Consider the following 144,179-nt stretch of genomic DNA (forward strand, 5'->3'; position numbering starts at 1 on the left):
AATGTTTGGTAGAAATCACTAGTATAGCCATCTGGTCCTGGACTTTTATTTTTGGGAGGTTTTTTTTTTTTTGGTGGTGTTTGTTCGTTTGTTTTTCCAAAGTTAGAAGTGGGGAGGCACTCAGACTCCCACATGTGCCTGCCCGGGATCCACCAGCATGCCCACCAGGGGGCGATGCTCTGCCCATCTAGGGCGTTGCTCCATTGTGGCTGGAGCCATTCTAGCATCTGAGGAGGAGACCATGCAGCCATCCTCAGCACCCCAGGCCAACTTTGCTACAATGGAGCCTTGACAGCAGGAGGGGAAGAGAGAGATAGAGAGGAAGGAAAGGGGAAAGGGTGGAGAAGCAAACGGGCTCTTCTCCTGTGTGCCCTGGCCGGGAAACAAACCTGGGACTTCCACAAGCCGGGCCGATGTTCTACCACTGAGCCAACTGCCCAGGGCTTGGGGTAAAGGGCAGTTTGACAGTTGTTTCTGTTTCCTTCCTGCTTATGGATCTCTTTAGGTTTTCTACTTCTTTATGACTCAGTCTAGGAAGACTGTATAGTTCTAGGAACTTACTCATTACCTCTAGGATGTTGAATTTTGTAGCATATAATATTTATAGTATTCTAGTATGATTATTTGTATATCTATGATGTCTGTGGTAATTTCTCCTCTTTCATTTTGAATTTTGTTTAATGAGTGCTTTTACTTTTTTCCTTAGTGAGTCTAGCCAGGGGTTTGTCAATTTTATTGATCTTTTCAAATAATCAGCTCTTTGTTGTATTAATTTTTTTCTATAGTTTTATGTTCTATAGTTCATTTAGTTCTGCTCTAATTTTTACTATTTTATTTCCTCTGCTGACTTTGGGTTGCCTTTGTTCTTTTTTTTTTTTCTAATTTTTTTAGATGTGATGTTAATTTATTTACTTGGGATATCTCTTGTTTCTTGGTATAAGCCAGTAATGATATAACCTTCCCTCTTATTACTGCTTTCTCTGTGTCCCAGAAGTTTTGCCATGTTATGTTTTCATTCTCATTTTTCTGTATATATCTTTTTATCTCTGCTTTTATTTCTCCTTTGACCCAGTCACATTTAGATTTTATTTATTCATTTTAGAGAAAAGAGAGAGATAGAAGGGGGAGGAGCAGGAAGCATCAACTCCCATATGTGCCTTGACCAGGCAAGCCTAGGGTTTCAAACCAGTGACCTCAGCATTTCAGGTCAACACTTTATCCACTATGCCACCACAGGTCAAGCTGACCCAGTCATTTTTTAAAAGTATGTTGTTTAATTTCCACATTTTGTGGGCCTCTTTACTTTCTTTTTGTGGTTGAATTCTAATTTCAAAGTCCTATGGTCAGAAAATATGCTTGGTATAATTTTAATCTTCTTGAATTTATTGAGGTTAGTTTTGTGGCCCAACATATGGTCTACCATATTTCCCCATGTATAAGATGCTCCCATGTATAAGACACACCTTAAATTTGGGGCCGCAAATTTGAAAAAAAAAAAGTATTACATAAAGTTATTGAACTCAAGTTTTATTCATCATAAAATTCATACAACTCATCACTGTCAAAACTCCCATCCATTAGCTTGTCCTCATCTGTGTCTAATGACGAATCACTCTCTTCAACAATGAGCACAAAAACAAGCACATAAAAGCAGGAAATGCAATTAAAAATATCTACAACCACTGTATAAGAAATACTCAGTTTGTAGACCCCAAATTTTTCAAAAAAGAGTGCATCTTATACATGGGGAAATACAGTATTCTTGAGAATGTTCCATGCACATTGGAAAAGAATGTATAATATGATGTTTTGTGATGAAATGTCCTATAAATATTTATTTTGTCCATTTGGTCTAGTCACAGTGTATCATTTAAGGCTAATATTTCTTTATTGATTTTCTGTTTGGATGATCTATCTAAAGCCATCAGTGGTGTGTTGGGCTCTCCAAATATGATTGTATTTTTGTCTGTTTCTATTTTTAGATCAGTTAGTAGATGCCGTATATATATATTTTTTTTGGTGCTCCCTGATTCAGTGCATATGCATTAAGAAGTGTTATTTCTTCTTGATATAGTGTCCCCTTTATCATTATATAAAATGTTCATCTTTGTCTCTTGTTACCTTTGTTGTCTTAAAGTTGTTATTGTCAGATATAAGTATGGCTATATCTGGTTTTATTTGGATATTATTTGCTTGGAGAATCATTATCCAACTTTTCACTTTGAGTCTACTTTTGTCTCTGCAGTTTAGGTGTCTCTCCTGAAGGCAGCATATGATTGGATTTTGCTTTTTGATCCAATCTGCTACTCTGTGCCTCTTTATTAGTGAGTTCAATCCATTTATATTTAGGGTAATTATTGACATATGAGGATTTCTTGTAGCCATTTTATCTTTTGTTTTCTGGTAGCTCTGTGTCTCCATTTGTTCCTTTTCTTTGTGGTTCTGTCAGTTGTGTTTGTTTGGTAATATTCCATACTTCTTTCCTCTATTTCTTCTTTTTTTAAGCTATGTATTTCAGTATTGGTTTTTTCAGGAGTGGTTATTGTTAGGTTGTTGAGAAAAAAAGTTTGATATATACAAGAGTCTTTTGTCTTGTGAGTGCTTCTGCACTCCAACCTCTCATGCTACTTCAGACCTTTATCCTCTCCCCTTTTATATATTTGTTGTCACAGATTATTCTTATTTATATTGTAAACTTGTTGGAGCTTTAACTTGTAGTTTTGTGTTTTTGTCCATTGTATTTGATAGAATAACCCCCTTGAGTATTTATTGTAGTGAGGGTTTTCTGGTGATAAGTTCCTTCAGCTTTTGCATGTCTGGAAAAGTTTTTATTTCTCCTTTGTATTTGAGGGACAATTTAGATGGATATAGTATTACTGGTTGGTAATTCTTTTCTTTCAGTACATTGAATGTTTGGGTCCATTCTCTTCTGGCTTGTATAGTTTCTGCTGAGAAGTCTGATGATAACCAGATGGGCCTTCCTTTATATGTTAAGTTCTTCTTTTTCCCTAGTTGCCTTGAGGATTCTTTCTTTGTCATAGATTTTGGACATTTTTCTTGTAATGTGCCTTAGAGAAGGCCTGTTTGGGTTGAGATAATCAGGTGTTCTATTTGCTTCTTGGATTCAAAGATCTAACTATTTCTATAGGCTTGGGAAGTTCACATCAATTATTTATTTGAATTGGCTCTCCATTCCCTTCTCTCTCTTCTTCTTCTTCTTCTTCTGAAATACCCATTATTCTTATATTGCTCTTTCTGATGGAGTCTGAGAATTCTTGCAGCATTCTTTCATTTTTAAAAATTCTTGAATCTCTCTCTTCTTTCTTCTGTATCATCTCTGGTTGCCTGACTTCAGTGTCACTGATTTTCTACTCTATCTCTTCTGTTCTATTAGCTAAACTTGGTAGCTCCTTTTCAGTTCACGTTTTGAGTTCTTCATCTCTTGTTTTTAAAGTTTCAATCTCCTTGGTGAAGTACTTGATTTGTTTTCTGAGCTCATTATGTTGCCTGTGTTTATTCATATTTCATTGAGTATTTTCAAAACTTTAATTTTGAATTCTCTATTATTTAACTCCAAGATTTCCATGTGATTGAGATTGCTTTCTGGAGATTTTTTATTTCTTTCTGAACTGAATCTCTTTCTTGAGAAGCTAAAGTATTTCCTTCTGTTTGCTCCTCAGGGCATTCGAGAGTGCTATTGTCAACAGTTCAAGCAAAAAACAACACCACAAAAATAACATTAAATTTAAAAATAAGATAAATTAAAAAGAAAAACTACTAAAAACAAAAAGACAATAATCGAAAACCAAGAAAACAACAACAAAAAGAACCAAAGAAGAACAAGAAAAAATAGAAGAAAAAATTTTCTGAGAGGTTTTTCTTTTTCTGGTAGGTGTCACCATATTACAGGGTTTTTTTGGGGGGGGTGTTTTTTGGGGTTTTTTTTTATTTATTCATTCTAGAAAGGAGAGAGGGAGAGAGAGAGAGAGAGAAGGGGGGAGGAGCAGGAAGCATCAACTCCCATATGTGCCTTGACCAGGCAAGCCCAGGGTTTTGAACCGGCGACCTCAGCATTTCCAGGCCGACGCTTTATCCACTGCGCAACCACTGAACTCAACTGAAAATCTGCCATTGCAAAGGCGGAGGCAGGTCTATAGTCACAATGATGGGTGGGACTTGTGAGGGCTTTATAGCTCTAGCAATGGCGATCTCAGGCTCCTGGGTGCTCCTCTTTGCATCTGAACAGAGCAGGGGACTAGACACAGAGCACCTCTGTTCTTCAGCTGTGGGGTAAGTCTCTGCCACTCTACATATTTCAAGGGGAATAGTGGGTATCTGGGAGGCTGGGGGTACACAGTTTGTATTTTTGTGTCTCTGTCTGAGTGAGGGCTGTGGCCGACCATGGGAACACTGGCAGTGACCCTATACTCTGCCACTTTGGTTCAGTCTCACACCAAATTCCCCACAATCTCTCCCTCTGCTCCTCCGGGTAGAAAAAGACCCAGTCACTCTGCGTTTCTCCTTCTCCAGAGCTCTGTTGGAGAAAAGGTGTGTCAGTCCAGACTTCACCCCTCTCACAAGCCAACTGTGAGTATATCTTATTTTCCACCCCATGTTTTTTACCCTTCCTACCTGTAGTTGATTGGATGCACGGATCTTTCAGGCAAGACTGTGAACCCAGCTGTGATTTCTTCACTGAGTTATAGCTGTTCAATTTGTTGAACTTTCAAGGGGAGAGATCAAAGGTATATCTCACACCACCATTACTCTGACATCATTTCCCGGTTATCCCAGTTTTAATTTTTTGAAGAAACTCCAGTACTGCTTTCCACAGTGGCTGCAGCAATGTGCATGCCCACCAGCAGTGCACAAAGATTTCCTTTTCTCCACATCCTCACCAGCACTCGTTGTTTGTTGATTTATTAATGATAGCCATTCTGATAGGCGCAAGGTGATATTTCATTATGGTTTTAATTTACATCTCTCTGATGGTTAGTGATGTCAAGCATCTTTTCATATGTCTATTGACCATCTGTATGTACTCTTTGGAGAAGTGTCTATTCAGGTCTTTTGCCTATTTTTTAAAAAAACATTTTCCATTGGCCCTGGCCGGTTGGCTCAGCGGTAGAGCGTCAGCCTAGCGTGCGGAGGACCCGGGTTCGATTCCCGGCCAGGGCACACAGGAGAAGCGCCCATTTGCTTCTCCACCCCTCCGCCGCGCTTTCCTCTCTGTCTCTTCCCCTCCTGCAGCCAAGGCTCCATTGGAGCGAAGATGGCCCGGGCGCTGGGGATGGCTCTGTGGCCTCTGCCTCAGGCGCTAGAGTGGCTCTGGTCGCAACATGGCGACGCCCAGGATGGGCAGAGCATCGCCCCCTGGTGGGCAGAGCGTCGCCCCTGGTGGGTGTGCCAGGTGGATCCCGGTCGGGCGCATGCGGGAGTCTGTCTGACTGTCTCTCCCTGTTTCCAGCTTCAGAAAAAAAAAAAATGAAAAAAAAAAAAAAAAAAAAACATTTTCCATTGATGTAAGAGAGAGAAAAAGGGATTGAGAGTAAGAGAGAAAGAAGCAGCAATTTGTTGTTCCATTTAGTTTTGTGTTCATTGATTGCGTTTCGTACATGCCCTGACTGAGGCTCAAACCCACAAGCTCAGCACACCAGGATGATGCTTTATCCACTGAGCAACCCAGCTAGGCCTGCTCTTTTTTTAAGAGTTTATTTGAGCACTGAAGACTGTTGTGGGGAGCAAGATTTCAAATGCTCCCCTTTTCCCATTTTTTAATTGAATTGTAAATTTTGGATTATTAACTCCTTAACAGATGTATCATTGGTCGAATTGACTTTCATATAGACAATAAAATTAGAGAGAAAAAAAGATATTTGTGTCTAATTCTTAATCAGTCTCAAATTGAAAACAATAAAATCTATGAGCCTCCCAAATTCCAGAGATTCTCTTATCTTACTCTATTCCCCTCCACCTTTAATTTGCACTGTGGCCTAAGGAAATCATTTCCTGTGCCACTCATTCTCCATCAGCAAGCCTGAGGAAACATTCACTTTTATAACCACAACATAAAGTTACAGTGAAAGAAACCACACAAGTCATTAGATCTAAAGCGCTCAGCAATGGCAGTAAATTTAGATGTTATCACACTTATTCCCCAAATTCATTTATAGCTCCTTGGTGACATCATATACATTCTCCTTTGGAAAATGAATAGGAAACCAAATATAATATATAAATTACATTTACCACTTTAAGTCAGTTAAATGAGGTTTATCAACAACCTACTAGTGTACTGCCTCCTTAGATCCTTAGGTTCTTCCAGAAGACAGAGATGAATTCTACAAGGGAAATAAGGCATGGACACAAAGCACAGACCTTCAGAATCAAAGGGTGCTGGGCTAGGCTAGGGGCCCAATGTTTGGGACCAACAGGGAGGAAAGTATTTGTCCCTATCTCTTCCACAATCTTAGCCTTCTTTTGATCCTGAAACTTTTTTGTTTAACTTTTCATTTTTCAAAAGATTTCACAGCAAAAGAAAATTTGTAAGAATAGTACAAGGAACCTTCACATAGCTCTTTGAATGAGACTCACCATTTGCTCATTTTAGCCTCATTTCCTTTATCATCCTCTCTTTCCCTTACACACACACACACACACACACACACACACACTTTTTTCTTGCACTCTTTAAAAGAGTTGCAGACATCATGCTCCTTTATTTCAAAAAACTTCAATATTCACTAGAAAAATGATATATTCTTGATCACAGCGCAATGATCAAAATCATGAAATTTAACATTGCTACAATGTTATTATTTAATCTATAAATTTATTCTTGTTGCTAATTATTATGGACTGCATGTCTTCCCAAAATTCATATGTTGATGCTGTAAGCCCCATTGTGACTATTTGGAGGGAAGGCCTATAAGGAAGTAATTAAGATTAAGTGAGGTCATAACAGTGGGATCCTAATTTAACAAGAATAGTAATCTTACAAGAAGAGTTACCAGTGCATTCTCTCTCTCTCTATCTCTCTCTCTCTCTCTCTCACCTTTGCCCTCCCTCTCTCTCTGAGAGAATGAGGATGCAGCAGGAAGGCAGGCTTCTAGAAACCAGGAAGAGTGCCCTCACTAGAAACTGAATTTTTAGGCACCTTGATCTTGGATTTTCCATTCTTCAAAACGGAGAGAAAATAAATTTCTGTTGTTGAAGCTGCCTTCTTTATGGTATTTTGTTACAGCAACTCTAGTAGACTAATGCACTGATGATCCAAATAATGTGCTTTATAGAAATCTTTTTCTAGTCCACCATCCAATCTTCCCAGAACTCTTAAAGCGCTTTGTTTATACCCCTTGCATTGTTACGCAGGAGGACTGCCATGTGTTTTGGATAAACTTTTAGCATGTATGTGTCCATCTCTCTAGGAAAGCAAAATGAATGCTAGCTTTTGTCTTGCACATCTGTGATTGTTACACATGGCCCACACAGGGTCTTACCCACAGAAAGTACTGAATGAATATTTGTTGATTGACCAGGAATAAGCTTTAATTACTAACTGCATACTGCTTCAGGCCAACAGTTACTAAGTGAACTAAACCTTGGTGGCCTGTCTCATCATGTTGCCAGAACAAATTTTCCCATTGTTCACTGGGAATAATACATACTCATAGCTTATTCACATATATGCTCTAGTTTGTAAAAATAATTCTTTGCTCATACACAGAGACATAGAAACTTTCAAATTCCTTCACGATAACTATCAACCTCTTACCAGGACTTTAAAGACTCCTCAGGATCTGGCACTTTCATTGTGTTATTTCCTACCATTCATTTCACATTTTAACCAAAACAGGTCACTTGTCATTTCCTTTTCTTTTCTTAAATTTTTATTAATTTTGATTTATTGTGTTTACATTCATTACCTTTGAATGTCCTTAATTTTTCATTCTCCAACCTTTACTCATTCTTGCTCTTTCTGCCTAAAATGCAATTTCTTCAGCATCATTGATCAAAATTACCTTTTAATATTGGAGCTCAACATGAAGTAAAGCAAAATTCAATTGTTCTTCCATATATGCGTGTGTACATTTATTTCACAAATATTTATTGAGCACCTGCTATATTGCAGACACTGTACTACATAACTGGACTACAGCACTGGAGTTTAGATATAGGTTCCTGACCTCATCATCATTAGCAGCATCTTTACCTTTGCTAGTTTGTCAGTCTATTCTGATAGTTTGAGCAGCTTCTATTTAGAATGACTTGTTTTCCTGATATAATAATACAATAGTTGGTTCTCTGGCCAACAAGAATGCCTCCAGACTTGATAGGCACATACACATTTGTTATCTCATTTCATCCTAATGCAGAGATAAGCCTTTTCCCATCTTATGGAAGAGGAGACTGAAGTTCAGAGAGGTTAAGTTAACTAACATTGGCTGGTGTCAGATCTAAGATAAAGAAGTTGGCCTTCTGAGCCTCTTGTCCAGTCTGACCACCTCCAGAAACCAGATATGGAGGAGGGATGAGCAATATTATCTCCACTTTACAAATGAGAAACCTCACTTAAGCACAGCAGAAGTTGGGATATACTGATAAATAAATGCAACTTAGTGGTATTTAGAAATAAAATTCAATGCTACTTCTTCCACCAAGATAGCATAAATCAGCTACCAATGTTTTTTTAAAAAATTAACTATTTCCTGGACTTTATTTGATTTCATAAGTTCATTTGTTGGTAATTTGACCTTGCTTTATGAATATCTAAAATTGAACAACTAATATTCTTATATATTAAACCAGTAAAAAATTCAAATGCAAGTAATCCTTCTGCATTTCCAGTTTTGTCTTACACTATTAAAGTAACTTAACATTTTATTTATTTATTTTCTTTTTCTTTTTTTTTTTTTTTTTTATTCAGTGAGAAGAGGGGAGGCAGAGAGACAGACTCGGGCATGTGCCCTGACCAGGATCTACTGTCAAGCCCACTAGAAGGCAATGCTCTGCCTATCTGGGGCCATTGCTCAGTTACAACCAGAGCTATTTTTTTAGCACCTTAGGTGAGCCCATGATGCCATCCTCAGCGCCTGAGGCCAGTTCACTGGAGCCAACCAAGCCATGGTTGTGGGAGAAGAATAGAAGTGGGGGGGTAAAGAAGCAGATGGGCACTTCTCTTCTGTGCCCTGACCAGAATAGAACCTAGGACTGCCGGGTGCTGGGCCAACCTCTACCACTGAACCAACTGGCCAGGGCACATTTTAGAAAATTAGAAAAGAAAGCTCTCATCATCCACAAATTTTTTTTTTTTGTATTTTTTTTTTTTTTGTATTTTTCTGAAGCTGTAAACGGGGAGGCAGTCAGACACACTCCCGCATGCGCCCAACCGGGATCCACCCGGCATGCCCACCAGGGGGCGATGCTCTGCCCATCTGGGGCGTTGCTCTGTTGCATCCAAAGCCATCCTAGCACCTGAGGCAGAGGCCACAGAGCCATCCTCAGCACCCGGGCCATCTTTGCTCCAATGGAGCCTTGGCTGCAGGAGGGGAAGAGAGAGACAGAGAGGAAGGAGAGGGGGAGGGGTGGAGAAGCAGATGGGCGCCTCTCCTGTGTGCCCTGGCCGGGAATAGAACCTGGGATTTCCGCACGCCAGGCCGATGCTCTACCACTGAGCCAACCGGCCAGGGCCCACAAATTTTAACATGACCACTGCTAGCTTAAAAGTGTTTCCATTCAGTCATTAATTAGAGGCAAAAGCTTTACATTATTACAATTGTAGTTCTCATACCCAGGTTGTGTTTTTCTCACCTGATGTTCTATTTAGACTTTTCCATGTTTCAAAATGTCAGAGCATAGAATTAGTGTTAGAAGCAGAAGATCCAAGTTCAAAACGTAGCTATCACTTATCATCTACCCTGTTTCCCCGAAAATAAGACATCCCCCGAAAATAAGACCTAGTACAATTTTTTTCAAGCTTAGAAATATAAAGCCTCCCCTGAAAATAAGACCTAGCGCGTGTTTAGGAGCAAAAATTAATATAAGACACTGTCTTCTTTTCGGGGAAACACAGTACCTGCAAAGGCAGTTGTAGGTCTTAATGGGGCCCAAATCTTTACAATTTTGGGGGGGTCTCCTTGAGAATACAAAATTGAGAGCAGAATGAATAGTTCTGTGGGATGAAAGAGGAAATAACACATTTCTGGAGATTTTGAGATTTTGATCTTTTCTTCTGAGATGTCTTTAGGCAATTTACCAGAAATACTTCTTGACTGCAAGCTGGTTGCCCTTCTCCCAACACAGCACGTGACTCTCAAACTCAGGGTGGATCGTGCAAACAAAGTTTTAGCTTCATTTGTTTTATATTAAATACACCTTTACCAGTATGATCTTGGACAGGTGTCATAACTTCTCTAGTCATCAGTTTGCTCACCTGTAAAATGGAATCATGATGGCTACCTGAGGAGGCTGTTGTAAGGACCGCTGTTGGCACCGAGTGAGCACTGCCCAGACTGGGTATTACTCCCTAAGTCCAGTGCCCTGTGCGGCTCCGACTCCTGGTCTAGACCAGTTCCTTTCCAGTTAGATTAATTGTCTTTTTTTTTTTAATAATCTATGCCTTTCTTTCTTATGTCCGTTTTAATGGATATTTAGACTAACAGATTTTGTTAGTTTTTACAAACCCTTCTCTAGCACTGTATAGCTAAAATACGGATCAGGTAAAGCCATACTTTATCTGCGTTTTCCCCTTAATTATTTCTTCTGAAAACAATGCCTAGTAAAATCTTTTTTTTAATTTTTTTTATTTTTGGATGCACTGAAGCAATTAAAAAAAGGTTAGAGGACTAAGAGATTCAACGGCTCTGGCCTGTGAGCAGATGGGCCATTCATAACTTTGTAGTTTCTAATTCACAGCAGTCTCAGATGAATTTCCTGCCCAAGCTGGTCTGCTTATGGGACAAAAGCCTGGAGATGTGTCTGTTTCACGCATCATTGGAGGCACACACTGCTGGGGGCTGGCCTCTCTGGTGGCCTATATTCATCAGTGATCTGGCTTTTACAAATCACTACAGCGAAATTCAGTCTCAGCAACACATAAATGCTTCCCTTCACACCACTGGGGTTCCACCACAATCCTTTTTATTTTGTAAGTAACCCACAAAAGTTCCAATGAACTATTTATTTCCTTTACTGGCTCCTCACCAACAAAGACAACTTTGTCCGTGGTGACTTCTACAAAATGTCATAAAGTGTCTGAGGATGACCCCTGAAAATTGTCTTTAAGTCATTTAGCCCACAAAACTGTAGGCTAAATGACTGTGGGATTTTTTTCCTTTCCCCTTCAAGGACCATTTTCATGTGTCTCCATTTTACCTATTATCCTACCAGTTATGACAAAAAGACCTGTAAAATAATACACATTAATACCTGTAAAATAAGCACTTGGGGAAAAGTGTGAAGACCCCAACAGGCTAGAGATGCCAAGTGTCTCATTTCGTTTGAAACACTAACCTCAGTTTTATCCTGCCTTTGTGAAAGAAATGCTTCTGCAGTTATACCTACTCCAGCCTCAGCTCAGTTACCATATTTGGTAATAAAAGAAGGAATGGAAAGGCAGAGCTTAATGGTGGGTAGGAGAGATGAACCTGCACTATCTCAAAAGCAGATCTGAGGCTACGGGCTAACAATGGGTCATCAACAACCCCTGAGTGCTGGAGAAAAGAAAAGAAACCAATTAACTAATTTTAAAGAGTGGGTTGTGAGGCATAACTATTACTTCCCACAATTTCTCTTAAGTCTATAGTATTCTCTTTTTTATATTTATAAAAGAATATATGTTTAAAGTACTTAGAGAAATTAAATATTTATAAGCATATTTCCTAAAATACTAAATGTCTAGTAATTGTGCTGTAAGAGACAGAATTGATCACAAATTTACATTAAATTTATAAAAGTGGCAAAAAGTACAGTATATCTGCTTTGATTTATCAACCTTGATTCTATGGTTAATTTTATCATTCTATATCTCTTAAAATAGCTGGTCTACCTATTTACATCCCAGTCCAAAAGCATGAGAAATTTGTACTAATCCTTGCTATTGCTTTTCCCAAAGTTAAGCTGATTTTTTTTATTTTATTATTTTTTTTATAACATCACTGTAGCTTGATAAATGGTGATTTCTTTTTTTTTTTTTTTTCTGAAGCTGGAAATGGGGAGAGACAGTCAGACAGACTCCCGCATGCGCCCGACCGGGATCCACCCGGCACGCCCACCAGGGGTGACGCTCTTCCCACCAGGGGGCGATGCTCTGCCCCTCCGGGGCGTCGCTCTGCCGTGACCAGAGCCACTCTAGCGCCTGGGGCTGAGGCCAAGGAGCCATCCCCAGCGCCCGGGCCATCTTTGCTCCAATGGAGCCTTGGCTGTGGGAGGGAAAGAGAGAGACAGAGAGGAAGGAGGGGGGTGGAGAAGCAAATGGGCGCTTCTCCTATGTGCCCTGGCCAGGAATTGAACCCAGGTCCCCCGCACGCCAGGCCGATGCTCTACCGCTGAGCCAACCAGCCAGGGCTAAATGGTGATTTCTAATAAGAGTTTGTCCAACCCTGTGCTGGGAAGAGTGCTTCCCAAATACACATACATGGAGTACATTTATTAGATAAATGAATGAATGGTAGAGAAGCCTCTTCCATCCTAAAAAAAAAATAAAAAAGTTAAGAATGATATAATAATATATACAACAGAATACTACTCAGTCACAAGAATTGATGATAGCCCTGGCCAGTTGGCTCAGCGGTAGAACGTATGCCTGACATGTGGAGTCCCAGCCAAGGGACTGGCCAAGGCACACAGGAGAAGCGCCAATCTGTTTCTCCACCCTTCCCTCCTCTCTTTTCTCGCTCTCTCTCTCTTCCTCTCCCACAACCAAGGCTCCATTGGAGCAAAGTGGGCCCGGGTGCCGAGGACGGCTCTATGGCCTCCGCCTTAGGCCCTAGAATGGCTCTGGTTGTAAGGAGCAACACCTCAGATGGGCAGAGCATCGCCCTCTAGTGGGCTTTCCAGGTGGATCCTAGTGGCCACATGCAGGAGTTTGTCTCTCTGCCTCCCTGGTTCTCACTTCAAAAACATGCCAAAAAAAGAAAAAAGGATGATATATTGCCATTTATGACAATATGGATAGACCTTGAGAACATTATACTAAATGAATAAGTAAATCAGAAAAAAGCTAAAACCTATATGATTTCACAATGGGTGGGATATAAAAATGAGACTCATGGGCATAGATAAAAGTGAAATGGGTACCAGGAGGAAAGGGTGGGAGGGAAGGGAATAAAGAAGAACAAATATACAGTTATGGAAAAATGATTTGACTTTGGTTGATGGGCACATAATGCAATCAAAAGTTCAAATGCTATAGAGATGGTCACCTGAAACCTATGTAATCTTATTGATCAATGTCACTCCATTAAATTTAATTTCTAAAAAAAATGACATATTAAAATAAGAGTAATAATGTAATGAAAAAGAGCATTTAAGATAAAGTTCATCTTATAAAGGGCTACCTGGATAGCTTCTTTTCATTGACTGCAATTTCTGAGCATTATGTAATTAATGTTATATTTATTCCATTATTCAGAATTAATCCATGGACTATATATCTGCCACAAATGCAATAATTTATACTATTATAATAGCTAATGTGGAAGACAGGAAACTAACCCTCAAAGAGGTTAACATGCAAATTGCCAGAACCTAGAAACATGTTATATTATGTGGTAAAATAATTTGGCAGATGTGATTAAGTTAAGGATCTTAATATGAGATTAGTCTGGATTATCTGGATGGGTCCAATGTGATCACAAAGGAGAGGAAAGGAGATTTGACTAGAGAGAGGACTGTCAGAGGGATGTAGCATGAGGAACCAACCAATCTGGTTTTGAAGAAGGAAGAAGAGGCCATCAGCCAAAGACACAGGTAGCCTCTAGGAGCTAGAAATAACAAGACATGGCTTCTCCACTGGAGCCTCCAGGTGGAACACAGGCCTTCTGACACCTTGAGTTTAGCTCATTGAAACTAACTTCAAATTTCTGACTTCCAGATTATAATAAATTGTGTTGTTTTAAGCTACTAAATTTGTGGTAATGTTATAGCAGCAATAAAAATGCAGTAGAGTATGCCTAACCTGTGGTGGTGCAGTGGATAAAGAGTCGACCTGGATGGAATGCTGAGGTTATGGGTTCGAAACCCTGGGCTTGCCTGGTCAAGCATATATGGGAGTTGATGCTTCCTGCTCCTCCCCCCCTTCTCTCTATCTCTGTCTTCTCTAAAATGAATAAATAAAATCTTTAAAAAAATGCAGTAGAGTATAATGTAATAATTCTCATGTTACAGAGGAATAGCTAAGATCTTTATATTTTTAATGTCTATGATCCAAAGTAAATGAGCACAGTGACTTGAATAAGAGTTGATATTCCTTGAGCTGGAATAACAGGAAGAAACTAAGCTACCTAAAAGTTAAAAACGTCTAAGGAAAATTCATGAACATAATCCAATGTAGACTCTTTTTTTTACTATTATTAAATTTATTGGGGTGACATTGGTTAATAACATCATATAGGTTTAAGTGTACATTTTTATGATATATGATCTGTATATTGCATTATGTGCTAGGCACCAAAAACCATATCATCCTCTGTCACCATATATTTGGTCCCCTTTACCCTCCCCCCTCCCTTTGGTAACCACCGTACCCTTGTTTGTGTCTTTGAGTTTCAGTTTTATATCTCACATATGAGTAGAATCATATGGTTTTTAGTTATTTCTAACTGACTTATTTTGCTTAGCATAATATTCTCAAGGTCCTTCCATGCTGCAACAAATGGTAGTATTTCATCTTTTCATCATCAATTTGTTGTTCCACTTATTTATCCATTCATTGATTCTTATATGTTCCCTTACCGGAGATCAAACCTGTAACCTTGGCGTATTGATAAAATGCTCTAAACCAGTGGTCCCCAACCTTTTTTGGGCCACGGACCAGTTTAATATCAGAAAATATTTTCATGGACCGGCCTTTAGGGTGGGACAGATAAATGTATCACGTGACTGAGACAAGCATCAAGAGTGAGTCTTAGATGGATATAACAGAGGGAATCTGGTCATTTTTAAAAAATATAACATCGTTGAGACTTAAATATAAATAAAACAGAAATAATGTAAGTTATTTATTCTTTCTCTGCAAACCGGTACCAAATGGCCCACGGACCGGTACTGGTCTGTGGCCCGGGTGTTGGGGACCACTGCTCTAACCAACTAAGCTACTCAGCCAGCACTATTTCATCTTCTTATAGCTGAGTATTATTCAACTGTATATATTATGTACCACATCTTTATCCAATCCTCTATCGGAGGACACTTTCTGTGTCTCCATGTCTTAGCCACCCTGAATAATGCTCCGATAAACATGGAGGTGCATAATCTTTGTGAATAAATGTTTTCAAGTTTTTCAGGTAGATACCCAGAAGAGGAATTGCTGGATCATATGGTAACCCTATTCTTAATTTCTTGAGGAACCACCATACTGCTTTCCATAGCAGCTGTACCAGTTTACATTCCCACCAGCAGTGAATGAGGGTCCCTTTTTCTCCACAACTTTCCAACTTGTTATTACTTCTCTTGCTGATAATAGACATTCTAACAGGTATGAGGCGATATCTCATTGTAGTTTTGATTTGGATTTCCCTAATTGCTAGTGAAGTTGAATGTCTTTTCATATATCTGTTGGCCATCTGCAAGAGGAGTCTGTTCAGGTCCTCTGTCCATTTTTTTTTTTTTTTTTTTATTTACTGATTTTAGAAAGAGAGTGGAAGGGAGAAAGAGGAGAAACATAGATTTGTTATTTCACTTACTTATGCATTCATTGGTTGATTCTTATATGAAAGCACACCCTTGGCATATTGGGAGAATGCTCTAACCAACTGAGCACCCAGACAAGGCCCCTCTGCCCATTTTTAAAAATTGAATTGTTTGCAAAAAAAAAAAAAATTGAATTGTTTGTTTGGTGTTGAGTTGTATGAGTTCTTTATACATTCTGGATGTTAACCCTTTGTCAAAGCTGTAGCTTGGTAATATCTTCCATTTAGTTGGTTACCTTTTTGTTTTGTTGGTTTCTTTTGCTGTACAGAAGCTTTTTGGTTTGATATAGTCCCATTCATTTATTTTTGCCTTTACTTTTCTTGCCTTTGAGGTCAAATTCATAAAATGTTCTCTACAACCAAGGTCCATAAGTTTACTGCTTCTGTTTTATTCTATATAATTAATTATTTCAAATCTTATAGTTAGGTCTTTGATCCAGTTTGAATTAATTTTTATACATGAGGACAAACTATAATCTAGTTTCATTCTTTTGCATGTAGCTCTCCAATTTCTCAGCACCATTTTTTGAAGAAGCTTTCTTTTCTCCATTGTGTGGTTTTGGCTCCTTTAAACTCTAAGAAAGAATTTACTCCATAAGTGCCTTTATTATTATTATTTTAATAAATGATCACTTTATTTTATTTTTTAATTCAGAAAATTAAATTTAATGAGGTGACACTGATCAATACGAGTATATAGGTTTCAGGTAAACATTCCTATAGCATTTCACTAAATGTCTTTATATGCCTTTCAAGTCATTTAAGGTTTAAAATATATATATATATATATATATATATATATATATATATATATATATATATCGCCTGACTAGGCGGTGGTGCAGTGCCAGGTTCGAGACCCCGAGGTTGCCAGCTTGAGCACGGCCTCACCAGCTTGAACCCAAGGTCTATGGCTTGAGCAAGGGGTTACTCAGTCTGCTGAAGGCCCACGGTCAAGGCACATATGAGAAAGCAATCAATGAACAATTAAGGTGTTACAACGAAAAACTGATGATTGATGCTTCTCATCTCTCCCCACTCCTGTCTGTCTGTCCCTATCTATCCCTCTCTCTGACTCTCGCTCTGTCTCTGTAAATATATATATAGATAGATAGATAGATAGATAGATATCTATATATATTAATTCAATAGATTCTAGAGTCCTATAGGACTTAGTGTTAATAGGAATCACAATATTTTGGTATTTTGACAGTTACAGTAATTGAAAAGACCTTAATTGTATATTTTGGGTTTTTTAGGTTCAATGTAGTTATAGCAACATATTGTAAATGTAGAGGAATATTCTTCCAGAAGTAGCTACAGGTGGTCATTGAGAGACAGGAGGGCATGTCCTAAGAGCTGGCACTCGTTTCAACACTACTCCCCAACCAGGTGCCATAGTTCTTGTGCCCTCCCAAAACTTGGAAAGATGCAGAGGTCATCTCCAGGCATGTACGTTACACCTTCTGCAACTATGGCCTCTGATCTTGGAATATACTGTTTCAGTGGATGCAGTAGAAGACTAGAAAGCCTGCCCTGTTGAGGGGTTGCACAGACTGTGTTCAGTGTTACACAGGTGTGTTCAGCAGAGAGTATGAGCAGCATACATGAGCAAGTAAATAATCTTAGCCTTGTTTTGTTCATATTCTCATATTTCATTCCCTTCCTCTTGATCCCTTCTATTAAGGTTTGCTGAGCAACATTGCCCTATAGAAACCTTCCCTGCCTGACCACCCATTTGGTTGAATTGTTTCATTACAGATACCCATAAAACGGCATTCCTTTCCTTCAGAATGCTTTTCATGGTTTGTAGTTATGTACTCGCTGTTTAGTGTGTTTCTCTCCCAACCAAACATTAAATCCCAATAAGACTGAAAGCAGGTCTAATGTATGCTTACTAGTTTATAGTAGGACATGATCAATGTTGTTGAGTGAATCAATGAATAAGGAACTTAGGGTGTGGATCCCAACTCCCTTCCTCCTTTCCTAACAAACACTTGGCTAAGCCATTGATAAATTCTGTGTAGATAAGTCATTGTAGGTGAGTCAAAAGCACTAGACCACATTCCAGGATATTTAAAAGTATTTGTTGAAGGCCCATTGAGAGCTGGGACTTTTCAGAGCTACAAATCTAGAAGAGGACCTAAGGAAGCCAAAAAGCTACAACGAAAAATCAAAAATAGTGATGACCACAAGTGAGGGACAGATAAAGTGTGATGGGAATCCTGAAGAAGTTAAGTGACCTCCTGTTGAAGTTATCCTCCCTTACTCCACAAACCACATTTCTTTATAATATTCCCTTGCCCATCAGTCCTTCTGTCACATCCATTTAGCAAATGGATATGCTGTCTGCTGCTTCTGCTGCTGCACTGGCTCCACGGGGTCAGGTGGCAAATGTCAAGGGACAGCAGATGTGGATCACTGTGCGTTGGTGTAGGGCCCCTGCTGGTGGTTGCACACCCAGTTTAGGAAACAGGTGGGATTGAATTAACACAAAACTGATTTTATGGCCCTAAGCAGAGGGTCTGAACTCCTGTTTGCCAATCTAAAGTCAGCCCCCAATGCTGCCTGGCAGTTCTACTGTTTCCCTGATCAAATCCCTTCCCCATTCTTCTCAAGGATTATTTTGGAAATTCTTTATTCTCCCCAGATCTCTGACAGTGCTTTTCAAAGCAACAGTTCCTTTTCTCTCAGTCCACAAGGAAACTGAAGTCAAAGAATTACTAGGAGAGTCCTCACCCAAGGGCAGACTCCCTCTCCTGGGCGGCCCACTTGCAGTGATAGACCCAGGACTCTAAAGGCCTGTTTCATCTGACCAGGGACAACCTGAATGAGGCCCAGAGCTCCCCATGGAGGTGGCCAATCTCTTCATCAAGATCGCACCGCACCCCACACACACCCCTTTTCCCTCCACCAGGTCTCGTTTCCTTCCCTTCCTCAGGTGTAGATTACAAGAGCACTCCCAGATACATTTCCTGTGTGCAAATCCACAGGGTCTGCTTTCCAGAGGACACGGCCTAGCAGGTCTGGATTGTCTTCTCCAGAGCCTTCTCTGCACTGTCCTCCTACTCCACCCATCACCACATCAGCCATTCTGGCCTTCAGGTGCTCACTCCCTCCATGGGGCCTCTACCTGCTGTTCCCCAACCCTCTTTACCTAGTTACCTCATGCCTATACATTTGTGAGCCCTCACCTCAAAAATAACTTTCTCCTGAGGTCAATGGATCAGTTTCCTTTGTTACAACCTCTCTTGGGACCATATTTCTCTCCTTCCTAGCACTGATGTTTTATCCATCTCCCCTCACAGGGTTTAAGCACACTAGCAGATTGCTTTTCCTCACTGCCATGTCCCTTGTGTTTTGGTGTGCTAAAAGCTGAGCACACTCCCTCAGAGAGCTTAACCGCTTAACCCCCCCCCCACCCCCCCCACCCACCCACCCCCACCCCCGGGAGAGATAGTAATGCAGAAGTTAAAGAATGTAGTAAACTTCCTTCCACCTTACTAATGAAGAAACTGAAGCTTGTGACAGGGAGTTCCCATAGTCAGTAAGGAGAATTGGTATCAGATTAATGAACTCCAAAAGACTTGGGGAGAAAAGACAGAAAAAGGGAGGGAGGGAGCTGACTGTTAATTTACTGAATTGTTCTGTTGTGACCTGAAATGTGTAGTGTTTCTTCTGAATTACAAAACATGTTCTCTGTGAATTCCTAGTGATTTAGAAACTGCATTGCCCAGGACAGTAGCCACTTCCTACATGTGGCTATTGAGCCCCTGAAATATGACTCTAAATGTAAGATGCACATTTCTTAGACTTCAAAGTCTTAGAATGGGAAAAAAATAATATAAAATACCTCATTCATGTTAAAGTGATATTTTGGATATATTTGTAGGTAGAGTGCAGAGCGCATTCCTAGCAGTGGCTGATGCAATACTGTGAGAACACTTCAGCTCCTGAAACCCTCCTAGGCACACCCAGGAGGGAGCTCGCCCGCTGTGAGGAAGTAACTCAGCACCAACCAGGCAGTTCACTGACCTTTTTAGCCATTGGCTGTGAAGGACGCACTGTAACACCCTATAGGCTGAACCTGTGTATATAAGCTAGCTTACTTCCTGAATAAATCAGATCTGCATCACTGAACCTGGTCTCCGGAGTTGGGTCTCTGCTTCTCTGTCATCCTCACCCCCGGTGGGCCTTGTCCATATTTTGGCACCTGGACAGGGACCCAACTGGCATCCAAGGGACGGCTGAGTGACCCTCTGCAATAGGAAACCTTCTCCCTCACTCCCGAGCCCTGCAAGCTCCAACTCTCCATGCCCTATTGCAGAGTAGGCGAGTTAAAGTTAATGAAAAGGATCTTTGTATCTACTATGAAATCCTCTCAGGTTTCAACCCTTGGCTTTGGGATGCGCCTCTTTGGGACCCCGATACTTGGGCCCGAGTTCTCCAGCGTGTCCATTCAGCAGAAGTACACAAAGGGCAAACCTTCCCCCTCCTGCCCTACTAGCCATCTCCCACTGAATACCCTCCCCCTGTTCCCTATTTGCCCCCCTCCACTGAGGAGGAAAGTGGCTTAGCCTCTGAGTTTAACACACTCGCAGATGAGCATGCAAAAACGAAACCAACTGAATTGCTAACTGCACCATCGGCTCCACCAGTCAAAGAAGCTAAAGTTGCCACTCCCAAACCCCTTTACTGTTGGTACGCTGAAAGGACCCAGCCACGGCACAGTGGCAGGGTCTACACCCTCTTCTAATGCAAGGCAGAGGTTATGCTTGTGTCTTTCCAGAAGACAGCCCTCAGCCAATTTGGATCCCAGGACTAAACATAAAGTCAGTCCCGGTGTCCCAAGATGACCCCTCCAACGAGCCCCATGAAGAAGACCTTGTGGCCAGCGTGTGCACCCCATCACTTGGGAGGATGTGGGGGCTTTGGAGGAGTGGGACCAGAGAATGGCCCCTGACAGGCCCCCAGGCCCTGGTACTCTGTTCCTGCTTATGTGTGCTATAATAACTGCTAACTCCCAGACACGGGCAGACCCCCACATCTGGGCTGCTTTTCCCCACTCTGGCATTATCCTGCCCATAGAGACAACAACAGCAAGCTGTCATTCATCAAGTCCAACTGGCCCTAATTAAAAGAGAAGGGGGAAATGTAGGTAGAGCACATTCCTAGCAGCTGTGGCTGATGCAATGCTGTGAGAACACTCCAGCACCTGAAACCCTCCTAGGTACACCCAGGAGGGAGCTCGCCCGCTATAAGGAAGTGACTCAGCACTAACTAGGCAACTCCCTGAACTTTTCGGCCATTGGCTGTGAAGGACACACTGTAACACCCTGTGTATATAAGTTAGCTTACTTCCTGAATAAATCAGATCTGCATCACTGAATCTGGTCTCCGGAATTGGGTCTCTGCATCTCCATTGTCCTCACCCCTGGTGGGCCTTGTCCACATATATTGAGTTAAATAAAATATATTATTAAACTTTAAAAAATGTAGTAGCAGCCCTGTGACCTGACTCATTGCACTCATTGTTACTTGAGCAAAAGTGTTCAATAAACTGGAGAAGGTCGAATCGCATACTAACCCTGGGAGAATAGAGAACTTGAGAATGAAGAATGTGAATCAGACAAGTGAATTAAGTGAATGTTGGTTAAGAGCATGTCAATACTAAACAAACAAGATAATGACACATTGTACTATGAATAAATGCAGTTGATGCCCTGAACAACAGCAACTCCATACAATTCAGCCAAAAGACCATCACCCATAGGACTGTGGATGGCACAGTGGTTTTCTGAGGTCAATGACATCCAAGTTCTGAGGCATTAATACAGCAGAAGCCCCCTCAAGTCTCTCAGCAACCCTCCCTTCCACCCAGGTAACCACTGCCCTGACTTCTAACAGCATAAATTAGTTTGGCTTGATTTTGTTCTTTAATATACTGCTCACAAAAATTAGCGATAAAATATAGCGATGAAGCGATAAAATATAGAATGAAAATGTATAGAAATGGAAGCATGCGCTATATACAGTACTCTTTTGTGCCTTATGCTTCATTTTAAATTTAAAGACTCAACCCAAATCTTAACAATTGAACGAATCCCAGCTCAGTTTAGGCAAGCCTCTTGACCTAGGCTGGTTTTCATCCATAACAGTGGATTACAATAAGGTTACCTAACAGAGTTGTTGGAAAGATTAAATGAAATAAGCGCGTGACTGGTACATGGCTGCCACTGCTACATTATCCTCAAACTTCTAGTCTGTGAACTTCTTGGGTGGTGCAAGCCCCCTGGGTGATGCTACCCCCACCAATTCTACATGGTATATGGGGGAAATAACCCACAATATCCAGGCAGTGACCAACTATTCCATTATTCTCAAATGAGCATCTACAAATAAAATAGAAAACTTGGCTATTTGATGCATCTCACGTGCAGCCAGAGGAAAAAGAGATGTAATTTCTATTGCATTTATTCATCTCCCCTTCAAGAATATTGGCTTCCTTAAGGGAGTGGTCATGTCCTGTTATCATGGTATCCCCAGCAGCTAGCACCAGGTACTGTAAGCATTCAGTTAACTATATTGGTTGCTAGTTGAAAGAATAAGTGCTCACTGTCCTAGGGCTTAGGAAATTATGTCAGAATCTGGTCCAATCTTTTGAGTTATGGGTTGGCAAAACTACAGTAGTAAAATCAGTAAAGTCAATCTTCTTCTTTCCTTGTGCTGGCCAGGAAATCCACTCCCACCCTCCACATTCTATACTTGGAACTTAAATAAGCACCACAGGTCTGAGACCTTCAGAAATGATGACAGTGTACTACACTGCTCTCAATACTGAGTTTGCTCAAACTTAACAGCTTTTTATGTAGTAAAGCCAAGATACTAACTATAAAGTTTTTAAAAACACTCTTCTCAACACATGTCAGCCATAAATAATTTTTTTCCTGGTGCATTTCATCTTGGTTTTCCACCAATATATTTACATATTCTTGATTATACCCTTTTTTTTTTTAAGCAGGAAAGGGAAAAGTGTAATGTTCCAAAGGAATTTCACTTGTTTTATTTTACCCTCCTGTACTTAATTAAAAATAAATTTCCACCTCTCACAGAGTGAAGTACCTCTTCAAAATCTACCATCTGTTTTATATTAGTTAAAGTTCTGATTGTCTGGCCAGCCTATCACTCTACAACTGGATAAATTAAGCAGGAAATTACATGGTTATAAAATGAGCTAAAAGGTTTTAACAAAATAATAGTTTACTGACTATAAAGCAAAACTGATTTCATGCAGATAATTAACCAAAGCTAGTGATAATCTGTTGCATAAAATAAGTATGGTTAATATTCTCCATGTCATGACTTTTAAAAATTCTTCAATTTAACACTTACTGAGATGTCTAGGCACCATGCTAGACACAGGAGCTATCCATAGCAATCTCTACTTTTCAAAACAAAGTCTAGTGGGAAAGTTTTATGGAAACACTAGGATAACGAGGAAGTGATTCACAGATCTGTGCCTTGAGGGTTAAGTTTTAACAGGCCCTGGCCAGTTGGCTCAGGGGAGAGAGTGTCTGCCCAACATGCAGACATGTTGACGTCCCAGGTTTGATCCCTGGTCAGAGCACAAATAAGAAGTGACCATCTGCTTCTCTTCCCCTCCTCTCTCTCCTCTTTCTCTTTTCTCTTCTCACCACCAATGGCTCATTGGTTCTAGCATTGGCACTGATAGCTTGGTTGACTTGAGCATCTGCCCCAGATGGGGTTGCTGGGTGGATCCCAGTCAGGGCACATGCGGGAGTCTCACTATTGCCCCTCCTCTCACTTAAAAGAAAAAAAATATTTTAACAGGCTAGGGAGACAAGCTGTCATGTGGAGAGAACATTTTAAACACAGGCATGCACATAAATGTTCTTGAAGATCCAAATCACCAGTCCATATTAGGAAGTGAAGAATTATTATTTAGGCAACAGGCAACTAAGGAAGTTCTCTGAATGAGAGAACTGTGACAGATGTGTGTGTGTGGGGGGGGGGGTTCTTTGCATGTATGAGAGAGACAGAGACAGGAAGGGAGAGAGATGGGAAGCATCAACTCCTAGTTGCGGCACCTTAGTTGGGCTCCAGTTGAGCCAGTGACCTGTTGCTCAAGCTAGTGATTTGGGCTCGACTCAGCAACTTTGGGGTCATACTCAAGCCAACGACCCTGCATTCAAGCTGGTAAGCCTGTGCTTAAGCCAGTGACCTCTGGATTTTAAACCTGGATCCTCAGCATCCCAGGTCGATGCTCTATCCACCACCTGGTCAGGCAGATGTTTGTTTTGTTTCTTTATGTGCAATCATGCCTCATCCTCTCAGCAGTTATAGTTCACACTGTAACTTAGATTGGTGTTCTGGTTTCATGCGTCAGTTTCCCACACTTGGTATAAGCAGTCTACTGAGATAAACTCATTCCTGGTGAGTGAATCCATCATATTTCTGAGCCTAGAAGGCTAAAGGTAGAATCTGGATGGTGGTAATTTCACCAAGGCACTATAATAACGCATAGACCTGAAAGGACAGTTGGTCTTGCCCAGGTGACACCCAAATCTCACTGAACAGTTTCTTGATATTTCTATAGAATGGAGATCAGAGGGATTAAGTGCAATAATCCAAGTAAGATGAAGACATGGAAGTAGAGCAGTGGCCTTATGCAGGTTGAAAATTTGACAGATTTCAATGTGAGCTGTGATGGAAGGACAGGAGACTTCTCAGTGGATGACTGAAGGGAAGGCAAAACCACTAAGAGGCAGAATCAAGGAAGGGCAAGCCCAAGCTGAGAAAAAGAGGATACAATGCATTTAAAGGTGTTGACTGAGAGTCATAGGAAATAGTTAAAGGCAGTTGAAAATATGGTTCAGAATGAGGCTCAAGAGTAAAGAGCAACATGTCAAGTTGGGGTAACAGATAAAATCAGCTGTAAAGTGAGTCCTAAAGGAGTAAAGAGATCTAAGAACAGAATCTTAGGTTATATCCTTAAGGTTAAATGAATACTATAAAACACAAAACCAAAATAAAATGAGCAATCCCAGGTCAGCTTGTACACAGATGCTTTATTTCGGATGTTAACAGTCAACAATGTAAGCAAGATTCTCTTACAATGGAAAGTTTTCCCATACATCAAGAAATTCAATTTAGTCAGGATAATTTCTGTATTAATGTGAAAACCTTAAACAAAATACAGTATTATATGTATGTACTCAGTTTCCATGCAAGTATGGCTGCTACATGTATGTCTGGCATTTTTATAACACAATGAAAGAACTTCAAATGAACACAACAGTATAAAGATGACTTAGGATGCCTGACATACTTAAGATTTTTAAAATTATTGCAAAAAGCAACAAAGCAGTTAACTGAAGGATTCAACCAATACCAACCCAAATAGGTATTATGTCCAATAATCCCAGGCTTATCTGCAATATGTTACCTTTGGGATAATTTAGTGCTTATGGTTTTAAAAATATAGCTCTCCCAAGATATTATACTTTGGTGATTGGAGACCATGCATATCCAAACCAGCTAAAGGCTATATAAATTAAAAACAAACAAACAAACAAAACAGAGAATAAGCCATTATGTGCTATCAGTTTAAGGCAACTGAAATTGAAATGATCCAGTTTGATTTTGCTACAATCATTGGTTTTACTAAGTGAAATTTCTGTGAGAAGTTCACTAATTAGGAAACAATCAACATACTTAACAAACATGCTAAGAAGATTCCAATTGGTCCATCTATTTGTTATCAACAAGGCATAATCTTAGTACCAGACATTTTCTTCACTTCTCACTACATCTAATATGCAAAAATGAGCTAGTGGATTTAAATAGCTTAAAGCCCTATTAGGTCTACTGTTCAAGAGCTAGGCATTAAAATACTTAGTAGTTCCATTTCTATTAACATGAAAACATCAGAAAATCTTAAGTTTTGTCTTAAGGCATAGTATTTTGGTATTTGCAAGAATCTGCCCAGTAATGGTTGATTCCATTAAGTTAACTTGAAAACATGCCATCATTTGCTTTTTCTTTTTCACACAGTACAACTGGTGGTCGCTCTTTCCTCCTCTCATAGCAGCAAGCCAACTCTGCTACTGTCTATAGCAGCATACTTCAGGGGTGGAGAGGGAGAGAGTGTGTCAGTTATAAATAAAAATTAAAACTACAGTGTACAATTCTGTTTACCTGTCAGTGTTTAAGATAACAGCACACCATTATATGTCTCAAAAAAATTATATAAAATCTCTACACAAAAGCCAATAAAGACATTCTTTCAAGAAGAAATAAAATAAGTGCAAACACCTAAAACAGGCAACTGAAGCAACTGTTGTAACCTGTACAGAAACACAAAACATTTATAAAAGGACAAATATTTTTATAAATAAAAGATAATGTTCTCTACTTTGAAACATTGAGTAAATATCATAAACTTCTAAGTGCAGACTGTTTTTAGGGACCAAAGTACCATATTATTTTTTTAAACAAAATGCAAAAATTTCAAACACATATACAAATCACCGGATTAATTTATATGACCCCTCCCCATATAATTTAAAAAGAAAATATTAAATTATTATTTAGTATATTTTTAGAACTATTTTATAATCAACATGATTTAAAGGGCATAGTGCAATATTTAGGTAGATGTGACATACAGTATAGATATTGTATTCTTTGCAGCTATAACTTACTATTGTTTCATACTTAAGTCAAAATTGTTCTTTACTATGTTAGCTGTAACAATAGGAAACAACACTGGCTTCTAGACACCCTGTATAGGTATAAATATCTACATTTAAGCTTTAAAAATAAAATAAATTATAAAAACAGACTTCTTTCCAATTTACAAAGTTTTCCTGCTCCTACATACTGTACAATACATTCAACAAACTCTCAGCTCTTCTGAGATTTATGAATACTGACTCTTTACAAAGGAACAAAGCCTTTTTCCATGCTTTTTTAATACTATGCTCAAATAAATACATTTAACACTGTAGTTAATTTTATTATTTTTGAAAAATACCAAAAATTAGTAGTGCAATTTTTATTCTTCCTTTGACTTTCTTTCAATTGTGTTTCTTTGTAAATGGTAGCCTAAGTAAATCAGCACATAGGCTTAAGTACTTCATAAAATCTTGTGTGCTTCCCCACACATAGACTAATTTCAGAAATTACACATACTCATAAATCTATCTATAATAAAACCGCAGCATCAAGAGTAGCAACATATATCCTCCGAAGAAAATATGTGCGAATTACTTCTAGAATATCCATGAACATTCTAATATGGTTTTCCCATCTTGTTATTTAAAGATAATTTTAAAAAATCTTATCTCTTAAAAAATAAACTACGAAATTGCCTACCCCTTACTTAAGTGGCTTAGTTTTCCACCTGCTCAGTATGAAAACAATGCAAGCCATTTCAGGGCTGTATTAAAACCTTAAAATGAATTCATTGACAAAAATTTCATTGCAATCTAATTTAGTATATAGGCTAGAATAAAGGAGTGGCAACTCAACAGTTTTGATAACAATTACAGTATGAGAGCTCTTGAAGTGCTGCCAGTAGCTGTGTAAGTGCTCAAATATCTTCTTGCTTGTTCAGTCATGATAAGCTGGTCTTCTGTCTTCCCATAAACCACTGTTTCCCATTCACAATTTGACTAGGAAGAAAATATTAATAGTAATGTTAAAATTACTATAATAATTATTTACACTACTTCACAATTATACTTTAGTTAATTTTATCTTTTTACATTTTATTTATTCATTTTAAAGAGGGGAAAAAGAGGAGGAAAGTGAAAATTAGAAAGTGAGAATGAGAGTGAGGCTGAGAGAGAAAGAGAGAGAGAGAAAGAGAGAGAGAGAGAAGGGGGAGGAACAGGAAGCATCCATTTTCATATGTGTCTTGACCAGGCAAGCCCAGGGTTTTGAACCAGCGACCTCAGCATTCTAGGCCAATGCTTTATCCACTGCACCACCACAGATCAGGCACAATTATACTTTTAAAAGTCAAATATTTTAACTGATATTTGGTAAGTAGTTATTGTACAAAATACTTGGATAATGGTATTGTGACTGTTTGGTGTTTTAAAAGCACATACTGAAATATTTATGGTCATTTTATTAGCTATCAATATTGTTTACAGACATAAAAGCAGGTTACAAGCTTTGTTCGCATAATTCCTCCTCACCCCTGCCAATCAAATCAGTCCTAACATAGAAAGAAATGTTAGTATTTATTGTTTTAAAATTTTACAAAAAATTGCCTGACCAGGCGGTGGAGCAGTGGATAGAGTGTCGGACTGGGATGCAGAAGGACCCAGGTTCAATACCCCGAGGTCGCCAGCTTGAGTGCGGGCTCATCTGGCCTGAGCAAAAAGCTCACCAGCTTGGACTCAAGGTCGCTGGCTCTAGCAAGGAGTTACTCGGTCTGCTGAGGCCCGCGGTCAAGGCACATATGAGAAAGCAATCAATGAACAACTAAGGTGTCGCAGCGAAAAACTGTAATTGATGCTTCTCATCTCTCTCCATTCCTGTCTGTCTGTCCCTATCTATCCCTCTCTCTGACTCTCTCTCTGTCCCTGTAAAAAAAAAAAAAAAAAAAAATTTTACAAAAAATTGAAAGAATGTAATGTCAAAAAATGAGCTTATAATGCTTTATGTCTTGCAAATTATGAAATATAGTCATAGCATAAAGTCAAGTTTACATTTCATTTGTTTTCTGCACTAATTATAAAGGTTACCACATTATAGGTATGATCTGCTATAATGAATTTTCCTGTAAAGCTCTGTGTTAAACACTTGTAAATCATTTTAAATTGATTAAGAGAATATGCTGCAAGGCTTCTTTATTTAAGTGAGAGGAGAGAAGATAATGAGATAGATTCCCACATATATTCTGACCAAGATACACCTGGCAACCCCCATCTGGGGCCAAAGATCAAATCAATGGAGCTATCCTTAGCACCTGAGGCCAATGCTCAGACCAAACGAGCTATCCTTAGCACCTGGATGAATGCTCGAACCAATGGTGCCACTGGCTGTGATAGGAGGAAAGACAAAGGAGAGAGGGTCGGGAGAGAAGCAGATGGTCGCTTCTCATGTGTGCCCTGACCGGGAATTGAGTCCGGCAGGCTGATGCTCTATACACTGAGCCAACTGGCCAGGGCCACTACAACGCTCTTTGAAGAGCAGTGGCTCAAGACAGAGAAGAGGTGGCCATATTTGATCGCCAAAGATGTTCTCAAGGAACACTTAAATGCCAGGAACACTAGAGCTGCAATCATTATGATGTAAAAAAAAAGGTCCCTCCTCAATGAACTCTCAAATTCTCAGGGTTAAATTCTTTAGATAACATAGAAAAAATTTCCCAGCCTTTATGTGCAGCCACGTAATGGCTGCATAGCAACAGAAATAAAAAAGGATTTTGTTTTATTGCTTTGAGCCAAAAAGTTCACTGGAAACCATTATACCAACAATATCAAGCTGAAACTGCTTCCAACCTCATACCCTTTCAGGACAGCAGATAGAGCTATACTTATTTGTTATAGGAGAAGAGGTGCCAGAAGTAGACTGAGATATCTTTAGTTTAAAAAAATGATAACGTGCATTGTTATTTACAATAGCCAAGATTTGGAGGTGGCCCAAGTATCCATCAGTAGATGAGTGGATAAAAAAGCTGTAGTACTTACACAATGGACTACTACTCAGCTGTAAACAATAATGAAATCTTACCTTTTGCGACTTCATGAATACATGTGGAGAGTATTATGCTAAGTGAAATAAGCCAGCCACAGGAAGACAAATACCCTATGATTGCACTTATATGTGGAAACGAATGAACAAATAAACCAGCAAACAAAATAGAAACAGACTCATAGATACAGAGAACTGATAGATGTCAGAGAACAGATGGGTTGTGGGGCTGGGTGAAAAAGGTGAAGGGACTGAGCAAAAAAACCCTCCCCAAAACCCCACAAACTCATACACTCAGACAACAGTATGGTGATTACCAGAGGGCAAAGGGGTTATGGGGGGTAGAAAAGGGTAAAGGAGGATAAATGGTGATGACTTAGAATGGTAGACCCACAATATACAGATGATGTATTACAGAATTGTACATCTGAAACCTATATAATTTTAACCAATGTCAACCTAATAAATTCAATTAAGAAAAAGGAAGGAAGAAAGGAGGATAAAAATAAAAATAAAACAGTGCTTAGAAAACCACCAGAAGAGTCTCTGGCTACAACTTCAATTGTTTAGATTATATGTGCCCTGATGAATGAGTCCCTCAAAAACCCAAGTCTAGTTTGAGTGACAATATAATAATAAATGTTTAGTTATTGTTATAGTCAATGTTGAATTTAGAAAGAAAAAGCTTAATTTGTGATCAGTAAGCTCAAAGTGATAATTGAATAAACAACAAATATCACTAAAAGATATTTATAAATTCATACCTGAAGATTCTTTTCCAATGGGACAACTTTGGAAATGTTAGGGTTTGGTTTCTTTTTATTAAGTGTATATGTTTTGTTGGTTGGATTTGTATCTTGTTTTTCAGAAGTCAAGTTGCACCTATTGTCATGTATTTCCAATAATGGTATCATGAATAAAGATGTTGTAAATATATTTTCTGACTGAGAGAGAAAAAAAAGAAAGGAAAATAATTGAAAACCAGAGACAAGAGAGGGACTATTGAGTAAGTGGTAGGGGGAGCCCTCTTGATTTCCCTCCGAGAAAGCTCTGGCTCCAGTGAAATCTCTAGTAATGTAGGAATATTAAATATTTCAGAAATGAAGTAAAGATAAATACTGAAACTTGAAGTCTTAAGAACTACCATTTTTTGTCATCATACAAAATAGAAAGCTCCAACTTCTCTCAAAACAAAAATATAAAAGCAAGGAAGTAAATAAAATAGTTTCTATAGTTAATAGCTTCTTTCTGAATTAGGCAGAGTAATACTAAAGGAAACTTTATATGAAATTCTAATGAACTGACCACACAATGAGTAAGAAACAAGAACCACTAGCTCCTAAAGCAACCATAAAAAAAAAAATGCTTTACAAACCTGCGTGTCTGAAATGTCTTCAGTCAGTAGTTGAGTCCCTGGTTCTTCTTTTTCCCAATTATCTAAAACAAGTGATTTTCTGACTTTCTTCACAGAAGCCGTATGCTAGAATAAATTTGCAATAAAAACATTATGATAAATCACTTCGACATGATAAGGCTTTTATTAACAATACTAAAAGGTTACCTCCTGTTTGCAGCTTTTGTAAGCAGGTTCATCCTCTTCTTTGAGGAATATGTCCGTTCCAGTTTCTTCTTTTAAAACTTCCCGAATATCTTCTTCCAAGAAGGCAAGTGGCTGTGACTGAGTTGTTTTTAAAAGGATTTTAAAGAAGTCTTTTATAACAATTCTTTTTTCTCCCCATACATAGAAAGCCATCTTTTATACTTTCTCATTAGTGGTTTGATTTTCTCCCAAGCCCTCTTAATACATATGTTGAATAAAGTAATCAATTAATCAATTTTATGGCAAAAATAATATTGCACATTGCAAGCACTGAATGAAATGTGGATCTATCTTCACATATATATAGATGTTGTGAAAGCACAGGTAACACTTCTCTCTCTACTCATAAACTACAACTCCTAGCACTATTATTAAAATTATTTTAGCCTGACCAGGCGGTGGCGCAGTGGATAGAGCATCAGACTGGGATGCGGAGGACCCAGGTTCGAGACCCCGAGGTCACCAGCTTGAGCATGGGCTCATCTGGTTTGAGCAAAAATTCACCAGCTTGGACCCAAGGTCGCTGGCTCAAGAAAGGGGTTGTTACTCAGTCTGCTGAAGGCCTATGGTCAAGGCACATATGAGAAAGCAATCAATGAACAACTAAGGTGTTGCAATGCGCAACAAAAAACTAATGATTGATGCTTCTCATCTCTCCGTTCCTGTCTGTCTGTCCCTGTCTATCCCTCACTCTGACTCTCTCCCTGTCTCTGTAAAAAAAAAAAAAAAAAAAATTATTTTAATAGCACCAACTAATTAAGCATATACCACTTGAAACTTAGCCCACCAGATTTATATCTATTATCTCTTTTATCTTCACATGTAACCCTTGAGGTGGGTTCTGTGATCTCCATTAAACAGAAGACGAAACTGAGCCTTAAAGAAATATCCTGATCAGTCAGTTTAAAAAATATTAGGAAAGTGCTTATGTATATCAAAATATTAAAATGACTTTATTCTACTTTAGATAACCACTCCTCAAACTACTAGAGGTTGGTGTTAGTGTTAAGAGCTCTGTTGACACTTGATTTGCTTTCTCTGATGACTTAATATAAAGAAAGTAAAAATGCAAAACAAGCCAAGCAAAAATTTATTTAAAAAAAAAAAGATTAATACAAATTCAAACTTATAAATCAAAAGATAAAAAATTTTATCAATTTCAGTGAACATCTTTTTAAAAATGTTAAAAATCAAGAATAAAAGTCAAAATCTGTGTTTTATTATAATTAGGAAAATTTTTTAAAGTAAAAATACACATACCACAATTCTAAGCGGTCCATATTTCTTCTCCTGAGCAGCAAGTGCATTCTTAAAAGGTGTAGGAGTCCTTGGTGTGGTACCCAATATAGATCTTCTAATAGTAGGTGTTCTAAACCTATCCAATCATTTAGATATTTGTATTATAGTCAAAATTAGACTTCATATAAATTAAGGAAAGCAAAGTCATGATAAAAAGCACACACAAAATTTTCCTGCATATACATATGCTTTATTGAAACATTACAGGACTATTTTAACGTATGCCTGCTTAAACTAATTCTTATTCCAATCAATGATCTTAAAACGGAAAATAGAGCGAATGTAGAAAAAAGCAGTAAAAATGTTGTTTTGCTGGACTTCAAAGTTTTACACTGTATTTAGCTGGTTTTCAGTTTCTAGGAATAAAACATAGGTAATGATTTTTTTTCAATTCTAAATCCCATATGGATAGGGATTATGATATATGCATAAATGGACAAAAAGCTAATCTACTCTTGAAACTGTGCTTCCCATTTTCTCTAACACAATAATTTAATATCTACTTACCCTACATTTTCCTTTTGATCTTTGGGGGTTGTTTCCTTATGAAGAGGCGTAGTAATGAGAACTTTCTGCCCACAAATAGGAGTTGATGTAAATGAAGGATTTTCTATATTAACTTGTTCATTTCCAGAGCATGTGTTGAAAAACTAAAAAAGAAAAAGAGTTTAAAGACAATTCTAGAACATCAAAATCCCGGTATAACTATTAAACTGATAAAATTTTCAAATTATTTCCCCAGTTTCTCTTAGAAAAGGATTGCCAGTGATACATTTGCATTCCACTCCATGGAAACCAAGCGCCAGGAGAGCAGGAAATTTTGTTTTGCTCATAACTGCCTCCCCAGCAATCAGAGCAGTGTTTAGCACATAATAGGCATTCAAGAAATAGTTGTTTAACAAATACTCAAAAGTTATAAAACAGTACAAAAATTTGAAAACAGTATTATCAAATAGGAATCTAGAAACCAATAGCTTCTGTGTTAAGGTAAGTTTCTATACAACAGTGTAACTGAGAAAAAGTTTTATTACTTTATTAACAAATGATCTTAAGTGTACTTTTTTATGGGAATACTTTGAATTCAGAATAATGCTTTGCTGATGAGAAATACAGTTGCCTGACCAATCTGCCTATTTACAACACAGCTCAGAACCTCCGAGAAGTCAAAATTAGTAATACAGTTCGTTTTCCAAATGACACATTTTACTCATTGGATCCTAACTTACACATAATTGTGAAATACTAATTTATTTTTGTAGCTGTTAGATTAGCAGTGGTAGGAAGAAGGGGAAACTGCTATAAGGCTATATAAACTGGAATGAATAGTTCTATCACTTTTGGGTACTAATATCTGCCATATATTTATACTTAATCTGAAGATTAGCAGCCAACCCCTTTTTAAATCCTGAAGCAATACCCATCAATTACAGGGTAAGATCCGAGCTCTTTGTCATTGGCTATAAGGTCTTCATAATTGTGCCTCACTTTCTCAGCCACTATTCACCTTAGAATTTACACTTTCAACAAAAATTGCTAATGTGCCAAACTCTAAAAATAGAAAATGGCTAATGTGCCCAATACCAGTTCACCTTCCTCTAGGAGTTTTGTAATTTAGAGCGCTGGGATGGAGGGGGGATGTTGTGCTATTCATATTGCCATCATGTAAATGACATTCCCTGAAAGGGAGGAAGGCACAATTTTTAGAAAACGTAGTGATCATGCTCTGCCAGATCTTTATCTTCCTAACATCAATACCTCCAATAATAATATCTCAGCACCCTCCAAGTTTATTTGACCATTAAACTGCCTTCATTTCTGACAAAACCTTTTAACCTCCGTCAGGACACTTTCAGCAAACACCAGCTTCATTTCTTACTTATAAATTGACCTTGGACAACTAGCTTAACTTCTGGATTTCATTTTACCTACCTCCTAAGGTTTTCTAAAGAAGGATTAACTGAGATGCTGTAATAAAAGTGTTTAGCACAAAGCCTAGAACATAGTGTTCATTAAGAAAGGGAGTTACTGTTTGCCCTAAGATAAATATCCACTGCCCAGGGACGTAACCTTAGAAAAAAGCCAATAGCTCCCGACAATCCTAGAAAATCTTCTGACACATGAAATTCTTACAGTGAGCAGTTGTCTGTGCGTATATGTACCTGATATCTGTTGAACAGTTAGAATACTTGATACCAGTCTCAGTCTGCCATTAGATCATTTGGACAAATCATTTTGCCTTTCTGGGCCTATTTCCTGATAGTCCTATTCAAGATGTGGAACTACCTATCTAAAACACCCCTTTTAGCTCTAAAAATTGTAAGACACTCTAATACTACTACTTTGTGATATACCTTCTGAATTATCAGAGCTTAGCATGCTCGTGTATACAATTGAATACATTATCCATTTTTATAATGATTATCAAAGCAATGAACTGCTAGCAAGGATGTTAAAGATGTGATTTAATCTAGCTTACTCACACTTGGAAAGCCAAACAGAAACAACACTACTACCTGTGAAGGAGAAAATGGTAGTGTTTTCACTGGAGTGTGTTTTAATGCTGTGTGACAGCCATCACCTACTGTGCCGTCACTCAGTTCACTGCCTGGGGACTGACCCACTCGTGTTCTTCTCCTCTTTCTGAGGATGGTCGGTGGAGTACTAAACTTGGCCACATTTGGTGATGGTAAAGGAACAGCCTCACTTTCTGCACCACAACTGTTCTTTTTCCCTTCAAGTACAAGGCTGACGTTAAATTGACATTCCATGGTGCCTTCGTTGTGTTGGATTCGCATTAGTTTAACCGGAGTGGACTTGACAGGAGAAGCAACAGCATCAGTAAGATCAAAGCTGGTAACATCACTCCATGCTACAGGATCCTGCAATATATTAAATTCTTTAAGTTAATTATGTAACCTAGTTAAATCTGATCTTGAACTTAGGGTGATTTCCACAGATAATTAACTACTTATTTTTATCAATAGAAAAAGGCTTTCTTTTTCTTGTTCATCTTTTGTTTAACAGGAACAGATTATGATTTTATTATGACTCCATTTTAGAATATTCCAAACTAAATTCCATTTAACTCAGTAGCTGAAGCTTACTGTCAAGGTATTTTAAATAAAGGAAAAAATTATTTAAAATGATCAAAGAGACCAACTCATCATAAAACGTCACTGTATTCAACATCAGAAAAATACTACCAAATTCTAAAAAATCATTAGGCAATGTGTATAGTACGTCTTCAAAATGGTCATATAGTTTGATCTACAAATTCAATTTAACCTAAGGACATAATCATAATTTTGCACAAAGCTTTACATAATATGTTCTGCAATTTTTAATAAAAAATTGGATACCATTTAAATATCCAATAATAGTATATTCTTACATTCATATGATAGAATACTGTGAAGCAATTAACATTCAAATAAAAAAAAACCAGTTAAGTAAAGATGCATGCCTGTGATATAACATATCAAACAATCTACAAATATAAGTGTATATTTGGCTTTAAAAATATATGAAAATTGGGCCCTGGCCGGTTGGCTCAGTGGTAGAGCATCGGCCCGGCGTGTGGAAGTCCCGGGTTCGATTCCCGGCCAGGGCACACAGGAGAAGTGCCCATCTGCTTCTCCACTCTTCCCCCTTTCCTTTCTCTCTATCTCTCTCTTCCCCTCCCTCAGCCAGGACTCCATGAGAGCAAAGTTAGCCCGGGTGCTGGGGATGGCTCCATGGCCTCCACCTCAGGCACTAGAATGGCTCCAGTCACAACGAAGCAACGCCCCAGATGGGCAGAGCATTGCCCCCTGGTGGGCATGCCAAGTAGATCCTGGTCGGGTGCATACGGCAGTCTGTCTGTCTGCCACCACCCCCTTCTCATTTCGGAAAAAGACAAAAAAAAATTAAAAATATATATATAGAGAGAGAGAGAGAGAAAAATTGTGCTTTTATATATAGAACACAAGTTCTAGGCCCTGGCCGGTTGGCTCAGTGGTAGAGCATCGGCCTGGCGTGCAGAAGTCCCAGGTTCGATTCCCAGCCAGGGCACACAGGAGAAGCGCCCATCTGCTTCTCCACCCCTCCCCCTCTCCTTCCTCTCTGTCTCTCTATTCCCCTCCCGCAGCCGAGGCTCCACTGGGGCAAAGATGGCCCGGGCGCTGGGGATGGCTCCTCAGCCTCTGCCCCAGGCGCTAGAGTGGCTCTGGTCACAGCAGAGCCAGGCCCCGGAGGGGCAGAGCATCACCCCCCTAGTGGGCGTGCCGGGTGGATCCCAGTTGGGCACATGCAGGAGTCTGTCTGACTGTCTCTCCCCATTTCCGGCTTCAGAAAAATACAGAGAAAAATAAAAAGAACACAAGTTCTATATATAAAGGAAATACATCAAATTGTTAACTTGGTTTATGGAAGATTTTCATTTTCTTTCCTACAGTTTTCTCTAGTTCCCAGCTATCTCTAATACATTTTTATAACTAGTGTAACAAGGAATAAATTCTTAAATTAAAAAAATATTTTTAATTTTATACAAGTTACATAGTTGAGATTTATATATTTCTTTCCAGAATTCACTGCAAAAGCGAAGGAAATTAAGCATGACATACAAAGTAATGCTTAACATAAAACTGGTATGTGTCCACTAAACTGAGTCTCTAAACATGAAACCATATAAATAAAATTGAGTTTTTTGATAATCTCACAATTTCAAACTTACAGCTTCAATAAGTTCTAGAGTTTCTGCAAATTCTGGGATGGTCTGCAGAGAAGACAGCACAGCATTTGCCTCTACGGCCAGGAACTTTGTGGGTGAATTCTGCTGAGCACTCATGGTCTGATTTTCATCCATACTGTAAATTTCACTAGTGTGGTCCTCGAGGCTATTTAGGGTATTAGAGGTGCTATCATCCATAAGCAAACTACCAGACCAGCTAGAAAAGGTTCCAGGCTGCTAAAAGTACAAAAGAGATTTGAATATTATTTGTCATACTTAACTTAAGCATACATTTTTATTTTAACTAAGAGTTGTTTTTATATGACTTTGGAAACTGCCCTCAGAATAATTTAATTTATTCAATTTATCATGGTGATACTAGTTAATAAAATTATATGTTTCAGGTGTACAATTCCATAATAAATCATCTGTATATTTTATTGTGTGTTCACTGCTCCAAGAAGAGTTTTTTTCTAGAACAACATACTTTAAAACATTTCAGCTAAAAATACAGTAGCAAATATAATGTCTTTCCTCAAAATTAATATATTTTTTCTTTAAACTTCACATCGACTATTTCTTTTTTCTAACTAAATTTACTTTTAAATTTATAAAATTTATAAAATGGTGAGATAAAAACAACCATATATAGAGACCATCAAATCCTTATTCCTAGAGTCTAGCCTCTACCTTTCAAACTTTATCTCCTGATGTTTCCTCCTCCCAGGGCATACCCCAAATATAGTACTTGCAGTTCCCTGGTGAGTTAGTCTTCTACCCTGGAGTGCCTTTGCACATACTGTTGCTTCCTTTATCCCGAATGCTGTCCTACATACTGACCAGAGAAAATTCCCATTCCTCATTTAAGATAATCCATCTGACTACACTTTCACCTGTTCCTTTTATAATAATGATTAGTTCATTTATAATCATTACCTGTCTTTCAAGATTGAATTCAAGTAGAATTTCTTCCAGGAACCCTTCCCTGACTATTTAACTCTCAGTTAGGCACCTCTCCTATGTGCTCCCATAAAACTTTGCAACTTGGCCCTGGCCGGTTGGCTCAGCGGTAGAGCGTCGGCCTGGCGTGCGGAGGACCCGGGTTCGATTCCCGGCCAGGGCACATGGGAGAGGCGCCCATTTGCTTCTCCACCCCTCCGCCGCGCTTTCCTCTCTGTCTCTCTCTTCCCCTCCCGCAGCCGGGGCTCCACTGGAGCAAGGATGGCCCGGGCGCTGGGGATGGCTCTGTGGCCTCTGCCTCAGGCGCTAGAGTGGCTCTGGTCGCAACATGGCGACGCCCAGGATGGGCAGAGCATCGCCCCCTGGTGGGCAGAGCATCGCCCCTGGTAGGCATGCCAGGTGGATCCCGGTCGGGCGCATGCGGGAGTCTGTCTGACTGTCTCTCCCCGTTTCCAGCTTCAGAAAAATGAAAAAAAAAACAAAAAAAAAAACTTTGCAACTTATTTTATCACGCTATATCCTTTCTCCTGTTTCTGTTCCCACTGCAGAGTAAATCCATTGAAGTCAGGAACTGTGCCATTTTTCTTTCTTTCTTTAGTGATATACACTGAGCAATTTACTTATCTTTTAAGCTTAGTTTCCTGGTGTTTTGTAATACAAAACAAGAAAAGAGATCCTCAAGAGTCATGATTAAGAAACAATATGTAATTGAAAGTTGTTAAAGAGTAAATCCTAAGAGTTCTTATCACAAGGAAAAACCAGTTTTGTTTTCTTTTGTTTTGTTTGCACCTACATGAGATGATAGTTGTTAACTCAACTTAGAGAGTAATCATTATGCTGTACTCCTTAAACATATACAGTGCTGTGTGTTAATTATAACTCATACTGGAGAAAAAGGAAAAAGAAAAATATATTACTATAAAGTGTATTTACACTGTCCAATAAAACTTTCTGAGGTGAAAAACAAAAACAAAAACAAAAACCCCAACTTTCTGAGGTGATAAAAATGTCTACATCTGAAGCAGCTCAGTATGGAAGTCATTAACTATATAAGCAACCAAAATGTGGCTAGTACAACTGAAGAGCTAAATTTTTTAATTTTATTTAAAGTTAAATATGGCTAGTAACTACTGTATTTTAGAGAGCACACTGCCCCAGTCCACAGGAAGCACTCAATAAATGGTACCTATTACTATTAAAAATAAAAATCGCTAGAATGTGCTAGAGAGTCACAATAACAAAATGTTTCTAGTTAAGTAAGGTAAAAAAAAAAACAAGTTTCAACACTGTTGCAAAATAAGTTCCACCTGTTTTAAAGTTTCCTAAAAATTATAAGAAATTAAAGCAACTTTGTTTCATTAGCACAGAGATAACGATCACTTTCTGAAGAGAGCTTTCAAACCATATGCATTTCAACTGGGTTTGTAGGTAGGAAAAGTTGCAAAAAGGCAGATCACTGGGCCCACTGGAAAAACCACAGGGCTGCAATCATACACACCTGAATCTGAATCCCTAACAATAAACCATCTGCGTAAGCAAGGGGGTCACTCGCTCTGCTGTAGACCCCCAGGTCAAGGCACATATAAGAAAGCAATCAATGAATAACTAAGGTGCTGCAATGAAGAATTGATGCTTCTCATCTTTCTCCCTTCCTGTCTGTCTGTCCCTATCTGTCCCTCTCTCTGTCTCTGTCACACACAAAAAAAAACTTCTTTAGAGAGCATAAAATCTAATGGTTCTTTTCTCTATATTTTTTTTTCTTTTTTTTTTATAAAAAAAAACTAGGGGGAGGAGCTGGAAGCATCAACTCCCATACGTGCCTTGACCAGGCAAGCCCAGGGTTTCAAACCCGCAACCTCAGCATTTCCAGGTCAACGCTCCATCCACTGCGCCACCACAGGTCAGGCATCTCTATATTTTTAATGTTATTACTTTTCCCAATTTAGTGAATTCAATTCTAAATATAGTAAATTTTAAAAAGTTCAAAGAATAAAAGTAATTTGGGAGCACATAAATCTTTACACATCTATTTAATTAATTTTCAAGCTTTTTCTATTAAAGCCATAATTACATAAAATGTCTAAAATAAAACCAAAGTCTAATCTAAACTACACATCATTTCCGCAAATATATATCAGAGATTATACCTTACGTCTGCTTGACATTTATGGCTCAGGAAGCTTAATACTGAACATTGTACAGTATGTTCCAAGAAATGGATATCAAAATCAGGCAACCTCAAAGTTGCAAATTAGAAAGACTATTATTAGTCTGTATATTAAAATCTGAAGACATTGTGAATATGCTTTCTTCTTCTTGTGACAGTCAATGCTGATAAAAACTATAAAAGCATATAAAAAATTCTAGCAATAAAATTTAAACAACCTAAGTTCTTACCGAGGGAACTCGCTTTCTTCTAACTTCATTCTCAGCTGACATAAGAAGCAACTCAAGTTCCTTTATTTTTTTTTCCTTATCAGGATCTTCATCAACAAAGGGTTGCTAAAATAAGTTTAAAGAAAAGAGAAAACAGGCTATTTACATAATTGCTTTATTATTAGTGTTCTAAAATTTATCTTCTACACAACATAAAATCTATTTTCTCTAAAGCTTAATACTACTAAGTCCAAAATACCCAGTATCACAATCCCTCTGTTATCTAAAGAGGTGATGATGAATATTTACATTTTAACAGAAGAGATTTAGGAAATTTAAATGTATAAAAAAATGTATACTGCATTATCTGTAGTATGTCAATTTAAAATTTAATTTTTGGAGTACGTTTTAATATATTGACTCAATACATATTTTTAACCAATTTAGTAAAAATATGTCCATTCACAACCTGAATGCATTAAGTTGGAAAAGAATCATCTTGCTGGAGTTATCAAGCACTTTACATCTGTACAGTTTATGTTTCTCAAACCCACTTAACAAACTTTCTCCTTTAATGTTATAATACTCAAAGTAAATAGGACAGATAATATCTAGTTTTAAAGATAAGGAAACACAGTATTAGACATTCAAAAATATGTTTGAAAGTGTTTCCTGTTTTATTATAAATAAAAAGTTACCTGAATAAAGGCAGAAGTCTGAACATGTTCTATACAGTTGCCTTCAGGTGACAAATACTGATAGCCTGGGATCTAAAAAGTAATTAAATCATTAATATTGTAAATAACACTTTAAAATCTGAGACAACACACAAAAACTCTTGATAAAATAGCAACATTAACAACTCAGAAAGTATTTGTTAACTTTGAACATCCATACTAACAATAGTTTATCCATTAATTACATCTCTGTTCTTAGGGTCTACTGATTAAGTAAGTCTAACCACTTAGGAAAGATCTGTCTTCTAGATGAAATATAAAAATTACTTGGCCTAGATTTATCAGCCAATAACTCTATTAACTACAATATCCACCAATTTCTTTTTAAGTCTGCTGTTAGGACTATTCTATTTCCTGAAGAAGACAAAGTAATTGTGTTCCTATCTTTCAGAGGAAGGGGTTAGTTCTTATGATGCACTCACTGAGATGGAGACTAAAGCAAATTTTTCAACATTCACCTCTATTACTCCTACCACCACAAATAGAGGCTTCTTCTATTGTTCCTCTTAGAAAAAAATCAGAATCATTCATGTATATTTTTAATACTCTGACAATAGATTAAGAATTATTCTGCTTTTCTAAATCATCTGTCATAAGAATTTTGAAGTTTAGCATGCAGTGGTAGAAAAAAATATAAGAAGGTATTTTTAAGAACCTTAAAATCTAATAAATCTAAATATTGTATATTTTCCATAATGGCCTACCTAAATAACTATCTAATGTAGAATCATTATGCATAACTTCTAACATTAAACTTAAATTTTCACACAACTTAGTTAGCATCAGTTATCTCTCAACTTGGTAATGCCAATAGATTAAAAATGTATCTTTCTCAAATTCTTCACTGAAGTCTGTGACAGTATTTCAAATTAATCCATTTTTCAAGTAAAATTCAAATTATAATTTTATTAGTTTAAGTAAACTATGTATACATCTTTCAAGATTAAAAGGGAAACAATTCTTGAAGTACAAGAAATAACCTTATCTTCCCAAAATATTTTGAGACTTAAATACTACTTTGGTCCCAAATAATCTTTAAAATTATCTATGAGTTAAAAAAATAAATTTAAATAACCTAAGATAGAAGCAGAATGTTTCAGTTTATGCTGCTGAAATCTAGGACTCTAAGGAAAAATGTAAAGAAACAAACAACAAAAACCTTAAGGGATTTGAGTATCCACAGATAACTAGGTCTTATATGTCTTCCTATTTGTAAATTAAGATGTCATTACTTTGATTCTTCCAAATTATGTCCTTTAAATGTCCATTTAATGGAATAAAATCAATTTTGAGGCATACTAAGCATAAATTTTTAACACCTTATCAAATTTTGTCTTTTGTTAGATGCTGTTAAGTCCTGACTTAATCTTTACATTGTTTGTGACAATAACCAAAAATAGTATGACAGCTAGATAATATAAAATGAACCTTATGAAAACTCCTACTAATTTCTTACAGGTAGAAAATGCACTGTAAGGAAAATGGAGCTTGCCCCATTATGAATTTGGGTAATCTCCAATGAATCTTTTTAAGTAAGACTGAAGTCACTCAATTGGTTGGTTAGTAGGGGAGAAACAAAACTGAATGTCATCAAAGAACCAATTATTTACCACATCCTCCAAAGATGGCTTGAATGATATTTTACTATTTTCTCCTTTAAACCATTTAATATACACTTACATCTTAGAAATAAGGAATACTACAATTACACAAAATTTTTAAAAAACTACAATAGATGTTAAAGCACCAATAACCATTAGCTTTGAATCATAAATGAAGATTCAAAGACTGATAGTATTAAGAAATGTACATACTAAGTTTTTTAACTAGAAAACATAAAAATTACGTATAAACAGAAACATTTTAATGAGTTTTTCACAAAATATTTATCAATCAAAACAAGTAATGAATAATCTTCACTAATTGTTTAACAGAAGTTATAGAATAATTTTTCAAATGTCTATTCCCCTTTATATGTTATATTTGTCCTATTAAGAAACCAAACACCTTCCCATATAGCAACTAAAGAAATTTTAAAAATAATAAAGGTATTAAAAATATGTGCCTGAACAGGTATGTAAAACTGATTCTGGGTTTGCAAATGGTCCATTGTTCCACAAGGTTTGTGTTGAAGTTTAGATGAAGATCGCTCTAATTTTATTCCATCTTGTAAGTATCCCTCTTGTTCCACCTTTCTTCTCATAGTAGAATTCCAATGGTTTTTGATAGAATTATCAGTCCTATGAAATGAAAGTGTACAATTTTAAAAGAGAAAGAGGATTTCACAAATTCTAATACTGTATAAAATGTACAAAATGCATTTTATGTTTATGTAAAATTGGATACTTTTTAAATTAAAAAACTTTTTGCCTATATATCAGGCACAGATCAGTGCACTAGATATACAGCAATAAATAAGACAAAGAAAGACCCTCTCGCCTGACCAGGAGGTGGCGCAGTGGATAGAGCATCGGACTAGGATGCGGAAGGACCCAGGTTCAAGACCCCGAGGTCGCCAGCTTGAGCGCGGGCTCATCTGACTTGAGCAAAAAAGCTCACCAGCTTGGACCCAAGGTCTCTGGCTCCAGCAAGGGGTTACTCGGTCTGCTGAAGGCCCGCGGTCAAGGCACATATGAAAAAGCAATCAATGAACAACTAAGAAGTCACAACGCACAACGAGAAACTAATGATTGATGCTTCTCATCTCTCTCTCCGTTCCTGTCTGTCTGTCCCTGTCTATCTCTGCCTATGTAAAAAAAAAAAAAAAAGAAAAAGAAAGACCCTCTCTCATGGAATTTGCATTCTTATTAGAAATGCAGCAGAACAAAAGGAGGGAAAAATAGAAAAAAAAACTAAATATATGATAAGAACCATCAGTGCAACACAGATCATTAAAGTAGGATAAGAAAAATGAGTAACAAGGGTAATTTTGATTAGGAAGGCCTCTGGGAGGTGAGAGTGAAGCTAAGATCTGAATGACAAGAATGAACCAGCCATACACAAACAGAAAAAAAGAGCATTCCATATTAAAGGCATAGCAAGGACAAAGACCTTGAAGCCAGGAACAAATATGGTCTTGAAAAGCAATCACAAAATACAGAATCCCAGTATTCTTTGTCACTTCTTAAAACAAAATACCTATGAAAGAAAGTACATGGGCTCCCTTTTCAGCTACGTGTCCTTTAAATAAATGTAAATCTTCAATCTATAAATACTTGTAGTGTAAATTCCATCCCTAATAAAATCTACAAACATTTATGGAGAACCTAACTTATGTTGAGACACTAAGCTAGGTTCTATGGATAGTAAAATGATGTATGAGATCAAAACCAACAAAAGTTCCTAGACCGGGTTCAGTAACTTGAAAAAAAAACAACTTAATACTGTGCTTTAATTTCCATATCTATGAAGACAGCAATGTTTGTGTGTTTCACAAGTACAGTATATAAAGATTAATTAAGAATATATATAAAATCATTTTATGAACAATGGAGTATATACAGATAGAGATTACAACAATAAAAAAATGCGTATCTTCTAAGTGAGATATGGATTTTCCCAAGGTTGTTGGTCTTTTGTATTATTAGGAAACATCTGAACCACTGTGATGTATGGTGTACACAGCACATCACTGCCCAAGGGAAGTCTATACTTTAGCCAAGTGGATATACACACTTACTCCCATGATTTGAATCACATCATAATTAAAAACTGAATTTTCTCTTAACACTTTCATAGCAGTTTATTTCAACCAGTATATTTGTTATTTCCTGGGCTTATGCATAGAATCCAATACAAAAGAAATCTCTTCAATTTAGATTTCATTTCAACCAAGTTTATACAAAGAAAGTCTGCCTAATTGGCACAGATATTTAAACATCATTTGGGGAGTGAAGTAAATGTTCATAATCCAAAGATCTATCATTTTATGGCACAAATCACTACTATTAAATATATCATTTAAAAGTAACATCCCTTATCACAGATATATTACAAATAGTTTCAAAGGGTTGCATATATTATACAGTCTAAATTTTAATTATCAATAAAAAAGTCATGGGGTATTTACAAATATATTTAATAGTAACATAATAAAGTATCAAGTTTAAGTACAGAAAATATATATACATTTATATAAGCACCTTCCAGGAAGTAGTTTGGCAATTTCTGCCCAACGATTTCCCAACCGCTTATGTGCTTCATAAATGATCCTGTCCTCTTCTTCTGTCCAGGAAGATTTCTTTACCTCAGGATTCAGGTGATTATGCCATCTTTCTCTACACTGCTTGCCTATTCTTCCTTTTAAATGTTTTGCAATTAAAGACCATCTTTTTGGGCCATATTTCTGAACTAATTCAATAACCTAAGAAATAGAAAAATAGAGTTTAAAAAAGCATTACCTTGACAGAATATTAAGAACATGACTCACAAATACTTTTTTAAAAAATGCATTAAAATCCAAGCCACAACTACAACTTAAAAAAGCAATTTTACTAATAAATACTCCTTCAGTATTTGTCAAGTTCAAAACTTGACCCCAAACTTATCTAAAATATAAGGTATTAATTAGAGTGACTTGTAAGCTAAATTGTTTTCATACAAATAATTTGAAATGGCAGTAAAAATGTTGAGACTTATGCATTTTCTAATCTTACATCTTAAAAAAGAAAAGCTTCAGCCTGACCAGGTGGTGGCACAGTGGATAGAGCATCAGCCTGGGATGCGAGAACCCAGGTTCGAAACCCAGAAGTGCCCTGCTGGAGCGCAGGCTCACCAGCTTGAGCGTGGGGTTGCCAACTTCGCGTGGGATCATAGATATGACCCAATAGTCATTGGGGTCACTGGCTCGGCTGGAGCCCTCCAGTCCAGGCACATATGAGAAAGCAATCAATGAACAACTAAGGTGCTTGTCATCTCCCTTCCTGTCTGTCTGCCCCTGTCTGTTCCTCTCTCTTTGGCTAAAAATATAAAAAGAAAAGAAAAGCCTCAGCTGAAAGTCAAATAGATCAATTTGGAAGCAGGAAGGAGCTACAGTTACTGTCTTTTCATTTCTTCCTTTCTCAAACTGAAAGGATCTAGAGCACATTTTAAAACTTACCATTAGCCATGAAGTAAATTAAATCAGTTCTGAGTTTAATAAACTAATTTTTTTGAATGATAGTAAAAATGCTCTAATTCTCCAACTACATTAACTGTTTTATGCCAGAAAGAACATGAACTAAAGAGTAATTCAAAGTGGAGGACAGAAACTCTCCCATTCTTTTCAGACTTTTGTAATACAAAGAGTTATATTAGTTTTTAAATCATCCAACCCTGTGGAAGCATGATGCTTTGATATCTATCTTATTTGGGGTCTCATTATAGGTCAAAAGGGAAAGTTGAGAATGATTTCCTTACATATAATGTTATCAGATAAAATAAAATTAAATTGTCTTAAAAATGTTAATTCAATTTTCAAAAAGAAACTATACTCTGAATGGTACTAACTTAAGCTCTAAACAAGGTACTAAACTGAGTATTTTTTACTTCCACAAACCAAACTCTCAAAGAAAATACCATATATACTTGGTTTAACTCAATTCATTAAAAACTACATTTCAAGACATAACTTATAATTCTTATGCAAGCAGCATCCAAAGAACAAAATCAAATTAAGGCCCTGGCTAGTTGGCTCAACGGTAGAGCATCAGCCCAAGCATGGAAATCCTGGATTTGATTCCCAGTCAGGGCACACAGGAAAAGAGACCATCTACTTCTCCACCCCTCACCCTGCCCCACTTCTTCCCCCTCCCCCAGCCATGGCTCAAATGGTTTGATCAAGTTGGCCCTAGGTGCTGAGGATGGCACCATGGCCTCGCCTCAAGTGCTAAAATAGCTCGGTTGCTGAGCAACAGAGTAACAGCCCCAGATGGGCAGAACATCTTTCCACAGGGGTCCTGCCCTGTGGATCCCAGTGGGGGTGCATGTGGGAGTCTGTCTCTCTGTCTCTCACTTAAAAAAAAAATCAAATTGATTTAAACTTATACTTTATGTGTCAAAACAATGTATTAGGAAGAAAACAACTAACCCACTTACACAGGGAAACAAAAAGAATATGAACATATTACCCTCTGATCTTCTTCTTTAGTCCAGGGACCCTTTATCAATTCTGGATTTAAAACTTTCTGCCACCGATGCTGGCACTGAAAATCAGAACGATTCTGAAAGAATTTAGATGATTTTATTATTGAACAATTTTCCTCCAGAAAGCAAACTTATGCCTCACAACCTCAAAAACAAAATCTTTAAGAAAAATGTATTCAACAGCATTCTTTAAATATGTAATATTTATTTTACATGCCTATGTCCTAATTCTTTTTAGTAGTGGCCAGGCTTAGACTATAAATAAAAAAATACATACTTGAAATTAAAGTGTTTGTTTCTACACTATGCCTTATAATACAGCAAGCAGCAAAGCTATAATACAAATACTGCCCATAAAAAATGTATAGAAAGTTGAGAAATAAAAGTAAGTATACAGAAAACTATACAAAACAGATAAAAGAACTCAAACAGCACAGCAGTCTGGATTTATATAGTAGAGCAGTACATATCTCTACACAATTTTAAAAAAAGGTTAGAGCATCCACCCCACACACCAAGGTTGCAGGTTCAATTCCCAGTCACCACACGTACAAGAAACAACCAATGAATGCATAAATAAGTAGAACAATAAATTGATCTTTCTCTTTCTCTTTCTGTCTCCCTCCCTCCTTCTCTCTCTAAAAATCAGTAAAAATTAAAAAAAATATTTTAAACTCTAAAGGCATTGCTATAGTAGTACTACATGGTACTTAAAAGATGTTTACAAATGATGACCCCCCTCAAGTTATCAAGAAAGAACTAAACCTACATACATGGGAGATGTGCATTATATATCAGTTAAATTATTTAAGTGTTAAAGTTTAAAAGAACAACGAATTTACCAGGACTAAAGAAACCTTATGTAGAAACATCTCAAACTCTAAAAATAATTAATAATAAATAAATGAAGCCTTATTTTATAGTCAATTCATGATCTAGTAACTCCTACATATAATAATGATGACGATAACAATAATAATATTGACTTCTGATCAAGGTAGCAGCATAGATAGAGTACTCACACTCTCTGACCACCTCATCAAAATTACTATACTACAGAACAATTATCATTCAGAAGCACCTGAAATCTAGCTGCATAGAAGTCCTACAATTAAAGAAGCCACGTCAAGCCTGATAGGAGGGGCAGAGATGAGCAATGGCCTGGTCCCACACCCATGTGTGGTAGATTAAAATTGTGAGGGACATGTCAGCTGCGGAGGTGCCCTCTGAGGAGTAAGAGGTCCCAGCCTCTCAGCCCAGGGATCCAGTACCAGGAAGAGAAGACTCCATAACTTTTGGCTGTAAAAACCAATGGGGACTATGGCTAAGGGAGAGACAGCAGGTTGCTGGATTCCAAGGCAACTCCTCTTGAAGGTCCTGCACAGAGACTCACCCGCTCTGAGCTCCACCACTGCGGCAGCAGCTTGAAAAACAAAACAAAACAGGAACATACAGGAAGAAATTGGATCATGGGGCATCAGGGCAAGAGCTGGGGGTCAGGGGAAGAGGTGGATTTCTGCCAAAGTACTGGCAGAGGCCATTGTTCCTTTTATGAGACACCCTCTGTCCCCCAGAGAGCTGACAGACAGGCATCATATTCCGGTTTCCATTAACCTGGCTCACACTGTTCACTGCCTAAGTGATTCCCTTAGACCCCAGCCCACCCAAGCCATTTTCAGTGGCTTTTCCAAACAACTAACCTGTCTTGGGTCACACTTAGGACTTTCCAAAACCTCTCAAACAAGCATCATCTAGCCTCTGCATACCCCACACCTCTTGCTAGTTGGTCCCAAGCCTGGCACTAGTGACAGCTGGCTTTGGTTCACAGCTTGGCCTCTCCTGGGCACCACCAAGTATAGTACAGGTAGTAGCCACCTGCACATCACTCTGTAGCTTGTGTGGAATGGCCCCAGGCAGGGCACAAACAGTAACTGACTTTGCACATCCTGGGAGGTCCCAAAGCCAATGCACCTGTGGACATTTTCAAAAGCACTCTGGAGTACAACCCTACCACCTCCATGAGCGACACACTTAAGGGGCAGACTCGGTGAGCACCAAAGCCCCACTGAAGCAAGTCCTGCTCTGAAGGGTCAACTCCTGCACAGCAGCTTCTCCACTGTAGTCGCAACAAGTCCTTAAATCTCATCAGCCTGAGGGTCAATCCTTCCCAGTGATGCCAACAAACAAGGCTCAGCTACAACAGGATAGTACACACAGCCCACACAGGGGTGCACCTGGAGCACCCAGCTCAGATGACTGGAGAGGCTGTGCTATTGGGCCCTACAGAACACCTACTACACAAGGCTACTCTACCAAGTCTAGGAAACACAGCAGCTCTACCTAATACATAAAAAGCACACAGGGGAAAGAAGAAAAAATAAAAACAAACAAAAGAAACAAACACAAGGAAGCAGCCAAAAAGCAGAAACAAAGGAACATGTTCCAAATGAAACAGAAATCTCTAGAAAAAGAACTAAACAAAATGAAGGCAAGCAAACTGCTAGATACAGAGTTCAAAACAATGGTTATAAGGATGTTCAAGGAACTTAGAACTTCAACAAAGACATAATAAGCATAAAAAATGACATAGAAATCATAAAAAAGAAAGTCAGAAATGAAAAATACACTAACTGAAATGAAGAATAATTTACAAGGAATCAATAGCAGAATACCTCAAGCGAAGAATGAAATCAGCAATTTGGAATATAAGGAAGCAAAAAACACCCAATCAGAACAGCAAAAAGAAGAAAGAATTTTAAAAAATAAAGATAATGTAAGAAAGCCCTGGCCAGTTGGCTCAGTGGTAGAGCATCAGCCTGGTGTTTGGAAGTCCCAGGTTCAATTCCCAGCCAGGGAACACAGAAGAAGCACCCATCTGCTTCTCCACCCTTCCCTTTCTCCTTTCTATCTTTCTTTTCCCCTCCCACAGCCAAGGCTCTATTGGAGCAAAGTTGGCCTGGGCACTGAGGATGACTCCATGGCCTCCGCCTCAGGTGCTAGAATGGCTCTGGTTGCAATGGAGCAACACCCCAGATGAGCAGAGCATCGCCCCTAGCGAGCTTGCCGGGGTGGATCCTGGTCGGGTGCATGCAGGAGTCTGCCTCTTTGCTTCCTGGCTTCTCACTTCAGAAAAATACTAAATACATACATACATACATACATACATACATACATACATAAATAAAATAAAAAGATAGTTAAGAAGCCTCTGGGACAACTTTAGGTATACCAACATTCACATCATGGAGGTGCTGGAAGGAGGAAAAAGAGCGAGGAATTGAAAACTTATTTGAATAAATAATGAGAGAACACTTCCCTAACCTAGTTAAGGAAATAGATATACAAGTCCAGGAAGCACAGAGTCCCAAAAAAGATGAACCCAAAGAGGCCCACGTCAAGACACATCATAATTAAAATGTAAAAGGTTAAAGACAAAAAGAGAATGTTAAAAGCAATAAGAGAAAATCAGTTAATTACCTATAAGCAAGCTTCTATAAGACTATAAGATTTCTCAACAGAAACTTTGCAGGCCAGAAAGGAGTGTCAAGAAATATTTAAAGTAATGAAAAGCAAGGACCTACAACCAAAATTACTCTACCCAGCAAAGCTATCATTTAGAATCAAAAGACATATAAAGAGCTTCCCAGGCAAGAAAAAGCTAAAGGAGCTCATGACCACCAGACCAGTACAGTGGTCCCTCATCTATCACAGGGGTTAGGTTCCAGAACCCCCCTGCAATAGGCAAAAATCTGCGAAGTAGCGACCTTATATTTATTTATTATTTATATATTTTTAAGGCTTTATAAACCCTCCCTACACTCTTATAAACCTTTCCCACACTCTTATAAACACTTCCTATGCCATTAAACACTTTCTACACTCTTAAACCCATGTAATTTTAACATTAAAAAAATAACTATACAACACAAAATCCCGTGATATAGCCAAAAATCTGCAGTACAAAATTAGTTATATACAATTAAAAAATCTGCAATACAGCCTGACCTGTGGTGGCGCAGTGGATAAAGCGTCAACCTAGAAACACTGAGGTTGCCGGTTCAAAACCCTGGGCTTGCCTGGTCAAGGCACATATGGGAGTTGATGCTTCCTGCTCCTCCCCCTTCTCTCTCTCTCTCTCTCTCTCTCTCTCTCAATCTCTCTCTCTCTATCTATCTATCTCCCCCCTCCTCTCTAAAATGAATAAATAAATAAAAATTTAAAAAAAAAAAAAAAAAAAAAAAAAAATCTGCAATACAGTGAGACCACGAAAAGTGAACTGCGATATGGCGAGGGATGACTATATTATATAAAATGTTAAAGGATCTTCTTTAAAAAGAAGAAAAAATAAAGATAAAAATATGAATAATAAAATGGCAATAAATACATATTTATCAACAACTGAATCTAAAATAAAACAAATAAGCAGAACAAAAACAAATTCATAGATACAGAGAACACTGTGACAGTTGCCAGATGGAAGGGGGTTTGAGGGAATGGCTAAAAAGGTGAAGGGATTAAAAAACACAAATTGGTTGTTACAGAATAGTCATGAGGATGGATATAAAGTACAGCATAGGGAAAATAGTAATATTCTAATAACTACATATGGTGTCAGATGGGTACAAGACTTATCAGGGTGATCACTTAGTAAGTTATATAATGTCTAATCACTGGTTTATATTGAAACTTATATTGTATGTTAATTGTAATTAAAAATTAAATAATTTAAGAAGTATAAAAAATAGTAATTTTTCATTAGTGATTCACAGTTTACAAAGATATTAGTTAATACACATATTTATAGATAATTTACAAGTATATAAAAGGATAATACAAATACTTTGTTTACCAATAGCTCTGCCTTTGTACCCAGTGGATTTCAAATTATTTTTATTCAAATTGGGCTTCATTTTTGGCTTCTGTACATAAATACTGATCCATTCTAAGGCTATCACTTTCTTCAAAATAATTAGGTTGTTCCTGTATATTCTTGTAGCATTTTTCTGTTTGCTTCATTTGCTCTTATACCACTGAAGTGAAACTAATAAAACTAATGTAAATAACTTTTCTGATTTAGCTTGCATTTATTGAACATGTGCTAAATGTCTGGAATTATGCCAAACATCCTATGGTATTTCTAATTCTCACAAAAATACTGTAAAACCGGTATTATTATTTACACATTATAGATAAGAAAGATGAAGATCAAAGAGGTTAAAGTTTTTCTAAGCTAGAAGAACTGACATTTGAACAGTTCAGATTGACTCCAAAACTAATGTTCTTTCCATTATTTGGTCTCAATTTCCAGGTTATACAAAAAGGCATCATAACAATATTAAAAAAGTAAACAGCAGTGGCGCAGTGGATAGAGCGTCGAACTGGGATACTGAAAACCCAGGTTCGAGACCCCGAGGTTGCCAGCTTGAGCGCGGGCTCATCTGGTTTGAGCAAAAACCCACTAGCTTGAACCCAAGGTTGCTGGTTCCAGCAAGGGGTTAATCCATCTGCTGAAGGCCTGCGGTCAAGGCACATATGAGAAAGCAATCAATGAACAACTAAGGTGTTGCAACGCGTAATGAAAAACTAATGATTGATGCTTCTCATCTCTCTCCATTCCTGTCTGTCTGTCCCTGTCTATCCCTCTCTCTGACTCACTCTCTGTCTCTGTAAAAAAAAAAAATTAATAAAAAAAAAAGTAAACGTAAGTAACTTGGTTTCTGAAACTCTAAAGTAGTCAATACAGAAATTAAAACACAAATCTTTGCCTCACTCCTACAGTGTAGTAAGGAACAAGTAAAAGTATATGTGAAAGTACTTTGTAAATTGTAATATTACATGCAAATAAATAGTATATAAATATCAGTATGGTGAACTACTAGTTAGTATAAATCAGTTAACACTTTAAAATGTAAGCATTTTCTGACAAACTTTTCAACACTTTTCTAATTTTATTAATTAGCTATCAAATATTTTAATATATTTATCTCAAAACATTTGACCATTTATCAGCAAATACTTAAAAAGCCTTATCAAAACATAGTATCATTTTTGTTTTGGATTAGTAATCTTTTTAGGCCCCATGGATAAACTAATGACTAGAAAATCAGATTTTGTAAGCCATTAGCAACTATAGGAGAACCAAAATAAGAGATGTTTTTGGAAGAAAACTTAAATCTAAAATAGTATAAATACATTTTTTTAAAACAGCAAATTTAACTCAATTATATAAATCATCCATTATATATAAAAACAATGTTTCGCTTACCTGAAGATGACTAGCAATTAGAGTCCAATCATCAGTTCCATGTTGTTCAACTAACTTCTTTAACTTATCATCCTATTAAAACAGGTATAAGTATTAGAAAGCTTTCCTCCACCCAATTCCTCTATCCCTGAATTTAGATAATTCTCCAATGTCATATCTGGTGGCTATTTTTAGAACGACTAAAACCACTATAATACAAGTTCTCCCATTTATTATACTGTTTCTGTCCATCTCAACGTCAATCTACTATTCACATCTCTGGCTGAAGAAAAATCATGTACAAATTAGTTAATAGGTAATTTTTCTCCTGTTTTGTTTTTAAATATTTTTCCTATCTAGAATAGTATTAATACAGGTATGTATTAGTAAACTTTATCAGATAATCACCTCATCTCTTGTCCATTTTACTCTGTTCCAGAGTTTCTTCAATCCTTTTTGTTGTGGCACTTCATAATCATGATCAGCATACTGAAGGTCATCATCCTCATCCTCACTAAAAAAACACAATTGTGACATAAAGAATTTTATTTAAATTTATAAATTCAATCATTGAACCTATACAGGTAAGACTGAAGGAGTCACTCAGACTAAAAGGCATATATTCAAGAAGAGTGTTCAAAGTATAAAAATATTCAAGAGACATACACTGGAGAGGAGCAATAGTTCATACTAACACCAGAGATGAGGGTGGATAAGCCACCAGAGTCCAAGTGGCAACCTCTATGTCATGCTAAGGAGTTTGACTTTTATTCTTTATTCAAACTTTGTCCTATGAGTTAAAGAAATTTAAAGGAGTGAAATGTAAATATTTTGTGTTTCATGCCTGGCTTGTGATGGCACAACGAATAGATCACTCTGGGCCTGCCTGATCAAGGCACGAACTACAAGCAACCGATGAACTAAATTGAAGCCACTATGAGTTGATACTTCTCACTACCCCCTCCTCTCACTGTAAAATCAATAAATAAAATCTTTACAACCCCCCCCCCCAAATATATGAGAGGCTGTGCTTGGGTAGCTCAGTTGGTTAGAGTGTCGTTTTGATAGGCCAAAGTTGTAGGTTTGATCCTCGGTCAAGGCACATACAAGAAGCAACCAATGAGTGCACAACTAAGTGAAACAAAAAATTGATGCTTTTCTCTTTCCCTTCCCTTCTCTCTCTAAAATCAAGTTTTTTTATTTTAAAAAGAACTATATGAGAAATATACAAGTGGATATATTTATATAGAACAGAACTGTCCAAAGAAATGTAATGCAAGCCACATATGTAATTCCTAATTGCCACGTTAAAAAAAAATTGAAAGAGGTAACATTAATTTCAATATTATTTAACCCAAATAATTTAAAAATTTATCATTTCATCATGTAATCAACATAATCATGAAATATTTTACATTCCTTTTTTTCTTACTAAAGTCTTCAAAATCTGGTGTGTATGTTACAGTTACATGCATCACGATTCAGACTAGCCACATTTAAAGAGTTTAACAGCCACATGTGGCTAGGAACTCTCCTATTGTGGAGAGAGGATCTAGAAAGCAACTGGGCACATGGACCTTCTGCTCAGGTAAGAAGTCTAGAGCAGACATACAGTTTTGACAATCACTAGCATACAGAGAACAATTAAAGCCATGAGAGCAAGAAGCCCCAGAAAAGAAGGTAGGCCTTTATGATAAACTGAACTAAACAATTTTGAGTAGCCACGGGACTCAAGTCATCAGGATCTGAAAATAACATAAGCTAACATTTAAACTTCTAAAGTACCAGATGTGGTAGTCTATAAAATTTCTCTCCTAAAAACCCACAATAACTCCAGGAGGGGATTATTATTATTATTTCCATTTTACAGAATAGGAAACTTACAAAAGTAACTTCTTGCCGACATTTACACAAAATACAGCATGGCTTAACTCCAAAACTCACTACTTAACCACTTTATATACCATACTATATAGAAAAATAGGTAAGAGGATACCAAAAAGCTGGAACATCCCAAAGACAAACTTCAAGCACATTCTGATATCAGAGCAAGGTTCTAGTTCTAATTCAATTACTCATTTTCTTTCCATGAACATATTAGTCTCTCACGGCTTTAGTTTACCTACTTGTAAAATTAAGATAATACCACCTACCTTAAAGTGCTGCTTTAAAATGTAAATGAAAAAACATATAAACACCTTATATAGCATGCGGCACAGAGAGGTGGCTCGGTATTATTATGTGCATAGGCCGATTGCCTAACAATATTCAAAATTATTTTGTTTCAATAGATTCAACTTTCCAAAAATTCATTCTGATTTCAAATAGCAAAAGCTTGATTTTTTTAACTTTATTATAATATGTATATTTAAGAACATATAGGTAGTTCCTAATACTAGATGCAATTTCAATCTTACAAAACTGAAAAACAAAGGCCTAGATTTAATATGTACTATCTACAAATCCTTTGTAGAAACTTCTCATTTTCCTTGATTTGTCAATTCCATAGGACCAAAATTCTTCATATCTGACCAAGGAAGACACTAAGATCCCATTCCCTACCTATAATATTTATCTGCTATCTGCTTACTTAATTAACGCAGTTCAATATTCCAATGCTCTCTCTAAAGCCAATGTCTATTTGTAACAATAATCTGCCAGTCCTACTTCCATGTTTGTTTTGTTAAACTATGCTGAAAATAAAAACACAAGAAAATATCTGCTACATGCAGCCATCTTCAGCTATCAGAAATATCACCTGATTAGCCAAGATTACAAATTATTAAACTGGAGATATCTCAATATCCAATGACTTCATAAATTTCTAAGGCAGCTACTAAATCAGATAAAACACCATACCAAAGCCTTCTGTCCAATTTGTATGTACTCATGGCATCTATCCTTCCTTCTTAATGCCCATTACACTTGCCAACCTTCCCAACCAAATAGTAAGATCAGTGTGCAGACCATGTCTATCTAATATATTCACCTCTCTACACCAAGCACAGTGCCCACCATTCATTATGTATGTGTAAAATTAATGATCTTCCTTACTCTTTCACCCTTCCAAGTGCTCTGGATTCCAAAATTACAAGTGGATTTGAGGAAGAAAATGTTTTTTAACAAACGAAAATACCTCTAAGAGGAAGTGAAAGGCATTCCCATTTGTTAAAAATGACTTTCAAAATCCAAATGCACCTCCAAGTGGTAGAATATAAAAAGCAAAACCTGCTGAAACAAACATGAAAAAAATATTCAGTACAGAGGGTTTCTTTGGGGTGTCTACTAATGTTGCCAAACCTTTCCTAGAACTGTCCCCAACATTACCACTTCCTGCCATCCCAAACAGCCCTCAGCTGTGCTTTTCACAGGTTTCTCTCTTCTTCCCTTCCCTCAGATCCCAACAGCTTCCACAGCAGCATTTTAAGACTGCTTTAAAAATTAGGTTTATAAATCAAAACAATTTTCAATTTGGGGATTTGCCCAAATAAATCTTGAGTATTCCCAAAAATATCTACATCATATTTAGTCTGTATGAAATTCACCTTAAGGTTCTTATAAAAATATTTTAAGTTAAGGATATGAGTCCAAAAATATAACTTGGGTCATAAAAGTAATTTTCCTGAAAACTTTTTCATTTTATTGTAATTTTAAAATTCTCCCTTGTTTTTTTAACCACATTCTTGGTCCGTAAGAAATTTGTATTTCTACATGAGGTTTCATTCTGTTTTGCATTTAGCATGATCATTAATTTCAGGCAGAGTTAGAGAGCTCAGTCAGAGTTCAGAAAGCTGGGTGTTTGAGTGGGTGAGTGTGAGGGAGGATTAAAGTAGAATTCTTAGAATCATCTCTCTACCACTGGGACTTTCCTAGAGTCTATCTACCTAGCTACTTCTTAGTTTTAGCATTATTTCTATATTATTTGATTGTTGAAAAGATGGCATAACTTTTCAATCACATAATATGACAGAAAAAGATAGAAACTTATCAACATCACAACAGAAAGATGGCTGAGAATACCAAAAGTTTGTCAAGAAAATAAAGAAACCTCACCAATATTCCAATTTCACCATTTAACAACGCACAAGTTCTATTGCTTAATAATCGCTATTTTTCTGATTCCCCATCATCTTTTAGCATTTCTATATCGTAACAATCAATGCTGATAAGATGCTATAAATAAAATCTTCCTACTCTGTAAATAAACCACTCCTTGCCTAGGGAGGTGAAATAATTTCTGCAGTCACAAGCAGAAATAGAAGAGAAATTTGGTCTCAGAATCTTATCCAGGTCTTGGTTTACAAAATTATTCTGTCAGTTTTATTTTTTTGAGTTGAGCATATTATATTTATGCTATAACTGTTAATATATAACCTAAGTACTATAGTCAAATGGAAAGGGTTTTGTTAATTATGAATGAAAAAAGTGATCAGGGTGATTATGATACAGCAAAATGAAGCATACACATACAAAAAAAATTACTATGACTCATTATACAAGTTAGATGGTTAAGAGTAACTTCACACTGGGGTGTAAGCTAATAGGATATGACAGTCATTTGTGAAATAATACACAACTATTCACACTTATTAATATTAAGATAAAATATTTGAGAGAAATTCGATTTTATATGCCACCAATTACACCTAAAAAGAGTAAAATGAGGCAGCCAAAGAAAGAATTTGAGAATGTTTTAAAATTATTTTTATTGAAAACAAACTACTGGTTGAAATTGGAGAAGCATCAGTAGTTTTATAAAATTTGTTGATAAAAATCACTTCAATTTGGCTCTGGCCAGTTGGCTCAGCGGAAGAGCATCGCCTGGCATGTGGAAGTCCCAGTTTCAATTCCCAGCCAGGGCACACAGGAGAAGCGCCTATCTGCTTCTCCACCCCTCCCCCTCTCCTTCCTCTCTACCTCTCTCTTCCCCTCCTGCAGCCAAGGCTCCATTGGAACAAAGGTGGCCCAGGCACTGAGGATGGCTCCCTGGCTTCCACCTCAGGCACTAGAATGGTTCCTGCCACAACGGAGCAACGCCCCAGATGGGCAGAGCATCGCCCCCCCTTGGTGGGCCTACCAGGTGGATCCTGGTCTGGCACATGCGGGAGTCTGACTGCCTTCCTGCTTCTAATTTAGGAAAAATTAAAAAAAAAAAAAAACAACACTTCAATTTGATCATATTTTAAATCACAAACTGTATCAAAAGAAATATTTATCATAATCAAAAAATATATTTTTTAAAAAAAATACATTTTTATTATACTGTCTTGACAGAAAGTGCACTTTTTAAAGTCCAATTGAATCCAAGGTATGAAAATTTACCAGGTTAATTTAATACAGTGAAATCAGGCCACCCAGTGGCATATATGATGTATTGCATACAAGAATATTTTTCCCCAAATCTTGACTGAAAACTAGCATTTTAGTGAGACAAATTTCACTTTATTTGACCATTATTAATAGCAATACTGAAGTAAATAATGAAGAGTTCTACATAGCTATCCATAAACAAAAGCAATATGAGAACATTTCTATTTTATTCCATTATTGTATATATTTTAAATGAGGTATGATTATTACAAAAGGTTTCAAAATGGTATCTATATGAACGTATAATAGAAGTTACCTTACAGACCATAAAATTTAAACCCCTCACAACAGATTAAAAAAAAAAAAAACTGGGATACACAGTTACTTGCTTTCCCAAAACAATGTTGCCAGTTAATAACAAAGCTAATTTTTAAAAAATCAGTTCTCATATTTCAATATTCTTTCACCCATAACACTCATTTTGCTGGAGACAACATAATAAAATTGCTTCCTACATACAATGTACTCCACTGAAAAACATCTTCTAATTCAAGAACCAGCTTTTAGCTTTTTAGTTTAGTGTAGTCACACGTCATCTCAAGTGTAAATACACACCTGAATCTGTTACTACATAAATAGGCCTTTGGCTTCTAAATGACATTTTTTAAAGTTTATTTTTAAGGGTAGAACTGACTTTAAAAACAATTAAAATTAGTACATAAATATGTTTAAAAATCAAATACATGTTCATAATAGATACGCCCATTTTAGTGTAGTCTGCAAATTATGTCCTTAAAACCCCCAGTGGGATCTGTAACTATTTAAAGCCACAAAATTAAGTGAGCCTTTTCCTTTATGTATATATAGATATAGCTATCTTAAAGATTATAAAAGCCAACATCCTTCAGTTGTTTTCACACTTGAGGTAACAATGTTTTGCTATTTTTTCAGGTCGTACAGAAAAAGTATATTACAGGATTTATGCCTATAGTCTTATGCAAAACTTTTATACAGCAAAGTATAATTTTCACTAAAATACTTAAATGGTTGTCTAGTGGAAATCTTTAAGTGACAGATTTCCTTTCTGTTTCAATTCTGAATAAGGTTCATATTTAATAGTAAGCTATTTAGCAAAAAGACTTGAAACTAGACTTTGCTCAGTGATTAAAATATTTCCCCTTCAAAACATTTCATTCAATTATCTTTTAAGATAATTAAGTCATATTTCTATATAGAAGAAATATAATTTAGAACATGAAATATTCAAGTATGAGAACCCATTCAAAGATGGTAATTTCTCACCACATCCTCTACCTGAATCTCCCCTAGGGAGTTTAACTTCACTATGTTTAATTACTCCAGATTTATGACTCTTTAAGTCATTCTATAATATATATTTCAATTAATTTATACAGCAAACAAGGAATAAAAGTAAACAGTACAATTAATAATTAGATCTCAAAGTTCACAGTACTAGAAAACTAATACAGAAAATTAATAATTTATTTTCTTAGTCCATTATTATGAAGCATACCCAAATTATGAAGCAAACAGAAAACGAACTGGAGAAGGCAAGGTTCTGATATCCAAGCATCCCTGTCTAACCATAACTAAATGCAGATGAGAGCATTAGCCAAGAAACTATTTTGAGTAAGGTTAACACCAGTACTGATAAATATATAATGCCATGTTATAGTCATTTGTCACTTTGCTTAAAGAAGCTGCTGTATTTTAATTTTTTTTGTGTATTCAAAAGAAAACACCTAAACCAGTACCTCAATAATAATAATTACAGGATATTTTAAGATCTATCTTTTCTGAAATTGAAGACATTAATTAGGTCCTGGCTATTCTAGATCAGTGATTCTCACCAGGGTGATTTTTGCCCCCAACAGACATTTGGAAATATCTGGAGATCATTGATTTTTCAGGACTGGGGATAGTGGGGTGTTACTGGCATCTACTGTTTTTAGGCCAGGGATGTTGATGAACATCTTACAAATCACAGGTGAGCCCTTCTCCGCAAAGAATGATCTGATCCAAAATATCAACAGTGCAGGGTTGAAAACCCTGTTCTAGAAATGTGGGTTTCTATATATGTGTGTGTGAGTACATCTGTTCCACCTCAAGACTTTGACCTATACTGGAGTTGCTACAAACTAATAAACTAACAAGGACTTAATTATATTTTATGCTACTTTCTGCAAATACATCCTACATACAGCAGATACTTAATAAATGGATAAAGCAACGAATATTATGCGTATTATTACCAATTTTTAACAGAAATGCCCAATGAATGAATCCTGATACTAAATTTCAACTTAATAAATACAAGTCTAGTTAAGGCTTTGAGGTAGTGGATCTAGAAATAAAACCATTCAGAAATTGTGCCAAAAATCTTTTCAGGTTTATTAACACAATTAAAAAACAACTTAGTTTTTTGTCTTCAGTAATTACTACACACAATTTAGGAGTAGCTACTATAGTTAACATATATATAAAAGTCAGATGCATAAATTCATCCTAGCAAGTTTTCAAACAAAAATGTGCCTTACCCTCGTGCAATCTTAGGTACCGTCAGAGCCAAACATGGACACTCACAATAGTAAGTGAATCAAACACATTGTTTTATTATAAGATCAAGCTACTGGTGGTGGTACATCTTCCCAAAAGATTTTAAGTATATACACATAAAGCTGAGAATATAAGTATCGTAATTACAGAAGACATCATAAAGGTCCTCTCAACTATTCCTCAGATTTTTTAAACCTTTCAGGTAGCACGGACGGCAGAGGAATACCCACCCAGATTTACTACAGGGTTCCTATTTTAACTGGTAGTGATTCAGGGAAAAAAAGAGTCCCTCTGAACACCATTTCCAAGTCATCCAGGCAGGGCATTATCACTTTTCTCTGCGTACTGTATTCCTCAAAGCGCAGAAACTTACCTGGCAAGAAACTCCCCACCAAGAAGTGGCTGTGAGAGATTATGAGGAGAATCAACTGGAAGGCACCACCTGGGCATCTGTTAATCACTTTCTGCGTCTAAAACACACTGGTCCCCAACTCGGCACACATCACGGCTGCGCTGCGGGCCAGCCGGGCCAAGGTGGCTGTGGAGCAGCGGGAAGGGAACCCCTGCCCGGCCGGGGAGGGCCTGGGGGGGGGAAGCGGCGGGAAAGGAAAGAGAATCTGGGCCGAGACTGTGCAGACAGGCCTGGGTGAGAGGGATGTCACCCACCTGCGCGACCTCTTCGCCATCCTTCAAGTACCGCATAGGCGCGGGCTGGGCGGGGACGCAGTTCAGCCTCCTCCAGCCTCAGGCGAATGCTCCGTTTCCCCGACCCTCCCGCCGATTCCCTCGCTCGCTCTTCGAAGTCACCGAGTGCGGAACGCACGTCCCCGGCGAGGCAGGAAGAAGGGATGGAGAGGCGGACCGAGACCCGCCCCCGCGCCGCAGCGCAGCTCCTAGCCCCGACCCGACCCGGTCAGGGATGCCCCCGACATGTCAGTAGGTGCGCTCCCGCCCTCCGCCGGCCCCTCCCGCCGCCTCTCAGTCTCCTCGCTGCGGGCGCCGACCCCCGCCCTCTCCCCGCAGCCGGCAGCTCTGAAGGGCTCCCAGCCTCCTGCAGGGTTTTGTCCCCACCGCTGAATCTCGCGCCTAGCCTTCCTCGGGAGCCGCCGTTTGAATCTGCGCACGCGGCCCCAAACTTCATTGGTTGTGGCTGCTGCACGCGAGGGGGCGGGGCGGGAAGAGCGCGCGCGACTGGGGGCGGGGCTGGGACCCGGGAAGCCAAGACTGGAACTCGCGGGAGTCAGAACGGCGCTGGGAGCCGAGGGGTGGGGCCGCGGGCGGGGCTCGCGGCCCAGCTGTGACAGGCCCCGGGGCGCGCCGGGCGCAAGCAGGAGGGCGCGGAGGGCCGCGCGGGGCCTCCTGGGGATAGGCGTTCCATCGCTGGTCGGGAGACGGGGCTGGGAGTGGCGGCCCGAGCCCAAACTTCCCGGGGTGCGCGGATGTGCCCCGGGAATGGGACGGGCTTGCCCAGGCATGTCTCTGCAGCCTTCTCTTGGCCACAGGTCCTCACTCCTCGGATGTATCCCGCCTCACTAGTTAGGAGACGCGGTCTTTGGACAGCAGACAAATCTAACCATCAAATTGGGGCGGGGGGGGGGGGTACGGCCGTTACTGTTTAAGCAAAAATGTGAGCTATTTTTGCCCAGACGTCAGAACTGCTGGAGAAGCGAACACTCTGTGGCAGAAAACTGAATGGCAATAATGAATAGTAGTGTGACAGAATTTTTAAAAAGTGTTTAGCTGGAGACGTGCGTGGAACGGAAAAGGGGAATAATCCAGATCTGCGGCAGGTCTTCGAAGTGCGAGAAATAACCGATGTGCGCAGGGAAGGAGCCCTGATCCAGGAGAACTGTGCAGGAAGTCGAGCTGGCTGGGAATTTCGCCCAGACGAAAGAGTACGTGGTCGGAGGAACTGACCTTCCCTCGCGGTAGAGACGGGAGGAGAGGGAACGGCACCAGAGGAGCGTTTAGCAGTTGCACCTACTTTAGAGGTTTCAAATCTACATAGTAACTACGAACTGCTCAATACAAGTAGCATTAAAGTGGAGTAACTACAGTAACCATTAGAAATGGTAAGGGATCCAACCTGGAATGCTGAGGTCGCCGGTTCAAAACTCTGGGTTTACCTGGTCAAGGCACAGATGGGAGTTGATGCGTCCTGCTCCTCCCCCTGTTCTCTCTCTCTCTCTCTCTCTCCCCCCTCTCTCTAATAAAAATGAATAAATAAAATAAAAATAAAAAAGAAATGGTAAGGGATCCATATTTGCAAGATCTCTATTGCATAGAGTACTAAACCACACGTTAATGTTGTGACAGACAAATATTTTGCTATTTTGAAATTTTACCCCTCACTTTTTGCAAATCAGAGATGCAGGTGCAAGTGTGAATTAAAAGGACCTTGCATGCACTACTTTCAAATTTTAAAACATCTGCCTTTTTATAGTTCCTTTTTCTCAAGGTTCAGCTTCTGGGAAGGAAGGTAGACAGCTTTTAAATCATTACTTACTGTGCTGTTGGTTCACTTTTTGTTTAACCTAATTTAGAAAGTAATGTCATTTGAAGCAGTGTTTTCTTATTTACTCCTGTGTGATACGTTACTCCGCTTATTTAATGTAACAGGAATCTAGAGCTTGAAGGCAGGCGTTTTAGATTTTGACAGTAAACTAAATACCTCTCATTTTAGAGGTAGGAAAAAATGTAATTCCTCAGAAAGATTGCGAATTCATGTAAATCAGTTATAAAAAAACAGTGTGGAGTTAAAATGGCTCACAGTTGTTTGAAAACACATACTCAGATACAAACCTGGGGGTTGTTTTTTGTTTTGTTTTGTTTTGTTTTGGCAAAACATTTAATAAAGAAGCTTTATTCAGAGTATATAAAGAACTCTAGATTCACTAATGAGAAAAAAAATAAAAAGGAAGAAAAGATTAGAACAGACACTTCACTAAAAAAGATATATGTGGCAAATAAACCACATGAAAAGTGTTCCACATCATTAGTCATTAGAGAAATGCAAATAAAAACCACAATGAGATACTATTACATAGCTCTTAGAATAGTAAAGAAAAAAAACACTGACTATACAAGTGTTGATGATGAAGGTGCTAAGCAAATACAACTTTCATACAATGCAAATGTTTATAATGGCTTTATTTGTAATCACCAAAAACTGAAAACACTTAAAGGGACACCCCCAAAGAGTTGTTTTGAATATCTATTAATGCTTCTCAAGTTTTCCAGTGAAGTATTGGGGGCTGAATACCCAGGGGTTGGAGATAAGTGGTGGGAATTTCATTAAGAACTTTTTTTTTTTTAACTCATGGAACCTTTTTTTCCTGCTCCATGACAAATACATTCGTGTTTTTAATTATAAAACTGATTTTAAAATCATGTGCCAATTTACCTTTTTCCTCCAGCTCCTTAAATAAATTGCTTCATTATTAGTAAATAAATGAGCAGGAAGGCACACCTTGCTCATCCTTCACTTAGCTACACCTACTTCTTATCTTTCTGCAAAGGCCAAATACTCCTAGGTTTTGCTTCTGTTAGTTTGAAATGGTACCTAGTTTATATGGTACCTAAGGGACCATCCTTTTAATGGAACAATATTAACCATTCCCATAAGTAGATTCTTGTCCCTTCTATTAATTGCTAGACCCCAGGCCCTAGAATAGTGACACAGGTGCTTGATAAATACAATAAATGTAGAATGAATGAAAAAAGGCAAATAATAAACAAGTACATAAATATTTGTGCTCACCAGGATGCAAAAAGTACAAGTTAAAATGGATTTGACTGCCATTTTATGAATACTAAGGTAGAAAACGTTTTCTGAATCCTGCCAACAAGGTTTGAATAATAATAGTATTGAAACTAGTATAATCCTTTTGGAAAGCAATACTGAGCAAAAGCCATTAATATGGGCATAAACTTTGACAGATTTTAGATTTTATCTTAAAAATGTCATTCAATACATACAAGCAAAAGACAGTGCTTGAATGCTTATAGTAGTATATTTCATTAGGACCCCAATTTGGAAGCATTCACATTTTGAGAATAGTTTTTTTTTTTTTTTCTTTTTTTCTTTTTTTTTTTTTTTCATTTTTCTGAAGCTGGAAACAGGGAGAGACAGTCAGACAGACTCCCACATGCGCCCCACCGGGATCCACCCGGCACGCTCACCAGGGGCGGTGCTCTTCCCCCCAGGGGGGGGATGCTCTGCCCATCCTGGGCGTCGCCATATTGTGACCAGAGCCACTCTAGCGCCTGAGGCAGAGGCCACAGAGCCATCCCCAGCGCCCGGGCCATCTTTGCTCCAAAGGAGCCTCGGCTGCGGGAGGGGAAGAGAGAGACAGAGAGGAAAGCGCGGCGGAGGGGTGGAGAAGCAAATGGGCGCTTCTCCTATGTGCCCTGGCCGGGAATCGAACCCGGGTCCTCCGCACGCTAGGCCGACGCTCTACCGCTGAGCCAACCGGCCAGGGCTGAGAATAGTTTAAATCAGGGGTAGTCAACCTTTTTATACCTACTGCCCACTTTTGTATCTCTGTTAGTAAAATTTTCTAACCGCCCACTGGTTCCATAGTAATGGTGATTTATAAAGTAGGGAAGTAACTTTACTTTATAAAATTTATAAAGCAGAGTTACAGCAAGTTAAAGCATATAATAATAATTACTTACCAAGTACTTTATGTCAGATTTTCGCTAAGTTTGGCAGAATAAATCTTTATAAAACTTACTATAGTTAAATCTTTTTATTTATACTTTGGTTGCTCCACTGCCGCCCACCATGAAAGCTGGAACGCCCACTAGTGGGCCGTAGGGACCAGGTTGACTACCACTGGTTTAAATGATACATCAGCAGTAAAGAACAGTTATGCAGATAATAAAAACAGTATAATATTAAGGCAGTGCCATCATCAAATGGCTGTTATACTGCTATGCTCTTATAGGTGCTTCGCATGCATTCATCATAAGTAATATTCACAACTTTTATAATTATGGAAAGCATGAGATGGGAGCAAGGCAGTCTAACTTTTTACCCTTTGTACTTTTGTTATATTTGACTTTTTATAAAAACAAATTCATGTTTATTTTATTTTTTAATTTAAATAATGAGTTGATACTAAACTTCAAAAATTGCTGAAAATCCTAGAAGTAAATAGCATAATATGATATATAAAATTTACCTAACATAGTAATGCTAAATAATCCTTTGGCAGAAATTATGACATCATGTATTATGCATTCAATCTGAAAACAAAAATCAGGTTTAGAATTATTGTATTTCCCCATGTATAAGACGCACCTTTTTGGAAAAATTTGGGGTCTAAAAACTGGGTACATCTTATATAATGGTTGTAGTTTTGTTTTTTTTACTTGCATCTCTCGCTTTTTTGGGCTTGTTTATGTGCTTATTGTTGTAAATGAATAAAACTTGAGTTCAATAACTTTATGTAATACATTTTTTTTCAAATTTTGAACCCCCAAATTAAGGTGTGCCTTATACATGGAAACGTCTTATACATGGGGGAATATGGTATATCTTGGATAGATAAATATCTGTTGTAACCTCTTTCCCACCACCGATATATTTTGCTAATCTCTACCTTTGGATGTTATTTTAAATTGATGAAAATTATATAAATTGGAATCATACTAAAATAAACAATTGTAGAACTCCCAGTTTGGCTTTTTTTAAATATATATTTTATTTATTTTTAAAGAAAGGAGAGAGGGAGAAGGGAGGGAGGGGCAGGAAGCATCAATTCCCATATGTGCCTTGACCAGGAAAGCCCAGGGTTTTGAACCAGAGACCTCAGCATCCCCAGGTTGACACTTTACACACTGCACCACCACACGTCAGGCCCTCTGTTTGGCTTTTAAAGGTGCTTTTAAGAGTTGTTGAACTGCTCGAAAAAAACTGTAAGAGGAAAAAAAATGTTTCTAAGTGTTCCTATATCAACCAAATACTCCTTGCTCTATACCCTTTTATGGTAGATAAAATAATGGCCCTCAAAGGTGACCACATCCTTATTCCCATAACCTGTGAATATATTACCTCAATGACAAAGTGAGATTTCAGAGTTGTGATTAAATTAGGGATTTTGACTTGGATTAAGGATCTAGCTTGGATTATCCATGTAGACCCAGTGTAATCACAGGGTTACTTAAGCATAGAAGAGAGAAGTAGGATAGTCTGAGATTTGAGGATATTATGCTGTTAGCTTTGAAAATGGAGGAAAGGGGTCATGAGCCAAGGAATGTAGGCAGCCTCTAGGAGCTAGTTAAGTCAAGGAAACAGATTCTCCTTTAGAGCCTCCAGAAAGGAACACAGCTCTGCTGACACCTTCCGTTCTAAAATATTTTAGCCCAAGGAAATCCTTTTGCATGTGTGACCTCTGGAAGCTTAAGATAAGTTTGTATTGTTTTAGTCACTAAATTTGTGGTAATTTGTTACAGCAGCAGTAGGAAACTAATACAGCTCTGAAATGTTCAATATTTTGGCCTATAATAATAAAAGTAGTGTTTTCTCTTCAAAAACTGATCTTTCATAGAGTTTAAAATTTATCCCCTCCCCCCCCTTTTTTTTAACAGCAAATGAGCCTACTGAGGGTTCAAAATGAAAGATAGGAACTCTGCCTGACCAAGCAGTGGTGCAGTGGATAAAGCGTCAGACTGGGACATGGAGGACCCAGATTCGAAACCCCAAGGTTGCCAGCTTGAGCACGGGCTCACCAGCTTGAGCGCAGGGTTGCTGGCTTGAGTGTGGGATCATAGACATGACCCCATGGTTGCTGGCTTGAGCCCAAAGGTTGCTGGCTTGAGCCCAAGGTTGCTGGCTTGAGCCCAAGGTCACTGGCTTGAGCAAGGGGTCACTCACTCTGCTGAAGCCCCCCTCATCAAGGCACATATGAGAAAGCAATCAATGAATAACTAAGGTGCCACACGAAGAATTGATGTTTCTCATCTCTCTCCCTTCCTGTCTGTCTGTCCCTATCTGTCTCCCTCTCTGACTCTGTCTCTGTCAAAAAAAAGAAAAGAAAAGAAAAAAAGAAAGATAGGAACTGCAAGTAAGGAATGCCATGTCAATTGAATTACTTGTACCTGAGAGTGATTTTATTATAAATTTCTTCTGTTTCTCCTCCACAATACAGGTAGATTTTTAAATTTTTTAAATTGTGTTAGAATAGAGAAAAAATTTACCAGCCTATCACAAAATCTTTAAAGCAATATTATCATTGATTTGTGGGAAATGTGACATTCACCAAGCTGTAAATGTGTGTGCTGCTTCTCTTACATTCTAAGCTTCCTACCTCTACTCTCAATTTTATCACCTCCCATTTTATCGGGGACAATAATCTAGCTTGCCTTTTTTTCAGCCTCTCCTTCTCTTTTAGCCTAGCATGCCCAGGCATTCCCAAAGAGCACAGTGAATTTGGGAAATTTTAGGGGAGTTTGTGGTAATTAAAGGTCATGTCCTGGCATTCACTGCACCAGTTCTAGGAACACAAGGTTCTGGCAGTTTTTGAGACAGTCTTGCCCAAGGCAGAATTCTCCTGAGTTCCATTCAATATTCAACCAGACAGTAATGTAAATGGAAAACCTGACTACATATAGTATTTAAACCTAAAACCATTTCCCTTTTACATATAATCACAAGTACACAAATGTTGGGGTTTTTTTTAGTTTTAAAATGCACTATTTCCAAACATGCAACTACTATGTTAACCAGAAGACTGTATTTTATTTTGTTCACACTTAAGAGTGAGTATTTCCTTATTTTAGAAAATAAGCTCAAGGTTTTAAGACACCAAAACAGCCCGCCAATCTCTGTCTATTCATAGGTATGGAATCCATAGTGATTCTACATACATGTCAGCTGGATTACTTGTACCTGAGAGTGGTTTTACTATAAATCTCTTATGTTTCTTCTCCACAGTATAGGTAGAGTATTATATTATTTTAAATTGTGTTTAAGTTATCCATAAATTTCATGTTAATAGGTATAGGGCATAGAATATATTATTATAGAAAAGGGATGTTGGCTCGAGTAGGGTTGAAAATACTGGTCTAAATATATTCATCCATCCATCCCTCCCATAACCCTATATCTTTCCTCTTCCCTTTCAGTCAACTTTCTTCAAAGCTGTCTTTTTAAAAACATTTTATTGATTGGCTTTTGAGAAAAACATCTATCTGCTATTCCACTTATTTATACATTCATTGGTTGTTTCTTGTATGTGCCCAGACCAGGGATCTAACCAACAATCAGTATCAGACTGATGCTCTAACCAACTGAGCTACCCAGCTAGAGCATCAAAACTCTCTTGACTTTACTACCCAATGAGTCTTCAGTCTTTTCACAGCCTAACCCTTACTATCACCATGCCTTTGAAATGATGGCTGCAAAAGTCACCAAACCCTATTAAATCCAAATGGCACCAAAGAAAGAAATCAATTCTCATTTTACCTAAAATTTCTACAGCATTTGACTTCATTATTCCCTTTTATTTAAAACTTTCATCCTTTGTTTTCTGTGACATCAGCCTCCAAGATTTCCATCCTTCAAACTCCTTTGCAAACCTGCTTCTTGAATGTTGGCATTCCCTGAAACTGCATTTTTAGCTCTTTTCTCATTCTATACTCTTCCTAGGCAATCTCATCCACTCCTATGATTTAAGTCATATCCTATAAGTCACAAATCTTTACCTCCAATCCTAACCCCTTTCCTGAACTTCATCTCTCTCCATCTGGAAGCACTAAATACCCCAAATTCAACAGGTCCCAAAAATCAAACTCACTTCCTACTCACCAATCTGTAATTTCTCTTGGAACCTATCCAAAATTAGTAGCAACACCATCCAGCCTCTCAAGTCAACAGCTGAGAGTCTAGGTTGACCTTTTTACTCTATTATCCTCTCCTCTCCATCCCCACTGCCAGTGGGTCAGTTCAGGCTCCTATCTCTCATCCAGCAAGTCTATTATCCTCTACTCTTGTCCAATCTACTATGTCCTCCAGTTGGCCACCTGAGGGAATCTTTAAAACATAAATCTATTTAAATTACAATATCTTCCTTGGGATAGCTACAACTTCTCGTTGTTGTCTCAGAAAAAAAAAAGCCCTCATTTGACATTTGGGGGTCACCTCAGCTGTTTATCAATTTAGGCAAACTATAGATTACTTTCAAAGTAGTAACAGCTACAGAACATATTTTGAATAACATGAACTTGATGATGTAAAAGTAATAGTAGAGCTAATAAAAGTTAGGAAGTAAGCCTGATCAGGCACTGGCACAATGAACAGAATGTTGGCCTGGAATGCTGAGGACCTGGTTCAAATTCCAGAGGTCACCAGCTTGAGCCCGAGATCACTGGCTTGAGCAAGGGGTCAGTCGCTCTACTGCAGCCTCCAGTCAAGGCACATATGAGAAAGCAATCAATGAACAACTAAGGTGCTGCAACTATGAGTTGATACTTCTCATTTCTCTCCCTTCCTGTCTGTCTGTCCCCCAGCTCTCTCTTATACACACAAAAAGGAAGTAAAATGGGAAGATAAAAGCTATTAGAAAGTGTAGAAATGCTAATTTTACACACTGGAGAGTTAAGATACAATGTGTAAAACTGATGACTCAATAAACAGAGACTTAAGTACATAAGATACTTAAGATAATCTAAAAAGGGCAAGGGAACCCATATTTCATTATAGGTTAGTCAAATACTAAGTTAATAAATCAAGATTTTTAAGACATAAGCATCTTGCCCTGGCCAGTTGGCTCAGTAATAGAGCATTGGTCCAGCCTGTGGATGTCCCGGGTTCGATTCCTGGTCAAGGCACACAGGAGAAGCAACCATTTGCTTCTCCACCCCTCCCCCTCTCCTTTCTCTTTATCTAACTCTCTCTTCCTCTCCAACAGCCATGGCTTGGTTGGAGCAAGTTGGCCCTGGGCACTGAGGATGGCTCCAGGGCTTTGCCTCAGATGCTAAAATAGCTTGGTTGACAAGCAACTGAGTAACGGCCCCAGATGGGCATCGCTCTGTAGGGAGCTTGCCGGGGGAATCCTAGTCAGAGCACATGTGGGAGTCTCTCTCACTTCTCACTTAAAAAAAAAGGCATAAGCAAATCATTTAAATTATGGAGGTAACTGCTAAAAGAGAAATGGTTGATTTGGCAATTGAGATGGGGAGCTGGTTGTCTTTCTAGATGACTTTTTAAACCATGTATATGCATTGCTTTGAGAATAACCTTTTAAAAAGAAAACAAGTAATGAAAACTTTTACAGATTAGTTTTCAGATATTGCTCTTTCCAATCACTACACTGTGCCACTAATAAATTTAATAGCATTGTATAGTTTACTATACTAAAAGGCAAATAATTTACCATAAGAAAGACTACTAAATGATAATCTTAACTTTAAAAGCAATATTGTAAGCACAATTTAAGGTATACATTGGCTACTAGCCACTGAGGCAGTACTACTGTTTAATGGAAACAGAGGTGATGACAGATCCTGGGACAGGGCTATGAGAAGCTAGAAGAAATGTAATCTTTCTATAACCCTGGTAATGGTGAAAGAAATCAGAATAATTGAGAGATTCTAGCTCCTAATTTGGTTTTTGCTTTACTATTTTGCTTACATTTTTGTTATATATCGATGCACCTAATTTACACTGGCCATTTTCAGTAGCAGAGATTATCTTTTAGTTTCAAAAGATAAGCTCATGTTTCTTTAGTTGGTTTTATACACTGAATTTAGCATTTCATTCTGTTATAATTGGTTTCTTTCTTTACCAATCCTATCTGCACAAGCTTTCTCAGACTTCATCCTTACCCATTCAAATGGATCACCACCCTTTTACAGGAAGGATTCAGGGCCTATAAGCATCCCACTTAGTTTTGCTTGATGGACTGGCCTAGTAAATAAAATATTTTTGGAGGTGCTAAATCTTGCCAATTTGATTTTTAAATATCCTATTTTTCAGTCTTAGCAAAGTACCCAACACATTATAAATGCCACAGAAACTTTTCTAGGTGATCTGCACATAGCCTATGAACTATCAGTGGAGAACCTTCCCACCAAAGCAACAGACCTGCCTTGTAAATGACAATAATTATTCTAGGTTTTTGAAATGAGATGGTAGGACATTTATATAACCAATGATTCTCAATTTTTTTTTGTTTTGTTTTACAAAAGACAGGTGTTTATTTTCAGGAAGACTATTGTCTAAATCCATATTGAGAAAGGAAAACACTTTCCTAAGAGCCCCATAATTTGATCTCGGCTCAGAATGGGAACAACTCAAATTATCTTTTCAGAGCATTGTTAGCTGCTCTGGGCACATCCTCTTGCTTCAGGTTATGCCCAGTCTATCATGCATTAAAAAAATGGGCTTGGCAAAGAGCATCACTCTATGATGATCCCTCTTGAATATATAAATATGTCCTTGTAAGGGCTTTGAAAAGATTACCTCCTTCACTTTGGCCCAGATGAAAATCATGGGGGAAGGCTAGAATTCTTCCCACTCCTGAGTAGAGCGATCCAAAGTGTAGAGCATCAGGTTTTCCAAGTGCAAACTCATTCTTTTTTTTTTAATTGATTTTAATTTATTGTGTTTACATAGATTCTAGTGTCCCCCCGAATGCATCCCCCTCTGCAAACTCATTCTTCTTTTTTTCTTTTTTCTTTTCTTTTTTACAGAGACAGAGAGAGTCAGAGAGAGGGATAGGGACAGACAGACAGGAACAGAGAGATGAGAAGCATCCATCATTAGTTTTTCGTTGTGCATTGCGACACCTTAGTTGTTCATTGATTGCTTTCTCATATGTGCCTTGACTGCGGGTCTTCAGCAGACTGAGTAACCCCTTGTTCAAGCTGGCGACCTTGGGTTGAAGCTGGTGAGCTTTTGCTCAAACCAGATGAGCCTGCACTCAAGCTGGCGACCTCAAGGTCTCGAACCTGGGTCCTCTGCATCCCAGTCCGATGCTCTATCCACTGCCCCACTGCCTGGTCAGGCTGCAAACTCATTCTTTATATCTCCGCTCCAGTCCCTTACTCTGACTACCGCATCCTCCCTTACTGTTTGTCAGTCCTAGAAAAGCCTCAGTCTGAGACATACAGGGCTATGAACCTTCTGGTCATGTTTTATGTTTGCTCATTCTGTCTACCCAGCCAACTGGGAGTCCCAAAATACAGGGACACATCCAGGATCCCTACATTCAGATGAGCATTCTCTGAGCCCTGACACTGTGTCAGGCAGAGTCTTCAAGGAGTTCAGTCTAGAGGTAGAGACCAACAGGTAAACAAACTGATTCTCAGATTTAAGCAGTTTAATCATCTAAGAAATTCTGAAACCTTCCTTAAAGCACCTCTAAATATGGTGGAAGGAAATAAATCTACAGAGGGAAGAACTTGGGGCAGAGGATTGAGGTTCAGGAAGGGAACTTGTAGGGAGTGAAATTAAAGATAAGTACACACATCAAAGTCAGTTCAAACCAGGTTGGTATACCGGTAAACAAGATAATTTTTTTTTCTTTTTCCGTATTCCTCCAAAACTGGAAACAGGGTGGCAGTCAGACAGACTCCCGCATGCGCCTGACAGGGATCCACCCGGCATGCCCACCAGGGGGCGATGCTCTGCCCATCTGGGGCGTTGCTCTGCTGCAACCAGAGCCACTCCAGCGCCTGAGGCAGAGGCCATGGAGCCATCCTCAGCGCCCTCGCCAACTTTTTGCTCCAATGGAGCCCTGGCTGTGGGAGGGGAAGAGAGAGACGGAGAGGAAGAAGAGGGGGAGGGGTGGAGAAGCAGATGGGCGCTTCTCCTGTGTGCCCTCACCGGGATTCGAACCCGGGACTCCTGCACGCCAGGCCGACGCTCTACCACTGAGCCAACCAGCCAGGGCCAAACAAGATAATATTTAACAATAGATGTTTTGTAAAGATTTATGTGATCACCAAATTATACTCCTTTGCTAAATTACAAATGTAGCTCTGAGGTTAAGACCACAGGCTATGGAGTCATAAACTTGTTTAGGTTTAAACACCAGTTCTGCTACCCATTAACTCCAGGACCTTGGGTAAACAACCTAACCTAGGTGAGCCTGTTTCCTGAAAGATTGCAATGACAGTACCAAATCTTTAGCTGTTTTGAGAGTTAAACTAATAACTGCATGTCATTTTACCTATTGCTAGGATAGAGGGAAAAGGGGCACTAAATGATAGTTATTATGAATGTGTTTATTGCTTCTCTATCAGTGGAATATAAGCTCTAAGAGCCACATGGAATTTGTATCACTTAGAACTGTGCTTCTGTAGTTTCTAGAACAGAAACCTGGCATTTGATAAGTGCTTAATAGTTTTAAACGTTGATTCCATAAATCAAATAGAAGTCTTTTACAGGTAGACCTTTTAGTATTCATGTTTCTGTCAAAGAATTGACAAACAGGTTCTCATACAATATGTTTTTAGATAAAGAACTAAGTAGTGTGATAAATGGACCAAGCATAGGTTTAATTCCAACCAGGAAAGATTACAAGTTTGAAAAGCCCCAAAGTTTTCATCTCAGTATACCACATATAATTTAAAAAATCAACTAAAGACCTACTTCAATTTTCCATATACATGTTTAATGATTAGAAACAACTATACAGTCAGAATGGCAGTTACTGTAGTCTGAAAAAGCCAATCAATTAAAATAAAATCCAAACTGAACTGTCGTAAATAGGATGTTTATCTTATTCACTGGAATTTTTGAAAGCTCTAAATTATATGGTATGTAACCAGTGGCATGCATGTACAAGACCTCAAGTCCAAGTTTGGAACAAGTGTAACTAAAGCATAAAGCAAAGCTACTTATGTTTAGTTTACTTGGGGTTCACAGCCATGTCATTTGTCTAATCAGTACTATTCTGTCAGCAACTGAGACCACCATGACATGATCAAGCAGAATAAGAGGGTAAAAACTCTTGTAAGTTTCCATGACTTACTTGCCTGAGGTCTCAGAACAAGTTAAGAGTACAGGCTGTCAGTTCCCCAGATTTTCAGTGTTGCATGTGGTCATAAAGCTCTTGGGTAAATAGTTGAACATATAGTTTTTAGTTCATTAACTGTATACCACAAATTTTAATGTAATAAAAATTTAAATAATATATATATATATTATTTGTATTTTTCTGAAGCTGGAAACGGGGAGAGACAGTCAGATAGACTCCCGCATGCGCCCGACTGGGATCCACCCGGCACGCCCACCAGGGGGCGACGCTCTGCCCACCAGGGGGCGATGCTCTGCCCCTCCAGGGCGTCGCTCTGTTGCGACCAGAGCCACTCCAGCGCCTGGGGCAGAGGCCAAGGAACCATCCCCAGCGCCCAGGCCATCTTTGCTCCAATGGAGCCTCGCTGCGGGAGGGGATGAGAGAGATAGAGAGGAAGGAGGGGGTGAGGGGGGGGGAGAAGCAGATGGGCGCTTCTCCTGTGTGCCCTGGCCGGGAATCGAACCCGGGACTTTTGCACGCCAGGCCGACGCTCTACCACCGAGCCAACTGGCCAGGGCAAAAAAAAAAAAAAAAAAAAAAATTAAATAATATGCTCTAATTTCACTTAAATGGTAACTATGGAATTATTTTGATATATATCAATATCAAACACTTAAATGTATACTGTATGTCAGGCACTGTTCTAATCATCTGTATTAACTCATTTAATCCTTCATAACCACCTTAGTAGATGTCATTACCATGATCCCAGAAAGGAAACTGAAGTACAGAGGTCACACAGTAAGTGGAATGCCAGGACTCAGATCTAGTAAGTCTGGTGTGCTCTAACTACTAAATTCAACAGTCTGCTCCAACAAAATGGATAGTAAGCATATATACTAAAATTTAAATGACATGTTGATTGCTAAACAATACAAATGTAATTTAGTTATATTTTCTGTACTTCCCTTCATTTCATTATCTCTAACCAATGATTTTTAAAAACCAGCACAAAACCTTTTTATTAGAACATCTTTGTCTTTACTCAGTAAGCATTACATGACCCAATTATGTAATATGTCTTAAGAAATTTTACTACTCTTTTTCTAACTGGGTGTTTCATTTGCATTGAAATATGCCTTAAGAGGAGAAATTACTGTCCCTATAGGATAACCCATTTAAGGAAGCATTAAAAAAACTTATTACACTAAGAATTCCTTTATAAATTATATTTTCATGCATAATAATACTGAAGTGTAATACCAGGAAACTAAAATATTATTTTAAAAAGCTAATGTGGAAAAGTTGAGGGGGAAATCAGTATGTATTTTATTTTATTATTGATATGAAAGAAAACTACAAATACTGTACAGTGAGGTGTGCTGTACAACACTATAGTTATATAAACTATTACCAATTATTTGTCAAATTTAATATATACAATCACAAAATCAGAAAATAATGGGTAACAGCCAGTGCCTTAGGGATGATGTAACATCTATACTATGTTATTGAGCAGCTAAAGCACTTGTTATTTTTCCCAAATATTTACACTATTACTACTTATTTTAACATATTCTAAATAGCATTTCCCTCCAAAAAGTAGACTCTCCAGCTCTTGGCACTAATTCTTAAAGGCAAATAAACCTGAAAATACTGATAACCTTTTCAGTCTTTTATTGCTCCACCACAGGCATAAAGGCTCAGGAAGGGACTTGTGCATTCTAAAGAAATGTTTGCAATACCTTAAAATTTTAAATACTAAGTAATTGATACTCACAAGCAGATAACATCAACTAGAACTTTTTTTTACTAGTTTTCCTTTCTTTTACAAGAGAATAATCATTGTATTAATATTATACTACAAAAGCATGTAGACTCCATAATTTAAAAAATTAAATGTCAGATATACAAGTAATGGCATTTTCTCCAATAATTCACAATTTTTACAATTTCTAGTTTGGAACAAACGTTAAAATTCCCACGATTTAAGTATTATTAAATATGAATTGAAACACTTAGCATCTCAAAGAATTATTTGAGAATGACAGAACTTACAATGAACTATAAATCTTACATTAGTCATATAGCTCCCCTTTGTTTGTTTTTTTGTTTTATTTATTGATTTTTGAGAGAGAAAGGTGGAGGGGAAGAGTGGGAAGCATCAACTGATACGGTATGTGCCTTGACCAGACAAGCCAGGGGCCCCAAACTGGCAACCTCAGCATTCCAGGTCCATACACTGCACCACCACAGGTCAGGCTGTTATTTAATTTCTTAAGTAAACATTCTACTATGGTATGTTTTCAAGTGAATAGTTCTGGTTTGAAAATTTAACTTTTTATACTAATTATGAAGAGCTTTGAGGTTGTACAATTTTGTTAAATTATATAAAAACCATGAAATATAGGATATGTCTACCCAACTTACTTAGAGCATGTACCTCACTACTTACTATTATAAAAGGTCATTTTAAATTTCTATTAGGATGAGTAGAGTTTAACCTGATTTTGCAGTCTTTTATGAAATCTTAATATGGAATCCTTGTTTTGAGAACGATGAAACTTAAAATCTGCTCTGCCATATTTAAAGTATGGGCCAATTAAAATTCCTGTTGACAAATACAGAAGTATGCTGATATTCTGAAATACACATTTTATGATATTGTCATTATTTTGACCAAATCATAATTAAAGACAGAAGTTCCAAATTTATTTCACATCTAAATATTAGTTATTAGTGAGGTCTAAATTTTTTGAGAAATGTACACTAGCCACCAGTATTACTAGGTAACTAACTACGTAAAACTACTTTTATAAACTTTGCATTTGGTGGCTAACATGGTATCGGTACAATTCTCAAAAACCTGTCATTAGTAGTATATGAATTTCTAGCAAGTGATCTTCCCTGAGGTAAGAGACCATATGCAAAAGTCTGCTCACTTCCAATTAAGTTAATACTCAAAGATAATGGCAATAAGGACCTGTGGCTGGGAATCATAGATGTACTTCAGATTCCCAGTAGGCTTGATTGAAAAACCAAACTAAACATTTTCAGAAATTATATAGCAAATTTGCTAAATTTCTCAGGTCATTATTATAACATTTTCCAATAAAATATCTGAAACACAGTGAAAGAAGGTGAAATTGACCCTATGCGTGCCCTCTATTTCCTAAGTAACCATTCCCTTGGAGTTCATTATATCCTAGTTTATATGGGGCAGTTGTCTTGTTTTTCTTCAGTTTCAACCAGTTTCTCATTGCCAGTATTCTAGACATACACTATCTTCAATTCCACCTGGACTTTGGGTCATCAATTCAAACTTGGTATGATTATAAAATAGATTACTGAAGGAAATAATTTACAATTTTACTACGACTTTCAGTGGAACATGCAAACAACTTACAGGATTGAATTATAATGTATAATGTTACATCTAAGGCTCAAAAATATTTTAACTGATTTATGATCTCTAACTTGGACTCAAAGTTGAGATGATCACAAATAGTAGTTCTAAAAAATAATCATTCTTTAGTCCTGCATTTGACTATAACCACATGGAAGGACAATGACATTTAAGAACTTAAATTCTGTTCTAAAATTTCTTTGTAAAGATGATACCTAGCCCACTTCTCAATAACCATAAATTACCCCAACCAAATTTCAGCAGCTTTAAAATAATTTCAAGAAATCTAATCATTCTCAGAATCAAGCCTTTTATTCTTTATCATGGGAGAACCCAAAACTATTATAATATTTATACCTAACAGGCTTCTAAATAGAATAGCTGTGGCAAAAGAAATCAATAGTGTTGTCAGATTAAGCCTTTCTAAATGTTGACAAGGTACATCCTAATTTGACTAAATCAGGGGTCTCAAACTTGCGGCCCGCCGAACAATTTTGTGCGGCCCACAGACTAATCCACGGGTTTACTTAATTTTATCCAAAATATTTTGAACTTCGTGGTTTAGTCTGCGGGCCGCACAAAATTGTTCGGCGGGCTGCATGCAGCCCGCGGGCCGCGAGTTTGAGACCCCTGGACTAAATGAAAGTATTTAGTAGGTCGATAAAATCTGTTTCTGGTATTTTTACTTTATGCTATGACTATATTTGTCAGTTATTAACTAAACATACCAAGCCACAGGTGAAGAGAATACTTGTTAAAGAAAAGGTGATTGTGTCATTTACCTGGAAACAGTGCAATTGCTTGTTAAAGTTTTCTTGTATTTAAACTAAAAAGGAGGGGGAGCATGTTTCAATGGCTGAAAAAGCCACAAATAATTATAGTGGTTAGTGATATTTGTAATTTTTAGTTTAATACACAGATGTTACCTATACTAACTAAACTGAAAATAGTATTTGGTAGCTGCAGTTCTTTATGCAAAACTAGTGCACAATATAAAAGTTTTATATTTTCCTGCTGTTTAGATATAGAGCAAGGTACTTGAAATTTAGAAGCAGCACAAAGATCAAATAAGGTTTAAAAAATGTGAGAATGTGATAAAACCCAAATATATACCTTGCTCAGATATCACCTGCAAATGTCTAGATTCTCCATTCCTTATTCAAAATGGACTAGTAGTTCATTTAGTAGGTGGATAGTCAGAGGTACTTTCATGGAAAGAAAACCAAACCTCCCTTATTTGGAAACACAAGCTAAAAGTACTGTCTGTATTCCTTATGAATCAACAGGTTGATATTTTTAAACAACTGATAATATACTCTCTGGTGTGCATTTTCTTAGAATGTAAACACATTCCTGAACCTGTTACATGTGCAAACAGAAACAGCCAGGCTTTGAATGCTCTAGATAAAAGATTGTATTAACAGACATTTGTCTTTCATTCATTCAAATTCAACTTAATTTCAGTGAACAGAAGGGAAAGATGCATTGAAATGTACATTTCAGAATACAGGTTTGCAAAATAGGATAAAATAGTGCAATGCCAATTCTCAGGATAAACCATTCTCTGTCTTCAAGGAATAAGCATGAAAACTGCTTCTTGAGGAAACTGGCACTAAAGATTTGATGAATACACTATTTAAACAAATGTCCAGTTGACCGGGGTATAATGCAGTAAAATTTGCATCGACATCCAAGTGAAGCTAACAAATAAAGAAAACCTTATGGACTCAAAGAAAAAAGAAAACAGTTTTGGTTCAAAGGGGGTCAAAGACACTTAACATATACAAGCTTAAATACCACTGATCAAAATTGTAGAACAATACAACCCATTTATAAAGATAAATTCTTATTTATAAATTGTCTGTGAATCTGACAAACTCTAAAAATTAGAGATTAGCTACTGCTACCATTACTTTTATGTTTTCTACCACACTTTGCAATCAACTTTTCTGCAAGATTAAAGAAAAAAAAAATTGGTAGTACTTGACCAGGCCAGGATTCAAAAAATAATGGTAACATGTTATCAACAACAGAGCACACAATCGGCTGTGTTGGCTCAGACAACAACATTACTGAATCACATTGACTTTATCATTCTAGAATAGATATTTTGCCCATAACCTTGCTCAAATCAGCAAAATGGTTTATCATTACACTCTATTCTCAAGATATCTTCACCAAAATACATATTTCTATGAATGTTTACATTCACAGAAATGTCAGGATCCCAGTGTCTAATAAATCCTTTTATGAATGTTAAGATTCAATTTAGTTCAGATAACTTTCAAATCTACGTAAATCTTTGACATTCTAGTTCTAGTAAATATGTGGGACGGTTACTTTGATGACATCAACAGTAGCAAAATCTCATTTCCTAACCTTTTTCAGAAATCAAACATATTTAGCAAGAGAATTTTCATGTTTGAAACATTTAAGACTTTCATGGAATTAAAATTACAAAGAACTTCCAGTGAAGCACATATATGGAAGAAACTCATCTCAGCAGATCTAATAACTAATTTCTAGGAATTCAGAGCCAGCCTGGGCAGCAGTATATTAAAAGCTATTGCCAATCACACACTTGCTATCATGCACTGAATAACAAGATATAATCTTTGAATTATATACGTACAAGATATTTAATGACTAATCAAGTTATGTGGCCCAGCCAACAATTACATATTCACAATAAACATTCTGCCTTTATTAGCCTCTAATTAAATCAAGAATGATCCATTGGCTCAGTTGTGTTTGTCATCTCAGCATCTTGACTATCCATCTCTTCAGGCTCCTCCACGGAATTTCCCTTTTGTGCTTTTGACCTTGTGGCAAATGCTGCTCCCAGTGCCTCTGCCACACAACTATCAGTTGTCTCCGTATTCAAGTTTTCAGTGCCACCAGTTAAAGAAAAAGATTTAGGTAAGCCAGTCTGAAGACTCCCAGAATTTACAGAAGAACTCATAACTTCTCCTTTCCTTTGAGGAAGATCAGATGATGACTGCTCTGTACTTTGATCCCTCAAGTGCTTGTCCATTGATGCCTGAATAGAAGAAACCATTTCCTGCAATTTTTTTCGCTGTGCCTCAACCAAATCAGGATCAAGCTGCCTGCCGTCTCTCACTGTAACTACTCCAGGAGCTATTCGAATAAGCTCACTGTTACTATGCGCAGCTGTGAATACAGAAGGCTCTGTTTTAATGGAACTACTACTAAAATCTGTCCCTGTGTTATGCTTCCTTACAGCTGGAGTTTCCCTAGCTTGTGGGTTACTGGATGCAGTTCCTAGAGAATGCCCTTTTCCCTGAAAGGCAGTTACATTATGAAGTTGCTCAGATTTCTTTTTCACTACTCCACCACTACCTAGTTTTAATAGTCCGTGTGAAGGACTTGATTCCCTACTTCTTGTAGTAGCCTCTGCTCGAACCTGACTTACAGCCTCTTTAACTAAGTCTTCAACATCAGGACCGATGGGGAAATGTCCTGCAGCATCCACACACAACTCCAATCTATCTTCAGAAGCATTATAGACAAAGGTTTTGCCAGGCAGATGTGGAAAAGTACAATGCTTGCCATCAACCATACCTAAAAAGGGGGAAAAGATATTTAACATTAAAATGTTATTTAAAAAGTATAGTAAGGACAATTTTAGGTAAAATGTAAATTTTCAATAATTCAAAGATAACAGCTTTTAAAACAAAGTTAATTAGAAAATAATGTACTTATTAATAGAATTTAATACTACTACAAAAAGAAACACAGATCTTAAAGTAGTACCCCAGGGGATGTTCAGTAGAATATATTATTTTTTGCCTGACCAGGAGGTGGCACAGTGGATAGAGCATCAGATTGGGACTCAGAGAGGACCCAGGTTTGAAACCCCGAGGTTGCTGGATTGAGCGGACTCATCCGGCTTGAGCACGGGCTAACCAGCTTGAGCGCAGGGTCGCTGGCTTGAGCGTGGGATCATAGACATGACCCCATGGTCGCTGGCTTGAACCCAAAAATCACTGGCTTAAGCCCAAGGTCTCTGGCTTGAGCAAGGGGTTACTCGCTCTGCTGTAGCCCCCCCCTAAGATGCTGCAATGAAGAATTGATGCTTCTCATCTCTCTCCCTTCCTGCCTGGTCTGTCCCTGTCTGTCCCTCTCTCTGTCTCTCTCACAGAAAAAAAATAAAAGATACTATTTTTGAATTGTGCTTATATAAAAGAATGTCCTTGTTTCTGAAAGATACTTGTTGAATAATTAAAAGCAAAATGTCACAATGCCTTTAATTAAACCCTCAGATGGCTCAGCAAAATATATACACATATTACCTACATATTGGTATAGAGCAACATAAAATAAATATGGCTAAATGGATACACACACACATACATACACACACACACACGTCATTAACCTATCACAAAGTTAGGAAAGGGGCTTGAAACAAACTGCTTAGTTGTAAGGAAAAATACCAGCAATAGTGTTAGTAAAGCAATAAGAAAATATACTTTCATTTACTAAAATTCAAATTATAAACTTTGTAAAAATATCCGTTAGGGCAAAGTGTTACATAGCATGTTAATCAGTTTAAGTAATTCTACTGAATTTTAAAAATACCAGAATAAAAGTTGTTTACTCAGTATGACATATATATTCACAAATATATAAAAAATACGAACTTTCAAAATAAGATATTCCATAGTTAAAGTAGTATTTATGAAGCACAGGCAGGAAAGCTAAGATTAACGCACTGTTACTTCAATATAATTGTAAGACACTTCAGTATATTGTGACACTTGGTCACAATAAATTAAAAGTATTTTATTCAATTTAATTTCTTTGCAATAGTTCTATTTCATGTTACTATTCTTATTCCTCTCTGGTAGATCAGAACCAACAAAATAAGCCTGAGTTATGGATGTTCCTCAAATTTATTTCTGCAATTTACTTCTGATAGTCAACAAATGCAGCAGTACATGACAATTTTAAAGCAGGCTTCTCTTGATTTTCTAGTTGAGCAGTTTGGTCTTGCTATATGGTATTTAAAAAATTTACACTTTTTGCAGCCTGAGTATAAAAAATTGCATGTTTTAAAATACAATTTATTTTATTTATTTATTTTTTAGGTGAGAGGAGGGGAGATAGTGAGGCAGACTCCCACATGCACCCCAATCGAAATCCACCCAGCAACCCCATGTGGGGCCGAGGCTCAAGTACCAAGCTATTTATAGTGCCTGAAGCTGATGCACTCCAACAGAGCTATCCTCAGTGCCTGGGGTCCTGCTGGAACCAATTGAGCCACTGGCTGTGGGAGAGAAAGAAGGATAGAATGGAGAGAAGCAGATGGTCATTTCTCCTGTGTGCCCTGACTAGGAATCAAATCCGGGACATCCATACGCCGGCACTTGCTCTATCCATTGAGCCACTGGTCAGGGCACATCTTTACATTTTAAATTTGTCACTGAGTATACTCCCAAGTATGCAAAAATAAAGGTTTTTAATTTTATAAAACAATAGATTTTCTGTTAAAAGCAAGATGAAATGTGAACTTTTAATAATGTATGGTACACATGGGTATGTGTATGGCAAAACAAAGTCAAATGCAAGCTAGTTAAAAAGATATTGTTAGTAAGGTTATACAAATTTGGGAGGGGGGATGAGTAAATTTTGGAATGTTTTGTGGGCACTTAGGTCATCTTTAGTTTTGTAGGTTAAGAATAGTAAAAAAAAAATTACTGAAAAAGATAAGAGTGATTCTAATGTTTCTCATTATGAATATTCCAAATAACCAGAGAACAGAACTAAAATGCAAATGAATAACATACAGTAATTTCAAATACACATTCAACTCAATGGTACATGAAGTATCAGTGAATAAAAATCCAACTAGACTGTCTTCTTGGCACATTTTTGGCTGAGATAAATGGCAAAAATTGACATACAGCCTGACCAGGCTGTGGTGCAGTGGACATAGTATCGGACTGGGATGCGGAGGACCCAGGTTTGAGACCCCGAGGTTGCCAGCTTGAGCACAGGCTCATCTAGTTTGAGCAAAGCTCACCAGCCAAGGTCACTGGCTCGAGCAAGTGATTACCCGGTCTGCTAAAGTCCTGCGGTCAAGGCACATATGAGAAAGCAATCAACGAACAACTAAGGTGTTGCAACGAAAAACTGATGATTGATGCTTCTCATCTCTCTCTGTTCCTGTCTGTCTGTCCCTATCTATCCCTCTCTCTGACTCTCTCTCTGTTAAAAAAAAAAAAAAAGACATACAAAAATTAAAATCAGAAATGTGGTTTAAATAGCTCCTTTCAGGGTACAACCCTGGAATCAGTTTACCATCTACTAATCCCCTACACCTCGGAGATTGTAAACCACAGCTCAGGAAAAAATGGTAGCAAAGAAGAGAATTTTGAAGTAAGGTCAGGGACCTACCTAGGCAAAGCTTTTAAACATTCAATTTAATAGATAACATCTATTGAGACTCACTATATACCAGGAACTAAAATAAACCCTGATGATTAAAAAATACAATGTTATTCTTAGGATATTGACATAAAAAAGATCATTATAATTCAATGAGATAAGTCTAATGATGGGTATACTACTCATTTCACCGATTATTTCAGGATTAATTTGGAAAACATGCAAAGCATATAACAAATTGCATAATATAAATAAGGCAATTAATAGTTCATTCCTCTACTAGATCAAAATGGTTTTGTCATTGTTTCCAGGCTGCTATTTTGATGCTTTCCTTTGGCTATCCCTGGAAAGAATTACAGTCCCACACATGTTCATCACCGTATCATTTACAATAGAGCACCTGAAACAGTATAAGTGGTCAACAAGAAGAGAACGATTATGGTCTATGGTCTCTCAACCTGACAGAAGAAATATGCAGCTATTAATATTCATTAAAAGATTAAATAAGAAACCTATGATGTCTCATAATATACAGTAAAATGTGCATGACAGTAAAACAGCAGGAAACAAATCTAGGTACTATAATTACAATCATGCCAAAAAAGTATGTGCAGGATAAATATTTTTAATTTAAGGTGCTGTTTCTCATTTCTATAATTTCTAGACTGTTTACATTATTTAAAAACTTAAAATGTGCATTAAAAATAGGTGCAAACACTTTTGAGTGTTGTACTTTTAGGCATAATCATAACTTAGATAATCTTCTGAATTTTAAGACTCAAGTTGTATTAAAATTTTTGTATCACATATCAACAATTCCATTACACATACACACCAAAAGACATGTATATTAATAATTATAGCTACATTTTTCTTCACATCAAAAAACTGTAAACTACCCAAAAGTGCATCAGAACAATGAATGAATTATATTAAAATGATACATTAGCATACTATGAAACCATGAAAATGAACTATAATTGAACCCATCAACATGAATGAATCTGAAAAAGTACTGCATAAAAGAAGTCACAGAGAAAGTATATAGCATAATTCCATTTTTATAAAGCTCAAATACAAGCAAAACTGAATATTATAAGTTAAAAAATATCTGTGCAAGGGTTAAAACTAAATTACCTACTCATCTCCTGCATTTATCTCTGTATAGTATAAAGACCTGCAATGAAATTTACTACATTTATGCAAATTAATTATAATTTACCTTTCTAAATATAAAGAACAAGAATATTAACAGTCTCATTTAATTATACTGGGCAATATTTCTGTTCAAATGTAGACATACTATCTATCAGGGTGGATTTTAACAAAATAAGAGAAATATATTCTTTTCCAATTTTTAGAGGGTATGGGTTTTTGTTTGTAAGGAGGGCCTGATTCTTTGACCACAAGATAATAGTAATGATTTGCTACATGACTCTGTCCTAAAGAGAAAATTTTATCACAAATATTAGAATTGTATTTTGAAAAATAAAATAATTTTATGATGATCCATTTCAAATGGATGTATTATAGTCAACAGAATTTTAAATGATGCTGCAAATAACAGCTAGAATTTAAATAATAACAAACATTAGCTAAGTATTTATTCAGTACCAGGCCCTTTGCTAACTGGTATATGCCCATGGCTTCATTTGATCTGAACTACAACCCTAAGATTATCATATCCACTTTACAAATAAACAAAAACTTAGAAGTCACACTGGGAGTAAGTGATAGAACTGAAATTTGATCTCAGATGTTCTTACTTCAGGAGCTCTAAACTACCTTCTAATAAGGATAAATACAACAGATAACATTTTAAAAAACAGACTCTGTTGCTTCTAGAACATATTGATTACCCCAAAAAACAACCCCAAACCCATTAGCCATCACTCTCATTACCGTCCCCAAGCCCACTCCCAGCCCTAGGCAACCACTGATTTACCCTGTCTCTCTAGTGTGCCTATTCTGTGACATTTCATATAAGTGGTCTTTTATGATGAGCTTGTTTTATGTAGTACATACTACTTTCAAAGTTCATATATGATGTAGCATGTACCAATACTCCATTCCTTTTTATTGCCAAATAATATTCCATTGTATGGTATTGCATCTCATGCCAGGTGATAGTAATTTGGGATGTTTCTACTTTTGACTATTTTATATCCCCAGCAGTGTATGAGTTCCAACTTATCTACATTCTTGTCCACAGTTATTATCTGTCTTTCTGATTATAGTAATCCTAATGAATGTGAAGTATTATCTCATTGTGATTATGATTGGCATTTCCCTGACAGTTAATGATGCTGAGCATCAGTTCATGTGCTTATTGGCTATTTATGTATTTTCTTTGGAGAAATGTTTATTCAGATCCTTTGTCCATTTTAATTGGGTTTTTAAAATTTTGGATACAAATCTATCATCAGATACATAATATGCAAAAATATTTTCCCATTCTGTGGGTTGTCTTTCTTTTCACTTTTTTTTTTTTTTTTTTTTCATTTTTCCAAAACTGGAAACGGGGAGGCAGTCAGACAGACTCCCGCATGCCCCCGACCGGGATTCACCCGGCATGCCCACCAGGAGGCGATGCTCTGCCCATCTGGGGCATTGCTCTGTTGCATCCAGAGCCATTCTAGTGCCTGAGGCAGAGGCCACAGAGCCATCCTCAGCATCCGGGGCCATCTTTGCTCCAATGGAGCCTTGGCTGTGGGAGGGAAAGAGAGAGACAGAGAGGAAGGAGAGGGGGAAGGGTGGAGAAGCAGATGGGCACCTCTCCTGTGTGCCCTGGCCGGGAATCGAACCTGGGACTTCTGCACGCCAGGCCGACGCTCTACCGCTGAGCCAACCGGCCAGGGCCTCTTTTCACTTTCTTGATGGTGTCCTTTGCAACACAAAAGTTTGCTTTTAATTTCTCTTTTTTCTTTTGATGCTTGTACTTTTGGTATCCTATCTATGGTTTTGCCTAATCCAAAGTCAAAATGTTTCACGCCTTTGTCTTTCTTCTTGTAAGATTTTTCTAGTGTTTGTTCTTATGTTCAGGTTTTTGATACAGTTTGAATTACTTTTGTATTTGGTGTGAGGTAGAGGTCAAATTTTCTTTCTTTTGCATGTAGACATACACTTGGTCCCAGTACCATTTATTAGAAAAACTACTCTTTCCCCCATTATCATAATCCTAATTTTTTTTTTTTTTTAATGAGAGAGATAGAAAGAGAGGAAGGGAGAGAGATGAGAAACATCAAGTCATAGTTGTGGCACCTTAGTTTTCATCAATTGATTCTCATATGTGCCTCGATCTGGGGGCTCAAGCAAAGCCAGTGACCCCTCACTCAAGCCAATAACCTTGGTCTCAAGCCAGCAACCTTAGGCTTCAAGCCAACAACCTTTGGACTCAAGCCAGTGACCAGGAAGTTAAGTCTATGATTCCATGCTTAAGCTAGTGACCCCGCGCACAAGGTGGTGAGCCTGCATTCAAGCCGGATGAGCCTGCACTCAGCTGGCAACCTCACTCTATCCATTGTACCACCACCTGGTCAGGCATACTCAATCCTAATTAAATACTAACTTTTAAAAAACCATTAACTGGTATCAATATATTTCAGAAGGGAGATGAAGTAAAAGATGAAAAGTAGCCTGACCAGGCAGTGGCCCAGTAGATAAGAGTGTCGGACTGGGATGCAGAGGACCCAGGTTTGCAACCCTGAGGTCACTGGCTTGAGTGCAGCCTCATTCGGCTTGAATGTGGGCTCACCAGCTTGAGCACAGGGTCACTGGCTTGAGCATGGGATCACAGAGATGACCCCACGGTCACTGGCTTAAGCCCAAGGTCACTTGCTTGAAGCCCAAGGTCGCTGGCTTGAGCAAGGGGTCACTCACTCTGCTGTAGCCCCCGGTCAAGGCACATATGAAAAAGTAATCAATGAACAACTAAGGAGCTGCAATAAAGAATCGATGTTTCCCATCTCTCTCCCTTCCTGTCAGTCTGTCCCTATCTTTCCATCTCTCTATCTCAGTCATAAAAAAAAAGATGGAAAGTAAAAGGATGAGAAAAGGAGGTGTCAGAGGGAAATTTAAAACTTTAAATGCTTACATTAAAATAAAAACTTTATAATCAATAATTTAAGTTTCTACTTAAACTAAAAAGAAGAGTGTAAATTAACCACAATGCAAGCATAAAAAAGGAAAAAATAAAGGGCATAAATCAGTAAAACTGAAATCAGAAAAACAATAGCAAAAACCTATGAAATTAAAACCTGTTTCTTTGAAAAGATCAATAAAACTGAGAGATCGTTAACTGGACTGGTCAGCAAAACATAAGAGGCACAAAACAAGAGAAATACAATATCAGAAATGAAAGAGCTATAGACTGAAAAGACATTAATGATAGTAAGAGAACATTATAAACAATAGTATGCCAATAAAACTGATAACTTGGATAAAATAGATTTTTTCAAAGACAAAAGTAACCAAGTTTACTAAAGAAGAAAGGGATAGCCTGACCAGGCCAGGGTGCAGTGGATAGAGCATCATCAGACTGGGACATGGAGGATCCAGGTTCAAAATCGAGGTCACTGGCTTGAGCGTGGGATCATAGACATGACCCCATGGTCGCTGGCTTGAGCCCAAGGTCACTGGCTTGAAGCCCAAGGTCACTGGCTTGAGCAAGGGGTCACTAGCTCTGCTGTAGCCCCCTGGTCAAGGCACATATGGGGGAAGCAATCAATGAACAACTAAGGAGACGCAACAAATTTTGATGCTTCTCATCTCTCTCCCTTCCTGCCTGTCTGTCCCTCTCTCTGTCTCTCTCTGTCTCTGTCTCTGTCTCTCTCTCTCTCTCACACACACACACACACACACACACACACACACACACACACACACACAAAAGACGAAGATAGGGAGAGCCTGACCTATAATGGCACAGTGGATAAAGCATTGATCTAGAATGCTGAAGTTGCTGGTTCAAAACCCTGGGCTTACCAGGTCAAGGTAGAGGAGAGAAGCAACCACTACAAGTTGATACTTCCCACTCCTCCCCCATTTCTCTTTCTCTCCTCTCTAAAAAAAAAATCAATAAATAAATTCTTAAAAAAATAAGAAGAAAGGGATAACCTTAGAAGGTTACAACTCTATGAAGTTATTAGGCATAACTCTATTAAGAAGTTAAATTTGTAGCTAAAAATTATCCAACAAAGAAAACTCCAAGCACAAATGGCTTCACTGGAAAATTCTACCAAACATTTAAGAAAAAGAATATTAAAACTATTACAATATCTACCAGAAAACAGAAGAGGAATGATCACTTCCCAATTCTATTTTATGAAGCCAGCACTATCCTGATTATACAGACATTAAAAGGAAAGTACAAGCCCTGGCAGGTTGGCTCAGCGGTAGAGCGTTGGCCCAGCATGTGGAAGTCCAGAGTTTAATTCCCAGTCAGGGCACACAGGAGAAGCATCCATCTGTTTCTCCACCCTTCCCCCTTTCCTTCCTTTCTGTCTCTCTCTTCCCCTCCACAGCCAAGGATCCAATCGAACAAAGCTGGGCCGGGTGCTGAGGATGGCTCTATGGCCTCTGCCTTAGGCACTAGAATGGCTCAGGCTGAGATGAAGCAACACCCCAGATGAACAGAGCATCACCCCTGGTGGGCATGCCTGGTGGATCCCAGTTGGGCGCATGTGGGAGTCTGACTGCCTCCCTGCTTCTAACGTTGGAAAAATACAAAAAAAAAAGAAAGAAAAGTGCATACTACTATCCTTCATGAACATAAAGACATGCAAAAATACTCAATATATATAAGCAATTTGAATCCACCACGGAAACTTGGTTCAATATTAAAAAAAAAAAAAAATTGAGCCCTGGCCAGTTGGCTCAGTGGTAGAGCATCAGTCCAGTGTGTGGAAGTTCCAGGTTCGATTCCTGGCCAGGGCACACAGGAGAAGTGTCTGCTTCTCCACCCTTCCCCTTCTCCTTTCTCTCTGTCTCTCTCTTCCCCTCCCACAGCCAAGGCTCCATTGGAGCAAAGTTGGCCCAGGCTCTGAGGATGGATGGCCCCATGGCCTCTGCCTCAGGCGCTAGAATGGCTCCGGCTGAGAGGGAGCAACACCCCAGATGGGCAGAGCATCGCCCCCTGGTGGACATGCGGGGTGGATCCCAGTCGGGCACATGCAGGAATCTGTCTCTCTGCCTCCTTGCTTCTCACTGCAGAAAAATAATAATTTTAAAAAATTGAATCAATGAATAGTCACAGGGATGTTAAGTACAGCATAGGGAATATAGGCAATAATAATGCAATGACACTATATATGATGTCAAGGGGTACTAGACTTATCAGGGGGATAATTTCACAAGTTATATAAATATCTAACCATTATGCTGTACATCTGAAACTAATATAATATTGAATGTCAACTTAAAATGAAAAATAATATTTTTTAAAAGGTAAACTAAAAAGATAAAGTGAATCAGCGCAATTCAACCCTATCAATAAACTAAAGGGAAAAACCCTAAGATCATTTTAACAGATGCAGGAAAAGAGCACCTGATAAAATTCAACATCCTTTTACAATATAAACTTTCAGCAAACTAGGAATAGAAGGGAATGGGCCCTCAACCTGAAAAAGAACATTTCTGGAAAATCTACAGACTGAATGCTTCCCCCTACAATCAGCAAAAAGGCAAGGATGTCCGCTCTCACTACTCCTAACAATAAACTTATAGCCAATGCCATGAGGCAAGAGAAAGAAATAAAGGCATACAGATTGAAAGGAAGAAATAAAACTGTTTTCATTTGCAAATGATATGATAACCTATATAGACAATCCCAAAGAATCTAATAAAAATCTGCTAGAACTAGTATGTGAGTTTGACAATGCAACAGCATACAAGGTCAGGGCATAAAAACCAATCTTATTTCTGTGCACTAGCAATGCACAACAGGAAATAGTTTTTTGTGTTTTGTTTTGTTTTTCTGAAGCTGGAAACGGGGAGGCAGTCAGACAGACTCCCTCATGCGCTCGACCGGGATCCACCCGGCATGTCCACCAGGGGGCGATACGCTGCTCATCTGGGGCATTGCTCTGTTGCAACCAGAGCCACTCTAGCGCCTGAGGCAGAGGCCATAGAGCCATCCCCAGTGCCTGGGGCCAACTTTGCTCCAATGGAGCCCTGACTGCGGGAGGGGAAGAGAGAGACAGAGAGGAAGGAGGGGGGGTGGAGGGGTGGAGAAGCAGATGGGTGCTTCTCCTGTGTGCCCTGGCTGGGAATTGACCCGGGACTCCCACACGCCAGGCCGACTACCACTGAGCCAACCGGCCAGCGCCAGGAAATAGTTTTTAAAAAGCGTATTTTACAATAGCATTCTTTTTATTTATTTATTTTAGCAAGAGAGAAAAGAAAGAGAGAGGAAGGAGATGAGACGCATCAATTCATAGTTGCATCACTTGAGTTGTTCATTGATTGCTCCTCCTAAGTGCCTTGACCGAGAGGCTTAAGCAGAGTCAGTGACCCGTTGGCTCAAACCAGCAAACTTGGTCTCAAGCCAGAGACCTTGGGTTTCAAGCCAGTGCCTTTTGGACTCAAGCCCGAGACCATGGGCTCATGTTGATGATCCCATGCTCAGGCCAGCAACCCTGTGCCCAAGCTGGCGACTCCAACCTGAAACCGGATGAGCACTCGCTCAAGCTGGCGACCTTGGAGTTTCAAACCAGGGACCTCAGCAACCCAGTCAACACTCTCTCCACTGCACCACCACCAGTCAGGCTACAATAGCATTCTAAAACTTGAAATATTTAGGTACAAATGAAGGATATGCAATAATTATATGCTAAAACTATAAAACTTTGGTAAGAGAAATTAAAGCAGACTTAACAGAGAAATATAACATTTTCACGAACCAGATCTGATGTAGTCAAAATATCAATTGTCCTCAATTTGATCTACACATTCAACACAAGCACAATAGAAAATCTGAGCAGATTTTCTTGTAGAAAGTGAAAACTTGATCCTAAAATTTACATGGTTAAAACACCTAGAATATCCAGAACTAATTTTAAGATTCTAGAAATAGACTCATATGCATATGGTCAATTGATTTTTAACAAATAACTTTATTGAAATATATTTTGCATATAATTCACCTTTCTTAAGTGTATAATTCATGGTCAATTTTTGATAACGGTATCAAAGTAATTCAATGATATAAAGTGTAGTTTTTTCAACAAATGGTGCTAGAACTGGACATCCATACATCAAAAAAAAGAAAAAAACTACCTCGACTCATACCTTGCAACGTATTAAAAAAATCAATTGAGGCCCTGGCCATTTAGCTCAGTCAGTTAAGAGGGTCCTCCCAAAATGACAAGGTTGCGGGTTTGATACCTGGTCAGGGCACACAAGGAAGCATAGAATGCACGACTGAGTGGAACAACAAATGAACGCTTCCTTTCCCCTTCCCTTCTCTCCCCCTTCCTCTCTCTGTTTCTCTAAAAATCAATAAAAATTAAACCCTAGCCAGATAGAGTTGGAGTGTCATTCCAGAGCACAAAGGTTGCCAGTTCAATTCCCCAGTAAAAACACATGGAGGAGCCCTGGCCAGTTGGCTCAGTGGTAGAGCGTCGGCCTGGCGTGCAGGAGTCCCAGGTTCGATTCCCGGCCAGGGCACACAGGAGAAGCGCCCATCTGCTTCTCCACCCCTCTCCCTCTCCTTCCTCTCTGTCTCTCTCTTCCCCTCCTGCAGCCAAGGTTCCACTGGAGCAAAGTTGGCCTGGGTACTGAGGATGGCTCTGTGGCCTCTGCCTCAGGTGCTAGAATGGCTCTGGTTACAACAAAGCGATGCCCCAGATGGGCAGAGCATCGCCCCCTGGTAGGCGTGCCAGGTGGATCCTGGTCGGGCACATGTGGGAGTCTGACTACCTCTCTGTTTCCAATTTCAGAAAAATACAAAAACAAAACAAAACACATAGAGGATAGCTCAATGTTCCTGTCTCCCTCTCTCTCTCTCTCAAATATTAATTAAATTAAATTAAATTTAAAAATCAACTTGAAATGTATCATAAGCTTAAATGACCTAAAACTAAAACTCCTAGAAAAAAACATAGAAAATTTTTGTGACCTTGGATTAGGCAAAAATTTCTTGGATAGGGCACAAAGAATATAAATCATAAAAGAAGAAACACTAAACTGGTCATAAAAATTAGAAAGTGCTAGCCTGACTGGTGGTGGTGCAGTGGATAGAACATTGACCCAGAACACTGAGGCTCCTAGTTTGAAATCCTGAGGTCACCCAGCTTGAACGTGTGGTAATCAACATGATCCCAAGCTTGCTGGCTTGAGCCCAAAGGTGGCTGGCTTAAGCAAGGGGTCACTGGCTCAGCTTGAGCCCGCCAGCCAAGATACTTAGTAAAAACAATCAATGAACAACTAAAGTGAAGCAACTTCGAGTTGATGCTTCTCATTCTTTTTCCTTCCTCCCCCTCTCTCCTCCTAAAATCAATAAAAAAAATTAGAAAGCTCTACTCTTCAAAAGATATTATTAAGAGAATTAACAAACAAGTTATAATTGGGAGAAATATTTGCAATTTAAATGATGTGTGCCCCATATATAAAGAAAACTCTCCTCAATTAAAAAAAATAATCCTGGAAGTCCTGGGTTTGATTCCTGGTCAGGGCACACAGGAGAAACAACCATATGCTTCTCTACCCCTCCCTCCCTCTCTCTTTCTCTCTTCCCCTCCCGCAGCCATGGCTCAAATGACTTGAGCAAAGTTGGCCTCAGGCACTGAGGATGGCTCCATGGCCTACCCTCAGGTGCTAAAATAGCTCAGCTGCAACAAAGCAGCAGCCCAGAGAGGCAGAGAGTATCAGCCCATAGGGGGTTTTCCAGGTGGAGCCTGGTCAGTCAGGGAGCATGTGAGAGTCTGTCTATGCCTCTCACTTAAAAAATAATTTACACACACACACACACACACACACACACAAAATTCCAAACCAATTTTAAATTGGGGGTAGGAGTGAGATAGCAAATAAGCACATGAAAAGTTCTCAACATCATCAGTTTGTAGGGGAATGCAAATAAAAACACTAGGAAATAGCCCTGGCCAGATAACTCTGTTTGTTAGAGCACTGGCCCAAAGTGTAGAGGTTGCTAGTTCAACCCCTGGTAGGGGCACATACAGGAAAAATTGATATTCCTCTCTCTCTCTCTACCCTTCTCCTTCCTCTATGGCTAAAATCAATGAATTAAAAAAAAAAAAACCTTAAAAAAAAAACCCTATAAAAAAGCACTGCAGGCCTGACCTGTGGTGGCACAGTGGATAGAGTCGACCTGGGACACTGAGGTTGCCGGTTCGAAACCCTGCACTTGTCTGGTCAAGACACATATGAGAGTTGATGCTTCCTGCTCCTCCTGCCTTTCTCTTTCTTTCTTTCTTTCTTTCTTTCTTTCTTTCTTTCTTTCTTTCTCTCTCTCTCTCTCTCTCTAAAGTGAATAATTTTTTTAAAAAAGTCTCTCTCCCTCTCTCCCTTTCTCACTAAATAAATATATTTTAAAATAAAAACTTATACTACTAATTACTGACAAGGATACATAGCAATGGGAACCCTGGTAATTCAGTACTAGTAGGAACACAAAATGTTTTGAAAGTTTCTTATAGAGTTAAGCATATATTCACCATAATGACTCAACAATCCCACTCCTAGGTATTCACCAAAGAGAAATGAAAACATGTCCAAAGGCCTGTACACAAATGGTTTTAGTGGTTGCATTTATAGCAGCCAAAAACTGAAAAGAAAAAAAAGTGTCCTTCAACTGGTAATGAATTTTTTTTTAAATGTGATACATACAATAAATACTACTTAGCAATAAAAAGGAATGAACTAGGCCCTGACTGGTTGGCTCAGTAGTAGAGCGTCAGCCTGGCATGTGGATGTCTGGGTTCAATTCCCGGCCAGGCACACAGGAGAAGCACCTATCTGCTTCTCCACCATTCTCCCTCTCCTTCCTCTCTATCTCTCTCTTCCCCTCCCGCAGCCAAGGCTCCACTGGAGCAAAGTTGGCCAGGCACTGAGGATTGCTCCATGGCTCCCATCTCAGGTGCTAGAATGGCTCCAGTTGCAATGGAGCAATGCCCCAGATGGGCAGAGCATCGCCCACTGGTAAGCTTGCCAGGTGGAACCCAGTCGGGTGCAGGCAGAAGTCTGTCTCTCTGCCTCCCTACTGCTCACTTCAGAAAAATAAAAATTAAAAAAAATAAAAAATTTAAAAATGGAATGAACTATTAATATATGCAACTAGATAGATGAATTACAAAAGCATTAGGGTAAAACAGAAATTGGCAATTTTTTTCTGTAAAGGCGTAATATTTAGGTTTTGAAGACCATAGAGCCTCTATCACAACTACTCAATTCTGCTATTGTAGTGTAAAACAACCATAGACAATATGTAAATATGAGAGCAGCTGTTTCAATAAAACTTTATATACAATAAGCAGTGGGCCTGATAACAGCCCATAGCCAGTAATTTGCCAAACCCTGTGCTAAATCAAAGGAGCCACAAACAAAAGGTGGCACTATATAATTCCATTTATATGGTGATATAAAAAAAGCAAACATACAGAGACAGATATCAAATCAGTGGTTGACAGGGTCTAGGATTAATCAGAAAGAGACATAAGGCAACTTTTTAGAATGATGGAAATATTCTCTATCTAGATTGGGGTAGTGGTCACATGTCTATATGTTTGTCAAAATTTACATACCTAAAAAAGGTGAATTTTACTATATGCAAATTATGCTTCAATAAGCCTATCTTAGAAAAAAAGGAAGGGAGGGAGGGAGGGAGAAAACAAGCCATTCTTTGGTCCTCAGTTCAAAAACACCAAGATAAAAATTTTTTTGAGATAATCAAAAATCAAGGAGATTTAAACACCAACAGAGAGAGGGACAGATAGGGAGAGACAGGAAGGGACAGAGATGAGAAGCATCAATTTTGTTGTGGCTCCTTAGTTGTTCATTGATTGCTCTCTCATATGTGCCTTGACCAGAAGTGGGAGGGGGGCACTACAGCAGAGCAAGTGAACCCTTGTTCAAGCCAGAGAGACCTTAGATTTCAAGCCAGCGACCTTTGGGCTCAAGCCAGTGACCATGGGGTCATGTCTATGATCCCATGCTCAAGCCGGATGAGCCCGTGCTCAAGCCTGCAACCTTGGGGCTTCAAACCTGGGTCCTCTGCATCCCAGTCAAATGCTCTATCCACTGTGCCACCACCAGGTCAGGCGTGGTTATTTTTTTTAAAGGAAAAAAAAAAATAAGATTCATATTGAAGTTCTTACAGATGATATTATATTATATGTAGAATTTATAATAGTCCAGTTGAGACGGGGTAAAATGTACTGATAATTTTTGAAGTTGGGTGGTAGGTAAATAGGGGCTCATTATACTATTATTATTGCTGCTTTTATATACATTTGAACACTTCTACCACAGCCAAATTGCGGCTGGGGTTAAGAATGGGAAAAAAAGTGAGGAAGATAAAAACCATAAAATAGAGATTATGCACTTAAATTTGTACTCAGGTCAGGTAGGTGAAAAAGTAAGATAAGCCAGAGTGATAAAAAGTCTGAGCCCAAAAGCATTCACATCAAATTTTTGAAAAAATATGTATGTTCCAAATACACACACTGGAATCCTCTCTCTTTAAGACCTTAAAACTATGAGGATAGTTGTACAATCACACATCCCTTTCCAAACAATGTATACCAGGGGTCAGGAACCTACAGCTCGTGAGCCAGATGTGGCTCTTTTGATGGCTGCATCTGGCTCGCAGACAAATCTTTAATAACAAGAATAATAATGTTAAAAATATAAAACATTCTCACGTATTACAATCCATTCATTTCCTACTGCTCATGTTCATGGCTGCAGGGTGGCTGGAGCCAATCACAGCTGTCCTCCGGGACAACACCAAATTTATATTGGATAATGCGTAATGTACACGGGTCGTTATATGGCTCTCACGGAATTACATTTTAAAATATGTGGCATTCATGGCTCTATCAGCCAAAAAGGTTCCCGACCCCTGATGTATACACAATATGCAAAGAAGTTAAATATAAAATGACTTATCCTCTAAAATCCAGAAAGCACTAAAGTATATAACAATCAGCCCAAATACAAAACAAAAAACTCATTATCTGTTTCTGGGATAGCCACCAGCATTCCAACCAATTCTGCTTCTAATTTCACAATTTTTTTTTTTTTTTAGAGAGAAAGAGAGGGAGTGACAGACAGGAATGGAAAGAGATAAGAAGCATCAAGTCTTTGTTGTAGCACCTTAGTTGTTTATTGATTGTTTTCTCATATTCTCATAAGTGACTTGACCAGGGAGCTCCAGCCAAGCCAGTAACCCCTTGCTCAAATCAGCAACCTTGGGCTTCAAGCCAGCAACCATGTGGTCTTATCTATGATCCCACACTCAAGTCAGAGACCCCATGCTCAAGCTGGTGAGCTCATGCTCAAGCCAGATGAGCCCACACTCAAGCTGGTGACCTCGGGGTTTTGAACCTGGGTCCTCTGCAACCCAGGCCGATGCTCTATTCACTGCACCACCACCAGGTCAGGTTCACAATTTTTCTTCAGTTGTTAAGAATCATATATATAATTTAAATGACAAAATAGGAGCAAGAAAGTGATAGATTTTTAGTAATATTACAGCAGAAAACACAGGTGAATATCAAGACAACAATCCATTCTAATTAGGCAGGCTGCTAAAGGATATATACCTAAAAGTAACATTAGAAATGGTTTTAGAAGAATATTGTCTGAACTTTCTTAATCTTCTAACAGCTTGAATAAAGATGTTATATAAAAATAAAATCAATAAAATAGAAATTAACTATACCCATGGTTTTCTTCATAATATTGTAGAATACACCACCCTGTTGGAACATGTGAGGAAGCCCCTTTGCATAAGACCATACATCTTCTCCTGTAAAATAAAAACAGATATAGTATTAGCAACAAAAAAAAGTGTTCAATTCAGGGTTGCTTTAATATGGGTTATCATCTAACAGAGATTGCAAGGCAACCTGGTATAACAGACAAGGAGATGATATGGGATGATGAGGCTAAACCATGGCCCATCTAAAGATGGCAGCCGCTGCCAACTGCTGTCACAGAAAAGTACATCCAACGTTTCAAGATCATGTGGCCTTTCAGGAGAAGCCAGAAATCTGGATTTTTAATGTGAATGCTCTCAATTTTTAAATGTAGAAGCTAATTCAGAAATTCCTTTAAAACTACATGAGTAAATACTGGGCTTATTAAACAAAATAGATCTGATAACTCAATACAGCCTAAAGGATACTAATTTGCAACCCTGGACTAAAATAACAGAGAAGGCTATAGAAAGATAATTTATAAAAGAATAATATAAAATTATATTTTCTATACTTATGTTAAAACCAAATTAAAAAAAAAGATGGAAGAGGCTAAGAAAAAAAGTAAATAGGTAGACTGAAGATAAATAATTAATGTTGTATTCTTGTTCCAAAGGGGTCTTTTAAAAATAGAAATTTAGGGGAAAAATAAATTGTTGAAGAGATTTAGAATAGCCTTTGGAAGTTCACGAAATATCCATAAACAAACCACCATGTCACAAAAACATTTTTTCAAGAACATTCTTTGATAGTGCCTATTTCAAAAAGTTTCAAATAAAAAGTTAAGAATGATAATCATTGTTCAAGGAGTTAATAAAGAATGGAAGGAACATAAAAGTAACTTTTGGTTTGTGGAAGGTGGTTGTTTTGTTTCTTTATACTTTCATTATTTTATAATTTGATAATGTACAGTACTACTTTCATAATAAGGGCTTTTATAGTTAATTTTTGAAGAAAGATTAACTTTTTTCTTTCCTACTAGAAAATGATACTATTTGATCTGAGTTTTGAAAGTAGGTTACTAATGAAATAATACTATGTACCCACAGTCTCACAGAGCTCCAGTCCTTTTCAACATTCATAAACAAGAATATAAATTTGCATGACAGGTGGCTAAAGTTTCTTAGTATATCAGTTGAAAGTATATAAATTTTAAAAGCCCTGCCACTTAAAAGTTTCAGTTAACTAGAATATTTCTTACACATAAATTCATTACTAATGACACAGTATTACTAGAATAAGGCTATAATTAAACTTAATGAACTTAAACTTATTAAACTTCATTTGAATAAATTATTTCTATGGTGATAAGCTTTCATTTAATTATTACCAATGCTAACTTCACTGTACTCAGTATTTTATAAAATACTCTAGGGTATCATTTACTTGGAAAATATATCAAAAAATTATATGGTAGCACTTAATTTGGGGGGGGGGTAAAAATCTGAACTAAACTAGTAAACTACCCAGAACTGGCCACCCAAATACTAGTAAGAAAAATAACATTTCTTATGTATCTATATAGATATATAAATATATATGTAAATACACACACAATGGAATACTACTCAGCCATTAAAAAATTAATTATTGCCATTTGTAACAACATGGATAGATCTTGAGGGTACTATACTAAGTGAAACAGGTCAGGAGAAAAAGGACAAAACCATACAAAAAAGAAATAAAACAAAACTCACAGATATATACAATAGAATAGTAGTCACAAGAATGAAAGGGGGGTTGGGGGACTGTGAATTGGGTAAATGGTCAAATATATGACAAAAGTTACAAAAGAAAACTAGACTTTTGGTGGTGAACACACAATAGTGTCTACACATATCAAATTATGTTGTACATCTGAAAATTACATAATATTATTAACCAATGTTACCTGAATAAATTTTAAATAAATAAGTAAATATAACTTTAAGTGTCACTTCCTCTAGGGTTTTTCAGAGTGGCTAAGTAGAAACATTCCTTGTTGCTCCAGTGCCCATGAATACCACACTGCCCATTAATTTAGTTTACTTTTCTATTCCCCTTCTAGACTAGAAGCTTTTCAGAGTCAGGAAAAGGTCAGTGGCCTATCTGACTTTCTATTCCCAGGGCCTGGCACTGGGCTGGACAGTCGTAGTAGACCTTGTAGCATTTGGTGAATGAATGTATATGAATGAACTGTATAAATGAGATTTTTCCTTTTAACAAGGTCTGAAAGAGGTCCTGAAAATACTTAATTGAAAGCAGTCATGATAATGGTCTCCAATGTTACTGATAAAATATAAGTAATAGTGGCAATGATACCTCTTCATGAATCTAGTAAAACAAAACCATAGTAAAAACAAAGGGAAAGGCTTTTAGGTACAACTTTCTAATTATTAAGTAAATAAGTCATGGATATAATGGACAGCATGGTGACAATAGCTAAAATTATTGCATATTTGACCTGGCCTGTGGTAGCATAGCAGATAGAGCATCGATCTGGAATGCTGAGGTCACTGGTTCAAAACCCTGGGCTTGCCCAGTGAAGGAACACATGACAAGCAATCAATGAACAACTAAAGTGAAGCAGCTATGAGTTGATACTTCTCATTCCCCCTCACCCCTCTCTCTGTAAAATCAGTAAGTTAAAAAATACATATTGAATATTTGAAAGTTGCTAAAAGAGTAAATCTTAAAAAGGGGTGAAAAATTATTTTTCTATAATTTCATTAGAAAGCAAACCCTTAGAGAATAGGAATAGTTTTATAAAACATCTAGCAAATATTATGTTAATTCATATTTTTCTTAGTTTCCAATAATTTTACTTCATAATTCAATGGTTTCTTTATAGTACAACAGTAAAATACTTAAACTCAACACACTGTGTGTATAAATGTAAAAAAAAAAGTCTACACCACCAACTTCATTTCATACCCTGCCCTCCTCAAAAATCCTTCATTTAAAAAAAATTTTTTTAATTAATTTTAGAGAGGGGAGGGTGAAAGAGAGAGAGAAAGAGAGAGAGAGAGAGAGAGAGGGAAGGGGAGGAGGAGTAGGAAGCATCAACTCCCATATGTGCCTTGACCAGGCAGGCCTGGGGTTTCAAACCAGTGACCTCAGCGTTCCAAGTCAACGCTTTATCTACTGTGCCAACACAGATCAGGCAAATTCTTCCTTTTAATAGTCTTCATGTCTCCTACTTGAACAGCAGTTATATTATGGCAGTGGTATTATGGTTTCTTTTGGTTTATTTGATGGTTTTTCCATTTTAATAAGAAGTAATTTTTTAATTTTAAAAAGTACCTTAAAATGAAACATTTTGTAAAATATCTTTTTCTAACTTTCACTACTAATATAGTAATACAATCATGGGTTTAAAAGAAATTTAAAAGATCATCATTCCAATTTACTAACTTTAGATATTTTAAAAGATGATTTGAAGTTCCTACTTTGTAATTTATGAAGCGAGTAAATTCAAAAATATAGTATCTATATGAAATATTATTCTAAAATTTTTTTTTTTACTTACTGATGATTTTAGAGAGAAAGGGAGAAAGAGCGAGAGATAGAGAAACATCAATTTGTTGTCCCACATATGTATGCATTCATTGGTGATTCTTATATGTGCCCTGACTGGGTCAAACCCGCAACTTTGGTATATCAGGACAATGCTCTAACTCAGGGGTCGGGAATCTTTTTGGCTGAGAGAGCCATGAATGCCACATATTTTAAAATGTAATTCCGTGAGAGCCATACAATGACCCGTGTACTTTACGCATTATCCAATAAAAATTTTGTGTTGTCTCAGAGGACAGCTGTGATTGGCTCCAGCGACCCACAACCATGAACATGCGCAGTAGGAAATGAATGGATTGTAATACATAAGAATGTTTTATATTTTTAATGCTATTTTTTTTATTAAAGATTTGTCTGCGAGCCAGATGAAGCCATCAAAAGAGCCACATCTGGCTCACGAGCCATAGGTTCCCGACCCCTGCTCTAACCAAATATGCTACCTGGCCAGGTATATGAAATATCCTTTCCCCATCTCTCTCTTCCTTTCTCAAAATAAAACAAAAAAACAAAAAACTCTAAGAAAGGCATGCCTGTTTCGCTCCTTTAACTCAGTTCTTTAAGTGTATAGAGCCCATACAGCTTTTAGTGTCATCATCAACAATGATATATTTATCATACACATACCAATACACAAACCTGTGTGTAAATGTGTACATATACACAAACACACATACACACACACAGTCTTACTCCTGGGGAGTGCAAATGCTGAAGAAAACTAACATTTTACTTTATACATACTTGAATTCTTCACATTTTAAAAATAATTTTGTGATTGAAAAAATATGAAAGAAAATTAAAGGTATCAAAGTAGCTTAGTACAGAAAGGAAGAGAATCAGTTTAATTTAATCTTCAAAGTACAAATAGTATGAAATTGTAGAAAGTAAATATTCTACTTAAAAATGAAAAAGCACATGATCCTAACTATCAAGAATTCAACCTATTTAATGAAGATATAAAAGCTATTTAATGAAGATGAAAGCTATAAAAAGTATAGGATGCCCTCAGTTGGGATCCTGCAGATAAGTTTAAGTTTATGGAAGGCAAGGACTATTTCTGTCATCTCTGTACCTAACTCATAGGAGACATTCATTTTGCTGAAATAAATTCATTCATTCAGCAAGCATTTTCTTGGTATCTAATAAGTGTCAGTCCCTGTACTAAGTGATAGTGTTTTCATTGGTGAATAAAACAGGCTACTGTCCCTGCCTTTATGGAGTTCATAATACAGTTGGGGAAGCAAGTGAATAAGTAAACCAACAAATAAGAATTTGAAAACTTGTAATAGGTGCTATGAAAGAAATGAAAAGGATACAATGATAGAGGTATCTACTTAGAGTGGTTAGCAAAGGTCTCTCACTCTTAGATAAGGTGATCAGAAGGAGAAAGCCTCTCTTAAGGTGGTATTTAAGCCTAAACTTAAATGAGAAGGAGCGAGCTATTTGAACAGCATAAAGTTTGATGAGCTATTTTCTAAATTAACATATCGGCAGCTTAGTTCACATTTGGTAATTCACAAAATAATTCTGCACTTTGAAACTTGCAGTTTTCTAAATAAGCCCTGTCATTTTCCATTTTCCAGACCACTTCAATCTCAACATCAATAGTTTCCCACTACTCTACATAACGTTTTGTATATATAACTATCCCTAGTTGACATTCTTACAAGCACACCACTTTTTATTAAGAGTATCTTCTATATAATTCAAATATAGTTAGTAATAATTATATATATATATTGCCATATATATATATATATATATATATATGGCAATGCCTTAGCATTATAAGCAGAAAATCTCTTAAGTGTCACCATTATAAAATTAGCAAAACACTCTTTTCTTGTTCAAATTTTGTGTCTGGAGTAGAAGGAGAAGACAAAAAAATTTTGTGGTTTGTAAGGGTAGTAACATAAATGTTGGAGGTAAAGAGGGAAAGGATCATAACAGGAAGACATCATCTTGGTGAACTCATTGCAGTCCAGTCTATTACTCAGATATTCAGGTTCAGAAACCTCAAACCAAAATTTAAAAAGTGACTAATTATAAACCAGAATTATATTGTACTAATTTTTGTTAAGAAATATGGCTGACCAGACTTTTAGACTACTGATAATAATCTCATCCATGCCATATAATCCTCATTTACACTCTCAACTGTACATCAACATTTATATCAGGATGCTAAACCAGAATCAATGCTTGATGAATATGGAAACAGTAAAAGGACAGAGATCTTTCAGCCAGGACATGATGAGGACTGACCACATATTCCTGCCCCTCAATAGAGATTACCTTCCTAGTTTCCAGAATTTTCATGAATCACAAATGATGTATCTTTCCCCTTTGTACAGCAGTGTATAAACAGCACCAAATTCTGCTTTTCAACTTTTTCAATGTTCAGTGCTGACCATCCATTCCATTTCTGCTGGCACAGCCTTTGTTTAGATATGTTAAGGTCATCTATTTAATTCAATCAAAAACATTTCAAAGTGCCTGTTACCTGCTGGGCACTATAGTAGGTGCTTAGCATCCAAAGTTAGTTATGAACTGAGCCACATTCTCAAGAGTTCATCTTCTATTCAGGAAGCCTTCTCTTTCCTAATTTTAACCTGGAAGATTGTTGTTGTTGTTTTCTGCACATATCTAATTTTATCCATTTTGTGCTGATGTTATTTAATTTTCAGAGTTCTACAGCTAATATACTGTTACCTTGTATACCAATGATGAGGTGTATTTTATACAGAGGAGCAACTGAAGTACTGGGGAGTAAGCAATTTACTTGAAATCACTAAGTTAATAAGGAGCCGAGATTCAAATTCTCAGTCTTTCTAATTCCAAAGATCATACAATATTTCTTTATTCCATGCAATTAACCTCTAAGAAACTAAAAACTCTGAGAAAGAAATATGTAAAGTGCCTACTATATTTCTTGATATATCTCCCAGTTCAATGACTATGTCTACTAAAATAAAATCAGCAATATCAAGTTATAAATTTGTACAGGGCTTTTAGATCTCCTATTAACTACTAGACCCCCTAATTTAAAAAGCCAAGAATAAATAATCTTCATTTTGGAAAGTCAAGACCCAATTCACTGATATTTAGTACTCTTGGAAAACAATCAAAACCCAGGTCACTTTTCTAGTTGAAAGCTCTAATCCCAGCAAAAAATAAGGCCCTTATTTTTTGGGCCTTAAAATTTACTTTTACTTTAAGTCTTATATAAATCTTACATAAAATTTATTAGCATTAATTTAAAAACACAGATTAAGCAAATACAAATGTAAAAAGTGCACCTGGATCATATCTCCAATCATTTAAAGCTTTAAATTACATATTCTGTTCACAATATATTTTCCTTTATGCTGAATTATTAAAAAGAAATGCTTCTTATGCAACCCCATTAACATCTACCTCAGTTTTCATGTTTTTCATTAGTTACAAAAGCTCATTACAATTGATGGCAAAGAGTCACTGAATAAGGAAATCACTTGAACACAAATAGTAATGATCAAATAAGAAAAATGTGATGAACTGGAAAAGGAAGAACAGCAAATGGAGGAGAGAGACTATTAGGTGGGGAGTGCAGTCTGAATAAAAACATCAGAAACTGCAATTCATCAAACAGGAAGTCCCAAAGTCACATGATATGCAATAAAATAAAATTTAAAAATAAATGTAAAGGGAGGAAAGAAAAGTGGGCAGGCTCAACAGAACCAAGAGGAGGGAATGAAAAAAGCTTTAAATGGATCCATTACAAGCCTATTTAAAAGAATAAGTTATTGAGGTGGTAAACACACAATACAATATAAAGTATATATTATAAAATTGTACACCTGAAACTGATATAATTTTATTAACCAATGTCACAATAAATTGAGTAATTTTTTAAAAAAGAGTAAGTTATATTTAAATAATCTGGTGATCATTAAGATACTATTTTCACTTTATTAGTTGTGTTTTCCTAATATTTACTCAATAGAGAATCATACTAATATCTAACCATTAACTGTCAAACAGCTAAATAATATAACTAGTTTTTATGATGACTCCAGGTTTTTTTCCCACAAAAACCGAAAAAAAGTGTATTATATTCACAATTAGATTAAGGACTACCATATGAGTTAAATTGATCTTACCCATGAGCGTTGCTAAAAGACACAAGGAGTACATTTCTTTGTCAGCTTGCTCCTGAAGTTCCTTAGATGACAGTTTACCAGTAGCAGCAATCTCTTCTTGTTTCACAGTGTGAGGCGAGTGTGCTGCAGCAGACTGACCACCTTCTGCTTTACTTTTTAGAATCTCTATTGAAATTCTGTCACCATGCTGTAAAAGAACTGGCTCCTTTTCCATTCCTGCCTGGGGTGGCATTAACTCTTTAGGAGGAAAGCCATATCGAATACACTGTAAATATGGAGGAATGTTGAATTCTCTGGCTATGCTTTCCTGAAGTTCAAAAAAGGTAGTTGAAGACTTAAGTGTAACCATGGACTGTCGTCCATCATTAGTTGTTATTCGGATCTTCTTCTCTTTAGAAGTTGTTGGTGAATAGGGTGACTTGGTAGGGGTAGCAGGTGCAGAGGATGGCCCATCACGAATGGCACTGGGAGAAACAGTCCTGGGCTGTCCTTTTTGTTCTTGTTTTAACTTCTCTGTTTTCCGTTTCTGCATTACAGAAGCCTGTTCCGTAATGTTCTGTTGAATAGTTCTTTCAGTTTTACTCATATTTAACTCCTCCTTGTGCAAAGTTTTTGTTTTCTGTCCAGTAAGAATAATTTTAGTTGGAAGCTGAGACTCTGACTCTTGTCCTTGTACATCTCCAACTCTTTGGGCATGAGCACCATCTATATTTACAGGAGTATAATCATCAGGATTCTTTTTGGCAGTTTGATGCAATATAGTGTGGACAACTTTCTGAACTAGGATTTCACTCCCAAATTCACCAGGAAAGTGTTTGGTAACAAGTTTCATTGCAACATCATAAACATTACTATTCAAAGATGAATCACTTTCATACTGGAACCAATATACTGTTTCTCTGACCACTCTGCCACCCCATTCCAAAGTAATAGGAAAAGCCTCTGGTAGATTGTCATACTCTTTACCATCCCAAAAATGTTTGAATCCACAACCACATTTGCCACCAGTGGACCTAGTATTAGTTCTGTCCCCATCCAAATACACAATAGACCCATCTCCTCTGACTCTTCGCACAGATGTGCCATGACACCAATTACATGCTGTAAGGTTACTCAATCCATAGTCTGGGAGTAGAACATCTTTCACTGGATCATATGAGCAAACCAAATTGTTCAAAGGAAAGCTGTAATTTTTGTCAGGCCTCAGCTGTCCATGAGTACTTTTTGCCAGGTTATATAGTTTCCCTCCTGGAGCCAACCACTCTGGAGGTACATGAAGTTCAGAAAGGGCACCACAGAGCAAACACTTGTGAAGGCGATTATCCATCACTGCTTTTTTAGCAGCTGCTGTGACTTCTTCAGGCTGAACTCCTATCACCCCAGTCCTCCTGTAGAAATACTGATGGACATCAGCAACCAAACTAGGGTGGATACCGTGTTTGTCCATAAAGACTTCTTCCATAGCAGCAACAAGTCTAAGTAAGTATTTATCCTGCAGACTTCTGTCTCCTCCAATAACACAACCACCATCCTCCTCAAGTTTGATGTACTTTTTAATAAGTTCCTGAGGCACGCCCCATGCTTTAGGAAGCAAATTCATAGGCAGTTTGGGCAAAGCAGCTCCTTTTATGCCTACCAAGGGGATATAATGGTTTCTACCAGAGCTGCTCCATGCAATACAGATTGGTTTGTTCAAATGACCATCTCTCCCAGTGCACTTCTCTGCAGGGATGAGCCCAGGCAGAAAGGTGGCTGAATAATCACCAGAGCTTCTCATGCCACTGAGAGAATCTAACAGAATAATAGGGCGATGTAACACATTGGCAAGTCCAAATATGTGGATGTTCCTCAGGCCCAAGGGAACACCCTCAGGCGGTACAAACAGAGGGTCACACTCATTGATAATGTCCTCCCACTCAGCAGCATCAATAAAGTCATGGAACAAGGCTTGATATCTGGCCAGGTGCTGCTGAAAGTGCTGTTTCAGATTCTCTCTTAAGGCATGCCAGAAGAGCTCCCGGCCTACTAGAGCCCGGGACACAGCATGCACCAGGCAGTGTCCATCCCCGTCCACGTGCACTGGAATGAGGCATTCCTGACTTTTATTGGCCCGCTTGATGTCCTCAAGAGTGTCGTGCAAATATAGGAGGCTTCCGGAGCGGTCCTTGCCATAGCCCACCGTGTTAACATGCTCAGGCTCGATGAGGAAGGCGCGGTCACCCAGTAAAGCGCAATCGAACAGTTCGCCCTGGTTCATGTCCCGGAGAAGCTTAGCCCGGCCTGTCTGTTTGTCCATTCCATAGCGCGCTAATATGGGCGACAACAATTTGCAGTGATAGTTGGAAAGGCCCATCACCTTTACCAGTTCCGTGGTCTTCTTGGGTGCCCCCGTAACCCCCAGCAGCGCGTTCCGCAGCAGGTTGTGTAGCACCACGTCCGGGTCGGTCACCTCCTCCACCCCCAGCAGCTGCTGTTGCTCGTGCCGCTGTCCGCACTCGGTACACTCGATGCTGACAGAACCGGAGGCCGGGAAGAACAGACGAGCCTGGCACTTCGGGTCTGGGCAGCTGCCGGAGAGGATTCTCCGGTCTCTCCGCTTCGTGAGCAACCCTGTAGCAGCCACCGCCGCCGTCAGGGACGACGAAGTCTGCGGAGCTTCAGGGGGAGGAGGTGGCGGCGGCAGCGGAGGCGGCGGCGGCGGCTGAGACATAGTTCTCGGTTCTCGTGTCTCGCTCCGCGTCCCCAGCGACCCTCAAAGGCTCATAGCACAGACCCCCACCGGCCCAACTCAGTCTAGTCCAGGCCCGGGGCGAATCAGTTTCCTTTCCCTACCAGCTCCTCCTCCTCCTAAGCGAAGCCGGAAGCGCCGGACGTTGTTTCTCTTCTTACTTCTCCACTGCCGTAGCCGTTGCCCCGAACGTAACGGCCACCACCCTACCCAGCACTCACACTCACTCACTCACTCTCGCTCTCTCTCCTCAGACACACAGACATACACGCTCTCACTGAGAATGCGCAGGCGCAGCTTCGCTCTGCCCTCTGGGAATTAGAGTCTTCCAGTCTCTCTCTTGGCGTCAAGTTCTAGGATCTTAGGTCCTATAAGAACTTCAAGTACCGTGAGGCTACACGGTTCAGCGTTCGCGGAGAGGAGGAAGAGGAAAGGGGCAGAAAGGGAAATCGTCACTTGAGTTGTCTGCCGGGAGTTGTAGTTTTATCTGTATATGCTTTGCCATCTTCCCCACTCTAGAGCCCAAGCAAAAGAGTGGTGAGAAACAACCTTTCCCAGGATGCACTGCGGTACGCCTTGCTTCACTTCCTCCTCAGGCGGAGGGAAGGATACAGGAAAACTTGCTTGATAAAAAACAGAGGGGTGTGGGTGTCCGAAGCGAAGGGTCTGAAGTTCACGACTTCTAGAAGGGGAGGGAAATGACAGGCTCTCAGTGAAGAAGGTACAGTAAATAAATGTCCAGCGATATGGCGGGCCGGGAAGTGGAATGAAATGGCGTTCTCTAGGCTGGCGGTCATAAGAAAAAAGGGGGAAAATATGAATTGATTATCGGATTGTTTAAGGTCTTTTTTTTTTCCTGCCACACTTTTTTTTAATTCTCGTTCTTCCCACTGTTCCCAGCCACTGAGGTGCTTGAGCTCCATTTTCTGCCTTTTTTCTCTCTTTACCTGGGTGTCGATTAAGGCGCCATTATTCCTTCACTGACCGTCTTTGCAGTTTATAGTTTAAATAATACCTCTTCCCTTCAGGCCATCAATAACTTCTTAATAAATGTCTGTTATAGCATTTACATACACTATATCATTTGCTCTTCCTAATAACCTTGTTAGGAAACATGTCCAGAAAGGAAATGACTTAAGTTTACAGTAAGTGACTAGATAGGTACTGACCTAGATCTGTACCCATTTTACAGAAAGGGACACAGGCAGGAAAGGTTAGGCCAGTATTGATAATATAGTAACTAACTTCGGGTTACTATTGTAGTTGTTGACAAAGAAGATCCAGTCTAAGAAAAAGTTTTATAAGAGTTTATTTAAGCCAAACTGACACAACTGCCAGGAAGCAAAACCTCAACGGATTGAGAAAATGCTCCAGAGAGTGGCAGTTTTGCAGCTTATTTTAAACATTAGAATCAAAGGGCAGGTGTAAGGAGGATTACATGAAATTCATTGATGGCAAGGTAGGAAAGTCTCTGAGATTGGATAAAAAGTAAAATGGAGAGACATCTTTTACACTGGTGGGTGCAGGATAGTTAACATTTACAGCACATAGAGATGGTATGTGGGCAACAAGATAAAGTGTGGTCTCGAGTTCTGCGGTTGTGCCTTTGAGGGATCTGGAAAATTACTGGAACATTTCAAAGGTATGTTTTCCTAGTTGCACAAAGACAGGAGACAACTTCAAAGGTAAAGACTGACCTTCTCAAGAAAGAAGCTACAGAGCTAGGATGGGACTACCCCCATGACCTGCTTTTCATTAGAAATTTTTATGTTCAGACCACCCTATGTGGTTACTTTGGTCTCTGGGTTTTTAAGAGCAGCCATGCAGGCATCCCCTGAGCTTGTCAGGTTTATATGTGGCCCTTTTTCATCCACACAGTGTATGTCCTATGTTCTTATATGTTATCTGACTTCCATACTGGGTCTGTGCTACCTTTACCAGGTGTGGTCAACTCCATTTACAGTTACAGAAGCAGACTAGAAAGAATTAAGTAACTTGTCCAAGGTCAAATCACCCTTTTATCTCAGACTCAGTGCTTTTTATAGTACTTTCTCTAAAAAAGAAAAGAGCCCTTAAGATCAGACCTTTTGTTAAGTCTCAAGGTCTCCTTTTAGTGACTCCAGGTGTTGTAAGAAGTACTAATAAGGAGATGAAAGAGCTTTATTTCATTACTTGTGTGCTAGGAAACTGCCTTGTCATGGAAAACATATTCATATATTAATTGAAAGCTAGTATTTAAATTATTGTACAGTCTGCCCCTTTCACTTATCATTCTGGAAATTCTTGCTTTGAAAACCTTAGATAAGTGAATTTGCTCAAAATTTCTGTAACATTTTGCACAAGATAGATAACATCAGTGCAGTCCATGAGATCATTTGAGTTCTGTAGCTGCCAAGGGAACTGTTTACCTGGTTAGGTTTTTTGAGTAAATAGAATTTGATGCTTGAAATAAACCATCTGTAAGGTACTCCTATAGAGTCTTAGTACTGATTTTCATCTAATTATTGTAATAATTTTTTTCCAAAGAAAGAATATGTTTGGAAGAGAAATCCTTCAAATGATAATTAGTTACTTAATCATTTCTACTTCACCCATGCAAAAATAATTTGACCTTTAAACAAGTCGTTATTGCTTCTCGGCCTTTTGGCTAAGATCAAGTGTAAACAAAGTTGTTAATGGTATTTACCTTGAAGGGGATAATTTTCAATAGTTGTTTTTTTTTTCAGAACTTATGCAGAAAAACTTGTTTATAGTATCTGCTTTGACAATAGTTTGGTGGTAATGAATTAAGTGATCTTGGAACTGAGTTTTAATTGAATATTTATAAATTGAGAAATTAGATATGCTCTTTAAGTAGAAATTATTTTCTTCTAGACCTGAGAACTTATGTCTGCAGTGAAGTTTTTTTTTTCTCATACAGAATTCAAAGAATTGAATTATGAAAGCCTTGGAGTACATGAAAGCTGACAGAAGTGTGTAGTTCTAACACTGGCATGTACTTTTATGTCTTAAACTCACCAAGCCAAATTTTCCTTATTGGTAATACACATAAACAGTGAAATCGATTTCTTAAATTGCACCTAAATTTATCATTCTGAATCGTACTGTAACAAAATAACCACTTTCCATCTGGTGAAGAAATGGGCAGCCTTTCTCGCTTGTCAAGCACAATCCACTTGACTGATCCAGTGCTCATTTCCATACATGGAACCCTGATTATTTAGAATCATTCTTCCCAAACTAAATTTGATAGTTAAACCCATTTGTTACTATAGTTCTAGTTTTAAGAACTATACTTTTTGATACTTATCACACTCTCCCTTCCTGTCTCTCTCATCTAAAAAAAAAAAAAAAATACTTAGACTTTTGAGAGAAAAAATAGAAGTACCCTGGTGTAAAGCATAGTTAACGGTTAAGGGCTGGAAGTAAGTTTTCAAGCAATTCTAGAATTAGATCTTTTAACCTGAAAGTCACATAATTAATGAATCTATAGATGTAGTCAAAGTTCATAGAGTAAGAAAGCTAACAAAGGAGCAATAATATTAACCATGCCAAGTTCAACTGGTGAATTAATTCTTTACAGGCACATAAAAGGCATGTGTGCCTATAAAATAAGAAAAAAAAAATTTAGGATAAAATATGACATTCTGTTTGTTTGTTTTTATTTTTTTAGGTGAGAGGAGGGGAGATAGTGAGGCAGACTCCTACATGCACACTGACCAGGATCCACCAGCCTATGCTCAAGCACCTAGCCGTTTTTAGTGCCTGAGGCTGATGTGCTCCCATCAGCTGAGCAATTGTCATAGGACAGGCCCAGGGTCATGCTGGAACCAATCAAGCCACTGGCTGTGGGAAGGGAAGAGGGGAGAAAGGGGGAGCAGGAAGGAGAGAGAAGCAGGTGGTTGCTTCTCCTGTGTGGCCTGACCAGGGATCGAACCCAGGATGTACATATGCTAGGCCAAAGCTCTATCCACTGAGCCACCGGCCAGGGCCAACGGGCCAAAGCTCTATCCACTGAGCCACTGGTCAGGCCAACATTCTGTTTCTTATAAGGCCATGGGAGTGCTGAAAATTTTAATCTCCTTACATGAGATACACACACTTCTTTCTTCTTCCTTCAAAATTCCATGATCTGCATTACCTAATAACTTTTATAAGATTTTTGTGGGATACATAATAGTTCTTTCTCTTGTCTCAGTATTTCAGATGGGAAAAATGAGCTGAGCATCTAATGTTAGCTGCTCTGACACATAACTCTTCCACAACCATCACCCTAGCATCGCTATCTGAAATTCATTCTGTTTTTCATAATTTCTAGTATAGCACTTCTAAACTTCCTGGATTGCTTTTAACAAACCTGGTAAATATAAAAGCTAAAGGCATCTACTTAACATAAAAATAAAAATCCCCCATTAAATTTAATTTCTAAATTAAAAAAATAAATAAAAAAATACACAAAAATCATCCACAACAGAACAAGCATTATTGGTTTTTCTCATTTATATTGGAAAAGGAAAGGGATTATAACTTTAGGGATAGTTTTAAGTCAGCCACATTCTTTCTCCTATGAAATGTACAACTGTACTAAGAATTGACTGTGTTATTTCAGATCCCTACGCCAGACAATCAGATGGCAAGTTACAAGCTTTTGTTGAAGCTTAGGGTGGCTGTGGGAGGGACTTAATCACTGAAGCAGATATTACAGGAACTTAAAGAGATGCAGGCCATCCCTCTCCCGTGGGAGCTCACAGTCTAATAGAATAGCCTGATCTAAACTGTTCATAAATATAAGTAAAATAAGCATATAATCGATCAGAGCAATACAGGAAAATAAATATCACAAATTCTTTGAAAAATATATTGAGGGCTTAGTATAAGGCAGGTGTTTTTTTGATGTTTTTTTTATTTATTTTTTTACAGAGACAGCGAGAGTCAGAGAGAGGGATAGATAGGGACAGACAGAAACGCAGAGAGATGAGAAGCATCAATCATCAGTTTTTCGCCGCAGCACTTTAGTTGTTCATTGATTGCTTTCTCATATGTGCCTTGACCGTGGGGCTACAGCAGACTGAGTAACCCCTTGCTCAAACCAGCAACCTTGGGTCCAAGCTGATGAGCTTTGCTCAAACCAGATGAGCTCATGCTCAAGCTGGCAACCTCGGGGTCTTGAACCTGGGTCCTCTGCATCGCAGTCCGACACTCTATCCAGTGTGCCACCGCCTGGTCAGGCAGCAGGTGTTTTTAAATATATTATCTTAATATTTAAAGCAATCCTGTGAGATAGCTAGTATTGTCCCTATACAGATGAGAAGATGTAACTGAAAGGTTAACATTATTTTCATTACAGGGGATCCTCAGGTTGCAATGGTCTCAACATACAGCATTTCAAGTTTATGACGCTCACTCCCATAAAAACTTTAAAAAATTGAGATGAGAGTGTTTCAGCTTACGCCATTAGCATTGTACTTACGGACTATCTGGGCAAACTAGTTTAGTTGCGCGTGGCAGAAGAATATGCAGTTACACAGCATATGAGTGAGGGAGTTGGCATCCCCCAGTACTCTTGTCTACGTATTTTGGACTGTTAAAAGTGCAAGTGTTTCGTTTGTGTTGCTTTGGTGACTTTTTGGCCCTTATCATGGCTCCTAAACGAAAGTCAGAGTCTTCAGATGGTAGTGCTTCAAAGAAGAGGAAAGCTATCACAATGGAAGTGAAATTAGACATTGTAAAGAGATCAGAAAAAGGAGAATCAGCAACAAACATTGGCCATGTGCTAGGCCTTAGCCGCTCTACAGTAGCAACAATTATCAAGGATAAAGACCGTATCCTAGAGCATGTAAAGGGATCAGCCCCTATGAAATCTACTGTGATTACTAAACAGCGAAGTGGCATAATGATTGAGATGGAAAGATTGCTAGTTTTGTGGCTGGAAGACCAGCATCAGCGACATATACCAGTTAGTCTAACGTTGATTCAGGAGAAGGCTAAACAATTGTTTGAGGAAATAAAACATGAAAGGGGGGAAGGGAGTGAAGAGTTTGTGGCTAGTAGGGGTTGGTTCATGCGTTTCAAAGCTCGTGCCAACTTGCATAACCTCAAGGTGCAGGATGAAGCTGCTGGTAGGGAAATGCTCCCTTCTTTGAAGGTCAGCCTTTTAGCTTCCTCAAGCACCCAGGACACATCAGGAAACATAAGTGTAAGCAAGAAAGGCCTTTCAGCTGCTAAGAATATAACTGTTGACAAGACATTTACTACCAAGGGTTTGGCAGAAGGTTTTTCTATGGTAGAGGATGGGTTGGCAAAATTTCAGGCTGAGGACCCCAGCGATGACAGATTCAGTAAGGTCTACAGAGATGTTATGGGAGCTTTGCAATGCTATAGGCAGATTTTGGAAGAGAAGAAGTCATCAACCTTCCAGACTAGTCTGAAACAATTCTTTATGAAGGTAGAGAGGCCTGCAACAGATCCTGTACCCTCTACATCAGCTGCTTCTCGAGGTAAAACACCTGTAGTACAGATAGAATCATCTCCAGAGTCTCCTGCATGTTCCTTAGGCAATCCTGGTTCACCTGACGCAGTATCTCCAGCACCTTCTGCAGGTTCTCCTGCCTCTCCAGCTTCCTCCTCCCAATAGGTCAGTCTCTCCCACCTTGCAATGCCCCTTCCAGTGTGCCAGCGAACCACAGGAATAAAGGTAAGGAATTTTTTTATGCTCAATTTTTGTCATTTTTTTTCTGTTATTACAGTATAGTATATTTATGTCCTTTTCCTTTTTCTGTGGCTTAGTTGTGTTTTTCTGTTCTAGATTATGATTTTACAACTGTGTTAAGTTCCTTAGGCTAGGATGTGTTTCATCTCACACCAAAATTTGGGTTACATCACTGTTATAGGAATGGAACTGTGTCGTAACCCAAGGACACCCTGTATTACCACCCAGCTAGCAAGTGGCAGAGCTGGGTGGGCTTCAAATCAAGATTTTCTTCCGTGTTCAGCCCCTCACTCTTTTCACTACCTCACAACTACTTAGTGATTTGAGAGAGAATTAGCCAAAAAATGAGTGCAAACTGCTGGCTAGTGGCCAAATTTGGCTTAGATGTGTTTTTGTTTGGTCATCAGCAGTTAACTGTTTTTAAATGTGAGCATCTTTGCGCAATGGCGAGCACTTCACTCTTTAAGGTTGTGTACCAGGCCCCCTTGATGCAACTTACCTGCTGGCTCCAAAAAGCATTATTATCAAACAATCACTGGGGACAGAAAGGAGCTATTCTCAACATTATCCTGAAGAAGCTATATCCAAGGGTGGAAGGAGAAATATATGAACAAGAATTGTAGAGAGTATTTGAGGAAGAATGATTGGCAGTATTTATCATTATATAAAGGTGAGAGAGGACAAGTACAAAGGTAGATGTTATGACTTAGCACGGCAGTTCTCAAACTTTAGTAAGCATCAGAATTAAAACGTAAGGCTAAAACATTGCTGGGCTCCACCTCAGAATGAGTGCGTCTGGGGTGAAGCCTGAGAATTTGCATTTTTAACAACTACTCTGATACTGCTGGTGCTGGTCCAATTATTATATTTTGAAAATCACTGCTTATCAGACTGTAGGGCGCTTTGGGGGAAGGGCTTAGCCAAGGTTTTGCTTCTGTGTTTCTGTTGTTTTAAGCACAAAAGGAATTGCTTGATGTAGTACAAAAGGAATTGTTTAGAAATAAGTAAAGAAGAAGAAAATTAAATTAGTCTGTTATCAATTAGCTGTAACAGTCTTTAACATTTCTGATTGATCTTTTCATTTCTCCTTTCTAAAAATAAAAGTGTACTTTAAAAATAAAATCAAAGGTATATTATTATCATCATAGCTACTGATACTTGATTGGGCATCTGTTATGCACCAGGGTGCATACATTTACTTTATATACATTTACTTAATTGTTATAATATCCTATGAGCCAGATACTGTTGTTATCATTCTTATTTTACAGATGAGGAAACTGAGGCACAGAGGGGTTAAGTAAGTTGCTCAGTGTTTCACTGCTAGGAAGTGGCATAATTAGTATTAAAATTCAGGCAGTCTGACTCCAGAGCCTGTATGCTTAACCATTATGCTATACTGAGTCTTATGCTCTACTAGTGCATACTGTTTTTAACCCATATTGTTTAATCACATCATGAACAATCTTGATAACTTTAATATTCTTGTCCAACATTAATATGAAATCCTACTGTTTTCTATCCTTTACAGGCATTCTTTGATTTATTGCATTTTGCTTTATTGTGCTTCACAGATACTGCACTTTTTACAAATTGAAGGTTTGTGGCAACCCTTCATGGAGCAAGTTTAGTGCCATTTTCTAACAGCATTTGTTCACTTTGCGTCTCTCTGTCTACTGACAAAGATGCCCTGAAGATTGTTGACAACAAAGGATTCTGAATATTACATAAACTTTGTTGATAAAGCAGCAACATTGTTTGGATTGACTCCCAATTTTGAAACAAGTTCTCCTGTGGGTAAAATGCTAGCATCCAGCATCACATACTGCAGAGAAATCAACTTTGAAAGGAAGAATCCATCAATGCAGCAAACTTCATTGTCTTATTTTAAGAAATTGCCACAGCCGCCCCCACCTGCAACCCAGATAAGTCAGCACCACCAATATCAAGGCAGGACCCTCCACCAGCAACGAGTTTATAAACCACTAAAGACTCAGATCTGATGGTTAGCATTTTTGAGCAATTAAGTATTTTTAAATTAAGGTATGTACAGTTTTTAGATCTATTACCAGTGCACACTTAATAGATAACAGTATTGTATAAACATTAACTTTTATATGCACTGGGAAACCAAACAATTTGTGCAACTTGCTTTACTGTGATGGTTTGGAATGAACCCACAATATCCCTGAGGTATGATGGTAAAATATTTCAAACAGTCAAAAGTGTACAGCAAAATATTTGAAATACTCATGCACTCACTACTTGTTTAACAAATGTTAATATTTTAGCATATTTTCTTTAGAATCCCTCCTTTCTTAAAAACAAATAGACTTAATAAGACTGTGATTTTGAGGTTTAATTTTACTAGTAAAACAAAATTGTGCCTTATGAGTTATAAGGGAAATTACCATTTTCCTAAATAAAATTAGGATATTTGTCAAACTTGATAATGGAGGAAGAATTTCTATGTAGTGAACAACCCCATAGTTACTGTTGTCATTATCATGCTATCCCATTAAATACTCCTCCCCCTTCCACACCCATGGGCTTTATTAATTACTTGGTGATAAATGTAATAAATACAGTAACATAAAGCTCGGTTGTGACTTGTATGACTTACTCTGCTTTTATGCTGCTTGGCCTACCTCCATGTGGTGAAGATCAGATTCCACCAAGGTGACATCTCAGCATTACTCAGTGGAACTGTCTGCACTGGTGAAAGAATCTTATGCATCTCCTTAAAGCCAGCCACACGTGGCAGCCACTAGCCACGTGTGGCTGGCTATAAGGCACTTGAAATGTGGCTAGTGCAACTGAGAAACTGAATGGTTCATTTTAGATAAATTTAGGAAGCCACATGTTGTTAGTAGCTAACATATTATACAGCACAGATCTAAGGCCTCAAAGTCCACATTGAAATTAATGAGTCCCCAAATTCCAGTGAGTCGACTCTGATACAGGTTAAGGATATGGGGACAGACTGCGAAAGGGAACAAGGGAATTTTTTTGAATGATAGGGAATTTTCTTTTTTTACATTTATTATTATTATTTTTTAATTTTAAGCGAGGGGAGGGGAGATAATGAGACAGACTTCTGCGTGCACCTCTAACAAGATCTACCCAGCAACCCCTATCTGAGTGTTGACTGAGCTATTTTTAGTGCCCGAGTTTGTGACTGGGACCAATGGAGCTATCCTTAGGGCCAGGACGATGCTCCAACCAATCGAGTCACTGCTTGGGGGAGGGGAGAGGAAGAGAAGGCAGAGAGGAAAGGGGAGAAAAGCAGATGGTCGCTGCTTCTGTGTGCCCTGACCGCGGATCAAACCCAGATGTCCATATGCCGGGCCGGTGCTCTATCCACCGAGTCTACTGGCCCGAGCCAGGAGTTTTCTTTATCTTGATTGTAATGATGGTGACATGGATATATATGTTTGTCAAAACTCATCCTGCTCTTAAAATGGGTGCATTTGATGTATGTAAAGTATATATAAATAAAATTGATTTTACAAAGTAAAAGAGTTGAATTTTAGAGACAGTAGTTCCACCTCATGTCTGTCTGTCTAAAGCATATCTTCTGCAATCCCATTTTCCCTTAGAACCACCAGTCATCACTACATTACCAACCATGTGTGACCTGGCTCCTGACTACTTTGCTCCTGGTTGGTCCTTAAACTCTCCAAATACATTCCTGTCTCAAAGCCTTTGAATTTGCTCTTCTCCTACCTGGGAAACTTCCCTAAGTATCCAGACATGATGATTCCTGCCAGCCTTTCTAAAACTGTGCCTCTGCCCTTTTAATCTCTACCAGGCGTCCCCAAACTATGGCCCGCGGGCTACATGCAGCCCCCTGAGGCCATTTATCTTGGCCCCTGCCACACTTCCAGAAGGGGCACCTCTTTCATTGGTGGTCAGTGAGAGGAACACTGTATGTGGCGGCCCTCCAACAGTCTGAGGGACAGTGAACTGGCCCCCTGTATAAAAAGTTTGGGGACCCCTGCATCCCATTTACTTTCTTTACAGCTCTGATCACATTATATAAAATATAATTTCTTGTCTGTTGTCCTCCTTCTCCTTTTAAAAGGAGCTAAATTAAAAGCTATTTATAAGGGCAGGGAGTTTCCTGGTTGTTGAATTTCCTGTGCCAGGCAGCCAGGCACACAGTAGCCTTAATAAATGTTGTTAAGTGAATGAGTGAATGGCTATCATCCCTGGCAGTGTTTCTCAGCCTGAAAGCTAAGCATATGTCCATACAAAATTCACAAATTCTCTGCAAGATAAAAAAATATTTGTGTTGCAATTTTGATACTAATCTAAAACAGTGATACTTGTTTTTCCAAGTGAACACCTTGACATGAAGTTTTAAGTGCCTGAGTTCACGTTCAGTTTTTAATCTTGTTTGTATCAGATGAAAGCCAAAGGACATCATGACACAATGCATAGATAAAGATATCACAGTAATTTTGAGTCAGAGTTGAGTCATCATATGTCGCACAGTAGTAGCCTAGACATGCCAGACGCAGAACAGCACGTCAGCTGTCAGTGCCGCATTCCAGTTAGAAATGGAAATTGCACAAAACACACACGTATACTTATACTCAACAACTTAGTAGCTATAAGAGAACTAGTAAATACACAGTGAAGAGTTGTTTTTTTGGTTTCCAGAAAATTCAATTAGGTACTATTTAATTTAGATTTTAATTTTTTTTAATTCATTTTAGAGAGGAGAGAGAAAGGGAGAGAGAGAGAGAGAGGAGAGAGAGAAGGTGGGGAAGAGCTGGAAGCATCAACTCCCATATGTGCTTTGACCAGGCAAGCCCAGGGTTTCAAACCGGCGACCTCAGCATTTCCAGGTCGATGCTTTATCCACTGTGCCACCACAGGTCAGGCCTAATTTAGATTTTAAATACTCAAAATACTAATTCCATTTTATAGTGAATAAGACTGCTTCTTCAAATTATCAAGTGATAATTAAAAGTGGCACTCTAGAGTTTTATAGCACCAGAATTTTTACTAAAATATAAGACCTGAGCCCTGGCCAGGTTGCTCAGTTGGTTAGAGCATTGTCCAAATATACCAAGGTTGTGGGTTCAATCCCTGGTCAGGGCACATACAAGAATCAACCAATGAATGCATAAATCAGTGGAACAACAAATCAGTGTCTCTTTGTCTTTCTCTCTCTTCCCTCTAAAAATAAGTTTTAAAAATTAAAATATAAGAACTGGTTATCTAGATCTACCTGCAAAAAACCTGGAAGTTATCAATACAAGGTATTTGTGCAAATGGGTATCATTTGCTTTAACATTGTCAAAGTAAACATACAGGAATGCATTTAATATAAATTAGAAGTTGAATCTGAATGCTTATAAACCTAATATTTTACAATTCAAATTAACATTTATTTTTAATGGCTGGACCAAATAACCACTGTCCTTGGAGGAAGAGAAAGTTTATTACTGCAATGATATTACTTTTGCCTCTTCTTTTTCTTTTCCCTTTATTTAGAACCCAGAGGTTACTTTTTAGGTAAAAAATAAAATTCAAGAATTTACTAAAAGAAATATCTGTTATATCTTTATTCCAATAACAAAGTTTCTGTAAAATGGCCTGACCTCTCTCAATCTTCTAGCTCTATCTCAAATACAGTATAATTCAGCTCCTTTTATGAGTATGACATAAAAAGTCAGCAAGTAGTACTTGAGATGTTTTCCATATGTATAGTTTCTTGAGACATATTTTAATAGGTCAGAGAAGAGCACACTTTTTTAGCCTGTGGATCACTTACATTCACCTTTCATAGTATTCCAAGATATAACTGTGTAATAATGATAATGTACAAGAATTTAAATGCAAGGCTGTCTAAAAGTGGGTTTTTATTTAAGTGGGCAGTGATTTGTTGTTGTAGGAAATGTGTGTGTCTGTGCGCGCTAAATTAAAGCATTGGCACCAAGTGTCAGCAGATCACGACATCCGAGAGCACTTCAAACTGAGCATTGATAAAATAGCAAAAAATGGACAATACACCTTTCACAAGGAATCCTCTCAGCATTTTCCCATTCAAATGCTAATTTCTCACACTCAGGCTTTTGTGAAGGTGTGCTCTGTGAGTTCTGTGGATGTTAATAGGTATGTTGAGGGAAGGGTCCTATAGTCAAATAAGTTTAGGAAATGATGATGAGTAAATGAAGTTAGTGGGGTTTTTTCCCACTGTAAGTCTTCCCAGAACATTTCTACACTGATGACACTGTGACTCTTTCCAGAGAGCAGCACTGATGGCTCCAGAATGTCTAGGGGCAGAAAGGAGCTTAGTGTCAAGAGTCTGCTGGCAGCATAAGGTACTAGGATATGTCCTTCAGTTACATTTCTTCATTTTGTTTATTGTTTTGCTAAATGTATATTTTGGGGTGATTTGCAGAAGCTGGTAGAGATAATGGGTGGTGTTCAGTGCCCTGATCCAGCCCTTGGCACTGTTTATTGATATGTAGCATTTCCACACTTTGGCTACAAAAACATTTTGAATCTGGGTCAGAGGCACACACTTTAGGAAAAACCAACTCAGACAAATATCTCTCATTAGGGTCTCTAGTTCTGTCCATGTGCTTGAAAAGGAATTAATGCTTCCCATATTTTCTAGTAATTTATGGAGGGTTTTTTTTTCCATAATGTTTTGTTTTGTTTTTTTGTATTTTTCTGAAGCTGGAAACGGGGAGGCAGTCAGACAGACTCCCGCATGCGCCCAACTGGGATCCACCCGGCACGCCCACCAGGGGGCGATGCTCTGCCCATCCGGGCCTCGCTCTGTTGGCTGAGGCAGAGGCCAAGGAGCCATCCCCAGCGCCCAGACCATCTTTTGCTCCAATGGAGCCTTGGCTGCTGCGGGAGAGAGACAGAGAGGAAGGAGAGGAAGAGGGGTGGAGAAGCAGATGGGTGCCTCTCCTGTGTGCCCTGGCCAGGAATTGAACCCGGGACTTCTGCACGCCAGGCCGACGCTCTACCACTGAGCCAATCGGCCAGGGCCTCCATAATGTTTTAATCAGGCTGTTATATCGTTTTATATATGATATGAGGAAAAGATTTATCTATTTTATATTGCAAAATATCATTTATCCTAAAACCTTACTTTAAATGTTGTTTTGATAATTGCTTCCAGATTCAGAGCACTTCATATCCACCAGTAAGTTCAAAATGTGCTACATTGGGGCAGGATAAGCATTCTCTCAGCGTGCCAGTATCTCTTGCCTTCATTCCTACCCTTCCCATAGAAGAAGCTCTGGGGCATACTTTGAAACCACTGGGAAAATTCATGCCCTCATAAATTACTTAAAATGCCACATCTGTAATATGCTACATTAAAATTTTTATTTCAATAATTTTTCTATTTTCTGCCAACTCATACTTTAATTTATGGAGCCTAGGAACTTTATAATATAACAAAAGAAGAAACTGAAACATCAAATAAGTAAAATAACAACATGAGGTCTTTGGGAGCCTGTAAAATTAGCATATTTTTTCAGAATAATATTCATTATTAGCAAGAGTTGACTAAATACCTTCAATATCGAGATTAACTTGGTAAAACTATGTATTCATTGATAATTTGATAATATTTATAACCAGTTTACAATGTTGATGTTCTCCAAACCACTAAAACCCTAGGATTTAACCCTAGAGAAATATATGGAAATATTTTTAATGTTTATCGTATTGAAACTGAACCAGATGTTTAACAGTGTGGGACTGGTGAAGTGAATACTGGCACAGCCATAGGACAGAATACTTTTCAGCCATTACTGATGTTGTAAAAAGAAAAAATATGCCATACCAGGCACCTTAATTATATTGTCTTACTTTAAGCCTAGCAATATCCCTAGACGGTAGGTCTTATTATTCCCATTTATAGATGAGAAAACAGATGTTCAAACAGCTAGTAGTGTTGCTGGAATTCAGTCCACGTTTGCTCTTAATCCTGTTCTTATTCACTGTCCTACTGATATGGGAAAATACTTATTTTTACTAAGTTATTGTTTTAATGCAGTTTAACCAATAACTAATATTAAACAAACAAAAACTCTTCCTCCTATATATACTGCTCACAAAAATTAGGGGATATTTCAAAATGAATATGAGGCGATGAAATATCCCCTAATTTTTGTGAGCAGTATACAATCACTTCTTCCTTTCCAGAGTTACTGATGCATGGTAATTTTTTCCTCTCAAATGAATCTACCTTTTTAAAAATTTTTTATTGATTGATTTTAGTGAGAGAGAAAAAGTAAGGAGAGACAGGATCATCAATCATTTCCTATATGTGTCCTGACCAGGGAGCGAACCAGCAACCTCTGTGCTTTGGGATGATATTCTAACCCAATTGAGCTCTCTGGCCAGGGCCACATGAATCTACCTTTATACCTTTTTTAAAAAAATTGTTGGTTGATTTTTAGAGAGATGAAGGGAAAGAGAGAAACATCAATTAGTTGTTTCACTTACTTATGCATTCACTGGTTGATTTTTGTATGTGCCTTGACCAGAGGTTGAACCTGCAACCTTGGCATAGCAGGATGATGCTCCAACCAACTAAGGTACCCAGCCAGGGCCTTTATGCATTTTTTTAATTGATTTTGGAAGTGTTAAATGCCTTCTCTAAGAATTGAAACAATACTGAAGATTATTAAGTAACTGCATCTTTAATCATAAAATATATCTCTGTATATGATTGAATATACTTGTAGGCTCTATTTTATGTTCCCGTCAGTTTTGTCTCTTCTTGCTTTAATGTCAACTTCATAGGTCCTGCTTGAGGATGGAGATGGACCAGAAAGGCAAACTAGATGGAGGGATATAGGTCTGGATGGCTGACTTTCAACACAGAAGAGTCCATTTTGTAGGTAGTGTAGCATGATGCTTCGAAGCACTGGTTCTGGAGCCCGACTGGCTAGGTTAAGTCCCAACTTTTCAACTTGAGTAACTTGTTTGTTCTCTTGGTGCCTCTTAAAATTAAGATGGTCATTGCACTATTGCACTTACCTCATAAAGTTGTGGTGAGGAATAAATTAGTTAATGCATGTAAAGTGCTTAAAAGAGTGTCTGGGACATAGTAAGTGCTCAGCCATTAGCTATAATGGCCAGGCTGCTGCTGCAGCTGCTGCACAGGTGCAGAGATGGGGAAAGAGAAGGAAAATAACTTATGAGCAATTAATATGTGCCATATACTCACATAATCTCCCTGTTTGATCTCACTGAGTCAGATATTGTCATCATTCCCTTTTTATGCAGATGAGGAATCTAAAATTCAGGGAGATTACGTACGGAAAACAGTAGAAGGCATCATTAGACCCATGTCAAGGACTGAGAACAAGATAAATACTGAAAGCTACCTGGCCCGGAGATAGCAAAATACTGAGGAATAAGATGAGAAACAGGCCTGCAGACTCATACCATCCTTCAGGACCAACAGAGTAGTGTTTTAACATTCGGGACTGGTTTTGTGCCCAATCTGGTGTCAGAAAACTTTGAGAATCCAACTGCTTTTTTGGTGTGTTTTCCTTAAACATTTCCTGTCTTGTTTTCCCTAGTACTAAAATTATTTCTGAATTATCAGTCTATTTGATTTATGCTTTGAGGGAGCAAAAAGGAATATGTGGCCATCTTCTGCACTTTTAGGAAGAACATGCTGGTTAGATGCCAGATGCGCTGGGCTTCAAATGCCAGAAACCCAAGAGGAAAAGGAAGAAAAGCCTTTCTCTGGAGGCTTTCGGAGTATTCTTTCCTCTAACCTTGGAGTGTTTCAACAATACTTCCTAGAGAATGGCCTTTCACTTACTCATCTGTCCGGCATGACTCATCCCCAAGAGTGTTGAGTAAGTGGAATTTTATGGTATTTATGTTTTTGTGACTTATAAACATAGTGATGTGGAAAGAGCATGGACTTTGGAGGCAGACAGACCTGAGGTAAACTCCTGGCCTTGTCACTTAGTAGTGTGTAATTTTGGCCTAGTTGTAACTTCTCTGGGCTTCTTCATCTACAAAATAGGAATAATGAATCCTACTTTGGAGTTGGTATGAAAATGAAATGAGGCAGCAAAAATGACAGTGGACAGTATAAACTCTGGCATACTTTCTGTGCCTTTTCTTTCTCTGTCAGATTGTGGGTTTGGATGATCATTTGGCCATGTATTTATTTTTTATACTTTTCTCCTGTATCCAATGCAGTGTTTTGTTTAATAGTGAGCATACTATAAATACCAACTGAATGATGTTAGCATACATACTCAGAAACTGAATAATGGGTAAGCAATGTTATGTTTTTAGCAGGGGCGGGGGGCAGACAGGGACAGACAGACAGGAAGGGAGATAAAAAGCACTAAACTCACAGTTGCGGCATCTTAGTTGTTCATTGATTACTTCCTCATATATGCCTTGACCGAGGGCTCCAGCCAAGCTAGTGACCCCTTGCTCAAGCCAGCGACCTTGGGGTTTCAAACCTGGGTCCTCAGCATCCAAGGTCGATGCTCTATCCACTGCGCCACCACCTGGTCAGGCTGTTTATAAATAAGGTGCAAAGTCAGGGCTGAGGAGCTGGGCTGCCGGCTGCTGAGGCGAGTGGAGACTAAGCCTTCAGCTTTCTGGGGTTTCTGCTCGTGGAGCCCCTGAGAGCACCTTGCTTCAGTTTACTCAAAGGCTGCCTGTGTGGGGGAGTGACAGCCTCTGCTCTGCTACACTAGGGGTTCCTCTTGTAAATGATTTGCTGTGCTTGATTTAAATTTTCTTCTTTTTATCTTTTTATTTTGAAATACTTAAAATGTAAAGAAAATAATATGACACTCATTTATTTACTCATAAGTTGAGATCACCATAATTGCTATAACTTTAAAAAATTTTTAACTTAATTTCACACTTTTAGAAAATTGGAAAAATATTATAAAGAATTCCCATATAGCCTTTACAGTTTCCCAAATGCCAATATTTTGCCACATCTGATTATTCTTGTCTCTCTATGTTACATATGCAGACTATTTTTTCTGGACTGCGTAAGAGAACTTATATCCTTCCTTTTTCACTTTTCTTTCCTCCCTCCCTTCATCCCTCCCTCCCTTTTTCCCTCCCTTTCTTCCTCCCAAATAAAATACTTTAGGTAGACCTAAAACTTCCTCACTTCGCCCGTCCCCTTCTCTATCTCCCTGCCTCTCCTTTGTCGAGAAACCTGAAGTCTCACTGTGTTTGTTCTTTTACTACATATGATTAGATCTGTACTATGGAATTTTTATTATTTGTTGAGACTTGCTTTATGGCCCAGTAAATTATCACTTTTACAAGAGTTCCACATAACCTGAGCAAGAATGTGTACACTCCTCAATAAGCAGCTACAATCAATTGCAACATGTGGCTATAAACCACTTAACATAGCACCTGGCACATCGTAAGCACCATATAGTGTTACTTTTTTATTTTATTTTATATTTTTTTTGTATTTTTCTGAAGTTGGAAATGGGGAGGCAATCAGACAGACTCCCATATGCGCCTGGCCGGGACCCACCTGGCGTGCCCACCAGGGGGCGATGCTCTGCCCCTCTGAGGCGTTGCTCTGTTGCAACCAGGACCATTCTAGCACCTGAGGCAGAGCCCATGGAGCCATCCTCAGCGCCCGGGCCAACTTTGCTCCAATGGAGCCTTGGCTGTGGGAGGGGAAGAGAGACAGAGAGGAAGGAGAGGGGGAGGGGTGGAGAAGCAGATGGGCGCTTCTCCTGTGTGCCCTGGCCGGGAATCGAACCCGGGACTCCTGCAGGCCAGGCGGACGCTCTACCACTGAGCCAACCGGCCAGGGCCTAGTTTACATTTTTTAAATAATCATATAGTGTACAGTTATATGTAAGTCTACTAGCTCAAATTTATTAACTGTCTTGCTCAAATTTTGTATGTTTGAGCTCTTAATTTGTGTGTTAAAAACTTCCTGTGATTGTGGATGTATACATATCTGCATGCATTCTACCAACTTTTGCTGCCTGGCATGAGAGTGAGTGATCCTGGTCAGTTATCTGAATCCCATTCTCTGATCCCTCCCATTGGTGAGGATTGTGCTACATTGAACAGCAGAGGACTAGCACAGAAGTCAGGGCACTATCAGAGAAGGAAAAGCATTACAAATAAATGGAGGTTCATGAATTCAAACACACTGAGAATCACAGTGGGTTGACATCTCCTTTTTGTAAGGTTTTGCCATGCAACCTAATCATCACTTGCTATACTCCTCTCAAATGTTCTCTTCTCCCTCAACCTTAATTTTTCTAAAGTATATGTTAACTTTTTGGATAGTATTCACCAAATTCCTTTTTTCCAGTATTTCAAAACCAAATTTCAGTATTTATATGATACCTCGGCCTAGAAGGTTGGAAGTACTTCTTAATTGATTCAATAAAAATTAAATATTGTTGGCTGTACAGGGGTAAACAGAATACACATGGAGAACACTGGGAAAATAGACATGATACAAACTCAAATAAATTGTGAATATTGCTAAAGATAACATTTTTTTTAGCGAGAGAGTTGGGGGGGGGGAGAAACAGGGACAGACAGACAGGAAAGGAGAGAAATGAGAAGCATCAATTCATAGTTGCAGCACTTTAGTTGTTCATTGATTGCTTTCTCATATGTGCCTTGATGGGGGGGGGGGCGGTCCAGCTGATCCAATGACCCCTTGCTCAAGCCAGTGACCTTGGGCTTCAAGCCAGTGACTATGGGGCCATGTCTATTATCCCACGCTCAAGCCAGTGACCCCATTATCAAGCTGCTGAACCTTCACTCAAGCCGGCAACCTTGGGGTTTCAGACCTGGGTCCTTAGCATCCTGGATTGATGCTCTATCCCCTGTGAAACCACCTGGTCAGGCAGAAACTATTTCAGTAAGGCAGAAAACAATGGGTAGGGGTGGGGTGTGCTGTGAAGAAGCGTTGGGAAGAATGTTCTGAAAAGAGTGACCAGCTCAGGGAGAGCCATGGGCCAGGACTGACCTTGGCCACTGAAGGGCTGAAAGAAGCCACTGAGGTGGGAACATAGTGAGTGGCGCAAAGGAGGCAAAGATACATGGGCTACCTCACAGAGGGCTGAAGGAGCTATGTTTGAGCTTTTTATTGTATTCCAGAAATTGGAATCCATTGAAGGGTTTTAAGCAGAGAATAAGATGACTGAAATTATGGTTTTAAATGTAACTCCAGGAGTGATGCCAGAGAAATGATGTTGTGAGGGGTGCTCCCGATACCTCTCCCTGAAATTTCAACAAGTTCAACAACTAGAGACAGAAAAACAATTCCAGGAACATCTGAAATACACATACATCAAACAAAGGTACGATTGGGCGAAAAGGTGGCTGAATATATAATCCACTCTGAAAGAAATAAGACAGAGAATGGAGTGTTCCACTTTCCTCACTGATCTGAGGAAGGACTGCTTTCACTTGGAACTGAGAGGAAGGGAAGGCTAAGGAAGGGGGAAGAAGCTGGGCTAGGGCAGAGACATTCAAGCCAAGGAGAGTGTGTGCCCGCGGCTCAGCCCACACGGAGCTAACGCCTGCAGCAAACCCTGGCAGAGGTGGGTGGGTAGTTGCCTACAGAGACTGATACCAGAGCGGTTTTGCACTTTGTTTACTCCTGGTCTCCCGGTGGGCAAGCCCGGACTGTGTGCAAGTGGTTCCACCTGGTGCTTCAGGAGTGGGCGCCTGTGTTCCCAGACAGAGTGGCTGGGTTGGAAACTGTCAGCAGTGGCCTTCTGTGTGGGCTGTGACCAGAGTTTCTGTATAATCCCCGCTCCCTGAGACCAACAGCATGCAAGAAGTGCACTGAGAGCCAGCTTCCCTATGCCAGGACCTGTCCGAACGGGGCACCTCCGCCAGCCATACAGGCTAATAAAGCACATTCCCGAGGAAGAGAACAGCAGAAGTGATGGGGGGAAGGGCATGCAGGCAGCTTGCTTGAGCAGGCAGCCTTTAGAGAGCAGACCCACAGAACACTGAAAGGAGCCAACCCGCAGTCTGCTCACTGTCCTGCTGGCTTACGCTGGTGGCTCTGGCTGACAAAGCCTTCTTTCCCAGGCCTGTGATTTAAGCAGACCTGGAGGAGGGACTTGATAGTTCTTAGGGCCTCTTGCTCTGCAGGCAGTGGCGGGGGCAACTTCCTGCCAGCTGATACAGATTACAAAGTGCAAAAAGCCTGGGGAGAGTAGACCCGTGGAGAGCTGAGGCATAATAGACATGCCCAGAGGCTCATAAAAAGACACCTGAAAAGTAATTGGCTCCCAGCCCTGCCTGATTACACTGGCAGCTCTGGCTAGCAAAGCTTTACCCAGCACCCTGCTTTGAGTGGGGATAGAAGGGGGATTTGGCAGCTCTTAGAGCCTCTTGCTCTCCAGGCAGTAGCTGGGGCAACTTCACAGCTGGGTCCCCAGGCTGCTGGTTTAGGAAGGAGAGATTAGGGGAGAGGCTCAGGGAAAACGAACTCTCTCATTGTCGAAGCCTGCAAACACTAACAAGCCCCGCCTACCAACAGTGCTGAGGCCTAGTTTATATCATCACCATAGCGAAACATCAACTGCAAATCTCTGCCTAAGAGTGCCACAGGGGCAGAACCTGGGGTACAGCACCACCAGTCAAAAAGAGAGAAGAAAGAAAAAGGAAGAAGATAACCTCTCAAAACCAGAAAAAATCCAGTCTTTATAACTTTTTCCATTTCTTTCTTTCATTGTTTGTCTTTTTTTTCTTTTCTTTCACCTTGGAGATTTTATCCTCTTTCTGTTTTATTATTCTCTTTTCATTTTGAACTTCAGTACCCATAGGTGTTACATTTTCCATTCTTTTTTTTTCTATGAGAGTTACATTCCAAAAACCGTAACATTCTCTTTTTTTTCTTTCTCTTTTTATTTCTTCTTTCCTCTCTCACTTTTTCTCTCATTTGATCCTCACTCACAAATTATTTTATTCTGGATTCAAATTTTTTCTTTGTGGTATATTGTGTGCTTTTTACTTCACTTTCTACCTCATTAGCATTTCCCCCAACTCCAGCTCTCCATTCTATGTAGTTTTTGTTCCACTTAATACAACAGAATTTTCATTTTTCACTGTATTTTTTTCTTTTTTCTCTTTTTCTTTGTTCCCTTTTTTCTCTTGCTCATTCAACCATCATTTACAAAAAATTATTTTATTCTTGATCCAAGTTTTTTTCTTGTAGCATTTTGTGGGTTCTTACCTCTTTTTTTGCCTCTTTGTCACCTCCCCCAACTCAGGCCCTCTGTTCTATGTAGTTTTTGTTTGACTTAGCACAATAAAATTTTTAGTTTTTCACTGTATTTTCTTGAAAAAAATTTTTATATCAACTCTTATTAGTGTTATTAACAATGCTATGCTCAAATGCCATTAAGGAAAAAGAAATTGAATATCATAGATATAAAAGACAGAGATATAGCTCAGATAGATGAGGGAAAATCTATAGAAAAAAATTTTAATAGCTTGGAAACCTTGGAGTTAAATGACAGAGAATTTAAAATTGAAGTCCTAAAAATATTCAGAGATATACAAGAAAGCACAGAAAGAAAATTTAGGGAGCTCAAAAAGTTCAACGAACAGAAAGAATACATCACTAAGGAAATTGAAACTATGAAAACAAATCAAACAGAGATGAAAAACTCAATTCATGAACTGAAAAATGAAGTAACAAGCTTAGCTAATAGAACAGGCCAGATAGAGGAGAGAATTAGTGACATAGAAGACAGGCAACTAGAGGCACTAAAAAGAGAAGAGGAGAGAGACTCATGAATTTTTTAAAAATCAGAAAGCCCTACAGGAATTGTCTGACTTCATCAAAAAGAGCAACATAGCCCTGGCCGGTTGGCTCAGTGGTAGAGCGTCGGCCTGGCGTGCAGAAGTCCCGGGTTCGATTCCCGGCCAGGGCACACAGGAGAAGCGCCCATCTGCTTCTCCACCCCTACCCCTCTTCTTCCTCTCTGTCTCTCTCTTCCCCTCCCACAGCGAGGCTCCATTGGAGCAAAGATGGCCTGGGCGCTGGGGATGGCTCCTTGGCCTCTGCCCCAGGTGCTAGAGTGGCTCTGGTCATGACAGAGCAATGCCCCAGAGGGGCAGAGCATCGCCCCCTGGTGGGCGTGCCAGGTGGATCCCGGTCGGGTGCATGCGGGAGTCCGTCTGACTGTCTATCCCCATTTCCAGCTTCAGAAAAATACAAAAAAAAAAAAAGAAAAAAGAGCAACATAAGAATAATGGGTATATCAGAAGGAGAAGAGAGAGTAAATGGGATGGAGAACATATTCAAACAAATAATAGACAAGAACTTCCCAAGTCTGTAAACAGAACTAAAGCCTCAAATTCAAGAAGCAGACAGAATACCAAGTTATCTTAACCCTAACAAACCTACTCCAAGGCACATCATAATGAAATTTGTACAAACCAATGACAAAGAAAAAATTCTCAAGGCAGCCAGGAAAAAGACGAATACAACATATAAAGGAAGGCCAATTAGATTATCATCAGATTTCTCAACAGAAACTCTACAAGCTAGAAGAGAGTGGACCCCAATATTTAAAGTTCTGAAAGAAGAACTTCCAGCCAAGAATACTATACCCATCAAAGCTATCCTTCAAATACAAAGGAGAAATAAAAACATTCACAGATACAGAAAAGATGAGGGAATTTATCACCAGAAAATCCCCACTTCACGAAATACTAAAGGGGATTTTCCAACCAGATGCAAAGAACAAAATAAAATAAAACTACAAGTAAAAGCTCCATCAAGATCACAATAAAAACAAGACTAATTTTTGACAAGAAAAACAAAAAAGGGGAAAGGACAAAGATTAACAGTAGCAAAGGAGGATGGAGTGCAGAAGCACTCAGGAGATAATGTACTACAATGAATATGATATGTATTCTTTCCATTACTTAATGGTAACCACCTCTGAAAAAACCACCACAGAAGCACATGGCTTGAAAAAAGAAGTAACAGAGGAAAGAAGTATGGATTACAACCAAACAAAAACAAATGACAGAAAAACAAAAGAGAAGGAGCAAATAAGATACAAAACTATCAGAAAGCAATATATAAAATGGCAATAGGAAACCCTCAAGTGTCAATAATTACACTAAACATAAATGGATTGAACTCACCAATAAAAAGACACAGAGTAGCAGAATGGATTAAAAAAGAAAATCCAACTGTATGCTGCCTACAAGAAACATATCTAAGCTACAAGAATAAAAACAAATTCAAAGTGAAAGATTGGAAAACAATACTCCAGGCAAATAACATCCAAAAAAAAGCAGGTGTAGCAATACTCATATCTAACAATGCTGACTACAAGACTGCAAAGGTAATCAGAGACAAAAATGGTCATTATAACGATAAAGGGGACATTGAATCAAGAAGACATAACACTTCTAAATATATATGCACCAAACCAAGGAGCACCAAAATATATAAGACAGCTACTGACTGACCTAAAAACAAAAATACAATCATACTTGGAGACCTCAATACTCCGCTGACAGCTCTAGATTGTTCATCCAAACAGAAAATCAATAAAAAAAATATTGGCCTTAAATGAAACACTAGAACAATTGGGTATGATAAACATCTACAGGACATTTCATTCCAAAGTGCCAGAGGATACATTTTTCTGTAGTGTACATGGAACATTCTCAAGAATTGATCATATATTGGGCCACAAAAATAATATCAACAAATTCAGAAAGATTGAAATTATACCAATCATATTCTCTGATCATAAAGCCTTGAAACTAGAATTCAACTGCAAAAAAGAGGTAAACAAACCCACAAAAATGTGGAAACTAAATAACATACATTTAAAAATGAGTGGGTCAAAGAAGAAATAAAAGCAGAGATCAAAAGATACATACAGACAAATGAAAATAACAATACGACATATCATAATCTCTGGGATGCAGCAAAAGCAGTAATAAGAAGGAAGTTCATATCACTAGAGACCTATATAAACAAACAAGAGAGAGCCCAAGTAAACCACTTAACTTCACATCTTAAGGAACTAGAAAAAGAAGAACAAAGGCAACCAAAACCAGCCGAAGAAAGGAAATCATAAAAATCAGAGCAGAAATAAATGAAATAGAGAACAGGAAAACTATAGAAAAAAATTAATAAAACAAGGAGCTGGTTCTTTGAAAAGATCAACAAAATTGACAAACCCTTGGCACTTTTTAAGGAAAAAAGAGAAAGGACTCATATAAACAAAATCCAAAATGAAAGAGGAGAAATCACCACAGATATTATAGATATACAAGGAATTATCATAGAATACTATGAAAAACTATATGCCACCAAATTTAACAATCGAGAAGAAATGGATAAATTTCTAGAACAATACAGTCTTCCTAGACTGAGCCATGAAGAAGCAGAAAGCCTAAACAGACCCATAAACAGGGAGGAAATAGAAACAACTATCAAAAACCTCCCCAAAAATAAAAGTCCAGGGCCAGACGGCTATACTGGTGAATTCTATCATACATTCAAAGAAGACTTGGTTCCCATTCTACTCAAAGTCTTCCAAAAAATTGAAGAAGAAGCAATATTTCCAAACACATTTTATGAGGCCAACAAACCCTCATACTGAAACCTGACAAGGACAATACAAAAAAAGAAAACTACAGACCAAAATCTCTAATGACTACAGATGCTAAAATACTAAACGAAATGCTAGCAAATCAAATACAACAACACGTTAAAAAATAATTCATCATGATCAAGTGGGATTCATCCCAGAATCAAAAGGATGGTTCAACATATGTAAAACGGTTAACGTAATACACCATATCAACAAAACAAGAACAAAACCCATATGATCCTATCAATAGATGCAGAAAAGGCATTCGATAAAAAAACAACACCATTTTATGTTTAAAACACTCAACAAGCCTGACCAGGTGATGGCGCAGTGGATAGAGCATTGGACTGGGATGTGGAAGACCCAGATTCGAGACCCTGAGGTCACCAGCTTGAGCATGGGCTCATCAGGTTTGAGCAAAAGCTCACCAGCTTGGACCCAAGGTCGCTGGCTTGAGCAAGGGGTTACTCGGTCTGCTGAAGGTCCACGGTCAAGGCACATATGAGAGAAAGCAATCAATGAACAACTAAGATGTCACAATGAAAAACTGATGATTGATGCTTCTCATTTCTCTCTGTTCCTGTCTGTCTGTCCCTATCTATCCCTCTCTCTGACTCACTCTCTTTCTCTCTAAAAAAATAAAGTAAAACATTCAACAAAATGAGTATAAAAGGAAAATATCTCAACATAATAAAGGCCATTTATGATAAACCATCAGCTAACATCATATTAAATGGCATAAAACTGAGGACTTATCCCCTAAAATCAGGAACAAGACAAAGTTGTCCACTCTCTCCACTCTTATTCAACGTAGTGCTGGAAGTTCCAGCCAAAGCAATCAGACAAGAGAAAGAAATATTTGGAAAGAAGAAGTAAAGGTTTCACTTTTTGCAGATGATATGATCTTATACCTTGAAACCCCCAAAGACTCCACAAAAAGATTACTAGAAACAATAAAGCAATACAGTAAGGTCTCAGGATACAAAATTAATATACAAAAGTCCATTGCCTTCCTATATGCCAACAATGAAACATCAGAAAACGAACTAAAAAAAAAATCCCCTTCATGGTTGCAACAAAAGATAAAATACCTAGGAATAAACATAACAAAGAATGTAAAGGACCTATATAATGAAACTACAAAGCATTGTTAAGGGAAATCGAAAAAGATACAATGAAATGGAAAAATATTCCTTGTTCTTGGATAGGAAGAATAAATATAGTCAAAATGACTATATTACCCAAAGCAATATACAAATTTAATGCAATTCCCATCAAACTTCCAATGTCTTTTTTTAAAGAAATGGAACAAAAAATCATCAGGTTTCTATTGAACTATAAAAAATCCCAAATAGCGAAAACAATCCTAAGGAAAAAGAACAAAGCTGGGGGCATTACAATACCTGACTTCAAATTATATTATAGAGCCACAATAATCAAAACAGCATGGTATTGGCAGAAAAATAGACACTCAGACCAATGGAATAGAATAGAAAGCCCAGAAATAAAACCACATATATATGGTCAAATAATTTTTGATAAAGGGACCAACAACACACAATGGAGAAAAGAAAGCCTCTTCAACAAATGGTGCTGGGAAAACTGGAAAGCCACATGCAAAAGAATAAAACTCGACTACAGTTTGTCCCCCTGTACTAAAATTAATTCAAAATGGATCAAAGACCTAAATATAAGACCTGAAACAATAAATTACATAGAAGAAAACATAGGTACTGCACTCATGGACCTTGGTTATAAAGAGCACTTTATGAATTTGACTCCAAAGGCAAGGGAAGTGAAGGCTAAGATAAATGAATGGGACCACATCAGATTAAGAAGCTTTTGCACAGCAAGAGAAACTGACAACAAAACAAACAGACATCCCACTAAATGGGAGATGATATTTTCAAACAAGAGCACAGATAAGGGCCTAATATCCAAAATATACAAAGAACTCATAAAACTCAACGAGAAACAAACAAACAATCTAATAAAGAAAATGGGGAAAGGACATGAACAGATATTTCTCCCAGGAAGAAATACAAATGGCCAACAGATATATGAAAAGATGCTCATTTTCACTAGCTATTAGAGAAATGCAAATCAAACCTATAATGAGATATCACCTCACACCTGTTAGATTAGCTATCATCAACAAGACAGGTAATAAGTGTTGGAGAGGCTGTGGAGAAAAAGGAACCTTCATCCACTGTTGGTGGGAATGTAAAGTAGTACAACCATTATGGAAGAAAGTATAGTGGTTCCTCAAAAAAATTAAAAATAGAACTACCATATGACCCAGCATTCCGTCTACTGGATATATAACCCCAAACTCAAAAACACTGGTACGTAAAGACACATACAGCCCCATGTTCTTTGCAGCATTGTTCACAGTGGCCAAGACATAGAAACAACCAAAAGACCCTTCAATAGATGATTGGATAAAGAGATGTGGTACACCAGTGGTAGTCAACCTGGTCCCTACTGCCCACTAGTGGGTGTTTCAGCTTTCATGGTGGACGGTAGCGGAGCAACCAAAGTATAAATAAAAAGATAGATTTAACTATAGTAAGTTTTATAAAGATTTATTTTATAAAGTAAAATTACTTCCCTACTTTATAAATCACCATTACTGTGGAACCGGTGGGTGGTTAGAAAATTTTACTACTAACAGAGATACAAAAGTGAGCGGTAGGTATAAAAAGGTTGACTACCCCTGATATATGCTATGGAATACTACTCAGCCATAAGAAATGATGACATCAGATCATTTACAACAACATGGATGGACCTTGATAACATTATACTGAGTGAAATAAGTAAATCAGAAAAAACTAAAATCTATATGATTCCATACATAGGTGGGACATAAAAATGAGACTCAGGGACATGGACAAGAGTGTGGTGGTTACGAGCGGGGGGAGAGGGAGGGGGTGGGGGAGGGGAAGGCACAAAGAAAAACAGATAGAAGGTGATGGAAGACAATTTGACTTTGGGTGATGGGTATGCAACATAATCAAATGTCAAAATAACCTGGAGATGTTTTCTCTGAACCTATGTACCCTGATTGATCTATATCACCCCATTATAATTAATAATAATAAAAAAATAAAGAAAAAAATTATAGATAACAAAAAATAAATAAATGTAACTCCAGCTTGTAGGTGAAGAAAGACTAGAGATGATCAAGAGTGGAAGCAGGGATGCTGTTTGGAAGAACCGTGGCAAATGGAGGTTTGTGGTAACTTCAGAGTGTTTCCCTCTTGTCAGAGGGTTCACTAAAACCACAAAGGCAAATAAAACAGACTTTAAATTCATCTGCAAAGAATTATTTATACAGTTCAGGATGACCATAACAATCACTTCACAGGTCTACAATTGTAACCATAAACCCACCCCCATTACTTTGGAATTACTAAATTATTCAATGATTGTTAACTTGGCTGACATTTAACTTCATCAGTCACTTTTTTTCTTCCTTTGCTGAAATATTTAAAAGCAAATCCCAAATATGTAATTTTTTCCCTTCATATATTAAAGATCCATCTTTAAAATATATATGAACATTTCCTTACATACCACAAAACCATATTCACAAAACTGACAATCTATTGCTAACATCTAATACATATTCTATAATCAAATTTCTTTGATGTCTCAAAAATGTTTTTACAGTGGTTTGTTTAAATCAGAATCTTAAATAAGATCCACACAATTCTTTTGGTTATTAGATATTTTAGACCTCTTTTAATCCAAGGTACTGCTGATTTCTTTTTTTCTCCTTTAAAAAAAAAAGTGTCATTGACTTGTTAGATTCCTTTTCCTGTAAAATGTCTAAATATATATTTAATAATAAAACTTATTGTTTACAAAAAAAACCCACAAAAAAACAACAGACAAAATAAGGGTTTGAACCTTTAAACTTCCAATAAATCAGACCATCTCTCTGGAATGTTCTTTGAAGTGTCTGGCACACAAACAGTGCAGTGAACCATAAACATTCACCACACTTGGCACATACATGCAGTTCTTGTGCTTAATGTTTTAAATTTATCATGTCTTCTCAGGTTCTCGACCTGCTTATTCATTGTCAATTGTCTACTATTATTAAATTAACAGAATTTGAAAATAGCACAGTTTCTCAAATGTTTTTAAAAACATTAAGATAATGCTTCAGTTTGCAAATCTTAGCCTTCTTCACCTCAGAAATTAAAAATAGTTGAACCGGAGTTAGCATCAGTAAAAACCAAATTTGGTTCCACTTTGGGGATGTGCAGAAGAAGCAGTGACCAAACAATGCATGTTATCTTCACTTCAACGTCTGTCTCTGAGAAGGAACAACATTGAATTCTTAGCTATCATTAACTTCTTTTGCCAGTGGAGCAGAAAGTCTAGCCACCTGCAGTAACTAGAATTAGATAACTAGTTCTTTTTGCTTTGTTGTTTAAGTAGGTTATAGTGCATGAATATTGTCAATTTAAAGTTGAAGGATTTAAAAATATCCACCTAATGTTAATCATTTTGAATTATTTATTAGTTTGGCAATTCAAATCAGAGTATAATTCCAAATCAACCATAAACCACATTTACAAACAAACAAGCAAACAAAAAACCCTGTATATTTAATGTTATTTCACTTCTACAAAAAAGAAAACAGTAACTTCATCGAACCTTTCACATTCTGGACTTAATCCTGACTGTACCACTTACAAGCTAGAGAAACCATTTAACTTTTCTGAACCATAGTTTTCTCATGTAAAATGGACATACCCTATTTAATTTTAGGGACTTAAGAATAATAAATGAGACTGATTTTAAAGTGTAGTTGGAATAATTCTGTGTCTATGAGATCAGGCCCTAAAGTAGTAAGCATTTGACTGATATGTATTATTTATTTATTTATTTTATTTAAAGTGAGAGGAGAAGAGATAGTGAGGCAGACTCCTGCATGCACCTTGACTGGGATCTACCCAGCAACCCGCATCTGTAGCCAATGCTTGAAGCAAATGAGCTATGCTCAGCATCTGGCTGACACTTAAAATAATCGCGTCACTGGCTATGAGAGGGGAAGAGGTGGAGAAGGGGAAGGGAAAGGAAGAGAAGCAGATCGTTGCTTTTCATGTGTACCATGACCGGGAATCGAACCCAGGACATCTGCATGCTGGGTTGTTGCTCCATCCATGAGCCAACTGACCAGTGCCTCATATTAGTTATTTGAGATGAAAGTGACAGGGTTGGAAGCCAGGATCCTTGAGTACTCAAGCTAATGTGGCTTCAGCTGCTCACCCTTGGTTCCTATAGTAGATAAGTATATAGCAGACCAGACCAGAAAGATACTAGCTATAGATAAGGGCTGGAGCTTCAAGGCAATGTCTGGGATGAATTCACCTAGAATTGGAAGAGTCAGAAGAGATTTGGCCCTAGCCAGTTGGCTCCGTGGTAGAGTGTTGGCCTGGTGTGTGGAAGTCCCTGGTTTGATTCCCAGTCAGGGCGGCACACAGGAGAAGCACCCATCTGCTTCTCCACTCCTCCCCCTTTTCTCTCTCTCTCTCTCTCTCTCTCTCTCTCTCTCTCTCTCTCTTCCCTTCCTGCAGCCATGGCTCTATTGGCTCCAAAGGCCATGGAGCCATCCTCTCGGGCACTGAGGATGGCTCCATGGCCTTTGCCTCAAATGCTAAGAAGAGCTCAGTTGCTGAGCAAGAGCAATGTCCCAGATGGGCAGAGCATCGCCCCCTAGTGGGCTTGCTGGGTGGATCCCAGTGCAGTGCATGGGGCAGTCTGTCTCTGCTTCCCCTCATCTCACTGAATAAAAATAATAATAAATGACTTTTTAAAAATTGAGATATAATTAACATATAACATGTCAGATATACAACATAATGACTGGTTATGTGTATATATTGTGACATGATCGGTACAATAAATCTAGTTAACATCTATCACCACACATAGTTATAAATTTTTATGTCAATTTTAAAGGCTTTAAATCAGAGACTTAATTTTATCTTTTTTTTTTCTTCTTCTTCTTTTTTTTTTTTTTTTAGCATAAAAGAACTTGGGCCTGACCAGGCCATGGCACAGTGGATAGAGGGTCGAACTGGGATGCGGAGAACCCAGGTTCGAGACCCCCGAGGTCGCCAACTTGAGCACGGGATCATCCTGTTTGAGCAAAGCTCACCAGCTTGGATCCAAGGTCGCTGGCTTGAGCAAGGGGTTACTTGGTCTGCTGAAGGCCCACGGTCAAGGCACATTATGAGAAAGCAATCAGTGAACAACTAAGGTGTTGCCACAAAAAGCTGATAATTGATGCTTCTCCTCTCTCTCTGTTCCTGTCTGTCTGTCCCTGTCTATCCCTCTCTCTGACTCTCTCTCTCTCTCTCTCTCTGTCCCTGAAAAAAAAAAAAGGACTTGGGCATCTCAGCTTCTACCTCTTGGGAATGAGGTGCCTCTGGGTATTGCAACTCTGGCCTCCAGAGGGCACTGTGTCCCTTTTAATGTTGTGGAACAAGCATTTGACTCAATTCCCTGGAGTACAGTTAAGACCACGGAAAATATTTAAACAAAAGTTTACAAAAAGCTCTAGATGAACAGAAGGCAAACAGCTATATAATGTGAATCACAGGCATTTTAGCATTTGACATTGTAAAAGGATTCCTCCCTACCTTTCTTCCCATTGCATGTACAGAGCACAAGCCATTTCATTTTATACATGCACTATGTCCTCAAGCAAGCAAAATCTTTCAAAAGCTAGCTAAGGGCTTCCTTCCAAATTCTAGTTTCCAATTTCATTATCTGCCTCTTTCCTAAGTATGTCAGCCCTCTTCTAGGAAAATGGCATTGTCTACCCCTTTACATAGGTTGAATCTTGACCCGGTTGTTGGGAGATACTTACCTATTGTTCTTTCATGCCCCTGCATATCATGCTCACTATGCCAAGAATGCAAGGCCCTGGCCATTTGTATTCAACCAAATGTCCTTCAGTAGGTGAATGGATGAATACTGTGATATACATCAATATAATGGAAGATTATTCATGCTAAAAAGAAATGAGCTATTAAGCCATGAAAAGCTGTGTGGGAGAGCCTTAAATATAATACATATTGGTAATAAAAGTCAAAATAATTCCAACTGTGTGATTCCAATTATGTGACATTCTGGAAAAGGCAAAACTTGTCTATTATTGCATAACAGATTACTCCAAAACAGAGGCTTAAAACAACAAACATTCATTTTCTGACAGTTATTGTGGGTTAGGAATCTGAGCCCAGCTTAGCTGGGTGCCCCTGGCTCAGGGTCTGTGACAAGGCTACAAAGTGTTGGCTAAGGCTGCAGTCATCTGGGAGCTTGAGTGGGGGAAATTCTCCTTTTGAGCTCACTCACTCACATAGCTGATGGCAGGCCTCAGGTCCTTGCTGACCGCTAGCCAAAGACTTCCTTTCCTTGACAAGCAGGTCTCTTCATAAGGTAGCTTCAGCATGACAGCTCTCTTCCCTCAGAGTGAGCAAGGGAGAGAATGCCCAAGACAGAAGCCACAGTCTCTCTCTTTTTTTTTTTTTTTTTTTTACAGAGACAGAGAGAGAGAGGAATAGACAGGGACAGACAGGAATGGAGAGATGAGAAGCATCAATCATCAGCTTTTCGTTGAGACACCTTAGCTGTTCATTGATTGCCCTCCCATATGTGCCTTCACCGCGGGTCTTCAGCAGACAGAGTAACCCCTTGCTCAAGCCAGCGACCTTGGGTCCAAGCTGGTGAGCTTTTGCTCAAACCAGATGAGCCCGCGCTTAAGCTGGCGACCTCGGGGTCTCGAACCTGGGTCCTCGGCATCCCAGTCCGACGCTCTATCCACTGCACCACCGCCTGGTCAGGTGCCACAGTCTTTTTATAACATCATCTCAAAAGCAAAATCCCATCTTTGTGCTTTATTCAATTAGTTAGAAGTGAGTCAATAAGTCTAGCCCAGAGTTAATCAGAGGCAATTACACAAAGGAGTGGATACCTGAAGACAAGATCCGGTATGGATTATATTAGATGCCTTCTATCACACCACTCTTTACCTAAGTCATTCCTCATGGTTGTGTTTGCAGTGAGCAATCCTGAGGGAGGAAGTAACATTTTCCTCTGGGCAGAGCAGGCTTAGCTTGCCACCTGCTAGAAAAGCAGTGGGTTCCTCCAAGCTCATTGTTTTCCTTCTGCATGTGTGGCATCTGTTTCGGCCCCTTCAGGTCATCCCCATAGAACTTCAGGGCAAGAGGGACTAATGCACACGTTCTGACGTGCCTGCTTTTTATGTTGTGCTGTGAGTAAAAAAGTTTGTTTTCTCTGATTCAGGTTTCTCTTGTCTTCTTTTCCATCATCCGTGAAAAAGTAACAGGCTAAGTTGTTGGTTTGTAAGAAGGGAAAAATCAAATTGTAGCCTTAACGTTTGACTCAACAGAGAAACCTAATCAGAATTTTGTACAGGCCTGTGAACCAGCATTCATATAAGAGATTCATATACACATAAATTTTATTTGAGAAACACTTAATGTGCCAGGTATTATTCAAAGAGTTTAATCCACGAGATAAACACTATTAAAAATCCCTATTTTACCGATGAGGAAGAAGAGACACAAAAATGTTAAGAAACTTGTTTTAAGTCATGCAGCTCATATTTAAACAGAAACAAGCAATAACAACCTGGCTACAGCATCCATTGATCCACTACATCATGCTGTGTTCAGGACTGAGGAGTGGTTGTGCAGAAGGAGGATAGGGTGAAATGACAAAATAGAGAGCTAGTTCCTCAATGCATTGGTTGAAATAATCATTTAGAGCAGTGGTCCCCAACCCCCAGGCCGCGGACCGGTATCGGTCCGTGGGCCATTTGGTACCAGTCCGCAGAGAAAGAATAAATAACTTACATTATTTCAGTTTTATTTATCTTTAAGTCTGAACGATGTTTTATTTTTTTTTTAATGACCAGATTCCCTCTGTTACATCCATATAAGACTCAGACTCACTCTTGACCCTTGTCTCGGTCACGTGATACATTTATCCGTCCCACCCTAAAGGCTGGTCCGTGAAAATTTTTTCTGACATTAAACCGGTCCATGGCCCAAAAAAGGTTGGGGACCACTGATTTA

The 144,179-nt window shown here is 38.3% G+C and overlaps 3 protein-coding genes across 6 annotated transcripts; 1 reads left to right on the forward strand and 2 right to left on the reverse strand.

Moving 5' to 3' along the window:
• Positions 1–26,576: 26,576 nt before the first annotated feature.
• On the reverse strand, positions 26,577–62,610 carry MYBL1 (MYB proto-oncogene like 1). Of its 2 annotated transcripts, XM_066264676.1 has the most exons (16): positions 62,240–62,610; positions 54,095–54,200; positions 53,708–53,779; positions 47,427–47,519; positions 45,462–45,682; positions 43,385–43,559; positions 41,281–41,352; positions 40,604–40,708; positions 37,250–37,483; positions 35,052–35,417; positions 33,046–33,188; positions 32,500–32,614; positions 31,201–31,317; positions 31,015–31,119; positions 30,404–30,583; positions 26,577–27,604 (listed from the first exon to the last, which is right to left on the reverse strand). In XM_066264676.1, exons 1-16 carry the CDS (start codon positions 62,257–62,259, stop codon positions 27,476–27,478), a joined length of 2,253 nt encoding a protein of 750 aa, XP_066120773.1. In that variant the 5' UTR covers positions 62,260–62,610; the 3' UTR covers positions 26,577–27,475. The 2 variants fall into 2 exon arrangements, with proteins under 2 accessions (XP_066120773.1, XP_066120774.1); XM_066264677.1 differs by lacking the exon at positions 30,404–30,583.
• An 18,099-nt stretch (positions 62,611–80,709) lies between these two features.
• VCPIP1 (valosin containing protein interacting protein 1) lies at positions 80,710–109,985 on the reverse strand. Its single transcript, XM_066266249.1, has 3 exons — positions 106,992–109,985; positions 99,258–99,344; positions 80,710–82,528 (listed from the first exon to the last, which is right to left on the reverse strand). The coding sequence occupies exons 1-3, from the start codon at positions 109,699–109,701 to the stop codon at positions 81,669–81,671; spliced, it is 3,657 nt and encodes a 1,218-aa protein (XP_066122346.1). The 5' UTR covers positions 109,702–109,985; the 3' UTR covers positions 80,710–81,668.
• A 319-nt stretch (positions 109,986–110,304) lies between these two features.
• LOC136329674 (uncharacterized) lies at positions 110,305–119,025 on the forward strand. 3 transcript variants are annotated; one of them, XR_010730238.1, is made up of 3 exons: positions 110,305–110,440; positions 116,274–116,413; positions 118,003–119,025. XR_010730238.1 is itself a non-coding variant. In XM_066266251.1 (3 exons), exon 2 carries the CDS (start codon positions 115,358–115,360, stop codon positions 116,351–116,353), a length of 996 nt encoding a protein of 331 aa, XP_066122348.1. In that variant the 5' UTR covers positions 110,322–110,440; positions 115,067–115,357; the 3' UTR covers positions 116,354–116,413; positions 117,960–119,025. The 3 variants fall into 3 exon arrangements, 2 of the variants coding, with proteins under 2 accessions (XP_066122348.1, XP_066122347.1); XM_066266251.1 differs by having other exon boundaries at positions 110,322–110,440; positions 115,067–116,413; positions 117,960–119,025; XM_066266250.1 differs by having other exon boundaries at positions 110,322–110,440; positions 115,067–116,413.
• Positions 119,026–144,179: the final 25,154 nt, after the last annotated feature.

The sequence above is a fragment of the Saccopteryx bilineata genome, chromosome 3, assembly GCF_036850765.1.
Source record: "Saccopteryx bilineata isolate mSacBil1 chromosome 3, mSacBil1_pri_phased_curated, whole genome shotgun sequence".
NCBI lineage: Eukaryota > Metazoa > Chordata > Mammalia > Chiroptera > Emballonuridae > Saccopteryx > Saccopteryx bilineata.

Coding starts and splice junctions, on each gene's coding strand:
- MYBL1 (XM_066264676.1), bottom strand. CDS start 62,259: ATGGCGAAGAGGTCGCGCAG. Junction 40,709..41,280: donor AGACTTCTGCCTTTATTCAG/GTAACTTTTTAT, acceptor AACTTATTTTAG/CAACCCTTTGTTGATGAAGA. Junction 35,418..37,249: donor CTCTAGAACTTATTGAAGCT/GTAAGTTTGAAA, acceptor AATATATTGCAG/GATCCTGTAGCATGGAGTGA.
- VCPIP1 (XM_066266249.1), bottom strand. CDS start 109,701: ATGTCTCAGCCGCCGCCGCCGCCTCCGCTGCCGCCGCCACCTCCTCCC. Junction 99,345..106,991: donor TCTTTTAGCAACGCTCATGG/GTAAGATCAATT, acceptor TTTATTTTACAG/GAGAAGATGTATGGTCTTAT. Junction 82,529..99,257: donor TATTATGAAGAAAACCATGG/GTATAGTTAATT, acceptor CCCCCTTTTTAG/GTATGGTTGATGGCAAGCAT.
- LOC136329674 (XM_066266251.1), top strand. CDS start 115,358: ATGGCTCCTAAACGAAAGTCAGAGTCTTCAGATGGTAGTGCTTCAAAG.